Genomic DNA, 144,179 nt, shown 5'->3' on the forward strand with positions numbered 1-144,179 from the left:
GTTTTTACTCACTGCTCACCTCATCTCCTGCGGGTGGGGAAATAAAACTGCATGCCAGTCTCCGAGGACGAATGGAGTGCCTTTCAAATACACTTGAGTCATCAAGTTGCTCGTATTCTCAATCACAGTGTCCTCTGCTTCAATACATTCGACTAATATACATCTTCCTCCAAGTCCTATTCTAATTTGTTTGGGAACATATAAACAATCCAGTGTGCAGAAATCTACATACCCTAGACGTTTATGCATTCTGATGTGCGGTATCGTTGCAAGAATCTCTGGAGTGATATCACCTTCTTTTCTCAATCCCGATCTGTTGTGGTCTCACCCACAGTTAAGATTGACACATGTAACAGCTCATCAAAACTGCAGAAATTAATGTATGATTCACGCTGCTCAACAATACTGTTCAAATGAATGAAACTGTGAGAATAAAATTTGCGACAGTGTTTAACTTTTTTAAATACCTTTAACGTTACTTGCATCAATGAAATTGTACTTTTTTTTTTACAATGAAGCTTTATTGTATCATTTTTTTATATTTTTAATTTCATTTGTTTTTGTTATTCTTTTTTCTATACAGATCGTATATTTGTTCTAAATATAATTGAATTGGATTTGTTTGTCAAGTTGAATATAAAGTTTGTATTTCGTACAGTAATTATTCTTAACTTTCTTCATTAAAGATTCAATAGAATGCATAATGAGTGCCTGTATGATTTATTTTTTTTAAATCAACTTCTTAAATTAAACACATCTATCGATGTTTTTCAATTCTAGAGGTTCTATCTTCAAACTCCCTATAATTCTTACAGAAATTACACATAATTTCAGTTAAAGGGTTCTATGTCCATTTTTCACCTTAAATTTTAGATAATACTACTTAGAGTTGAACTCAAATGTTGTATTTTTTAAAGACAATACAACAAATTATTACCACATGCCAAATATTGAACTTCAAAAGTTTAATATAAGAAAGATTTTGGTATCTGAACTTTAAGATTTTTTTCCCAAAATTTAACAAAAGCTGATAGCACCTTATAAATCTCAAGCGACGTTAAATAAAATATTATTTACTGTTCACTAACAGCTTTAAATGTGCTTGTATGCCCAACTTTGATTGGAATACTGAAATTTGTGAAGATGAAAAGTACACATAACCACTGCTCCAGGGGTAAGATAAAAGTATTTTGGAGGCTATCACCAGACACGTGTACATATTCTCTATGAACTATGGTATGTCAAAGACTGCCCTTAATGAATCTCTTCAGTGTGAGAAAGCATCCTTACCCCAGCCAAACATTCTACCTGCATCGTACAAAGAGGCCAAATCTGTTATTTCTCCTCTCCTGGTGGCATTTGAAAAGTATGATGCGTGCATGAATGACTGCATTGTGTACAGAGATACCGACCAATGTCGGTACTACAATCTGAATGAGTGTCCGGTGTGCAGCGAACCAAGAAAAACCAGATCTAATCTTACATGCCACTTTCACCACGGTTGGCAAGATGGTATGGCACATTCAACTTGTGTAAATTACTTTATGCTATTAACATAGATGTGTCCGAAAACGATATGCTGGATTACTTTACAGACGATGTGCATGAAACGTATAAACCATACTGATTGTTTGATAGCAAATATCCAAATGAAACTTTAAATGCTCTATGTTGTATTTACCAACTGAATTAAGTGAAGCTTTGAGAAATGCACCTCTTCCATGAAAAATAAAATCAATGCTTTTTAACATGCTTGTTTTATATTTTAAATGTTTATCTGATGTTGATGTGTTGTTTTTGTTTGTTTTTTTTTTGACAGTGAATTATTGTGTCGATCATAAGGAAAACCTTCAAAAAGCTGTTTCATTTGGAGTTTTTTTAGATTGAAAAAAAAAACTTAAGGGGATAAAACATGCCTCAAATTCATTTTACATTGAAATAAATATTCAGCTTAATCTAATAAAAAAAAGTCTTAATATTAAATATATTTGTAGGATACTTTTATATACTTAGTATAAGAAATCGCATTGTCTATCTGATTGTGGAATGGTATTAAAAGGTATTATAATTTATACCCATGCCTCTTCTTACCTAGATTGAATATTCTTTGTAAGATTTTAATTTTTAAGAATGCAAAAAGATTCATAAGAGCTATAAAATAATGACAGTCTATGATTACATGCCTGTATCTAGAAATCTATCTCTAAAAAAACGGGGGAGTGGGGGGGATGGGTCACAGGGATAATTTTGTTTACTGGGGGGGGGGGGGGGGGGGGGGGGTCTGAGACTTATTGAATCTAGAATGATTGAATTTGTCAGGGGAAGAGGGGTTTCCATTGAATACTACATACTGCTCGTCTATAGACATTTGAGCTAACAATTTAATCTTTGAAAGGGAATTTTTAATTCATTTATACATTAATGATCAATAAATCATGATGCAAAATGAAAAAAAGGAATTAATTGTACGAGGTAAAAAATTTGAATGTAGTAACACAATTACAACCCTTATTTGAAATATGAAATTGTATGCATGTCGAACAACAGAATCGCGAATCATCAGCTGGTGATAATCATACATGTATGTATATCTGAAAAAGAAGTAAATCTCGTTATAAATTTATGACCATGATTACTATTGCCAAAAGACGGATAGATAATTATACTAAGTAACGGGATAGGCACTCTCGCAAGTCTCATCGGAATCACGCGCGGTACGCTATTTCGTAGGTCAATTTTTATTTTTGGATATCTGAGTAGTTACTAGACAAATCGTTGGCACCTTAAAACATTTATCCTAAAATTATTCAAAAATTGTTATTTGTACATGTGCATTAATAACCTAATCTGATCATAATTACGACGGAGGTTTTCAAACCCTCGGAACCGTTAATGCCTCATTTCTTTGTTTACGTAAAAATCGGTGTTTATTTTCTTTTATATCTAAATAATTTTACAACACATGATTAAAAATTAATGGCAAAAAATCTCTCCCTGTCAAGCAGATGAAATAAATAATATAGTTATCTAATACAAAACTAATTAACACCGATGTATTCAACTGGGATTGAACAGAGTTTTAAAACCTTGTCAAGGCTCGCGTGATAGTTCAAGAAGTAAATACGGCGTACACATGCATATAAAAGTATAAATTAAAATTAATTTTGCATCGCTTTGAGATTTTTGTTTTATTTCTTAAGGGTTTTTTCTCCTATAAATTAAACATTGTATATACAATTTACATTAAGGGACCAAATATGGGAATTACTTACGTGGATATTTGGAAATGAACCAGAAGAATCAATGTTTGTCTGCAATCAGTATATGAAGAACTTCAGTCATCGAAAATTAATAGATTAAACTCGAAATACCGTTTTGCTTTAAGTTATAAACTACACTGGACCATAAATTTTGTATGGATATTTCACATACATGAAAAGGGTAACATAAGATTTCATGGAGGGTAACACATAAATACAGTAGAGAGAGAGAGAGAGAGAGAGAGAGAGAGAGAGAGAGAGAGAGAGAGAGAGAGAGAGAGAGAGAGAGAGAGAGAGAGAGAGCAATTTTCGCAATATCAACCGAGGCCTGAAGCTAACAGCGAGGGGATGAACACGTTAGTTGATACCTTTTACTAGATGCGATGGTTGTATTATGTTTTATTACTGATGTTACACTCCTATCGTCCGAACTATGACAGTCCTTTCTTTATCGCTATATAGAATCTTAACACCTCTTAACAGTCGTCTGTACATCAATCAATTGATCAATCAATTCAAAAAGTCGCTCAAACTTCCACAGACCGCATAGCACGCCGTTCTTTTGATAAACAAATGGCTAATTCTAATTCATGAAAGCATGTTCTAGTTTTGATTATTTTGTCACCTGGCATAGTGAACTGAGATTAACTTGCATATTCTACAGTACACGTAGTTGTTCATTAGCCTACTATATAGTAACAGCAGAGCGATATTTTAGCTGACAATTATTTATTATATAGGATTGCATTGTAAATCTTTCCATCATTTTGCAATTTTAATGAGAACAATTGCATTCAAGTAGTTGAGAAGGCAAGTACTTAGTATCTATGTAGAGTCTGCAATTAGCCGTTTGCAAAATATGGATCCATATAAGTGTCTGCGCTGAAACTGCAGTTTCGCTACATGCATCACATAGAAAAATAGCAGCGGTTTCCATTATTTTATAATCCATGAAGCGATTTGAATCTTCATGGCAATACGTTGATTTTTACATGAAAAGGAAACGGTAAGCGAGGGTTAGAAGAGAAAAGCTAGACAGTGCTACATGTAGGTATATTTAGAGTTATGTTTTCGAAAGAAAAGTATATGGAACTTAAAGCAATATGAGCTGTATTTTTTTTAAAATTTTATTTTGGTTTTCAAAAACCTGTTAGAATGATATGTCTGCATGTAACTTAAACTTTTATAATAAATAAGATTTGAAATATCATTAATTTTTGTCAGAAGAAAGATTTCTCTTCTGAAAAAACTATAGCAAATCAATTTTTGTACAGGATGACAATAATTCAACTTTGCTTCAATTTAGGCATCAGCAGCTTTTCCTACAAAAATAAAGCTAACAGAAACTAAAAAGTCATTATATTTTTGTTATTGTAGCAAAAAAACATTTTTGGAAAAACAAATTTAAACATGAAAACTGCAGCTTATATTGCTTTAAATTAGATGGTTAACAAGCAGCGTTTGAATTCCCCACATTCATCGAGAAAAACGATCATAAGGAACTCTTTTTAAATGATAATTTTGCATACAAAATATTTGTGAACTTAAAAAAAATCATTAGCATGTATCTTTTCCTCAGTAAATACTAGTATTACTTAAAAGGGAAGGAAAGTCGAAAACATAATTTATTTATTTTGATAAAGTGGTGTAAATTATCACATGTGGTCATGCTGTTTTGAAAATTAAATACGTAATAAAGCTTTAATGAACGTTTGAAGTTGGAGAAATCGTATTTACTGGAGGCTGACATGATGTAGAACTCTTTTGTATTAAAAACCAAAAAAATTAATTATTTTGACGTCACACCATCTATTCCGGTTTGGTTTACATATACAAATGAATGTACACAGTGCTCTGAATATAATTAACTCTGGTTTATGCCTTTCTGTTACTCAAATAATTGACTAATCAAAATTGATAATGTTTGAGTTCACACGTCAATCTAAAGAATATATACATGTATCATTGTATGCATAAATATATGCATTTTTATAAGTAAATGACAGCTGTTAATCTGCTATCATTCAAAGTTAAAAACAACCTCGATTAAATTTTTTATTCCAAGTCAAGTTCTTCGCTAACTGAATAAATGTTATAATTGTAATCGGGATGTTTAAAATTCATTCTTTAAAGTCGGAATTACCATGTCGAAATAATGACGGCAGACATTTTCTATGATACTTGGCATCTGTTGACAATTTCCACATTTACGCGGAAATTTCTCCGACACTAACCTCCGCTTTTAGATTTCAACGAACAGACTCCATTTGACGTTAGTTTGTAGTTTGCAAAGGAAAAAAAGAACGGTCTCAAATCAATATTGTTTCAAATTTTCCAGAACTTGTCATTTAGAACGAATATGCTGATGTTATGTTGATAAGACAAACCGGAATAGATGGTGTGACGTCATGGATTAAAGTTCAATGGCAGCCCCCATGGTGGCGGGGAATTTAAATTAAGCAATCGATTTTCTTGATTTATTCATTGTTCCGGGGTTTTTGATGAAAATAAATACGATTTGCAATTACAGTAGATGATAATTAATTGATTTATTGTACAACATAGTTTTAGTTTTAGTTTCCTTCCCCTTTAATATCCACATATACCTCCGCTTCACGTCGGTTGACAATGGTTTTCTCGGGGTGTCAATTTCAACTGTTACCCTCCCAAACAGGCACTATTTATATAATATTGACCGATATCTTTCTATAAGTACTTTAATTTTTATTTAAGTAACCACCTAGTTTTGACTCTTACATATATATTTAAAAAGCTGTCACCATGCGACAATCTAGAATTGTACCATAGCTTGGCGAGTTTTCTATTGTTAAAAGTGTAGGTTATATGTACATACCCCACACTTTTTTTTTTAACTCCGCCCACTATCTCGAGTAAAAACAACATCAACAAAGTTGTTTTTAGCGCATCCATAATACTCCACAGTAAGAGGTTCCTCCAGATCAAATTGCCAAAAACTCAACACGGATAAATGACTCAACTAACTTAGTTCGTCGAATAAATCTCAATTTTAGCTCGAGACAAAACAATATCGGCAATGGCTTTGTCAGAAAGACTCTATTTTAATATTCCTCTCCATGTGTGCGGACAAGTAGAGAAACGCGTGTTAAATAAACTAGAGGTATTCTGTTTAAAGGTTTTATAGAAAGTCAATCACGTGTAAGGAAAGTGTTTGAATAGAAAACTTGTTTTGTGAACAGAGTGGATAGCGGTAGCCAATCGAATTTGATATTAACCACTCACGGTTTCGCGACATACATTTCTCAAATAATTTTTTTTTTGCTTATTAATTGATTTTGTTAATAATATATATGTACATGATTTTTCAGCCACTTTTTAAAAACATACATTGATACAGAGTATCAAATAAGAATTTGAAAAACTAATTACATTCATCAATTTAAATTTGATTTCAATTGTTTAAACATAAAACATGTAGGGTTCGTACATATGAAATTGTGTTAAAAGATTTTATTCTTTGAAGCAAATATCAATACTAAAGGTCGGAAAATGAATGAATATGAAATAAAAATATAACAATGAAATGTCGATCTATTCATTAAAACTGTGAATTTTTTTTTTAAATGAAGAATAAGTAATCTTTGTCGGGGATAGAAAGTCAATTTTGAAATTCACGAAGTACATTGTACATATATAAAGAGCAGCGCATTGGCACCATTTTGTTTAGAGGCAAGTGCACTCCCGATAAAACTTAATAATAAGATATAATGAATAATCGTAAACTATGGTACAAGTATCTTAACCCAAATAATATTGTTGATTATGTACAGATACCCGATGGGCGTGGTCATAACGACACTCGGGAGCCACGCTCACTCGTGTCATTAAGACCACGCCCATCGGGTATCTGCACATAACCAACAATATTATATGGGGTAGCTACTACCAATCCTAGTGCTCTTTAATCTTTTTTCTGGGCCGATTCTTTATATAGACAAATGAATTCCCGGTTTGTGGATTATCTGTTCAGGTCTTTTATCAGCCCCCATTGGTAACAGAGTACGTGCGAAATCGTGCGTTTTCCCGTGATAATGGACTTAGACTTTGACGCTTATGGATTGCGTAACCCGTAAAAACTTAATGATAGCGATCGGTCGTGAGACAGTAACCCGGATTGAAATCATTTAAAAATGTTCTTCCTCTTTAATGAATCACCTTTTAAATGGGAAATATACTATGTATTAGTCCCTTTAATTAAAGTTAAAATACAAATTATTCAATGTCTTCAATTTTGGATGAAATTGGAACGACAAGCAATGCATTATGTTCATTCCGTGAAATGTCATATTCTTTTAAATTATTTTTTTCTGTTTATACACTCTAATTATAACTACCGGATTGTTGTGTGTATGGACAAAGTACCAACATGTATCAACGTTGAAAACATGTATTACAGGTACACTACATGTAATGTATTACAGGTACACTACATGTAATGTATTACAGGTACACTACATGTAATGTATTACAGGTACACGTTCTCTCTATCACTAGCTATCCCTTACTTATTATCTCTGTCTTTCCGTGTCTAAAACAAACCTTGTTTACATAACTTTAAAAATAAAAAAAATGCCTCTAAAACATGGCACGAGCTTTATTTGCTTAACAAACGTTGAGAATTCTGCACTCTATAACTCCCTTATAACTTGACAACAGACTTTTTAAAAATGATTCGGCTGATGACCCAGAAATATCTTAAAATAGCATATTAACGTTAAAATTTAAATTGGAAAAAACCCCGAATAAAATTAGAAAAGTTTCGATCCAAATCGCAACCAAGCCAATATATGGTCCGTTTCTATCTATGCTATCTTTATCTCTATCTTAAGGTACCTAACTACACCTTCACTTATACTTTTTAATACACCGCGTCACAAGATGGCGATTTAAATGTTTTGTAAAAAAGAGTTTATATCGTTCGAGTTGTTTGTTTATCGTCGTAGCTCAGTGGTTAAAGTATTGGGTTTCTGGACCACAGATCATGAGTTCGAATCCGCCTGGAGCTTTTGTTCATGTTAACTGAATTTTATTTTTGAAAATGTAATTTTTCATCCAAAATCGCAGATTTTTTGCCTATTAGACTTAAGCACTTCTTATTCATTATGATATCTATCATAATCAAGTAATTTTCTGCTGATTTGAGAAAATATTTCACGGTGTAGTGATCCACCTTAACACTAAGCAAATGATGACGGCGTCGATCCGTTTTTCAAAACTGTCTGTAGTTTGTACGGTGTTTCGGCATCTATCTTGCAAAGTTTTTATGCAATGATAGAAAACGCCGCATCTATGTCTTCGTGTGTACGTCCAACATACAGAAATCACAGTTGTTCATTAAATATATAAATACAAATATTAATAAATGGTTGTTTAGTTTTTAATTCATGTATTATTGAATGAATAACCTTAAAAGCGTGTAAAGTGATATGACAATATGATTAAGGTTACCTGTTCAACTTTATGTGAAAGTTAACTAACATGTTTTCAGAAAGTAGTGTAGAACATATAGAGTTTTGGCCAAGCTCTTCATTTCTTATATCTTTTGTTTTTTACATAAATTTCATTACTTATTAATATATTTTTTTATTCTTAAAGAAATAATTATGCCATTTAATCAGTTATACTCGTTTTCTTTGCTTTAAATATAAGCTGTTGATGATAGTGTTTGGTTAAGGTTCCTTTCAACATGTTTGCTTTTTTTGTACGATCAGAATTTTGATGATGTTTTTACGATTCTTTGCTATTAAAACCATTGATGCCTGTGTTTAATTATGGTCCTTTTCCATGTTTTTTTTTTTCAGACCAAGCCGTTGATGGCGGTGTTTGGTTTAAGTGCTTTCCTTTCTGTTACATATCCAGTGTTTTGTCTTCTCACCAGCCCAGACATTAAGTAAGTGAGGCATACCTTACACAAACGTCTGAAACTCACGGTGAGTCAATGCTTACTGACCGTCTGTCAACTCATTAAACTTTTCTGGATCTCATGAATATTTTATGTTTTTATCCGATTGGCTTCTCTACACTCCCATTAGAAAAGTGGCGGCTCAGAAATTTTATAACAAAAGTGTCTTTTTCTACCAACAAAACACAAATGAGTGTCGCTTTCTCATTGGTGAATTGAAAATAATGAATATTTATGAATACGAGAAAATTTATAAGAGTTTTCCCATGGACAGTACGCATATGCGAGACTGACCGGCGGTTTCCTACGACAGTATTGTTTTCATTTCAATAACAATCATTGAATGTTCGTAATTGCTTCAACTACTAATAATACAGCATATTCCTTGCTAACTTTTAAACGTAAGTACTGTTGTTCAGTGATTGCTGAACAAGGAAATGTTTTGGTGAAGGTATAAGGGTTTATAATTAGGTTTATTTGAGATCAAGTCCCGATCATTACTGCAAATATCAATGTTTTGAGGTGATAGTTCACAATCTGAATTGATGAGTACGGGTGTTTCAGTGAGATTTTGCAGTGAGTTATGTCCATTTAAGTATGAAAGGAATTAATTGGTATAGAAATATACCGTTCTATGTGTTGTTGAGATCAACAAAAAGTTATATATTTTTGTAAATCAGATATTCTAAAACATGTTTTCAATATGTAGATCTACTTAATTTTTGTCTTTAATTTTTCTCCAGACTATGGAAACGACAAAAACACCCGCGATATGAAGATGTTGATATCACAAAGAGTAAAACGGTGAGCAGTGTTCTTACAAAGGTCAAAGGTCAAGATTAATTAGACATGAAAAATACACTGTGTCAAATCATCAGGGTAGGAATTCACCTATATTTTATATTTTTTCAAAGGTCAACAGATATTTAACGTGTCAAATACATTATGTCAAATCATCAGGACAATAATCAACTATTTGTGGTAAACCAATAAATCGTAAAATGTTTGTAAAATGTTCTTACATGATCTTTCCTATCTTTTTACTACGACAAGAACAGTTAGGGGGAACGACCATCTTTTCGTTATTTAGACATATCAAAAGGAAAAACAAATTTATTGTTGTAACCATTAAGTAATGTCTATCAAAATTTGGAATTTATTGAATAAATGATATATTCGGGGACTTTTATTTTCACAAAAAAGCGAATTCAAGTTAGTTATCTCAAGTCTTTTTTCCCCCCAATAAAGTTGGTCAATGTTCTGTTTTGACAGATCTATACGGTGACACATTTAGTTCAGAGAACTGGACCAGTAAGTGAAATGGAGGTTCTAGCTCATGAAGCAGTAGGACCTCGCCAGTATGTGTATGGAGATGAAAGAAAGTAAACGGAATAAGGAATAATAATATGTATGGTCAATGAGAGATAACTGTGTTTGAAAGTTACATTTTGTGTGATTATTGTGTTTTTTCGACTTTAATAGAATTTGATGATTTTTAAGAATTGCACTGAAATATTTTTTAATAATTTGATGTCTGAAAAAGTATAATATCAACATATATTTTGAGAAACATAACTTAGCATATATTACTTTGTTTTTAAATTCAAATTCATATGTCTTGATAATCTCCATGTGGCGATGCCGTTTTTATATCTAACGACTTTCTAAAAATATGTAAACGTAATTGTTAGTTTAAACTTCCTTAGAAAGACGTAAAAGAGCCCTGCTTGTTAATATTTAAACAGAAAACACGGTGAATTTTGTAATTGGCTGTTTGATTTGGTCCATAGACACAGATATATTTAATTAACCCCGTGTCAGAAAGTTTCTGTGATTTTTGTAGACAATCACTTAATTCAATAGTTCTGCATTAAGTCCATACTGTACACATTTTTCCGAGAATGAAGACACAGGAACCAGTTTTAAAATTCATGAAAACTCAAATATATTTGCGAGAATCTAATAAATAGTTGTTTTTTATTCAATTAAATTAAACTAAAATTAAATTGTTTTTCACTTAATTATTTACAAATATATCTGTGTGAAGCCGATTAATAAATTGATTTTACATATTATGATAGTTGTTGTTTTTTTTATTCAACTACATTAAACTAAATTTGAATTGTTGTTAACTTAATCATTTTCCTTAGGTCGCTGTAGGTTTCCAATCAATTATCGGAGCATGTAGATTGATTTCAGTCACGTCAGTTTCTTTAGAGCTATAAATTGCAATAAGTTTTCGTAATAGAGAGAATCATACTCGGTAGATGTAGATGTAAATATTTGTTTATATATCCATCCACAAAGTATGATTTCCTCTATTTCCTAAGGAAGTTGATTGTAATAGTTCTGTACAAACTGACAGTTCTGAAATCTTTACGCCCCGTTTTATTAAGGCGTCGAGCTAATGCTCGGCAGGCTTCTAGCGATCGTCTGGATTGGCAATCGTCCAAAAATTCATGCACTGCACCGCCTTTTTAATGCACATAAAAAATAAGTTCCTTGAAGTATTTAACGTATTACAAGATTTGTATTCCATTTATTCAACTAAATTGTGTACAAAAAAAAACAACTTTGCCTCCCTGGTTATTGACAACTCATTGCATTAGTATAAATTTGCTTAATCAAGAAATGGCGGATGAATACAATAAGGTGCAATGTAAACATTCACTAAAATATTATTTAAGTTTATCGCTTACATTTTGATTGGAGACTGTGCCCGATAGAAATAAAATTTGATGTGTAAATGTATTTGTTATCGGGCATGGTCTCCAAAATAATTGTAAGCGATAAACTTATCTAGAGATTTTGTTGCAATTAATAAACACGATAATGCAGTTGGTTTGGTCGAGCATTTTAGATAGCACGTGTTGTGGATTTGTTTGTAAACAACCATAGCATAGGTAATCTTGTTTCAAATGGGAATTGAAATAAATAAAAGTATGTTTTATTATTATAAATATGGACACACTGTTGATGTATTCAAATTATGAGCCTGTGAAATGTGCAAAGACTTTTTAAAGCAGAAAGAAAATAATATTTTTTTTTTAACTTTGAAATTTCTTCGATTTTTGTAACCATGATGAGTTATTGTATTATAAACTCATCACTACCTTTTTTATAACGAAATATACTGATTATTGTTTTTGAAACAGCACAAAACGTAATTTATTTCCTTTTTTATTCTAATATTATTTGATAAACGACTATATATATTAGTACAGAAATTCAAATTATTGATATCATTCTATATAAAAGAAAATGTCAGCTCGACGCCTTTGTGGCCGTTCCGGCCTTTGATCTATTAAACCTTCAGCAATCTAATAACAAATCACGGACTGTACGAAATATTCGTAATAATGTCATACTCGAATTCCAATTATAGACGATTTGCCTGTTTCTTTTAGTGATGAACTGATGCACTTAAACAGTAATTTAGTTAATTTCACTTACTAGTACTTTTTACAATCAATTTATTAATTTGTTAAAAGGGATATGGGAATATAAACAATAAAATATGTTCTTTAATGGTTTTGGCGGGTTCTTATCCCATATCCCAATCACTAAAGAATGCATTTTAATGTTTTAATAATATTAACATTGTCGACGTAAAATATTAACGTTCATTTGTCAACAAATTTTAAATAAATATCAAAACAATGAAAAATGAGATTTTCATTAAGATTTAATGTAAATGTTAAAAACTCTCAAGGTAAATGATAAAAAAACCAACATTATATAAAATAATACATGGAAACTTGTTTACACTTAAATATAATTTATATAAGATGCAAACAATTTAAACAATTTTAAATTATAACAAAATTAGAAAACTGAGAAAACCATTATTTTAAATGGAACTACATTTATACTCCATTAAATGTCTGTATACAGGAAATGTCAGATGGAGAAATGACGCATCCTAAAACGGCGGACTGAGTTTCTCAAACACAGGTATTGTCAGACACGGACAAGTTATTGTACACAGGTATTGTCAGACACAGACATGTTATTGTACACAGGTATTGTCAGACACGGACATGTATTTGTACACAGGTATTGTCAGACACGGACATGTATTTGTACACAGGTATTGTCAGACACAGACATGTTATTGTACACAGGTATTGTCAGACACGGACATGTTATTGTACACAGGATACGACGGACATGTACAAATGTTTTTACACAGGGAATTGAAAACACGTACAAGTTTATTGAACACAGGTAATGGCGGACACGTTCAAGTTTATTTAACACAGGTAATGGCGGACACGAACAAGTTTCTTGGACACAGGTAATGGCGGACAGGTACAGGTTTCTTAAAGACAGGTAAAATAAGACACCTGCTATTTTCTTGAACAACATGTCTTGTGAAACACATACCAAAAACATGAGCACGTGAACATGTACAGTCATGAATACGTGTAGATGTAAAGACAGGCACGAACAAAACATGTTTCCATATCACATGTCATGTCAGAAACATAAACGATAGAAGTCAGATGCGCTACGAATTGTCTTCTGCTGAAGATATGGGAATGGCAAACGACGATCCAGTAATCCTGGTCTGCTTCAGCTATCAGAACGTTTGGGTCCGTCTATTTCCTGAAATAAATCGAGTTTCCATTAGAGATAGTAAATAAGATATCAATATAATCAAATTTGCATTTTAGAAAATCAATTAAGTATTTACTATTTATGCTCTTTTATTTACATACAAAGATTCAGTTATAATACTCATTTAGGTATGCACATGTAAATATTCTGCATATATTTTTTTACATATTAGATACGTATTATTAAAATGTATGTGTTTCATTACCAATATAACCTTTATAATTGTTCCGAATTATTTTAATGAAGTTCACTAACGCGCACGTATGGTATTACTCAAACATTACAAATTAAAATATATGACCATGAAAATGATCATTTTCTTTTAAATTCATGCACAAATTTATTCAGTAAAAAAGGAAACTACTTACACCTTAATAAGATACGAAGCTCCCATAATCAGGCCTTGTTTGAAATCTGTAAAGAAAAGTATCAATTGTTATGACTCCTGTGAGTTGTCTTTATGTATTCAACACTAATCTATTTTTGCATAGCATACATTGGGGTAATGTAGTGAAATAATACCACGCCTACATGATTACAAAAAGAATAGTAAGACATAACATACTTTTAAGGGAATCAACAGTGCCGTATATGGATAGTTAACTCCAATTAATAATATCGCTTTCTTTAATTTTTTTTTCTGTAAGATAATTATAAGGTATTAATACAGATATGCGATATTTGAAAAATGGCGAATATCTATGATATGCATTCAAATTTTAAAAGATATGGATAATAAAATAATATTGAAGGCGATACATGTAGTAGTTAAATGTATTCATGTTTATGACTAAGCACCGTCAATTATGTGTATAAAAACGGTTTATTACAAACAAAATATACAAAGGAAGGAAATCAAAAGCTAAATAGAATGAACAATGGCGTTAAAAATACCAAAAAATAGTTTAAACTACCTATACTTCAATGAGATTTGAAGCTCCAATAGTCAGGCCTTGTTAAAAATCTGTAAAGAAAATTATCTATTATTATGCCTCCTGTGAGATTGTCTCTATGTATTCAACAATCATCCATTTTTGCATAGAATACATGGGATATGTAGTGAAATCATAACATGCCTACATACATACCAAAATAGTATGACATGACATACTTTCAACGGAATCAACAGTGTCGATTCTGGATAGATAACTTCTCCATTAAATATCGCTTATCATGTTCATTATTTATTTCCTTTTACTGTAATAAAAGTAAATTAAAAAGTGTACAGATATGCAGTATTAAAACTTTGCGAATAGTTATGATATGCATTCCAATTTTGAAAAGATATGGATAACAGTTTGTTATTGAAGGCGATACATTGACGGTTTGTTATTGTCATTTTTTTTTATTTAGCAGTTAAATATACTTACGTTTCAGACTAAGCTCCGTCAGTCATGCGTATGTAAATGTATTCTTACAAACAAATCTAAATGTACAAAAAAAGGAAATTTCAAGCTAATGAAGAATGAACACTTGGGTTAAAAATAAATAATAACATTAAAATATATGCACACAAAATGCATAGTTAAAAACATGTAAGTAATCTTACACATAATCTTAAACATATAGTATGCACAATTTAAGGATGACCAGTTTCTTCATCTTAAACAGGTAAAGTGTGCATCAATACTACTGGGAACTCCACATTCGCGAGATTGAGAAGATTAGTAAAAGTATGTTATGAAATAAATATACAAATATTTTTTTAATTTATCAAAGACGATTAAAAAGTAATGAAAATACCGTTCTTCATTAAAAATCAAACCATATTTAATTAAAATATGAGTGAAAAACATTAACAAAGAAGCAACGTTCAATCAAAAGAAGCATTAATTTATGTAGATTTGAAAAAAATTAAATTAAAATAAATAACTGCAGATTGCTGGTGACAGACACTTAAACCGCAAGGGCTTGAAATTCAAAAGCTCTAAAATTACTTTTGAACCAAATAGGCATTATTCAGAAAAAATGTTCTCTATATACTTTAACGACAAAATTTTAACACTTACCCATCATGCACTTCTATTACTCCCCGTTGTTTCATACATACCACATTTCTCCAAACAATAACGCGACAACGCGTTGTAATGCATATATACAAATCAAAGTTATTCGTGGTTATTTTAATTTACCAGATTTTTAAAAATTATTTTTGCAAAAGCTGCTTTAAACTATATCAAAGTAACGTAATGCATCATACACCCAAGAAACAATTCTACCATATTGTCGTTGATTTATTATCACAAAAGAGTAGCCTTAATGTGCATTTATATTCATGCAATTTCCAACTATGTTCCCCATATAATGTGTGCTTTGTAATCTGTTAGTATGTTTGTGTTTGTTTGTTTCTTTAGTTGTTTCTTTTGTAAAATAAAAGAAAAAATTGTGTAACTACTTACCAATGGACATATCATTGGGGTCTGATGTACTCAAATCAGGTAAGTCATAGTACAGTTTTATTTTACCCGTCAATATTTAAAAAAATATTTTTAACACGAGAAAAACGTCAGAAAAATTAAATATTTTTTTTTAAATATCCCCTTATACGAAATCATGTTTCAAACTTTTCTTTAAAGGACGTTTGGATGAAAATTGACAGTTTTCAAAGCTTACATTTCAAAATTAAATTAAAATGTGTTTGAAAAAAATATATACTTTTTTGACAGAAGTATCCAATCCAGCCAGGACGGCAGCCATATTCACATGAACCACTGACATCGTTACAGCCATCACATGTGTAACTGTTGATACATGTCTCCGAACAGTCTTGTCCAAAATATCCAACGGGGCAAACTGACATGAACCAAATGTGTTATGTACTTAGTATTGATCACTATATACTGTTTCATTCTTCTTACCAATAAATTACACGCATTATTTATCATTTTTTCCTTATATATCTTATATGTATCTACTCACGAGTTTTACACAAGTTCCCTTGATAGTCAACATCACATCCTGTCAAACATGTCCCATTGATAATGGAACACTTGTTAACGTCACGACAGTGTCCACATATTTCATTGCAGTCGTAACCGTAAGACCCACTGTCACATGCTACGAATAAAATGGTAATTTGTATAAAGTTAATGTGTTAAGAAATATTATTCATTTTTAATTGTTTTGAATTCATTCATATATAATTTGATTTAGATAGTAAATATATATTCATTTTAACAGCAACTTGATCTGAGAAACTTGATATCAATATAAGACCTACGCAGATTTTCAGATCAATGAAGAAAGAAAGTGGTCTCTCCCCTTGGATCAAGTTGGGTACATACATGTTATGATAAATTCATTACGACATCTCTATACTTATTGGGAAAAACAATAAATTAATACTTATCTAGGTAAAACAGTAATCTATCTTTTAAAAAATAAATTCTTCTCAAACACAATTAAAAAACAAACGTCTTTTTCATTGGTTTAATAAGACAGCAGTAATGAACACCTAAACAACCTCATAGTGTTGATATAGAGTATCAGATTACAATGTAACATTATCAGTATTTTATTAAAGTTCTAATTGCAATTCATATTTTTGGATAGTTGAAATGTATATCAAAACACAAAACACTAACATTTTTTACACAAATCCCCTTGATAACCAGCATCACATCCAGTCAAACATGTCCCTATGAAAATAGAACACCGGTTTACGTCACGACAGTGTCCACAGGTTTCATTGCAGACGTAACCATACGACCCTCTGTCACACACTAAAAGTTTAAAATCATTTTAATTATATGTACAAATAAGGGTATCAATAAATTAAGTTGCAAATATAGAAGTTTGTCCATATTACAAATGAGACTAACTAATTTTTTTTCAAATTATGGACTGCTGTCTCCAAAAACGATATCACATTTCTTCTCAGCCTTTTTATTTAAATTGACGCCAAATTGAATGTAGGTATACATAATATTGTCCTTTGCTTTTTAAATACAATGTTCAAGAAATAAATTAGTTAAAAGGTAGATTTAGTTTTGCAAAATAGATCTGAGATGCATCAGAACATTGTAGTTTTGATTTTGTTCCTTGACTTTGGATACAACATCCGTACGACCAAACTGTTAAACATATATTGCATGCTACGTATCTGGCTTTCTGTTCATTGGGAATAAATATCCGAGTTCCTTTTTTTAGGTTGTAACGATTTGACGTCGACAAAGACGTGACGTAAAAACCCTGAATTGAACAATGTGGAATAATTGCTGTATATAGAGTCTATTACCTGGTCGGGGGGGGGGGTGGTTACTTGTTGGATAAATTTGATAATTGTTCATTATGTGAAGTTAAGGATGCTCTTAACACAACAGTTACATTGCATATTTTTATCTAATACTAAATGTATGTATTACATACAGTAATGAATACACGGTTTTTACATATGCGATAAAGCTAACAATAATAACCGCACATCTTCAAGGACTGATCTATTCTGCAAGGCTGAAGGGCAGAAGGGCTTGTACTTATCGGTATAGCACCGTTTTTGAAACTCCTTTGATTTTTTCAATTTCAGAATTTGGTAGAAATTTCAGTCAATGATCCATACGTCACAAAACAATGTCTGATCTATTTCACGCGTTATTATATTTTCATGGAATTTAGGACAAGAACATGCACTAGATAGTTGCATTCCAGAGTGTACTACTATGTTACCAGATATGGATCATGCAGTCATATTGGTAAAAAAACATATTTTTCAAATGTCGAGAAAAGACAACGCTATGTTTTGCAACGTTAATGTTCTACTTACAAACCTGATGTAATATTGAAATAGAACTGTTTCTTACTGACGACTCTAAAAATAATGGTCATCATAAATTTTAATTCACGTAATACATATGTTGTGGTTTTGTTCTTATTTCTGGGCAAATGTATCGTATACTGGGTGTATCTATATAGGTAGGTGTATATTAATACATGATACCGATCTCATGTGTGTGAGAGTCTGTAAAAAAGTGGTGTTTTGTCTGTAAAAAAATGTGAAAAATAAAGTAAATAAATAGGAAAACAAATGAAAAGCTGTCAATTTGACAGCAAACCGCGTTTTCTTTCGTGTGAACTGTATCCGTAATGCATATCAACCCTGAATTGCTAAACATTACCTACTGTATCCAGTTAAATGGAGTACCCTGTATGAAATATTTTGCCCAAGAATGACTATGTTCAAAAGCTGGTATTTTTTTCATAAATTATTAGAAATCAAAATTCTAGCAATATGCACACCTCTAATATATGTAAAATCGATCTGCTAAGGAACAATTTCCTATCTTGAAAACTGTAGGAGGAGTTCTCCGTACAATGAGGGTACTCTTTTGGCAGCCGCCCAACCTCCCACCCGCCCGCCATTTTCACAATTTCAATAACCGGATTTTTTCGTTGGAAAACCAGGTTAAAAAATTTAATAATACCAACCATTTTCCATATTACACCCTGCATCAGCCCACGACTAAATTACCGCCAAGGCTCTCTGGCTAATATTGGTGTCTCGGGCTGATATAGGGTGTGATATGGAGAAAGGTTATCCATTACAAACGATACATCCAATTAGGCAAGTCGCAACTGTTGAAAGAACGCGTGTTTATGTCACTTAATATGTGTTTATTTATCCACACACTTACCAGTTTTACACAAATCTCCTTTAAAACCAGCATCACACCCAGTTAAGCAAGTCCCATTGTTGATAGAGCACTGGTTTACGTCACGGCAGGTTCCACATGTTTCTTTGCAGCCAGCACCATACGTTCCTCCTTCACAAACTATCGATAAAAACTAATTTCTTATGGGAAATAATCAAACTTACGTATTAATTTTTACTTTATTGTATTCTAATCAAGGCTGAAAAAAAAACCAAAAAGAGATATAACACTATGTTGTATCTGCATGTTCATTAGTATTTAATTAACCATCTATACGGCAACTGAAAATCAGTTTTCCATCTGCAAATTTACCCATTTCACATCGGTGACCTTTGTATCCAGGTTTACAGCCCTGACAGGTGCCCGACTCTATGTGACAGTACTGACAGTTGACGTCTGAACAGGGAACGGAACAGTTGGACCCAAAATATCCGGTAGCGGGACATCCTCCAATTTGTACAATGGTAATATGATCATATGTAAAATGACATGTTTTACTTCTACGTAACTATTCATGAGTTATATAATGGCAATTAATTATATAAATGATGCATATTATAAGAGTGTTCATTTCAATCTCTTATGGAGCATTGAGAGGAGAAAACATAGACAAAAAATCATTATTGTTTAATGTGCAATTATAATGTTTAAAATAATGGTTATTGTTATGTGGGGAATATATCAAAAACACAATATGTAGATATCATACTAAAGTCAGTCAGCTGTAAATCATCGTTACTATCTTTTTGTTTACATATTTATTAAAAGAATAAAGTACACTCACCAAACACCTCCACTTCACAGAGGTCAGTGGAAACACGATCAGAGTAACCTCTAGGGTAGGTAACTCCTGATAGTCTCTCGTTGTAGTAGATGACGTACTGTCCATGTACAGGACAGGTGGTGGTGAAGACAGCAGGTATGGTGTCTAGTGTAAAGTTGTCGTCTTTGTAACACAGTGTTCCCTGTAGTCTGGCTGTTGTATTGGAGACGTACACCGAGAATCCAAGGAAATACTTAGTGATGTCATTAGAAGGACCTGCAAGAACAATTTAACACAATTAATTTAGTTGGAATGACATATGTTGCTGAATAAAAACATAAAGATAAATGATTCTCGACACGGTCTATACACAAGTATGGTTGACACACACTATATGCACAAATGAAGCGGGCATGTAGATATAATTCATGTCGATTAAATTTCGGTGATGCCTTTTTATAGTATGTAACGGTGTTTAACAACAGAGCTTACACGTTTTATGCAGGTAATTATATTGTTTAAAGGTTCAACAATGAAACAGACAAAAAATACTAAATACTTAAAAAAAGATTTGTTACGGTATCCATGTCAATAATACAAAAAAGAATCATTTGATGCCCCTACCACCTACTGTAGAAGGGGTTTCCTTGACAACTCTGTCTGGTTTAAAAGTATGTTGTCACCTAAACCTAAGCAGCGCTAGTGAATAACTGAACGTATGCATGAAGAATTCACGAAAATGATTATTGTCGACTTAAATTGAAACGCATTATTCTACTGAAGGTATCTTTATCGTGCCAACACCGACTGCGATGCTTGTCCTTCTGTTGCGACACAAGGACACGCACGACTAGTCTCTAGATCCGTAGATAATTGTTTATATACTTCATGCAGCAATGAGTTCAGTTTAATTTGTTTACTGATTTATTAAGGAAAAAAAAATAAACATATTAGAAAATTCCTGTTTTAAATGTTGCTATTACACGATATTTCCATAACTATTTAACGATTTGACCTTAAAAATAAATAAAGTGCCTCCTCTTTCCAAGTCAAATAAGTGTAAAAAGTTGGATATTATTTACTGTGACTGTTATCTTTAAATCTCACCTCAACAAAAGTTATGCTCCCAGAAATGATTTAGAGAATAGTCTGAACGAATATAAGATTTCAATTTCTCTGATAATTTTATTATAAGTCCGACCACTGGTTGGGAGGGGGGGGGGGGGTGTCATCATGTCAGGCTTAACTTACGTCGTTATCAAATAAAGGAAATTTTGGAATTAAAGTAAACATTTATATAAACATCAAACTATTTTGAATTTTGAAAAAAATGTTCTTACCCGGGAGATGCCAAAATAGCGCTGCCGTTTCGTTGTTTATGATACTGATAAATACATTAACACTGACAAACATGTTATATTGTTTCTGATTCTGATGATATACGATACAAGACCCCTAAACTGTGTCATTATAAACAATGACTAACAACGGAATATACGTTAAACACAACCTTATCAATATCGAGAATCAGTAAATGTGACTATACCAAATGGTTTATAGTTCGTCATGAAGTAGATGGTGATGTGATGGATGCTGTGGATGGTTGTCAGGTTCACCCACCAGGTGGCGGTTTGTCTGTTCTGTGATACAGCACATTGACCTCCATATTGACCCAGGTCTGATTTACGTCCGTCTACAGCGTTACTGGCGTCATATCTGTCGTTTTCGTTTGGATACTGTTGGTATGCTGGTTTGTTGAGGGCGACATTAACTGTGAAGATAAACACACATGTTCTAATAACATTACTGATGATGTCATCTCATGCTTCTTATAGCTTATAATACATGTATGCATGTATTGAACATTCAAATGCAGTTGTTAAAACGATTTGAAAGTATCAATTTTCTCTAGCAAAGCCTATAAATATATAAAATCCTAATGTAGTTCAAGCGATAAAAGAACCTAAGTAACTAATGTTATAAATATTATAAATAAAAATTTCATATCTGATAGAATAATATTGAAGTTTGAAAAAAGAAATTCCTATGGATATATGTAAATTGTGTATATATCTATATTTTATACAATGAACTATTAGTGTCTCAGATTGAACACCCCCCTCCCCCGGAAGACACGTGTACTATCGAACACATACACGAAATAAAATGCAGTCGATGAAACGCTTTAAAAATATTTTTTTCTAGTAAGTCTGTATATAAATCAAATGTAGTACAATCGGGGAAAATACTTGACATAAAATATAAAAGTAGCAGCATTAATTAATTCATGAATCATGGTAGGTGCCAGCACGATAAAGAACCCTTACTTGTCATTGTTCCTAACTGCCGAACCATTGATCTTTTCCCGGCATCAAGTGACATTAGGAATTTGATATTTCCTTGTCAATATATTTATATGAAGCAGGCACGTAGCATCAGGGGGGGGGGGGGGGGGGCCTGGCCCCCCCACTTTTTTGGTCAGCAAAGATTTTTCTTAAATTTACATACAAAAAATTAAATTAAGATGGAGTTGCCCCCCCCCCCACACTTTTAAGGGACCATGTAAAAAATTGGATTGAAAAATAAGTTCACTGAAGTTAAAAGTAACTGTTTCCTTTCTTTCTCCACCTCCCCCCCCCCCCCACGGTTTAGGATTTTCAGGATTTTGGAAAGTATTACCTTTTTTTTTTTTTTTTGCTTGTCAAGATTTTTTGGATGAGTCTGGCCCCCCCACTTTCAAAAACGATGCTACGTGCCTGTGAAGTACGTTAAGCATATAACCTTTCAAATATTTGTAGTTGATATATGGAATATTTTTTGAGTGTGGAGATTGGTTATTGAATGGAGTATTGCTATTGTTATTTTAACAATCATTTCTGGGAAATTCAATAAAATGGCCTTATTTTTTTTACATTTTATTCTTTTAAATTATCTACTAATGGTTTGGTTTAATCCTTATAAAATATCCCAAAACAACCTCATTTGGAAAATATCATGAGTTTTAGAAATGTACATAAAGTGGACTCACCGTATGCCTGGGATGCTGTCAGCAGACAGAACAACACAGTGAGGACATCGTGGGGACACACAGAGTTTCCGGACATGGACATCATGGTGTTGTCAATCTGGTCAAACTATATAACTCTATGAGTATAGATTTGTATGCCTAACAGAAATATCAAAGCAAATAAAAAGTATACATTCGTCTTAGAAGACAGATGTAGACAGGCTGTATATCTATTTGTTTATAGATGTTTAAGTAAGGGAGGAGTTAAGTGTGCATGGTGTAGTGAAAGCGCAGACTCAATGATCACGTGACGAGGAAGTAAAACAAGAAATATTAAGAGCTTAGTACGATTTCAATGACTAGCTCAGTAGCTGTCATCATAATTGCAACAAGCAGACCTTTATGTGATTGTTTTGAAATTGTTAAAGCAAAAGACTTTAATGTAAATATAATGATATAATGCATACACATATGTGTATGAAAAGTTGTTGATCAAGTTGAGTTACTGCACACGTACATCGTTCATTTTGTGGCTAAAAAGTACTTTAACATTACTTATTTGCTAAAGATCACATTACACGATATCTAGAGCATATCGAGTATTTTATAAAAATGGATCGATGACTGCATTGAATAAGATAAGGACTTGCATTGAGAGAGGGAAACTGTCATGTTGTAAATTTTGAATTTACTTGATGGATGTAGATACAAAATTTACAACATGAAAACTGGTGCACAGACTAGTTGTCATGTTTTAAATTTTGTATTTACACCCGCCAAGTAAATTAAAAAATTACAACATGACAGAACGCTGGTAAAAACAAACTGTTTTTAAAAATAAACACGTGGTTGCATTGTGCAAGCGTGTATATGTAACTTCGCCAAATAAAAACGAGTTGGCCAATCATACATTTTGTACACAAAACGGCATGTATTGTTTATACACAATGACATAATGTGTTCATCTTTAAAGCGCTAAAGAAATGCATCTAGCATTATATTTTAGAATGTGTTGCAATATCACAAGTCTGGAACAAGTTTATAGACAAAAAAATTTCGGCTAGACCAATGTGCTAAAATTCGTACCTTATGACAACATGTAACATGAAATTAATGAGAAAATTGTGTATGTTAATAACAAAGATGTACGAGGTAGTCTGTTTTTCATGAGGTTCATTTTTTTTAATAACTTTTCCCAACTTTAAAACCTTTATATTTATATATGTTTACCTCTGACAAATTCATATGTATATTTTAATGTTATTTTGTTTCTCATGATTTACCATATGTTTGAATTGGTTTTGAGCGAATAAATGAACTGAACTGCAAAGGTGAAACCATTTTATTAGTGAGACTTAAAACTTTAACACATTACATGTGTAACATCATCTTAGTTTGTTTTCTTTTTCCTTACAACATATATTTTTCATCTATCATTCTTTACCTTTTAGCATTGCCCTTTTTTTAGTTAAAAAAAAAACCCCAAACTCATAACGATTACAATAAATCAATGACTGAAATATCTTGGACACAGGTTCGTGCAGGAACAATGTACACAAACCATAATTAACTAGACAAAATATGAATTCTTTTTAATTGATAATTAAATTCTTTTGATTCATATTTCGTTTAGTAAACTTGAAGACCAAGATGTAATAAGAGTCATTCAAGTGCACAATTATCAAACTTCATAAAACATAACACAAAGGACATGTTATTACACGTTAGCGCGCAATATTCAATTGCATATAATAACCAAAAATTCACATTAAAGGAATTCCACAGAAGTGCATTTAAGAAAGAATGCTTGACAAATAGTTTGTGCGGTGCGTTTTAAGAATACCAAGAGAAGTGTGATATCGGCGTTGTTCTTCTTTAAGTCACTCTCATTGCAGGCACATAGCATCGTTTTTGAAAGTTGGGGAGGGGCAAAATCATTTTTAAAAAACTTGACAAGCAAAATAAAAAAACAAACAAAAAGGGGTAACTTTTCCAGATCATGAAAATCATCCGGGGGGTTGGGGATGGGGTAGGAAGGGGGAGCATATATTTAACTTCATATAACAACAATCTTGTTGTTAGTTTCCTTCCTTTCAATTCCATTTTATACATCCTCCCCAAAAGAGTGGGATGCCGACTGCATTTTAATTTACTTTTTTGCATCTTAAATAAAACACAATGTTTGCGGGAGTAGGGTGTGTGCAGGACCTACTGCCCCCTCCCCCGGACGCTACGTCCCTGCATTAAGATGATGCAACTTGGTTGTCTCTGAAAATTCGTATTTTTAACAGTTTTGTCCAGCGGCTTTGGTTATTCAATAAGCAGTTAAAAATTCTATTACCATGATATTTGGCGATTTGGTTCCATCTTCTCACATGTATTTTAGATGGGAATCAATAAAAGTATTGAATCATTATATTCAACGAGAACAATTGGTTTATATACCAACATTTAAAAGACGGAAATAAACCGATACATGCACGCAATAAGCAGATGCTTACTGTCATCATCTTATTAAAAGAGAGAAATGCGCACTGTTGTTAGTAATTAACGGTGAAATAATGTAACTTTTAATTTGTATTATAAAAGTATGACAATGTTTTGATGGATTTTGTTTGTTTGTTCTAAAGACAACATCCGTAGAACAGTAATATGGTACTTATTTGATGATCTTAGACTCTGGTACGTTAGGGAACAATATAAACAAACCATGATAAACTAGACAGGATATGAGTGTCATTATTTTTATTTATTTGATAATAACATTCTTTTGATCCCTACTAGTAATTTCTTAGTAAATGGATCAGGAGTCATTCCAAGTGCAAAATTATTAAACTTCATAAAACAGAACACAAAGGAGGTGTTATTACATGTTTAGCTACATTGAACAGACGGAAACATCTGTAGGAAAAGAAATTCCGGCTAAAACTGATTCACTATATGTAAAATAGATGTTTATTGTCATCAGAGCACTTTCTACAAATAAAATAAAAGGAAGAAAAAACCTGCATTGTTCATTGTTTACTTCCGAGACTTCACATGAAAATATTATCTTCTCTCGATGCTTTTCTCTGTTTGTTAGTTATTGAATTTGATTTTTTACAAAAAAAATGCACTTAAAAGGAATATTTTACATAAGTATTTGAAAGAAAGAAAGCTTGACAAATGATTGGGACGTTGTGTATAAGGTACATGCATGCTAGTTAAGTGTTTAAAAGAAAAACATGCTTGACAAATTTTTGGGACGTTGCTTGAAGGTGTAAGGAAGGTAGGATCGTTTTTGAAAAGGGGGGAGGGGCGATTAATTCAAGAAAATCTTGACAAGCAAAAAAAAAAAAGGGAAAAAGCAGGGGGGGGGGGGGGGTTATACCTTAATTTCAATTTCACTGATTATTTCCTTATTTTCAATTCAATTTTTTCATGTTCCCATAAAGGTGAGGGGGGGGGGGGGGTTAACTCCATGTTAATTAAAGTTTTTGTATGTAAATTTAAGAAAATCTTTGCTGCGCAATAAAGTGTGTGTGGGTGGGGGTCCCCTTGATGCATCGTGCCTGGGTGTGCATTAGGTACATGTGTACTAACTACTGTTCCCAGTGAATTCAATCCCACTGAGATACTATAACTTGTTTCTCTTTTAAGATATATATATAACAATTTATTCATTGGTTTTAATTTTTAAAAAAATGTTTCAAGTCCTAAGATGATGAAATAAAATTCTATACACAGGATGAATGGCGATTTTGTTCCTATTTCGCCCACTCTCATGTATCATACGTAGAAGTCAACTTAAGTTTGTTATTATCAAATGGCATACGAAAAATTGTTATGAAAAACAACATTTGAAAGACGAAAGTAGCCGTGAGGAAAAAAAAATTATCTGCTAAAAATGACGGAAGCACGAATTAAACAGACGTTTACCATCGTCATTTGTTCTCTCCAAGATAACATCACTGACCTGTTTTTACTTCCGGGGCTACATTAAAAATATTTCTTCTATCAACACCTTTCATTTTTAATAAGTATAATATATTGATTTTAAAAATACTAAACAAAGATACATTTAAACAGTAGTTTTGTAACGATAACATGGGGAAGGAATCGTGAGACATACTAGAGAGTGTGAATGTAAAAGCTGCATAGTCCGGGTTTTTGTTTGTTTTTGTTTTTTGGTATAATAGTATCAAATAAATTTCCATATAAACCGATTATCTCAGAAAGTTTGACACGTTCGAGTGTTTACTCTACCAGAATCGGTCTTTTTAAAGTTTGAAATTTTTAAAGTAAAATGGTTACGTTATTTCAGCATTGTAAATAAGACAACCTTAAAAAATATTATTGAAGAATTTTGAATTTGATTTGCAAAAAAAATATAACCTTTATTTTTAGCGATATGAAAGTTCTAATACAACCAAATCTGCTTCACGTCACGGGCACATTCTAATATGAGGCGACACCTTTTTATACCGTTTGTTTTGTAAACAAATGTTTTACATTATTTTATTTTAACATGACTTAAATAATCGGAAAAAACTACTGCAATGCCTTTTATTCTACACATTCTTAGCATATAACAATCGTTTTACAAGTGAACATAAAATTTGATATAAAATCGAAACAAGCAGCTTGATGAAATCTAAATAGGACATTAAGCGCTGTTCTTTTTTATTTAATAAACTGTCTACATAAGTGTAGTGGGTGTAAAATAACAATATGCTAATGCTAAAATTAAATCTATAGAATAACACCTGTGTCATCTGTTGTACTTAATTCTTTTAAAACGTTCAATTGTCATATGTATCTAAAACACCTTTTGTTTTGACAAATCAGTAATTGCGTTATTCGTTGTATTAAGAGTTTTAAAATCATGAAAATCATCGCGGGGTTTGTGTGCGGTATGGGGATTTGGGGGTAGGGGTGCAGAGCATATCTTTAACTTCATATAACAATTATCTTGCTGTTAGCACTGCTTGAAAAACTAGCTTTACAAAGCAAGTAAAGGTAATGTAAATTTAATATTTACATAACCTTTAATTACCTTTACTTAAATAAGTCAAAGTTCTAAAAGGTGACCTTTACAACAGCTTTACTTAACTAAAATGTGATGTAATGTCCCACTTTTTCTTGTCTTTACATAAAAGTAAATTTACTTTTTACTGGGACAAAATATATTATTTTATGGACCTTAAACCTGATCTTTAAGAAATGTAAATATTAATTTTGATCATCTTTAATTACTCAAAATGTCATATTTAAGTGTTTTAAATATATCTTTGTGGGCACAACAAAGCTGACCTTTACAAATTGTAAAGGTAAACTTGCATCACCTTTAATTATTCAAAATGTCATATTTATTTATCAATTACGACTTCTTTTAATCATTATTCCTTTTCAACCTTTGTTCTTGATTTCACATTTTTTGATAAAAAAAAAAACCCATACAAAACTGTACATTGTTATATTTTTATTGAATAACAAGTCACTATGAAATTCAATCGCAGCTTCTCGGGCCTATACGGCAGTGCCCGGAAAACACCTCGAATGTACAGTTGTATTAAAAATACCGGATGTTAGAACTTTATACAAAATGGGGCTGATTCTCATTAAAATAAGTACAGGCTATACAACATTGTATGTCACTTCTGTGGTTTGTTTTTATTTCATCATCGAGCTCAGATCTCAACAGCTCATAAAATGTGTGTTGTATTTTTATCAAAGTCTTACAAAAAGGAGGGTTTTCATGAACGACTTTGTTATACATTCGAGGTGTTTTTCCGAGCTCTGCCAGAAAGGCCTAAAAGCTGTGATTAATTAGTACAATATCTGAAGGTAAACATTTCAAGATTTAAAATATGTTAAAGCTTGCTACAACCAGAACCAGGTGGATTCGAACTCATGATCTGCGGATCACAAGCAGATCATGCTGTAAACCACTGAGCTATGACAAAATGCAATCAAATATGGTTGATACAAAAAAATTGAACAAAAAATTAAAATAGCCATCTTGTGACCTTGAGTCTAAAAAGTGTAAGTCTGATTTTAGCGAAGTACTTTAAGCTATAACACATTTTTCCACACAAAATAAGTAGCTACATGTTCTATTTCCAAATTAAAATGGAAAAAATAAAAAAAATCAATTAAAAGCCGGAAATATTTGGAGTAACTATATACATAATTGCAAGAGTTATGGAAAGAAGTCAAATTATGGAAGCCATTTGAAACTTTGAAATGTCCACGCATCTGTTTCAACCTAGAAAGTTAATTTGTTGACTAAGGTAAGTTACCCCAGTATTCAAAATTTTTTTTCACAAACTATATGAAAGAACATACACATATTTGATGATTAATTGTATCAACCAGCAGGATTTCACCCAAGAACATGCACTTAAAATATAAATTGAGAAGTTAAAATTCTAAATGTACATGTTTGAAATTTCTAAATAAATTCACAATACACAAAACACAATGTTAGGTTGTACATTCAAGCATAAATCTATTTAAAAATCCATGAAAATTCCTCATCTAGGTCTGGAGTGGGCTGTTCCTTCGTTGTTCCTGTTGTTCTTTTCTGCAAAAGTCTCCTACTCCTGGGTGGACAAGTCTCTAGATACTTTGCGTCTAAGCTCTCTTTCACATGTTTCCATGTGTCACTTTCCCAGGAGTAGGGATGTGATAAAAACCCATCAACTCCCTCCTCATCACTGGACATATATTTGTATGCCTGTTTGGTATTCAAAAACTTTCTTACGGAGGCCCTCTTCTCCTCTGTCCAGTTCTTCTTTTTGTCCGTAGCTGCCAGTCTTCGTCGTACTTTCTACAAAGATTTGAAAAAAAATCTCATCTTTAAAACAAACACATAAGAACTTGCAATTATCGAAAATGAAATTTATCATATCTCATTTAAGACATGATAAAAAAACAAAACAAAACAGTGCCCTCTTACTATCATTTTTGACAAAATTGACAAGTGAAATAAGCTATCAGTTTTATACTGCCATGAGAAGAATTATGTAGGATTTGAAAACAATTTTTTAAATCAAATTTTCAAAATTCCTATCACATGTGGATTGATAGACAACTATAAAGTTAAACTTGTATTCAATCAGGGACTTTGCGGATATAATAAATTTGTTACATGTACCTCCTTTTTTCTTTCATAAGTTGCCTGACGCTGTTTATGTAATACGTCCTTGTTCTTTGCCTTTCTGGTGGCCCCTTCCATTTTAGAGGTAAAATATCGTTTCACAGCAGCTATAATAAAGTTACATTTTAATTATTAATAATGATAATATAAATGAAAATTGAACTAAGTAATAAACATGATAAAGGAAAGAAAAAATAACAAAACAAGAGTGGCTACATGTATATATCAATCATCCAAGCAACAATTTCATCGGACAATATCTATACAAAGTTGGACACCCCCCCTTTCAAAATGTAGTCTCATTCTGACCACTCCCATCCTAGTTGTAGTATACTTTGATCATACAAAGTCCATAGCTTGCTCTCAAAAGATCATTATTATTCTTACCCTCTAAGACTTCGGAAGACACATCTGGGGCAACTCCTTTTACACTTTTCTTAATAAACTCTGTCATTTCGGCATTGGCTTCATCATTAAATCTGCATGAAAGTAAGAAAAACCAACACAATAGAAAAAATCAAGTTTCAAAAATACCGATAAGTGAGAAATCTAAAAATTTCAGATTACAGCTGAGTAAAAATGACAGTAATACATGTATATAATAAATTCATTTTAAAGCTAAATCCAATAAAATATGAAATATAAAGTATTTGTTTTACCTTTTCTTGAAATCCCATGCCAATTCCCTGTCCTCCCCACATGTGTAGAATTCTTTGACATTATTCTGTAAATATTTTCAAATATGAACAATATGATATCACATGTAAATTAAACACTATTTGAAAAACAAAGTGCAAGTACTATTTCGATGAAAATTATTAAAATACCATGCCTTGCTATCAATTGCAAATTCAAAATAATGTGTACCCTTATTCTATTTGGAACACTGATGGTCTCTGGTGCTTCTTCTTTTCTTTTTCCCACTCCCTCTTCAGGTCCCTTATTTCATTTCTTACCACTTTCATTGTGGAAAGAATTTCTTTTTGTGTGGCTTGCATTTCTTTTAATTGCCCCTGTATACCTGTTAAAACAATAAGAAATATGTAACTGACAGAATTTAAACAATTATTTATCAAATATGTAAACATAAGAGCCCACATCAGCCTGTATACTAAGAGACAAAGGGATGCTAAATTGAAAGCAAAGGTCGGAACCGGCACAATGGTGTCAAGCTGACATTTTCTTTTATCATGTTTATATACGAGGGTCAATAAAAAAATACGAAGACTTTTGTCATAGCTATGTTACTTAACGTCGTATCATTACTAAATTTGGTAGACATAATTTAGCAATACATGTAGTTTCAAACAATTTGCAAAAAAAAAACTTAATAAATTTCTTTATTTCTAAGAATTATTTAGAATTTAATCCTGCTAAAATGAGGTCACTGCGCACGGTCAAAATGTGTGTTATGTCAACAATAAACCGTATTATGTTGAAAGTAATATCTCCATAAATTGGGCTTAAAACCAAATAATATTGAAACTTAAATGTAGTATAGTCATGGTATTCTTTGAACCAAATAATGACGGGATATATTGTTTTGTCGAACATATATTAGTTACTAAAGTCAGATAGTCCTCTTTAGAATTTACTAAAAACATTGACGCTGCCGGACCAAGCACTATTGATATCGAAATCTCGTCTCGTTCAACCAGACGTTCGGCTGTCTCCGTTAATCTCCAACAAGCAAGAGAGCCTCTCTGCTGTCGGAGATTTACGGAGACAGCCGAGAGTTTGGTTGAACGAGACTATATTAAACTCTGGCGTAGGAATACATGAGAATAAAAAGTATCTGACTTGTTCGTATTATATAAAATCTGACTATTTTCAAAGTGTTTGTAAATAAGTTTCCTAGAAAAACAATGCTTCAGCATACATTTGGCATTTCTATCTAATATCTGTAATCTTGTATGCCCTCTGGGCCCAAAATTGGAAATAAACTATTATTATTATATTATATTATATTATTATTATACATTACATCGAATTTTTCTAATAATTTCAAGAACTAAGTCTTCTCAGCGGTGGTAATTTGTGCTTCGGTCCAAACACTGTTTCACTTTCGGTTTGCCAGAGTACCTGCATAGGAGAGTTGATTAAAATCAACTCCTAAAAACTTATTATTAAAACACACTACTTACCCTTACTAGAGGTAAGCCTTGGAGTTACTAATTCATGCGAGTTCTCAGAAGGTAACTGAATCCCTCTAGGGGTTTTCTGTGAAGAGAAAAAATCACATGATTGTGTTATATAAAAATGTTTTGCAGGTGATTATAATTATTTGTTGATATCACAAATACTGAACTTGAACTCGGGACCTCTGGCTTATCGTGCCATCACTCTTGCCATCAAGCTTGATATTCAATGTATCTACTGACATCTACATAGTTGTGATAAGTCTGATAAATTGTTAGTTCTATTCAAATTGCTAAAAAATTGTAGTTTTGATTTACATACCTGTCCTTTCTCCACATTTGTTTGCACTTTTTCTCTGGTTGACTGTTTTTTTCTTGGTGATCTTCTTAAAGCACTGGTCATCTAAGAGAAAAAGAAACAAAGTTATTATCACTTTATTTGAAATATTGATCTACTTTAACATTTACTACATAAATAAAATAACTTTTTTTTCAAAAACTATATATGCAGTCATAAAAAATTTGAACTGTAAAATGAATAATTGTAAATATTGTAGGTTGAAGGTAACTATGTGAAATTTATTTTTTCGGAACATTAGAATTTCCAAGTACTTGATTTTGAAGAGTCAGGGGGAGGAACATTTTCTACTTTTGTCACCTGTTTATTATTGATAAGTTGATATAATTCAGTAATCTGTTAATGAAATTGTTTATGATAAGTACTACATACTGTCCATGATGAAGATGGAGTGTCAGCATCAGTTTCAAATTCCTTGTCCGATTCTTCCATCATCTCCCTTGTACTACTTGGTCTTTTCCTTGGAGACCTCCGTAGAGCACCAAGACTTGATTTCTGAACCAAATAATGAAAATTCATATTATGATGGTTTTTTTTTTTTTTTTTTTTTTATCTTTGATAATAAAGTCACTGAATTAGTTGATTCTACTTTCACAGTCATTTAACACATTTCCACACATGCAGTTTTAAATTTCTGTATTAATACCTTTCCACATGTAGATGGAGTCCGAGTTGCCTCATATTCTTTATTCCATGAACTTTGTGTGCGTTTTTCTTTAGATTTCTGAGAATCAAAATTAATGAAAATGATCCAATTACCATTCAAATACTGAATTTTTACCAACTGTAAAACTAAACTGAATTTGAATGAATCTATGACATGCCATACTTGAATGATAATCAGTGAATACCAGCTAGTCCCACCATTTACTTTTAAAATACATAAAACATCATAGTGCAGGAGGTAAGTGGTAATATGGTATTGATAGGGGAAAAAAATTATGCAATATAAACCTAATCAACTAGTAAAAAATATCATTGTAAGGGTGTACAAGAGAGAGAGAGAAAGAGAAAGAAAGAGAGATGCAATACATAGTTTAATAACTTGCTGCAAAACTGTACGTATCGTCAGGGGAAATTTGTGTTGATGGACTTGGAGCAACAGTTCTGGGACATGCATTATTAACAAAAAACTATTATTAAATGCACAGAAAAAGTTATGATACATTTCATTTTTGATGTCATTACTTTACTAGCATCTTAATATCTTTTAAACGGCCTCACCAGCCCCGTAAAGCAAAACGGTGTGGGATGTTTACAAATAAGAATGGCAAATCTTGATCCCGACATGAAATACCAGCAATCATACTTCACTTTTCAAAGTCTGAGAGAAGTTCTGCAGCTACTATATTCTTATATTTACATTGTTCAATGTCTTTGCCTGCGATAACACTACGCATCGATTTTGCACTATATAACCCATAAAGCCAAATTGAGGCGCCAGCGGGGTTTGCTTATTTATATCTAAATATTTAATCGTACAATGGTTTAAAATTATATAAATATAAGTAATAAGGAATCATTTTTATAAAATTATGAGGTGATAATTTCAGTCGGGGCGTGATCAAATCTATCATAAAGCCCTTTGGGCTTTATTGGATTTGATCACGACCCAACCAAAATTATCACCTCATAATACTCAAAGAATGATTCCTCATATAATAACTATGCAACTCAGCAAGTGTTATATAAATTTACAAAAACAATATTAAATGTAATGGTGCTTTCTTGAGAAAGAGAAAGGCCAAAGTGTAAGGTGAGAGATGTGAAATTAACATTTTTACTACTAAAACTGTGTGTTTGTACATGGGTATGTGAGAGAGAGAGAGAGAGGGAGAGGGAGAGAGAGAGAGAGATGTGCATGCAACATACTTATATTGGGGGGCTGGCAGTGAAATATAGTCTAATAAATACAGAGACATTTCAGATTTCTTACCAAGATTGAGTCTGAATCCGATCCAGCGTCGATATTTGGAGACAATGGCCTTAAAACACGTGCGCGCTTCTTCTTTTTGGTCGGGGTAGGTGTAACGTTACTGTCTACATCGCTACACTCCAGTGAATCAATCTCCGTGTCTTCTAACTCTAAATGCAAACTCTGTTGACTTTCTTGTTCTTCCTCGGAACCGCTCAAATCCATTAAATACTGTGACATCTTGGGAAATTCACAGGTCTATCGTTTGAAACTCTTGTATTTAAGCCGAGCGCGTTTTTGTCTCACTCCTGATTGGCTGTCAGCATCATTTTCCATATTTGGCAGTACCAAGCAAGCGTTCGTTTACTGATTCGCGTCTTGATGATATTTTTGTTTTGTTGTTTTTGTTTTTGGGTTTTTTTTAATTGTATTTCGTACATTATTATTAAAACACAATAAAAGAAATTAAATGAAGTAGGTAGGTCGTAAGTAAAACGATTGAAATGTTTTTACGGAAGTGTTTTGATGGTTATCGAATTCATTAACGATTAATTTACTCATTTGCTAACCCGAAAGCGCGCGCAAACACTAATTAAGCCTACACCGTGCACCCAGAACAAAGACGTTGATGGCAAAACAGAGTTTAAGGAGTTTGTGAGAGAATTTTTGCAACAAATACGGTAAGTACATACATTAAACATTATCATGGTTATGAATATAAGTTATAGCACTTTAAACGTTTTTTTTTCACAGTGCAGGCCTATTATGACTATTTTTTTTGCTTCTGAAATCCAATTAATTGGCGCTTAAATCAATGGGGGTGGGGTGGGCGGAAAAATAATTGTTGGAGTATGGAATATTTTTGACACGTTTGGAACGCCATGTGTATTGTTTTAATACCAAAATATTAAAATATTTTATAATACAAAGGACAGTGCGTGTTACAAGTTTACATGTACAGTATGGCTTTACACGTGCACTGAACAGTTAATAACGTGTTTCATTTCAGTTCAGCAAAGTGACAAATTAAATATCCTATTTTAAAGAAAAAAATGAATATGTTGAACACCCCCCCCCCCCACCATCACTGTTTTATATTTACATGTAGGTATCACACTGCTTAATGTGGTTATATATCAAGAATACTATTGAGAAGTATCATTGAGAAATACAGAAGTGGTTAATATTCAACTTTCTTAGTTAAGGCAAATTTATGGTTATTTAGAAATTAATTGTGACATTTTTGCATTAAAAACATTTTGCCTTGTCATGATACTGAGATTGCCCCCCCTTGTAGGGATGTATTGTTCTTTTGTTTTCAGGGGGGAGGGGGGTGAAACAATAACATATGTTTTCAATATTAGTAATAAAGAACAAAGAAATATTCCATGCCAACATGCTGGGGACTCATTATTTATGCATTTGAGAATTTACAAGAAAAGACAAAACAGGTGCCCCCCCCCCCCCCCTCTGCTAGTTCTCCCTAGTGTTGTATTGTAAAACAGTGAACATGTTTGTATAAACCCTGCTGCTTTCAAGTAGTGCCATAAGTTCTGACTAATTTGTGCACTTGGTAGAAACAGATAATTTTCATAAACAACAAAATATTTATGCTTACTAATTTATGCATGTTATTCTGTTTTCATTCATAGGTTTTAAGATTTTAATTTCACCAAATGGGCAAGAAATGTAAAAGTAAAGAATCCATTAAGGCAAGAAGTAGAAGAAGACGAACTTTAAAAAAGAATCGACATAATATTGAATGTCAGAGAAATGCAACAAATGAAATTCAAACAACAGATGCACATGCATGTTCATTATCAGCAGAGGATGTTGATGGTATGCACTTTAGTAATTATGACCAACACTATCTTTTATAACTATATGTAACAGGAGGTCAAAAATAGTGAAAGACCAGGTACTCTACTATCTGGCACTGACAATTGAATTGGCATGACTGTCACACTTATTAACCTCCTTTTGGCAAATAATATAGCCTTGAGCTGATGCAAAGTTCATAATAGGAAAACAATTTTTAATAGATTTATAAAAGTGATATATCTCTAGAACTACATTCAATTTGTTTATATTTTTAGAATTACCTTTAATTATATATCTAGCTATGCAAACATTCTACAAAGTAAAACAATTGTGTTATATTTCAGCTAGTATTTGAAAAGATATTAGAACTACTACGGCTACTGTATTTTTTTCTGGTATTTTTTGTTAGTACTTTGTTGTGATGTTTTATTTATTTATTTTAGAAAGGGATCATAGCAATATGAACAAAGATCCATTCTTTAAGGATTTTAAGAGATATGTTGCAGCAAAGATTCGCCTGGATAAAGCGAAACAACAGATGAATGATTGTTGTGGACCTAGTGTGGTCAAAACGATGGATGGACACGGTTAGTTTATCTCCCATTTGTTCTACAGAGTTTCTGTAATCATTTGTTAGTTGGTTATTGTTGTTCTTTTAAATTTATGTTTTTGATTAATAAGCTTTTTTTTCTCTGTGTCAGGCCAATTTTGTGAAAAAAGAATTCTATTAATATATGTTTTTATACCTCCACAAGTGAAGTTAGGGGATATATTGGAATCACCCTGTCCATCTGTCTATCTGTCTGTGGACAGACACCATTTTCTCCCTTCCAATAATCTTTAAAACTAATGCACAGAATAGTGAGAAATTAATTGAGACGTAATGTTAATATTAAGCCATGGTCAAATTTTAGAATTATAAAACTGTATCAGCATTTTTGTCATTGTAATGATTATTGCTGAACAAGTTCTTACAGCTGGTGAAGACCCGTACAGTGGGAACAATGGGTGATATTAATGCAGTCATCACATTTATGACATGTCGATCGTCTCGCAGTCCAGTAGTACTGAGCAATCTGGTCTTAATATGATGCTTAAAATAAATAATTATTATAAATTTATTCAATAGTTGTTTGTATTTAGTTTTAAAAACATCCATTTCTGTATATTTTACTGAAAGAAAACGTTGTTTAAGCATGTGCGTAAGGTTAGCACTAAATAAATAGCTTAATCATAACATCCGGTAAGACTAATTTTAAAACCTGTTGGTCAACCCGGAAAATTCTGAACTCTTGAAACTTCGAAGTTTTTCCTCGGTCCCATAGACTTCAGGCTATCGAGAGTTACCTGTATTAATAAGACAAGATTTAAGGACTTTATGACCGTTTTCTTTCTTTTTTTTAGTCTTCATGTTAAAAAGTAAGGGAGTTAAATCCTTAAAAAAATTGAAATAATTAATAGAAACCACTCTAAAATATGCAGTACTTATCCAGATGTTGCTTAGCCTTTTTTTCATAACAAAATGCCTGTATATATTTTTTTGAGTATTTTATCAACTTACAATGCAAAATAATTGTGTGTTAAATATTTTATGAATTAATAAGAACCTCAGTGCTTCCAAAGGTATCAATATTTTATTTATCTGAGCCTTGGTTTGGATGGAGCAAAAGTTGAGAGAAAATTTATAATCTATATAATTAGCCTTATTTCAGTTCCAAACCTGAGATTTTAGAAGAATTTTTTTTTACACCATTGTTGGTGTATTTTCAGAGAAATATAATTTAGTCATTAGTACAATAGATATCTTCAAAACAATTGTCTTCAAACTTGGTGCCAATTATTAAAAATGTTTATTTCATTTCAGTGAAAGTAGTATTTCTTGATGAAGAGTACAAGTTTTAATGGAGAATAAAAAAAGGAAAAGAAAGACTTGCATACAATGCAATGAGGAATATAGTGCAAGACATTTGAGCAGGCATGCCTGTATCCCAAATGAAGAAACAGTTAATGAGCCGTTGCATCAAACATCATCTGCAGTAAATACCGACACTTCTAAACAAGACATTGGTGTGGATATAAATTTACCAAGGTATTCTGATTCTGAAGACTGTGATAATGAGGTGTGTGTTGATGAACATTTATCGGATTCATCTGATAATGAAGAGGAACTCTTATTTGTTGATGGGCTTTTAGATAATGATTATTCATCAGATGATCAAACATCAGATGTAACTTATGATCAGTATTTAGTGTCCTTTTTTAGAATGCTGCTTAGATGGCAGGCTTTATTCTATGTGTCTGATCAAGCTTTTGCATATTTGATTTTACTTTTTAAATCACTATTGTATTTGATCTCCTCTACCTCTGAATTTGCTTCTGAGTTGTATAAGAAATTTCCAGCAACTTTATACCAGCTCAACAAGTTTATCCGTTTTGATAGAGACAACTTCAAAAAATTTGTAGTTTGCCCAAAGTGCTTTGCTGTTTATGAATTAGAAGATTGTATAGAGTTTGTTGAAGGTTCTCAAACTTCAAAACAATGTAGAAATGTTGTTTTTCCAAATCACTCTCTAGCTCATTATCGTAGACCATGTGGTGAACTACTTATGAAAATCATTAATATAAATGGTAACCAAAAATTAGTTCCAAAAAAAACCTTTTGCTACAAAAGTTTAGAAGAAAGTTTAAAAATTTTAGTTAATAGAAAGGATTTTGAAGATCAGTGTGAATCATGGCGCAACAGAATTGTATCTGAGGATATAATGATTGATGTATATGATGGTGATGTTTGGAAAGATTTTAATGGGAGATCATACAATTTTTTTACAGAAGAACGCAACTATGGGGTTATGTTAAATGTTGATTGGTTTCAGCCATTTAAATATACAAATTACTCAGTTGGTGCAATATACCTTACAATTTTAAACTTGCCAAGGCAGGAAAGATTTAAGAAAAGAAATATTATTCTCATTGGTCTAATTCCAGATATGAAATCTGAACCACCTACCAATTCATTTATTGAACCACTTGTAGAGGAACTGAGAATTGCTTGGAATGGTTTCACTATGAACAGCTTCAAATGTCAACAGAGTCCAGCAACATTTAAAGTAGCTTTGATTTGTGTAGGTTGTGATATACCTGCCAGCAGAAAACTATGTGGATTTTTAGGTCATTCTGCCACCAAGGGATGTAACAAGTGTACCAAAACTTTTGATGGAGTTGTCGGGGAAAAAAATTATGGGGGTTTTGATGTTTCATCATGGGAATTAAGAAATTTAGAATCGCACAAAGAGGCTGTTAAAAAAATAGTTAAATGTAAAACAAAAACAAATAGGGAAAGGTTAGAGAAAGAATATGGAGTACGCTATTCGGTCTTACTAGAATTGGAATACTTTGATCCTATAAGAATGACAATTATAGACCCAATGCATAATTTGTTTTTAGGGACTGCAAAACGCATGTTAATTCTGTGGAAAGATAGTAAAATTTTACTGCCTGAACATTTCAACGAAATTCAAAAACGAATGGAACAAGTACAATGTCCATCTGATGTTGGTAAATTACCACAAAAATTTTCAAGTAGTTTTGGTTCTTTTAATGCAGACCAATACAAAAATTGGACCATTCTTTTTTCCATTTTTGCACTGAATGGAATTTTACCTGATGTTCATTTAGAATATTGGAGAAAGTTTGTTATTGCTTGCAAACTGCTTTGTACAAGATATTTGTCCAGAAATAATGTCAAGGTTGCACATTTGTTATTGGTATCTTTTTGTAGAAAAGTAGAGCAAGCATTTGGTTGTCAAGTTATAACACCTAATATGCACATGCATGCACATTTAAACAAGTGCATATATGATTTTGGTCCTGTTTATTCCTTTTGGCTTTTTAGTTTTGAGCGTGAAAATGGTGTTTTGGGTTCTATTCCAACAAACAAAAGAGATATAGAAGTACAACTCATGAGAAAATTTTTGAAATATAATCATTGTGAAGATGTGTTATTTGATGAATTGAATTTTTCTGTTGAACATTTTGGACCTGAATTTCAAAAACTCAATATGATGTATGATGGAAAGGACAGAGGTACATTAAATGAAATGAACAAAGGTATTAATTATGACTATGTAACAATGTGTTCAAAAAATGTACGTATAGATTCTTTTCTATGGACAATAGAGTCTTTTGATGACATAAAGATCTCCACTTTGAAAAATTGTTCATTAAGTGATAGAGATGTTGAATTTTTGAAAAAAAATGTATGGTACTTTATATTCCAATGCTGAACATAGAAACATGCATATTTGTAACACATGTCGGTCTGCCAAGTATGTAGATATTTTTGGTTCCATTCTTGGTGTCAAAATGGGAAGAAGTAGTAGATCATCTATGATAATAGCATACTGGCATAAGGATGATGGGCAGATATGTACATATGATGATATGGATCTTACTCCATGGCCTGGACAAATACAACAGTTGATTGTACATAATGTAATCTTTGGCCAAAAATCCCATGTTCATTTGTTAGCCAAAGTCAAGTGGTTTTCAAAACTTGATGAACAAACTTTCAAACACTATGGCAAACCTGTAGAAGCATGGCATAGCAATGTGTTTGATGTAGAAGGCCCATCTACATACATACCCGTACAACGAATCAAATCAAAGTTTGTGTATGCTTATGATAAAATAGGAGGCAAAAATGTCATTGTTGTCATGCCAAGAGAAAGGTTTCTTTGCTAATTGAATTTATATTTAAAAACTGTCAGAGAGAACATACAATGTCATTTGAATTGTTCATAGTGGTTATTTTCTTGAAAATTTACTGATTCAGAATGAAAGTTATATACATATGTAAAATGCATTGTGTAGAAAGACATTTTTTTGTCAATGTTGAAATTATCATGCATAGTTTTTATCTTGTTTTACATGCACATATTGTCACACACACACACACACACACACACACACACACACACACACACACACACACATATATATATATATATATATATATATATATATATATATATATATATATATATATATATATATATAACACCAGACACATTCTATGACTGGGCTTTGCTTGGGAACGGAAGCAAATATGTTTTAACATACTAAGAACATTGTACAGTACTTCTTGTGTACATCAATAACACTATTAAATGACATTCATTTAAGTAGTATTCTTTGTGAAGTCGAGCACATACGTTTCGATGTATGAAGCTTGACACATGAAGGGCACAGTGCTACTAGTGCACGTCAATTACAATATTACATAGCATTCGTTTAACTACTGGTAGTACTTCTTTGTGAAGTCGAGCACATACGTTTCGATGTATGAAGTTTGACACATGAAGGGCACAGTGCTACTAGTGCACGTCAATCACAATATTACATAGCATTCATTTAACTACTGGTAGTACTTCTTTGTGAAGTCGAGCACATACGTTTCGATGTATGAAGCTTGACACATGAAGGGCACAGTGCTACTAGTGCACATCAATTACACTTTAACACTGCATTGTTAAGAAGTACTTCTATGTGAAGTCGATCACATACGTTTTGATGGGTGAAGCTGGATACATGTGGGGCACAATATTGGTAATTTGGTATACATTTTTACACTCGCAAGGCAGTATCCACTTTGTTAGGCAAGACATTTGACACTTCACATGCACACAATCATACATTTTTTATTTTGTTGATTTTATAATACTAAGGAAAAAAATTGTATAAACTCATTGTTTCCTCATTATGAGTATATGATTATGTTTATTTTTTTGTTCATGGATTAGGGGACACAATTGGCATTTCTTATCATTTTAATTGCATAGTCTTGCATTTATGTAAAATATTTATTTTTGCAATGTTGTTTAATAAATATAGCTACATTTATAAAAAAAAAAATTGAGTTTGATTATTGAATGTATTACCACGGAACAAAGTGAACGATTTATTGAAATAGTTCAATGCTTTAGCCATATGGAATAATTGCCAGAATATTGGATTTTTAAAAAAAAACGTGACATGGACAGAAACTTGTAAAACATCAATCAAAATTTCAAAAATTAAATTTTAAATTTATTGTTCAGTAAATATGAAAGGTAATATTTAAATACATTTTGGTAATGTAAAGGTCAACTTTGCATCTTTACTTTGATTAAAGTTGATACAAAGGTATATCTAAAATTCTGGGCATCTTTATTTAAATTTACTGTTAAGTAAATTTTTGTAAAGGTGTGAATTACTGCTCAGTAAACATGAAAGGTAATATTTAAATACATTTTGGTACGGTAAAGATCAACTTTGTATCTTTACTTCAATTAAAGTTAATACAAAGGTAACCTTGATATTCCGTGCATCTTTAATTAAATTTACTGCTGCAGTAAATTTTTGTAAAGGTGGTTTTTCAAGCAGTGCCTAAGGCAGTAGGTTGACAAAAATCACACGCTGCTATATTTCCGATTAGAAGAGCACACAGTATAAAACAAAACATGTTGAAATGAGCGGTTTAAGTTGTTACTTGAATGAATTGAATGTAAATGATTTGTGTGTGTATGATTTTACTTAAAGTTCACGCAACGTATTTGTTTAACTGATTAGAGTTGACACCAATAATGAGAAAAATGGAATATTTCAATGTGTGACCCGCATAGCTATGTAAGGTGATGTCAGGTTACCCTGATCACCTTTTAAAGTGATGATGTATCGCTAAAGGTCGTTACTCAATTTGATGGCAAATTTCAAATTTAATGTGAATACTCCATTTTTGATTTTTTTTTGAGCGCAATTCAATGTCAGTTGAGTAAATGGTTTTTTAATTCATATCACGTAACCCCCCCCCCCCCCTTTGTTGAACGTAATTCCACACTTAAAGGATTTTTTTAAACAAAATTATTTGTGGTGAAAAGAGGGTATGTATCGAAAATTAACCAATGAGATACATCCAAAAAATCACATGAGTTTTTTGTATAAAACGGAGGAAACACCCCAAAATTACGTCTTTTTTTTCTCCAAAATGGACTTGTATGTATTACTTCAAATTAATAGTTTTATATACTTTAATGTGGGCTCACTCCGTTTAAATTTTTTTATTGATCTATATATATATAAATATATATATTTATATGTTTAAGGAGGTGTATTTGTGCCGAAAAGCGGGAAATTGTGGAAGAAATCACAAAAATCGAAGGGAGACTTCGAACACTACTTCCACAGATTGAAAATATACCATGCTCGTGATGGCTAGAACAAAAATGATGAAATTTGGAATTTACTTTATACAGGTCAGATAATTTTATTTATCATTTTTATTTATTATTTAAAGAATGGATGCCGTAATGAACAAGCGAGCAGCAAGGTATGATATTTTGTAAAATGTATTAAAATGGTTTTTATTCCTCTTCTTATGGCTTTTAACACTCTTTCTGTTCTTACAAATTTCTTTAACATTTACATTTCAGTACACCTATCACGTGAGTAATACATGTGATGAAAACTAACTTTATGGTATTTATAACTACATTCACATACTTAAAATATTGCTTTCATTTGGTATACTCATAAATTGCTTTAAACCTTTTTTACAGCCTGTCTTCTGCGTGTTTGATGTGAGTGATTTCTAAGAATTATCTAATTGTGATCCTGATTATTATTAAAAGTTGATACACACACACACACACACACATATATATATATATATTTAAGAAACTAAATGTATGTCCTTTTTCCATTTTCTCACAGAAAAGAGATGGACTCTGCCTTCATGGCAGACACCGTGTAAGTATTATTATTTCCAAAACTACAAAAGACAATTGTAGAGAGGTCATTGTCTGCTGTCCATTTAGTAAAACAATACTCTTTAAATTGACGATGACTATATTCCTACTTTTTATTCGTTTTCTTGTTTTTTCCTCAGTGTGGACTCTCCACCCGTGGAGGATAAGTCCCCGGCCGCTGAGCGTTAGCCAGCCGGGGCCATTAGGAGACGAAAACATCGGAGTAATTAAGGTAACACCTTAATTACAGAAGACTTTTTGTAAGTACAATTTTAAAATAAAAATCTAGATGCAATCAAAAAAAAAAATAATTTTAAAACAGTAAATATTCAGTTTCTCTATTTTTTTTTTAATGATTTAGAAATTAAACTAATTATTTTCTTTTTTTTCCTTTTCACATAGGCCACTTAAAACCAGGACCAAGTCACCGATGTTTCTTGTTCTCCTAATTGAAATTAAATGAAAAAATGTTTATGATTTGTTTTTGTTATGATTTTACAACAAAAGGAGTGTGTTTAGGTACACGAAATGAAGATTAGTCGAAAAAAAATATGATCACTTTTTAAAAAAAATATCTAAAGATAAAGTTTCAATTTAAAACAAAAGTAAAGATTTTTCTATTTTAATTGATATATTTTTTTCATTGAAAAAATGTAATGTATTTTTTTTTTTCAAATCTAATCTTCATTTGGTGAACTTATGAATGACGGATTTAAGATCTCAATGAAAACTCTGGCATCAAATTGTATATATTAATATTTTTGAGACAAAAGTCTTTTGAAGAAAGTAAAAGTGTGAGCAAAACGATTTGCATAGTGCGTAATTTTCAACTTTTTAGAAAAAAATCAATCACATTAACAATTATTGACCATATTTTATAAATGGTCATCATATTAAGTATGGTGAACGGTTTCTATGCTAGCCAAATGCATTACAAACATCAGAAGAAATTAATATATACTGTCGCAAAATTAAGAAATGTGTCAGTTTTATAATCAATGCTTCTTTAGATATAAGATTAACATTTTGAAAAAAACAAAACAGAATTGATTGTCATTTGATGTGACTTTTTTTTTATTTTTTTTTTTTTTAATAATTATTATTTTTTGTGTTAGAATTAATACAAAGAAAAAATAAATGAATCCAATGATATTTTTAAAATATGAAATAAAAATCTTTCAGACAACGAAATGTTTTTTACACATCAATAATTAATCTCTATGACAACGAAATGTTTTTTACACATCAATAATCAGTCTCTATGACAACGAAATGTTTTTTACACATCAATAATTGAATACAAAGAGATTGTAATTATTTTTTAACATAAGTTGTTATATTAATTGAGTTACAGAGTTTTCTCAATCTCATTCTATAAGAAAGTTTTGATTAGAGAGGACGTTGATTTTTGTGAAAATCGAAAATGTTTCAATGTGGTTATTGTCATTTAATGTTTGGGGATTTTATGAGCATGGCAAATCATGAAAAAGGTCACGAATTGGAAAATAATCGCCAATCATTCCAAGAAAAGTAAGATATAAGATGTTATTTATTTTTCATTTATTTAATTATTTACCAGATAATCATTATTATTTTATTTATCTTATGATATTTTATTTTATGAATCAATATTATTATTATATTTTTTGGTCTGTATTTCTCTTTTAAACGAATTACTTCGTCTACGTTATCGAAGTGTAAAGATAAAATGAAAATAAGTTATTGAGAAAACAGGTAGAGAGTGGTTAAAGGGAGGAAATACGAGTGAGTGACACATGATGTTGTTTGCATTAAGTACTACGCAGTTATCTTCCCATGCCAAAAGATTCTTAAATCATAAACTTAGACTACATGCTACATGTATACAAACAACATCATGTTACAAAATATTTTTTCTTTAATTAAATAAAAATACATCACTTATTTCTTTGGTACGATTTTTTTTCTATTTGCAAGCTTTTTTTTATTATAATTATCATCATCAGTGTTATCGGGCATGATATTCAGAAAAGTAAGCGATAAATTTAAAATGATCTTCTTTTTTTTTGTTTGACTGTTTTGAGTTGGGTTTATTTTTTTTTTGCTGTTAAATTTATTTTGATTTTTTTTTTTATCTAAAAAAGAGATTTTCATTATTCTTTTTAGACATCTATGCTGATGCCTTTGTAGATATATATGTATTTTAGTTAAAAAGATGAACGAATTAATAGAATAAAACAGTTATGGTCACTCATTTTTGTAAAAATTGATTAAAACTGAAAGAATTTTTTATTTGTGTGTGTGTGTGTTTTTATTTTTTTTTTTAAATAAATAACAAGTAAGATTTTATTTTGTTTTAGTGTAAGAGAACAGAGTAAGAGACTTGTATCAATACTTAAAACAGTGAAATTGAAATGATTAATGAATTAATAGGATAAAAACAATTATGGCCACCCATTTTTGCAAAAATTGATTAAAACTGAAAGAACTATTTTTTTTGTTTTAGTGTAAGAGAACAGGACTTGTATCCAGACATTCAAGATATGGAATGTGCTGTTTCGTCTCCTAGCTCGGTAGACGATTTACTAAAGGACACGACCCTTACTCAAGATAGGACAGAAAACGATTTCGAAGATATTAGTGATTGCTCTTTTGATACAGATCTGATGAATATGGACATAGACGATCTAAATGGCCCCGTATTCTCTGACTTTTGGGATGTGGCGGACGGCTATTTTTCACGAGGAAGACTCTCTCATTCGAGATATACAGGAGGATCTCTTTGATGGTCCAATACAGATTGGAGGGGGGAGAGATGATTTCGATATTCAACTTTTACAAGAAAAGACATTAAAATCAATGGGCGTGAAAGAAGCTACTTTCGAGTTGACTTTTAAAGATCATCTCTTTCGTCATCCTAAGAAGATGAATGAAGCAAAAGATCTTTTAAAGGATGCTTTTAAAAACATCATAGAGCACGCAAAGAAAGACCTTCACCCTGGAGATGTAATGAGAGCTGTCATTCATAACGACGGGTTGGACCTACCAGTGTTCGTTCCCTTCCGTCCCATGGAAGACATGAATGCAGAAGCCATGCTGAATTGTCTGGAAAATGTTCTCAACAGCAACGAGGATATTCCATTTGACTCCTTTTGTCGAATAGATGTTGGCGCCATCAAGTATCCGCGGGGGGGGGGGGGGGGGTCGAGGAGTCAAGATGCCAACCCTATCCCAGAAAATCAAAAAGAAACTTTCGATTGTCGAGATTAGAAACCTCGACAACAAGTGTCTCGTTCGTGCTACTCTTGTTGCCATGGCCAGCGCCTGTAAAGTTCACCCAGCCGAGTTTCGAAGATTCAAAGCTCTGCACCCGACCTACACGACTGGGGAAATTCTCGTTCATTTTTCGCGATGTCCCACATGGTATTATGACGAACTGCGGGCAAACAAGAAAAAAACACAAGACACTTTAACCGAAAGAGTCTGTGTCACCTTGGGTATACACACAGACCAACCCTTGACCTATGCCTACCTTTCACAGTTTGAAGATTTCTTGAATATCAACATCTATATCGTCAGTGCTCGCATGGGAGATTCATTTTCATATGTTAGCCGCAATACGGACGAAGAACGAAAAAAAGTGTTTCTCTATCACAATGACATAGAGGGAGCCGAGCATTTTCATGCCATCACGAAAATTACGGGATTCTTCGGTCGCTCGCGATTCTGCACCCATTGTCTCAAACCTTATGAAAAGCCTTACAAACACAGTTGCATAAAACACTGCAACGTCTGTCTGTCCGACAACTGCACTAAAAAAGAGACCAGTACGTGTACGGATTGTCACCGCACCTGTCGTTTGGACGCCTGCTTTTTACGTCATAAACTACCTATGGAGGGTGGTGGAATTCCTTGTGAGCTAACCTACAAGTGCCCAGACTGTCATCAGACCTTTCATTGTTCAGAGCGTAAGCGAGAAGACCATCGATGCGGGTATTACACTTGCAAGTCCTGTCACCAGTATGTAGAACCCGAGCACTTGTGCTTTGCCAGAGCACACACGTCCACGTCTGAAGACCAACGGCAATATATTTTTGCAGATATTGAGGCATCTCAAAGAGACGAACGTCTGCAATGCGAATATGGATACTTACCTCGAGCAAATGTCGACTGTCGACGATGTCGTGACCAGTCATGTAGTGACTGTCGACTTTGTCGTCACTGTCAAAAGTCACATTGTGGTCAAGCAAGACATACTTTTGTGTTAACCGTATGTCAGACAGCCTGTTCTGATTGCAAACAAACGAATCTAACACCCGATAGTACGTGTTAGAAATGCGGTGATCGATGTGCAAACTGCTCCAAGATGGACAAGAAGACCAAGCAATTTGTGTCTCCTCCCTGTCCTGACAAATTTGGGGGTCGAGAACGTGTTTTTAAGACACTCTACGACCTGGGAGTTTGGATGTTTAACAAACAACACAAGGGATTCACCGTGTTCTTCCATAACCTCTCCTATGACGGCCAGTTCCTCCTTCAGTATCTCCTTTCACAAAGCATTCGACCTTCGTTCATCATATATCGCGGAAGTAAGATTCAGATGTTTAATGTTAGCGAACTCAACATCAGGGTCTTTGATTCGTTAACTTCCTACCCATGGCTTTATCTAAGCTACCAAAAGCTTTTCAACTGAAATCTCTGAAGAAGGGATATTTTTCCGCACTTTTTTTCGAGTCTGACAAACATGAATTACGTGGGTCCTTATCCCCCCGTCGAGACATATGGTCCAGACGCCATGACGGTGGAAGGTAGAAGAGAATTCCATGCTTGGTATGACTCCAAAATTGACAGTAAAGCTGTGTTTGATTTCCAGAGAGAAATTCTAGAGTACTGTCGCAGTGACGTGGACATACTCAGACGTGCTTGCTTGAAATTTAAGAACCTGTTGTGGGAAGCCACAAATGGAGACGACGGGCATGGTGTTGACGCCTTCGGTTCCTGCACCATTGCGTCGTTATGCATGGACGTTTTTAAGACCAAGTTTTTAGGTGCTCGTTGAGGTAAACGGAGATGAACAATGGCTGCCTGAACGACGACTCGATGGTAAATCAACTGTTTACTATCAAGGACAATGGATTCCAAAACGAGAACTCGGGTTGGTAATCAAACAAGAGTTGTTTTTATCCTCCCCCATCGCTCGACCTCCTCCCAATGGCTACCACTCTCGCCTGAATTACAGTAAAAAATCTATTGCATGGTTGGAATGGATTTGTCATAGCGGACGAATCGAGGGGAAACACTTGGAGATTCGACATGCTCTTACTGCTCACGGCGAGTATCACGTTCCTGGAACGCGGTATTTTGTCGATGGGTACACACCTCCTTGTCCAGAGAATCCTAGTGGAGTGGTGTATGAGTTTCACGGATGTCGGTACCACGGATGTCCCATTTGTTACAAAAATGGCAAAGAATTCATCAATCCAAATACGAACCAGACGGCATTAGAATTGTTCACTCTGACACAGATGAAGGAACGTCGACTTCGAGAATTGGGTCTCAAAGTAGTGGTAATCTGGGAGCACGAATTTGATGCCATGATCAAATCGAACGACAGGTTGAAAGCTTTCCTCAATCAACTGGATTTGGAAGATCGTCTGGATCCCCGTGACAGTCTCATGGGTGGGCGTACTAACGGCTGCGTTTTGTATAAACGAGCTGTGAAAGCTACAAAGATTCACTAGGTGGATTGTACATCCCTATATCCTTTCGTCAACAAGACCTGTCGCTATCCAGTGGGACATCCCGAGATTGTGACTCGAGACTTTGCTGATCTCTCTTCCTATTTCGGTCTTGCTAAAGTGAAAGTGATACCTCCTCGAGGACTTTTTCACCCAGTTTTAGGTTACCGAACAGGAGGAAAATTGACATTTCCTCTTTGTCGAACGTGTGTAGAGTGTCAACATCAAGAACCATGCACCTGTACCGAGTCGCAGAGGTCTTGGATTGGTACCTACTGTACACCCGAGCTCGAAAAAGCCATCGAAAAAGGATATCAAATTAGCAAGATCTACGAAGTATATCATTGGCACGAAACGATGCAGTACGATCCTAAAACGCAAACCGGAGGACTTTTTGCCTCTTACATCAATTTATTTCTCAAAATTAAACAGGAAGCCAGTGGACGACCTTCCTGGGTCGAGTCCGATGACGACCTTAAAAGGTATGTGGAAAGTTACGAGCAAAGAGAAGGCATCGTACTAAACCCAGAAAAGATTGAACACAATGCAGGTCTCCGAAGTCTAGCCAAACTTCTTCTAAATAGTTTTTGGGGAAAATTTGGACAGCGTCAGAATCTGACAAAGACTCAGTTTGTTCACGATAGCCAGGCACATGTTCTTTATCAACAGATGGTTAACCCCGCTGTGGAGATTGTGGATTTTCAAATTGTAAACGAGGAAAATCTCATGCTGTCCACAAAACGCCTTTCCGAGGAATTGTGCTTACCTGGTCATACCAATCTGTTTCTGGCCTCATTTACAACCTGCTGGGCTCGACTGAAATTGTATGAGTTGCTGGATCAATTACACTCTCGTGTGTTGTATTGGGACACAGATTCTGACATTTTTACCTCAAAAGAAGGAGATTGGGACCCCCCCCCCGTCGGCGATTTTCTGGGTGAACTCACAAATGAATTAGACAAGGGAGATTGGATCACGGAATTCGTGTGCAACGGACCAAAAAATTACGCTTTTCAGACACATGCGGGCAAACGGGTGTGTAAAGTCAAGGGATTTTCCTTAAACTTTGAAAATGCACAAAAAATCAACCTGGAGAGTATGCATGACGCCATGTTCAATAGAGAAGATCCGCACACAGGAGTATATCATACCCTCAATTCGAACAAAATCTGTCGCGAGAAAGTACATTCCGAACTGTACACTCGAGAAGAGATCAAGCAATATTCATCAGTGTATACGAAACGAGTCGTTCAGGCGGACCTGACCACCTTGCCTTATGGCTTTTGATCATGAACACCTGGCCTTGTGACTATTGACAACAAAGACATTTATAAATTCATTACAATTTATTATAATTTTCACATGTTTGTTACATGATTGTAAAATAGTACATGGTATATCATATTGAATGATATTCAATAAAACATTTAAAATTTGATCCAAATCTTTTTTTTTTGGAGGAGGAGTGCGCATGCCCGGTGGTGACTTTCTTTTCACAGGTTTGTCATAAATCATTCCAGATCCGTTTTGATGCTCTTCAGATGACACTGTTTTCATGGGTTTGTCATAAATCATCCTGGATCCGGTCTGATGCTCTTCAGGTGTGGAGAGAGGTTGAGATTCAATGAGACTGTCTTTTTCATCTGGTATTTCGGTATTCGTTCCTTGATCTCGCACTTCTTTTTTATCACTCTGACGGAGTTTCATCTGATCGTGGGTGGTTTTTTTCACGAGAACGTATTCCTCTGCCATTTCTTTTCCAATGAGGTTTGAGTATTAGGGATATGGCCTCCGGATGTCTCCTGAGTAAAGTATTGATGTCCTTGTTATCAACGCGTCGGTCGGCAAGAGACTGAAGGAGAGACTTGTGGGCTTTCAGTTTTGATCGATAGTAAGGCGTCACAGCTGGATGACCCAGGTATAGATTCATGGCAATTTCGCGAAAGGTTTTTAATTGCTCATCCGTGGCCATTTTCACAAGATCTTGTTTTTGCTGAGCATTCGCCTCGTAAAGAAATTTGAGAAAAAGTCCGTGCTGTTTAGTCCTCTGCGACATAGTGAAATAATGAAAACCTCGAAGGAGATGCAGGGTATTTATAGGGGCTGATAATAATGGTATCCCCTTCTTCCGGTAAGATGTTGCTGCGCAGTCGTCTCTCTTCTGGACAGAGATTGGTTAAATCTACTAAAATGTATCCGTAGGGGCGCCGCACGGCTTTGTTGTAGGCATCAATCCAAAACTTGGATCGCCCAGTAAACACTTGACTTCCGAAGGTAATGATCTGACGATTGTCTCTCACGTTTTTAAGCAAGACCACATGTTGACAATTGAGCAAGATGCTCTTGGCGTACACACCGGGAGGATACAGATTTTGTGACAAGAGGAAGGCCGTAACGTTAGCATGAGACACCATGGTCTGGAACAAGTGTAAGGCGTCGGCACTCTTGGTCACTAAGTGAATCATATCGTCTAACACGACAACCGTGTGAGGAGAATCCGTGCTGCATTCTCTGAGCTCCTCTCGACTTGGTAGACCTCGATAAGTAGAAAAGTTGGGTAGAGTTGACTCCATGTCCTCTACCACCCCCTGATCTTCTAAATAACAATAAACAATCTTTTTAGGAGGCACGTCGAATAGTTCTCTTCCGTGTTTCAACAAATTCCACACAAAGTGGGTCTTTCCCGACATGGTGCCGCCGACAACAGCGAAAGATGTAGGGGTCTTGAATTGCATCATGTTCACTCAAAGACTTTAAATAAAATGAATCCTTTGAGACACGAGACTCGTATTTATAAATAAAAAAAAACTAACTAAAACACCCCCCCCCCCCAAAAAAAAAAAAAAAAAAAAAAAAAAAACAAACAAAACAAAACAAACAAACAAACAAACAAAAAAAACAAACAAAAAAAAAACAAACAAAAAACAACAACACAGTATTGGTGTATTGTCACCTTTTTATTTGATAGACCAAGTACACAATGTAATTAAAACTTCATGTTTCATACAAAAAGATATAGATATATGTTCAATGTACATTTATAATCAATTCATTTTTTTTGGGTAAAGTTCAGTCACTTTTCTACTGTCATTATCGCCACCGCCGCGGGACATCCAGAGACTCCGGAAGCGTATTGTCTCCGGATACGTTGGGTTTCCGGAAATCTGTGTTCTCCGGATTCGTTCGGAATTAGACAATTCACTATTTTAGAAGTACATTGCGTACCTCCGTCTCAGAGGTCATATTTATAATGTTCGACATGGAAATTCCTCTGGCCCGTGCATTCAAAAAATACAATGCATAAAGTCCACAGGTGTTAGTGAAATCTGGCTGCACTTGAACATTGTTGTACAGACACAGTAACGAATTGCGATCCACAAAGTCTCTAAGACGCTGGTCAGAGACTTCTGGTGTTTGACCAAAACTGTCAAAAAATTCACACTCGTCGATACTGGCGAACCAGTAGGCGACCCAATGTGTGCCCTTTTTTTCGATGGGATCCGTGTTACAAATGTAAGCGACGCACGCGATCCGGCAGAGTGTTGCAGGCATAGATTCCTCGAAAATAAGGTTCTAAATTTCTCAGAGATTTCACAATGTTCATCAGTTGCATGGTGTCCATGATTTTCAGATGTTTCTCACTTCTCGGGTTTGATCAATCATCAAGAGTCCGGGACATTCACAGTAGGCCAGGGCACAGACAGTGTCTGTCGTAGCTTGAGCGAATCGAGCATAGACTCCCACGTTTCCTTGGTGAACCAGGTTTATATACCCTTCTCCCAGATCGTTGGGAACGAGGTCAAAGGCATAGATAGCGTAACCTTTGGAAAAAGAATCCCTGTCGATAATTAATCCCTCCTCTTTGTACCATTTCTCACTGGCTTGGTAAAGGTTACAGAGAGCAGTCACGTAGTTTTTATTGTCCCCGAAGTCTAGCTGGAGAGGTCTCACAGGGACGGGTTCACCGTTGACAGTCACCACGATCTCGGAGAGATTAAAGTGGTGAAAGTTGAAAGGATTGCTTGTGTAACTTCCGTTGACACCCGACTGCTTGACAAAGGTAACATACATATTAGATGGACGTTTTCCGTTCCATACATCGTCCCAGTAGAATTCGCTAGTCTGATCAGAAATGGTTGTCATTTTTACGTCTGATTTCACGTAATTGTAACGCGCCGGTGTCTTGGTGATGGTCTCTGCGTGGTTTAGTAAGATGGCACTGTCTACTCTAATCTTGCAGGCCTTGAAAACGGCGTCTAAAATAGTGACCTTGTAACTGGGACTGGTCTCGGTACTCATCATGACGAATTCGGGTCGAGAACGAAACAATCTCATCTGTAAGTCCACTCCGTTAATGAGGTACTTGTCCAGTTAGAAACAGTCCAAGTACAGGGGTCCTTCTAAATCAAAGGTGCGTAAAGACGTAACGTGTCCGAAGACCCGTATTTTTTCCAGCGGCAGCATTGGCGTCGTCCATGTCGTCCCTGTCGGGGTAATACAACTGGGTCTGCAGATGAGACTCGCTCGCTTCCGTGCCGTTGGACAACAGGACTTTTAGATAAGCTTTCCAGGGGTAATTGTTGGCGTTCTGAGTGACGCATTTTCCGTTCATGTAGACGTCGATCTGAGAAAACAAGGACTGTAGCGGTAGATTGATTATTCCCGTCTTTTCTAAATTGGTCAGAGCTGTGCCGTCTGATTTTGTTATCTTGGCTTTCAAATATAGACGACTTCTTCTCAGATCCAAGTACTCGTTTCCGCTTCCTGGAATGGCAAATTCGAGCGGAGCGTCGTCGGCGTCGAAGGAGGAAATTGGTCGAGTTTCCGAAAAGTAAATCTTTTGAAGAGCTACTTGATTGGGGGGATCGCTGAAGAGAGAGAGAGAGAGTTCGCATGGTTCTGCAGTGGTCGTGTTGATTTCACTAAGAAAAGCCATGTAGTTAAATCCAAAGAACACTTAGGAGTAAAATATAGGTATTCCGTGGGGATGAGTAGGCCTGCCTTTTCCTTTTTGCGTCTGTCTAGAGTTTTTTTTATTAGTTGTTTTTTTCCTCTTTTCCTGGACACGTCTTTTCCCTTTGGAGGTCGAAGACCGACTGAGGCGTTTCTGTTGAAATTTCTTTTTTATAAGTTTTTGGATAGGCATGTGAGGTTCGTCGTTGCGCATGGTTTCTTTTAAATTTGATTGTGCTCTTTCTCGCTCGGCGGCAACGGGGGTGACTTGTTGTAGTTTCGTTTCAGGGGTCACCAGGTGTTTTACGGGAATCATGTACGCTCTACGTCGATTCAAGATGCCACCCCCTCTTTGGCGTTTTCTTTGTATTGATGGAACAAAATTTTCACCTTTCTGCGTATGACGAAACTGTTCCCACAGTGAAGGATGAGATATATACGTAGGTCCAGACATATTTATTAACGGCGGCGAAATACGAGCGTCACCGTCGACTCTCCGGCCAAGAATGAAGCGTCTGCGTCTTGCTTGTCCTTTATATACATGTGAATGTCTCCGATGTCGTTGATACGTAATGGAATTCTATAGGGTCGCTCAAAAATCACATTGTTGTTGTTTTTCAATACGATTCTTCTCAAAAATGGTTTTTGACTTCCTCCCACAATGCCGTCGTCACACACAGAACACTAGACAAAGATCTCCTGATCAGTTGTCTTTGTCAGTTTCGAATTTCTAAATTCAGTCAGCTCCACTGTCCAGTCCCCTTTCAAAGGTAGGGGTCGGGGTAAGCGTACATGAAAGTCTTGCGGTTTATTATCGGAATGAACAGTACTGCTGTCTGTTGACTTGAGGACCATGCGCATCGACATGTTGAAGACAACTGACTGTCCGACAACAGATTACGTTTCTTTTATGTCCTTTCGAGGAATCCAACTGTCAAATTTCTTGGGCCATCCCAGCCACCTCACTAATACCTCTTCTTTCCCGCGAACTTTGCGTTTGCGTAAAATCTTATCAATTCTCCAGACTGTCTTTTCGTCTTTTAAGACTTTCTGCAGTTCGCTGGCATAAAATGTACCTTGAATCGGGTCATCTGCTAGGTCTTTTAATTTATAAATAGGAATGCCTTGAGACACAAATCTTTCTCGAATCACAAACACTTCTTCAGTGTACGTTTGATCATAATCCCGCTGAAACAGATGTCGTAAATGCGTAATTCGAACTTGATCTCCCACTTTAAAGGTATATGGTAAACGCTTTTTCATCTTGTAGGATTTCTTCAGGGGAAGCTGTCGTTTTTCTTTTTTCTGTCGAACCAGGTAAGCATCTAACCTCACCTCATCTTCGTTCTCTTTGGTCACAGATGCCGGCTTGCGCCCATTTAGAGATCGATTCGGTGTGTGGTTGATCGATCGAACTACATCTTGCAAGATGTCGAGGTATTTGTATTTTTGCAGATGAGTGAAATATCGATACAATCTTTTTTTTAGTGTCTGAATGTATCTCTCGGCAAAGTTGGCCTTAGTTTCATTCTAGGCATAAAAATTTTTGATTCCTTGGTCTTTGAGATACTGTTGTAAAAAACGGTTGTAAAATTCCGATCCTTTATCAGTTCGAATGGCTCTGGGGCGTCTCGGTCCCACCAACACATCTTTGAAGGCTTCAATAACGGATTTGGCTTTTCGGTCTTTCAATGGACGAACCCACAGGAATCGAGAGAACACGTCAACAATCACGAGAAGGAATTTGATGCCATCGTTGTATTCGGACAAATTCTGAACATCCGCTAAGTCAGCTTCCCACTGGTAGTCCAATCCCTGTACCACGACTCTTCTTCTTTTAAATCCCTTTCTGCGTACTTTCTTTTGTAAGGAGTAAGCATCTTGGTTTTGTAAAAACTTTTTAATTTTACTCATACCCACGTTAAATTTACCCTCTTGTTTCACAACTTGATATAACTTTGAGGGTCCCGCGAAAGACCCAGGATGAGCAGGATCATACCATATTTTTTTTCAAGTACTCTTCCATGTCTTTGCGGTAAGACGGAGGATATATAAATGAGAGTTTACTATGTTTTACTTCACTTTTATATTCCCAATTAGTCACCAAATATTAAAAAAACAAAACAAAAAGATGACAGGTTAAAAAGCTTTTATAATCGATATTTTTTTTAAAAAACAAGTACGAAACATGACATCATCCCAATTTGTTGCTCATCTCACTACTAAGATCGATCGTTGCCAATACGGCTCGGAGCACTTAAGTGTCCTTGATCAGTTTATTCGGATTCTCGATGAGACTCTTTTAAAATGGACAATAATGCTGGAAGTTTAAAAAGTTACTTGTTCATCTTGAAAGTTTCTTGTCTCTAGTTTTTTTCGTCGCCCACCATTTGAGCATACTGACAAAATCTCGACCAGCGATGATGTTCTCGGAAGGCGTCGTCGACGGGTTCCCACTCACTCAGCGTCATTCCACAACAAAAACAGGTTACTTTATATCCAGTCTGAGTGTAGATGAACCCTGCTCGAGCCAAGTCTTTTTTGTTGGGTCCCCTTAAAAATTTTGGCCAGTCTTGAAATGTTGCATACCGAGAGGCAAAGGTTCGGTACTCTGGGTACTGCCAAAAATGTAGCATTGTAGGTGGCGGTGGTATGGGTCTCACACCCAGTGGGTATAATGGCGAGTCGTTCTTATTCGTTAGAACAGTTGGATAACCCATGGCAAAACCAGCAGTGCCAGCAATTCTTGTATTGGCACTCCGTGGAGGATCAGGGCAGGAATCCGTCTCTACGCGTTTAAACATACTGTCTACGCTCGAAGTCATCGTGTTGTCTCTAGCTTCAATTGGCGCAAAACTAACGAGTAAAATCATCAGGGCCTCCTTTTTATACTCCTGATCACGTGACCTCACCTATGTTTGATCTTTACATTACATTTCTTTATGAATAGATTGTGAAGACAACAAAGACAATGATAGGACTTTTACGTCACTTAAATTGTTCTTTATAGCTCATTGTAACAATTGTTAGTATGACAAAAGACCTGATTATACTTTGACGTCATCATCTGTTTTTTTTTTTTACAAATGGAGGATAATTATTAAAAGTGTTAGTCATCTCGGAAAACAATGACAATGATGAAATTTTCATGTCACGAATTATTCTTTTTTTGTGTGTGTTTAAACCATTTCTACAGTGTTATTTACCTATAAATTCAATAACATAAAGTATATCTCAACATTGACGTCATCACTTGTTTTTTTTTTTTTTAAGGATACAGGATAATAACAATGACATTATTATCTGTCATTTCACGGTTCATGCTTTTACGTCATGAAATTTCCGTGACGTAGTCAGGTCTATATAAACAGGAACTCTACAGATACTACACTTCATTCTCAAGCTGACTACTGCTCTGATCATGTCGAACGAACGCTTATCCGTTGCACTTGAAAATGGGCGCTTTGCAAAAGTCACCATGTGGCAGAACGAGCCAAGACTGGATTTGCGACAATGGGAAATTGGACAGACGAACAACAAGCCTACTAAAAAGGGAATTAGCTTAAAACTACATCAAGTCAAAACCTTAAACAACGGAATGGAGTCGATTCAAGAGAGCTTAAAGAAAAACGAGGATTTGAAGTGGCATCTGGGGATGAACGTTTACGCTTCGGTTCAAAAAGACAACCCTTGTGTTGACATTCGTCAATATTGGAAACGACCTCAACTCGACGAGTCCGTACCAACAAAAAAAGGATTGTGTTTTCGACCTCAGGAATTTGACATTTTTCTAAAGCATTGGGAAGAAATAATAAAGGCCATGCCTGAACTTGAAAAGTTTGTTGCCTGTTACGATCAAGCTGACCACTTCAATCAATTGGGAATGTTGAGTTGTCAGGCTTGTAACCCCGACGGATGGGAAAACTGGTGAATTTGGGACATGACACCCCCAGTAAAATGTTAACACTTTTTGAACATTTAAGGAAAATCTCAAATGTGAATTGAATTACCTGTAACTATTTTAATATGATGATGTTTTTTTTAAAACTGAATAAATGTTGAAATTTCATTCACAGGAGTTGATATTCTTTTTCATATAGTCCTATTAAAGTATTGTGTCTACACCGTAAAGACCATGTTTTGCAATAGTCAATACATAAAACTATTAAATCAATTCTACTCATTAAGACCGACATTTTTAATACCGAGCAAGTCAAAGATACTTGAATACTTAATTACAAATAACAACCAAATAAACTAGAAAACTGACCAGTCAGGAAGGGCCCCGCTATGACAATTAATATAGAGAAGTGAAAAAAACTTTGAATTCCATCCTCTTTATATTAACAATGATGAAAAATAAATGCCCGGCAGAAGATGTAAAGAACTGGAATATATAGGATCTCGTGATTTGTAGTTGGATATGATTTTCATCCAACAATTAAAGTGTTTTTTTCTTGAGCCTTAGTGAGGGGATAAAACACACAAGTTGGATAAAAATCATATTATACTACAAATCATGAGATTCTATTTATCCCATATTTTATACACCGCAATCAATGTTTACACTGTTTATAAAACTCTACATTATTTTTACTTCATTATGCCTAGGCAAATCCCATTGTAAAGTCACAACTCTGGAATATCAAAAAAATATCCAATGAGTCATATCCACGGGATAAAGTGGGTTAACATGGGATGAAATAAAATTTGTTAAAAAAACAAAGAATTGATACCAATGCAATGATACCTAGGCTTTGCCTCTATTCAATAAAACTATCATAAATCATTGTGTACGGTATTTTAACCCCAAAAAATATGAATATTATATTTCAAATCCATATTTCAAAGAATGAACACAATACTACACATCATTCAAAATTGACCATAACTTCAAAACAAAGTTCATTTGCAGACACAGGCAGTGCAGTAATTAATCTCAATGTGACAGATAAAGATAAAGCTTAGGATTTTCTTCCTGTGGAAGGTTAATTAATCCCAAAGGACAAATATTGCACAGCCTTCCATGTATACAATGGTAACATTCTCAGCAGTTATCTCTCTTTGCCCATTCATTCTCAGCAGTTATCTCTCTTTGCCCATTCTTCTTATGCATAGTTATGAATCTACCCCACCACCCCAGCTCCAAACCAGAAGACATAGAGAACCAAACTTAACATCAAAATATGTATTTCTGCCTACTGAACTACCATACCAAATTTGAACTTGATTGGGCAACCATAAAAAAAGTTATTAGAAAAAAACAGGAAATTTGTGGACGGAAGAGTGACAGACGGACGGACGGACAGAAGGACGGACGGACAGAGTGATTACTATAGGGCACCCGCAAATCCTTGCGGGGCCCTAATGAACGTTTTCCTATATTACAACATCAATCAATGTTTAATGTTTATTGATTAATAAACAGTGTTTTACACAACGTCATATCACTCAAAATGTAGATCAAGGTCACCAATGTAACCGTGTCAAGGTCACCATAATTATCGCGCTTTATTCTGCTCATTACCATAACCTATTGTTAAATACCCCTCTGGTAGTATAAGAATAACCATATCTTATATACTTAAAAAACAACGTGTTACAAACACCTATTGTTCAATACCCCGTTACTACAACAATGACCCTATTTAGATAAGGGTATCCCCTTACCCTTCTGTTACAATCACCTATTGTTCAATACCCCGTTACTACAACAATGACCCTGTTTTCTCCCCTAAGGGTATCCTATTACCTTTCCCATTGTTCTCAGAACAATAGCTCTATTGTTTAATACCCCCTGTATGGTCGCTATTACTACTCTTAGTATAAAATTAATTGTCCCAAGATATTTCATTTGAAATCGTACAGCGGTGGCTACGCATTCATATTCGAATGATTATCAAATTGAGTTTTTCATAGCAATTTAAAAATATGCTCGGTTGTCAGCCTCAGTTGGCATAGATAGACCGGATCAATAACACACTACAGATTTAATGACTCTGACAAACATGGTGGTTGATGAATTCCATCTCTGTCGTGTAGCATCAAGCCGTCTCTACATCCAAATCATACATTTCAAAGTTTCAAAGTTTGTCAACTTGATTTTATCACAGTTCTATTTGGTGAAGCTTTTTTCCAGAAAGACAGCAATCCAAATTTAGGGAGTTTTGGAGGTTTAAGTCTTCGTATAACATAACGATATTTTTCTCTTTACAGTTACTGAACTGTTTACCTTTTTCTTTGTAATTTGGTTAAAACCGTGCTTAATCAGACGTATGCTCTCTGATTCTTTTATAAAGAAAAATACTCGCCAGCTCAGCGATACATGGACCTTTAAAATTATTTTTTTAATATGAATTATGAATTCAAATAACATAGATAGCAATCGGAATGCAGGTGTAACGATCCATTCACCCGTTATAGAGGCACTTGGAGGATATTTCCATCTGAAAAGAAACATTCAAACATGATTCTAGCATTCATTGACAATTATTTTAAGTTTATTGATCGAACTACATATAAGACAATTCGGAAATAAGAATGTTGTCAGAAAAACTTTGAAAGTACAGTGCTGCTATCGTGAAAGTTGACAAAACTATCCTATCCTATCCTATATCCTGCATCCTATCCTGCAAATAAGCTCTATCCTATCCTATCCTATCCCATACTTTCAAAATATAGGAATGCAAGTTAAATGAAACGAAATTTAAAAATAAAATGATTTTATCAATTAATGAAGTACTCAAAATGAATAATTAAATCTTAAAACCGAATATTCATCGAGCGGGATAACTTAATTACCTGTGCTACGGTAAAATTAAATCGTACGCGGGATGGAAACAATAACGTACACAAACAAAGTAAGCGATTAGATTTTTAATTTAATTATATTTGTGCATAAAAAACAGATAAATAACTTCGATGCACTTATTGAGGAACTGTTTAGTCACATATTTTTATCAAATTATTTTCTAATCACATATAACTGAGCGTAATTCTCATATTCGAGCTATTCGTTCGGCGATAAATGTAAACACGATCTGGAAATAAATGATTCCTTTAGGAAGTTTATATCGTTTATAGTTAAACCACTCGGAGTTATTTTTAAAGTATACATTCTTTAGCCTTTATAGTTATCTGACATTTATTAATTCGATATGTTCAGGTTAATATCGGACAGAAATATGCGTCCCTGTAATTGGGCATCGAAGAAATTATATGAAACGTGAAGCAATGTCTGTTTCTTGTACACATGTTTATCTTTTAAAATGCCAATTTAGTCGTTTATAAATTCAAGCTTTTATTAATTTGCAGACTTTAAATGAAGTAAATACAGAAATCTATTTCTGACGTTGTCAAATGTTGCAACGAATTCTCGCAGTAACTCCGTACTTGCGTACGAATTGACAAAGATGTAGCGCCGACATTTTAGCACGCATTAATGTTATGCACCGCGTTCTTGATAAAATAATTATTCCTAAATGGTTTAACTTGTAAAACGTATTAAATTGACATTGTTTAGCCAATTTTCGTTTCGCAAAATAACTCTGAAATTTATACTCGAATCTGATTGGCTACAGGATGCAGGATAGGATAGGATAGAACTTAACTTTTATATTTCTATCATGTATCGTGCATCCTGCATCCTATCCTATCCTATCCTTGTCAACTTTCAGGATAGCAGCACTGTAGTGAAAGCAAATAAAGATTGTTAATTCGTTCTTAAATTTGTCTTTTTTTTTAATTAAAAGAAAAAAAAATCAAAATATATCATCCTTGATTGAATACCAACAGTCATAAAAATATTATATTATTTAATGTTTTACTATTTTTTCAGTTTGATTTATATTGTTTAAAGTGTAAATTGTTCCGAGGTATGATTTAATATTTGGCAGAAAATTGAAGTTCTGTTAAACCGTACAGAAGATCATTTTTATTTTTCGATTTTCTTTGAATGAATTCAGTAAAGCGTTGGTTTAAACTCGTCTCCAATCTAGAAACAAGTTTAAGCGAGACAATGTGTTTAGATGAGAAATGCAAATGCAAGGATCGTTTTTGTAAAATTTTAGTCAAAATCGTTGCGGAAGTGAATTACTCCCGGACTTCTTAACCCCCCCCCCCCCCAAAAAAAAACCCCAGAATAAAACGGGTCGGGATGGTCGACTTCCCGGCCATATGTTAAAAATGATTTTTGGACAGAAATACATCATCGTTAGTGCAATGAAACGGATTCGGTACAGTACGTTTGTTTTTAGGTAAGAACGCTAATAATTAATCACTATCTCCAAATATGATTAGTGTGTACTGTGACACGAGGCGATTTTAATAGGGTAAATGGTTTTTATTGTGAGTATGATAAATTAAGTATCACACACTGAGTCACACACAGTAGCTCAATCTCCTTTGAATGTTATAAATCCCAAGAAATAAATTCCAGTGTAATGATATATTGATAAACCTTTACTCTTATTTATAAAATAATAACCAATTCTATTGTACCATTTATTTCTATATAATTAAAAGCATGTAAAAATAACAGAATGAAATTGCACACTTTTAATCCCAACTTCTTGAAATTCTTGTTATAATTTATTTACCCAAAACTTACCAAAATCCAATTAAAATGACCAAAAAATTTTATTAAAAGGATTTAATATATCATCATTATTTGAATTTTACCAAACACCAGAGCTTGCACCTTGGTGAATATTTCGGTGAAGTTCGGTGCAAAATTACCGAGATTCTGGTTCACCGCCTACACCTTTTAAAAATATTTAGGTGCAATTGGAAAAATCTTAACTAAAATAATAAATAAAAAGGGGGGGGGGGTTCTGCAATTTAAATATATTTGCAAACACCTTATAATTTCACCGACACCAACTGGTGTTAAATAAGTTTACCAGAGATCTTGGTGAAATAGTTGTTGTCACTTGTGAATCCCGGAGAAAACTTACTTAAATAATTCATTACCAAGTCTCCACGTGCTCGCCTTAATTGTTCCTCCGACATCTTCAAATCCAACAAGACTACAGTTATTTAAAGAAAATTTCCCCCCTTTTATACCAGGCCAACCCGCAATGATAAGATACAAATGGACAATTAATAGAGATGCTCCTCGCAAACTCCCCTCTCCCAGACCAACCCCTGCTGTAATTCAAGAAGTTGGGCAGCACTGTAAAGAATTATACAACAACATTAAGCAATGTTTACATACCAATTCACTACCGCATTAATCATTTAATTAACTTAAAACTACAATATTTCATAATACACTAAAAGTCACAATGTAATTAAATCATATTGATTATGTTCTTTAATTTTTATAACAAACCCAAATTTCTGTGAAAAGTTTAGTCCCTAAACAACTAATAATAAAGGCAGTAGTGAATCACAGTACAAATCAAACCTCAAATTACAAAGTCTCAGTTTCTTTCAATGGCCCAGTCCCTGGTTTTTTTTACACTTGCAAACATCCAACTTGTTCCTGACCATGTTCTCCAATTTATTTACATTCAGTTAAGATGGCGGCTAAAGATCCTCTCTCCTCCGGTAAGGTTCTCTCGTCAATTTCACCATTTCGCAAGAAATTTAGAATTATGCCAAAATGTTTAGGGTCTCGATCTAAGAAATATGAAGACGCGTTCGCAGATTTAAATGCTATCAATTTGGACAGTTTTGATGGTATTCTGGTTAAAGTCTTCTTTGTCGTCTTAAAATTATAACCTGCCACATCTAGTTGAATGGTTTCTCTTTGCATTTCTTCCAAGCTATCCATCACTTTAATTTCTTCCTCTTCTTTCTCAAACTGACCGTCCTCTTCATCGATAAAAACTTCATCATAATTCCTGCACATTAAAGCCGATCGCGACCTTGACATAGAGGACGATGACGGCATCGGTCTTGGAATATAAATTTTGGGAACTTGCATCGGAAGTATTTCCTTATACAATTTCTCCATTTCTTTTCTTGTTAATTTTCCTGATAACCGATTATCAATATTGACAACCTAGTAGGGAAATCCTCTGCGACATTTTTCATGTTCCTGATCTTTCCTCGCTAAAGTTGTTCCACAGTCCTGGCACTTAAACTTTAATCCAATGTGCTGTTCTTGCATATGTCTGTATGCTGCATACAGCCTTTCTGACCTGAACTTCTCACAGATATTACAAACATACTTTTCCACCTACAAATAAAACTCACAGTTTTTTAAATTATTATTACTAAATTAAAAGCATAAAAACAAAACAACCTAATAGATATAACCCTATCATAAGTATAACTAAAATCACTATATTAATGGGGAATTTTAACACTTCTCTTTGGACGTTGCTCACGACCTTCTTACTTAAACATTGCACATGTGTATCACTACAAAGCACACCATCTTCCATATCCTCACGACAATCCTCGGAATTCACTTCATCACCAACATTATGATCACTATTTACATTCAGCCTGTTTTCTCATAGATGAATATTTACTCCATCAAAAGCAACCGCTTAATCTCTCACTCCACCATGTACAAATTCACTTATCATGCAATCAGGTTTATTTTCTCCCTTATATAGCTTTAACCTATCACACTGCTCAACTTTTGGTTTTGATCTTGGTCCGACGCAATAATTTCTCTTAAGTATTTGGTAAAAGTTGCATAAACAGTGTTTTTCTAATCGTCTGGTAATTGACTCTTCTTCAGCAAACTTAGGGCACAGTAGATGGATCAGAGACTTCACTGTTAATGTACTTTATGATGGCTGCAGCAAATATCTGAATGTTAGCAAATTGACTCCAACCTGTACAGGTTCAAATAATTAAAAATTTACAGTATTTACATAACTCAAATATCATTTAACGTAATGCACCTTAAAGAATTGAATTTTTTTTCTATTTTGCCTTCTCATAAAAATTAAAATTAAGCACTGCTAAATGGAGTGATCTCTTTCAAAGAGATTTTGTTTTTAAAAATGGATTGGAAATCAAATTGGCTCATTACTTTATTGTTATTTCATACAAAAAACTTGAATTGTATATACATGTAATATTATCAATACATGTATTGTACCTTATATAATCCAAGTTAATCCATGCCAGATAGTGAAGCATGATGATTCAGCAGGTAAATTGGAGATACAGAAATTCCTCTGGACACCTGAAGGGTTGGAACTGGCTGGCTTTTTTGACTGAAGGAAATGGCAACTCCCTCTCCGTCTGCAGATGGTCCTTCCACCATTTTATTTGCTCCTCCGTCATTTTTCCTCCATCTTGCCACTTCTTAAGGTCCCCCTCCATGGCTTGGAAAACCTTTCTGCCTTTTTCTGCAATCTGCTGGATTGGTTGGGTTCATTTCCGTAGGCAGCGGCAAGGCTGGTGACATCAACACCCTGATACGTTGTTGACTTGAGGGGCCATTCCTTAAAATGCATAAGCACTTTATCCCCTTCTTTCACAAATTTGAATTGGTGGGGGCTGCTTGTTTCAGACCAAAGGCATTCCATTAGAAGAGGGTGGAATTATACTAGCAAAAGATGATGATGAATGTTACTCATTTTCTTCAGAAAGTTCAATCGACACGATCGAATCAGTTCATAGCATTTGTACAGACAATACTATAGCTTTACACTATACTCAGTCTGACTATACATGCAGTTGTTTGTATGTAAACAAAGTGAGACTGTGAAAACAGCTGATCTGGTTTCCTGAAAATCAGTACAGTACAGGCTAAAGGATTATATACAGCTGATTTGATTTTCTGAAAATTAGTTGACCCGTTCATAAACAGCTGATCAATAACATGTTTCTTCTGTGTTGAAAATTCTTCTATGACAGTTTATTTAATTTTTTTTTACACATTATATTCATCCAATTGATATAAAATGTTCATGCACAGTAATTATCATTACTAGCTTTTTATATCCCTCAGAACATAACACTGTCTGAAATCTTATAATATACAAATATAATTGAATTGCATGTGGCATCACTTCATCTGATTTCTCTAAATGAGGAATCTATATATGGACATGGTATGTTTCTTTAGAATGTGCATGTGAAACTTTCAAATAATAGTTAAAGTGTTTGTCATTTTACCCATTCATGCAAATTAGACCTTTAACAGAATGCTCAAATTGCTGTTGACATGTAGTCCTATGTATGTGTGTATATGTGTTTAATTTTAAAATGAATATACCGGATATTTAAAACTTATGTTATTTTAAACCTACAATTTCTAATACTTCATCATTAAAAATTGCTCATCAACATTGAACATATCAACATTACATGGTATGCAATCACTGTAACTGCACTAGCTTGATAGAAATCTTGTATACCTAAATCATTAATATGAGAGAGAGAGAGAAGTGCACTGTTAAGGTTTTGTCGAGTAACATAACAGGGGTGAAGGTGTCGATCATCAAAAAACTGTTTTAAAGCTTTGTTTGAACATGTGCAAAACCTGATTGCAAATCTTAACAGAATGAAATGTTTATCAAGATAAATAAATTCCAATGTTTGTCAAATTGTAGAAAATAATTCTTCCATTTTAATCTTTCAGTCAGTTTGATTACATGTTAAACTCACTGAAAAATCATTTTCATTTCAGCTGGTACCTGCTATGTTTTGGGATTTGCATAAATGCTGTTCTTATTGGTGACAAGTTATACACACACTCTTATCCTGGGAATATAAAATATGAAAATGATGTGAAAACCTGGACTTAAAGAACAGGAAGACTGTGCTTTTGGAGAAAGAAGAGGAGTCAAACTAAGGAGTCATACAATAAACACATTGACATCATATCAAACATAAAAGAAATTGAAATTGTTGAGTGTGCATGCATATATGGGTATATCAATTTTAAATAATGTTGTCACTGAACATATTATCATTATTTTTCTTTCATAAAGTAATTTATCTTCTTAGTATAAATGAATTAAACAAATAAGCCAAGTATAATTGTTTTTGTATTCATAATTTTTTCAAGAAATGGAGGAGAGGAGACATTTACCTAAGTCAACTATATCAAATTGCTATATGCTGTTTGCATGCGTTGAGGATGCAAAGGGGTGGGGGGGAGAGTCTTCATTCCCTCGCATAAGATTAAGTTCAGAATTATTTAAATTTTATATATTCATGTGAACCAAAAATGGCTTTTGATTGCCTATTTGCAGGATTTAGAACCCTCTCTTTTATTCTCGGAACTTAAAAAATATGCAATTGGAATGGAATAAATTTTGTGACTGAATAAATATATATGTACCCCCCCCCCCCCCCAAAAAAAAAAGAAAAAGAAAATGAGTATAACCTTAAAATCATTCTTCATGTGTATATAGCCCCTCTCCCCTGGATAATTATTATACCCCCCGCAAACGAAGTTTGGGGGGTATATAGGAATCACCTTGTCCGTCCGTCCGTCTGTCCGTCCGTCTGTCCGTCTGTCTGTTCGATTCGTGTCCGGTCCATATCTTTCTTATGGAGAAACATTAAAAGTTCTTACTTCACACAAAGATTGCTTATGACCTAAGGGTGTGTCATGACCTTGAACCAAGGTCATTCGGGCAAGGTCAAGGTCACTGGCAGAAAAAGTGCAAAATTCGTGTCCGGTCCATATCTTTCTTATGGAGAAACATTAGAAGTTCTAACTTCACACAAAGATTGCTTATGACCTAAGGGTGTGTCATGACCTTGAACCAAGGTCATTCGGGCAAGGTCAAGGTCACTGGCAGAAAAAGTGCAAAATTCGTGTCCGGTCCATATCTTTCTTATGGAGAAACATTAGAAGTTCTTACTTCACACAAAGATTGCTTATGACCTAAGGGTGTGTCATGACCTTGAACCAAGGTCATTCGGGCAAGGTCAAGGTCACTGGCAGAAAAAGTGCAAAATTCGTGTCCGGTCCATATCTTTCTTATGGAGACACATTAGAAGTTCAAACTTCACACAAAGATTGCTTATGACCTAAGGGTGTGTCATGATCTTGAACCAAGGTCATTCGGGCAAGGTCAAGGTCACCACCAGAATAAGTGCAAAATTTGTGTCCGGTCCATATCTTTCTTATGGAGAAACATTGGAAGTTTTAACTTCACACAAAGATTGCTAATGACGTAAGGGTGTGTCATGACCTTAACCCAAGGTCATTCGGGCAAGGTCAAGGTCACTGACAGAAAAATTGCAAAATTCGTGTCCGGTCCATATCTTTTTAATGGAGAAACATTGGAAGTTCTTACTTCACACAAAGATTGCTTATGACCAAAGGGTGTGTCATGACCTTGACCCAAGGTCATTTGGACAAGGTCAAGGTCAATGGCAGAAAAAAAAGCAAAATTCTTGTCCGGTCCATATCTTTCTTCTGGAGAAACATTGGAAGTTCTCAGTTCACACAAAGATTGCTTATAAGATAAGGGTTTGTCATGACCTTGACCCAAGGTCATTTGGGCAAGGCCAAGGTCACTTGCAGAAAAGTATAAAACTCGTGTCCAGTCCATATCTTTCTAATGGACAAATTTTGGAAGTTCTTAATTCACATCTAGAATGCTTATAACCTGAGAGTATGTCATGACCTTGACCAAAGGTCAATTGAGGAAGTTCAAGGTCATTGTTAAAAAAAAATCGGGCTCAGTATACCAATAATTCAAAATTGGAATTTCGTTTGATTCGAGTCATGTTTGTTAACATAAGGATGCAAATGTCCTCATGCATTAACAGTTAACTTGAACTAAAATGGAATTTAAAGAATAGAAATTGGTTTGTGTACTCATATAAGCATTAACAGTTTTATAAAAAAGAGCAGTTGTTATTTATAGAAAATGGACGATGAAAAAGATTCATTCAATATTTTCTATAATAGAAAAAATACATGAGTTATGATTTTTCTTAGCGGGGGGTATCAATTGTGAGCTTGCTCACAGTACCTCTAGTTCTAATTTAATTCCCACTTCACATAGTAATATGGCTTGGTCTCTGGCCACCTGTAAATAAATTCCTTGAACCACCCCCCCCCCCCCCCCCCGGAAAATGTTTCAAGACAACAGTGTTGTATATAAAGATTGAGTCATAAGGCACAGGCATGCACCCGACATGAAATATTCTTATAATCAAAACGTACCCTTGACCATATTGTACAGTGAGGTAGGGGTTATTTTTTATATCATAAGAAAAATTTAAATCATGTTATATGTCTGTCTTATTATAGAGGGGCTTCTCCCAACTCAGCCTACCCCTCAGATAATTTTGCACAATAAGGTCTCATATATTTTTCTTTCCTTCCCTCAAAATTAAGAAACTACCAACTCCGCGCATGCAGTAACCTAAAATATGATGCACAACTGTTTTTGTTTACGTCTATAATTACAACAGAGGAAATGCGGGTTATTCATAGTAACCATACTGTCCCTTTTTATAAACAGAAACACTACGTTTTAATAATCATTTGCATAATGTACTGATGAAATCTATCGCAAAATAAATTCGGATTAGACGATACAATGACACCGCGCCTATTTCAGAAGAGTTACCGCTTATAGAGTTATCTCCCCTTTTGGGATCATTTGTGCGTTTGAAATGTGTATTGATTTGAGAGACAAAAACGCGCTATTTTTGCAACAAGTAGCCAGATTTCCTAGGAATTTGCATAATAAACGAATTTTACAACTGAATGAGCATTGATTTCTATGATGTATATATAATTTTGAATAAGTAGGCGTATTACTTACTCCAAACTTTGTTTGTCTTGCCCTTGTCTTTTTTGTCACAAATTAGCATTGACGTTTCTTGTCTAAAAGATGCCCACGTGACACTGAAAAGTCACGTGACAGTAAAATTTAGACATGGTCAAGTTAAAGTGACCCATATCTTTGCAAAATCAGTCAAAAAATAGTTTTAAAAAATATATCATGCAGAAAAAATAAAGCTTAAATAAACGACCTCCTTTTACTGCTGTTTGAAAGCAAATTGTTGCCTTAACTGTCCTGCGCTCTTATTAATACGCAACTTCTGTGAAAACAACTAATATCATTTAATTGTGCATGCAATTTATTACTGATATCGTCTCCTTAATTGCCTCAGACTTTCTTCGGAGAACGCTATACCGACTTCAGAAAATTAAGAATGTTAAATTTTCAGCGAGATCGAGAGTCACCATTGTTACATGTAAACAAACTGCACCACTTCTCTTTACGGGGCTGGTAATGATGCTTTAAAAGAGACGATATCAGTAGAAAATTGCATGGCGAATTTAATGGTACTAATTGTGTTCACAGAATCAATCCAATACTAGCGCACGTTTACGTTCGCATTAAGTATACAGTTTTTCAGTCAGTGGCACTGTAGTCCCCAGGTTGTCCATCCGATTTTTTTTCAGACCGGAAGCTTCAGACCTGCAGCTAGACACAGCCCCTCCCATCAACGCTTCAGTGACCTATTTTCGAAGATTTGCTAGTACTTTCAACATAAATATTTCACACAGAGACTTTCTCTGTTTGTGAATAAAATTAAGTTGGGGGAATAGCTTGGTAGGATGCCATTCGGCTTTCTACTGGTTGCTAATGGAAAAGAGAAACAATTCCGTAAAATTAAAATAAGTTCTTTATTCTTTAAACGTCGGATGAAAAGTAAATTAATACAAAAACATATTTCGAAACACCCGGTAGTAAAACACAGCAATGCGAGATCGTTTTTACGCTTATAATCTAAGGATCGATAATTCCGCATAAGTATGAAAATGCATAACGCTTATAAAATGCAAGAAAACTAGAAAACAAAATATAAACTGTTGTCGTTAAATAATTAAAGAGGAAATAACTTACAAATATTACTTAGCTGACGAATTTCTACCGATTCTTAAATTCACCTTCTCGCACTGAAGAGTTCACTACAGGTTTACAATAATTACGCGGCGAATTCAAACTTTATAAAAACAGCATTTAACAACATAGAAATTCAATAATAAAAATCACATTTAAACGAAATGAAGCAAAATTATTTATCATGGCATAATAAACAATGACGCGAAATATCTTTTATAGAAATGAAAACTAAAATTCTGAAATGACAAATTCATAGTACCGCCGAATAATAAGAAATATATAGTTAATCATTGTTCTTAAGTATTTTAAACAAAACAAACCAAAATTTATCTCAATTAGCAACAGAAAAAATATTATAAAATATTGTAATGTAAACCTAAATTACTGAAAATAGATAACATTTCATTTAAGCTTACCTAATGGAAAAGAGAAACAATTCCGTAAAATTAAAACAAGTTCTTTATTCCTTAAACGTCGGATGGAAAGTGAATTAAGTAAATTCACCAACCATCCGGCTTAATTTGGAATTGCTCTCATTGACCAATCAGGATACTTGATTTAAATGCTAGCGGGCTAATTTCACAGAATTTCTTCTATGAGCTGACACTGATTACTAAAGGCCAAAAAGGTGATAAAGTCAATTAGATGAATTTCGATGTACGTATGTTAACAAAGAGAAGATTAAGTAAAGCCGAAACGAGTACATAAGTTTTCTGACGTAATGAAAATAGAATAATCTTCGGGAGTCGCTAAAGTGTCGCTCTGATAACACAAAGAATTTATCTTCAAAGGTTTGCCTGAACGATGAATTTGTCAGTTTATTTAACAAATTAACTTATTGTCCGACAATCTCTCGTAACTAAATAATTTCCAGAAAAGTGTCAAATTGTTTAGATGCCATGGTTATACAATTAAAAAGTAAAACGCTACCAATAAATTTCCTCGATTAAGAAATAAAGTTTAACTTTTAACAGTGAGAAAAAAAAACAAAGCATTTAAAATAAGTAAAATTTAAATGATTTTGAAATAAAAATTGTAACTCTAAAATGCTAAAAATGGAAAAATTAACTTGTGTTGAGTTAACACTCAGAAATTATTTCTCGTTCGAGTCAATTCAAACTACCTAGCATTCGCAATTTCGTGTATGTCAACAACTTAATTGTGCAAGTATTCTGATCAGTATTTCCATTAAATGAAGTAATTAAGCTCTAAGAAAAATTAATGATGGATAAAAATTATTTTATAGTTTATTTCAGTGAAATTTTACATAAAAACAGTTAGATTAACTCCGAAATAATAACTTATTTGTATTGCACGATGTCGCTATTCTGCCTCAAGAAGACAGATAGCTCATCAATGACTTATTCCTGAATTCGGTAAAAAGCTACAATAAAACAAAATGATAATAAGTGCATGTCCATAATCAACTCAAATATGACACCAAATTACACATTTCCTCAATTTCCTTAAAGCTGAACACTGCTCGTAAATATGCACTTGCGCCGTATTTCTCCCTTACCACCGTTATCCCTACAACCCCTTTATAAGCTGCAGACCTCTTCGCAGTTTAAACTATTTCGCTGTAGAGGTCTCACATGTGTGGACATACATTTTGCCTCGCCTTGTTACTCGATCACAATAAAAATATAACGCTTTACGCACTTTTTTCATGCCAAGAGAATACTCTCACCAAATAAACTGGTAAAAATATAATAACAAACTGAATAAGCACATAAAATAAGAACTAAATGCATAAAATCCAAATACCACGAAAAGAATACTATACCTCAGCGACGAGTTTCAGTTGGAAATCCGGTCTAACGAAATCGAAGGGTTCATATACCAGGTACCTGTGTGGCGGTGACAATTTACGAGTGGTGTTTAGCTTAAAAAGACAATATTAGGGTTCTGAGCAATTCATGCATTCAGCACACATTATGTATAAAACTAGCATATACTGCAAAAATACATGTGTTTGACCTATTTATGACGCTACAGATGGACCGTAGATTAAAGTTTAAATCTTCATACACAATATCATGAATTATAACTATTAGATGCACGTTTACAATACTTGTTTCTGTTATATTAGGACAACAATCTTTTCTCTAATTATAAAGTTTATTCCCCTTTTCTTAGGAAAACGATGGAAAATATATAAAATAGGATGAACTTCAAATTGGTCAATAACCAAAAGGGTTTACGGAAAAGGGTCGCCAAGCAAAGTTCTGAAAATTTCACTATTTTTAACAAACACTTGGTTGGTGTAAAAAACAAGAAGGTTCTATTGCTACTTAACAAACCAATTTACACGGGAATGACTGTTTTAGACCTGTCAAAACTATTCATGTATCAATTTAATAATGGATAACTATGTCAAGAAACAGTATAGTGACAGGGGAACTTTGCTTGTTTTACAAGTTTCAAACGGAAGATTTGTATCAGGACATGGCTCGAAATAAAGAGTTATTTGATACATCCAACTTCCCAACGAACCATTTCATTTACAGCGAGACAAAACAGATACGAAGTTCAGAAGATGAAAGACAAAACCGGAGGTGTGTATTAATTTGAATCACGTGGAATATTGATTGTTTCTATATACTTTTAACGATTAAACTAATACTTTCGTCATAATAATGTATTCAGGATATCCGTAAAATATACAAAAATGAAAAAAAAAACAGTATTAAAAAATATTAATGTGTGAAATATATATTTCCATGCTTGCGGGGGATATCATGAAGTATACAAAAATAATGTAAACAACAGTTGTATTGATTAATTTCTAAAACAAATTGTTTTTCAGCCTCACTTATTTCTATGTTTTATGTATGATATTTAAAAGCATTTACTACTAAAAGCCTTTGTTCAACCACAGAAAATGTATAATGACTAGACTTTAATAGAAACGACACAATTTACTGTTTATTTATCGAATATTCCTTTTACCATTTAATGCTTACTCACAAATGACATTGAAGCTTAACAAATTAAAAGCGTCATTGTTTTGAGCTACAAGTAACAAAGAATGATAATACTAAAATATTAATTGTCCTTAACTTCTTTATAATACTAAAATATTAATTGTCCTTAACTTCTTTATACTCATGTTATTCTGCTTGCAATAAATCTCTATGACAACTGGTGTGATTTTAAAGCTTTTTTCAATATGTTTAAATTGTGTGTCATATAATTGTCGTACAAAAAAATTAAAAACGAATCAACAGAAATCATGCAAATTATTTTGACTACCACATACATTTTGCCTTAGTTTCAGTACTGCCAAATTAGTCTTAAAGAAAACGAATAAGGAAATTAGATGGAATGTTCTCTGTTTTTCTATAGGTATATTTTTGTATCAGCTTAAACCATGAACAATGCTAAATAACATCAATATCATTTAATTCATATTTTGTGCAGAACAGACTTTACTCATGACAAAAAACTTAATAATAATATAAAAGAATTCGACAACTCAGACCATGAGGAAACTACTTTCTTAATGTTTGCTGCGAAAGTCGGTTGGAGATTAATCGCATGATATTTCAGTATTAGCTGTTTATAATGGAAAGTAGCTAAATTTTCAATTAATAATAGTCGAATTAGTTTCGACACAAATAATAGAGACAGCATTTTATTATGAAATAAAGTTCTTGAAATTTCTAACAGAAACTCAATTTGGCATTGCAGACATTGAATGAAAGTACATTTTAATGAACAGTTATTTCAAGTAATTTTTCTTTGTTTTGGTATAAACGGTATTACTTTGCATTTTATTAACACTATCACCAAATATTGTTGACAGTTCTCTTGGCACTTGCATTGGGTAAACCTACCGAACAATCTTCAATGTTTCATACCTATGGAGCTGAGTTGGCAGCAGATGGTAACAGAGCTACATACCTTCTCCAAGAACAGTGTACAAGACACAGGGGGTGGCGACACCAATCCTTGGTGGAGGGTGGATCTACTGACTGTGTATACCATCACATCTGTCAGAATACTCAACAGAGGAATAGACGCAGGAGGAGGTAAGTGTCCAAACTGACGTTATCGGGTAGGTTTATAGGGAAACGTCATTGCTAAATAATAATATAAAGATGGACATGACACAGTTCGCCTTACTTTGCTGTAAATGCCAAAAACTTATATAAAATCGATGATATACGGGGAAAAAAACGTTTTATTTGCCATTCTGTTTTTTTTAAATTATTTTTGCAAGTATAATTTTATAGTATTTAAGTATTACTTGGCTGCAAATGTTTCTGTTGTGAAGTAATTAATTTTCTAAGAAATACAACATGCATTTGAGTAATATAATGAATAACCAACTTTTACTCTGAACATCAAAGTTCTTTAAATGTTTCTGTTAGTTTTTTTTATCTGTTTTTATTTTTTTTTTAAATGTATCAGACCGACTTCGGGAGGTAACCGTCACTGTAGGGCTGACCGAATTTGATGTGAACACTCCTTGTGGTTTCTTTGCTGGTCCCGGAACCGCGTCACAGCTGGTCGTCATCGATTGTACATTACCACGGAAAAGATTCGTAAAGGTCTCCAAGACAACTGAGGCCCTCACTCTATGTGAAGTTGACGTGTTTGGATTCTCCGTCTAATTAATATCATAGATAAATTCTTGTCTGAAACGATACCGTATAATGCTAAATCTTTGCGCGTTCCCACCCTTTCAGGTTTACTCCTTATATATATGTGAGAGATCTTACTGGTACTTCTTGGAGTTTCACATCAGACTATATGTGATATATATATATAACACTGCATGCATGGTTTTTATGAACTTTTATCTTGAGTTTCTCTCATTAAAAATACCTAATCGGAACGGATTGGGTTTTATCCTGTTTTATAACCGTGGAGTCAATAAAAAACAGCCTATTTTTACAGGTAGAAATAACTGTAGAAGCTACAATCCTCACACTGATGATATATTCCCAGCAATGCTAGATACTTTATTTGATCAGTAAGAAAACAGTTTTTTAAAATCAATACCTTGTAAACATACTTATATTCATATACTGAAATCATATAATCTGTCGACTATTTGATACTTACCACCAAAATGAATGAGATCTATAGTCTACATTACGATTAACAGCAACATCTATGTAAAGGAAACACGTAGTTTTAATTAATGTTTCAATATCAACGATACGATACATCCCCTGAGTACTATGGAATGAAATGCAGATTGTTATGTCAAAGTTAAGTATACCGTCGTATTGTATGAAGAACAGACAAATGTTTTTCTTTACATCGCTGAAGGAAGCCTTAACATACCTGCACGAGGGTGTATCACACAGGTAGTATACACATAAAGTCGGTTATGGCATGTGCGGTTTCAATAAATAAATGCATGTTTAAAATGTTACATTACACTTTGTATAATGATACAACAATTGATACAAGATTTTTTCCATTTTCCCCGACATTGTCCTTGGCTGCTTGGCAACGTTTTTACAGGGACACTTGGTGAAAATTAAAAGAAATTGTGATTTGAATGGCAGTTGCACTTACACTCTAATGTGTACTGCATTTGGTAAGCTACTACCAGTCGTTACTGAAAAAGTGACTTGATGATAACAGTTTGCGAGTCGATCATGACATATAAGTAACATGACATGATAATTCGCCGATAAATGTGAAGATCAAATATTGTCAACTATTTGATAGTTAGTTGATTTTGAACCAATAAAACTAAACACGAAAATATGATAAAATTTCACAACATAAGTTCGAAGTCGGGAGTGAACGGTTTTCTTCAATTTCTATTTTAATCAAAGTACTGAAAGCCAGGCTCTAATGGTGTGTCTTTATGCATTTTGTGTAGTAAAGACTGAAAATCTCTCTCTCTCTCTCTCTCTCTCTCTCTCTCTCTCAATGTCAGCAAAGCGTCAGTGCGTCAGAAAGCGACCAAATTTGATAAACACAAATTTTTAGTAGAAAAAAGTTTAACAGATGCTGCCTTGAATATTGCAACAATCGTTATATATTTAATAGAGTTAACGTCTTCAACGCACAGCAAAGTAGTTCATGGAAATTATTGCGCATTGTATGTGTCCAAAATGCATAGTCTTGTTTTTAAAACACGTTATTAATAAGAAAACTTAAAAAATAGACCATTCTCTCGAAATTAAAAAAAGGAAGAAAATGCCAACACTTTTGACAAAACGTGGCTCTTTGTGTAACTATTTGGTATAGCGGAAGCTTTTATTTTGACGCTGTTTGGTTTTTTGTTTACTTTTGAAGTTGAGCTATTTATAGTAACATTGGCGATTTGCCGGCCTACAGACAGGACTCTGATTTCAGCACAGCCCGGCTAAAAATCATGTTATAATATTTTTTTCATTGTTAAAAAAGAAATATTAATATTACTTGATTGACTTAATAGTACAAAAAACTTCAAATTTCTGCAATTTACATACATATGTTGCACTTATATCGGAAATAGGTATTAACACTTCCCCGACAAAAAAAATCTAAATATGCTTATGTAATAATTATTTCGCAAAAAAAATAAAAATAAAATTAGAAGCCTGTTCTTTCTTGTAAGTAATAATGGGGAATGCAAAAAACAAAATATAAAAATCTAGGTTTTGGTATCAACTATGGACTTTGGAAAAAACAAAATTTCAGTTACTTTTTTTAGCTCACCGAGACGAAGTCAAGGGGAGCTTATGCTATACCCTCTGCGTCAGCGGTGGCGTCGGCGTCGGCGTCTGGACCTTGTTAAAGTTTTTGTTGCAGGTCCTGTATATAAGCTATTACTTGTCCTATCTTCACCAAACTTGCATGGATGATGCATCTGGACCTACTTATGGACTTGAAAGACTTGGATGCTGTATCTGGGTCCTAAATTTCAGATGCTGGAGGAGGTTAAGGTTGTTAGACCAGGTTAAAGTTTTTGTTGCAGGTGCCCTTTGATAGCAATATCTTAGTTACTGCTGGTCCTTACTTCACCAAACTTGCATGGATGGTGTGTCTTATGATACTGATGCACAAAACAGGCTTGAGTGCTGAATCTGAGCTATATGTTTCGGATGCTGGAGGAGGTTAAGGTTTTTGGAGCAGGTTAAAGTTTTTGTTGCAGGTGCCCATTGATAGCAATATCTAAGTTACTACGGGTCCTAACTTCACCAAACTTGTATGGATGATGCATCTTATGATACGAATGCACCTGACAAGCTTGAAAGCTGAATCTGAGCCATAGGTTTCGGATGCTGGAAGAGGTTAAGGTTTTTAGAGTTGGTTAAAGTTTTTGTTGCAGGTGCCCTGTTATGATTATATCTTAGTTACTATTGGTCCTAACTTCACCAAACTTGTATGGATGATGCATCTTATGATACTAATGCACCTGACAAGCTTGAATGCTGAATCTGAGCCATAGGTTTCGGATGCTGGAAGAGGTAAAGGTTTTTAGAGCTGGTTAAAGTTTTTGTTGCAGGTGCCCTCTGATGATTATATCTTAGTTATTACTTGTCCTTACTTCACCAGACTTCCATGGATGGTGCGTCTTATAATACTGATGCACCTGACAGGCTTGAATGCTGAGTCTGAGCCATAGGTTTCGCGTGCTGGAGGAGGTTAAGGCTTAAAGAGCTGTTTAAATAAAGTTTTTGAAACAGGTGCCCTCTGATGATGATATCTTAGTTATTACTTGTCCTTACTTCACCAGACTTCCATGGATGGTGCGTCTTATGATACTGATGCACCTGACAGGCTTGAATGCTGAGTCTGAGCCATTGTATTATATTTTATGATATTGTAGTATGTGATTAAATACAAAAAGGTATAACACAATACAATGTCATATCATATGTTACAATATCATATCTCATTATTGTTTATTACGGTATTTAATTGTATTATATGATATATATTATAAATATGACATGATGCAATATTTAATTTTATATCATTGTATTGATTAACATATGAACATATGATTATCATAAAAAAATTTATCAGATGATATACGATATTTTGTCAAAACAGAATCCATGAATATCCAAGATCATGTGATGCTCCTTCTCGGTGAGCTTAGTAAGCTATGATTACCTATGTTTTTTACAAATTTTAAAAAATAAGTGTTGCAGTAGGTGACAGAACAATGCAGTGTTTGCTAGAATCTCGTACAGTGGGGTACAGTGCTGGTCAGTTGGTAGGTACACTGCTGTCCAGTAGAGTACATTGCCTCTGTACAGTAGATGTACAGTGAATTAACAGAAGGGAACAATGATTATACAGAAATGGCAACGATGTCTTATAATTATCGGAAATACCAACAGATTTTTAATTCAGAAGTTAAAAGAACAGCTATAAGTGAAATTGATTGTAAATGATGTAGAAATATCATAAAGAACAAAGTGACTTGAAAAAAATATCACATTCTGTTTACGACATAATCGTTCATTGAACTGCATTTTTTGTCGATTCCATTGTTCAAAGACAGCTTTTCTAGAGAATCTTTTAATATATATTATTAATTTCGTTTAAAGCTTTTCAAGGAGAGTTCTTTGATAGAAATTCATTCAATTTTAATTTATATTTTTGCTGCGAAAAAGATATACGTATTAGGCTGGTGGTATATAATACAAAGTGTAATTGTTTAAGCAAAACAAAAAACAAAACCTAAAAACAATCATTTAATTTTATACTTAAATCTGAAACAAGCACAGAATGGTTCACCTCCTGATTAGCAAATATTTGAATGAAGTGGCATTTACAGCAGTACTGCTTTGTGTTGTATCATTGTACGAGGGAGTGACACCTGCGGTTGTTCCCGGTGAGAGGTATCGTGGTCCCGTTGTCCGGGTGTTGGAGATCATTGGACAAAAGCAGTGTGTCCGGGAATGTAGACACAGACCCAAGCTGTGTCGGGGAGTCAACTACCGGAAACAGGAACTGTTGTGTGAACTCGTGTCGGCCATCGACAAAACTGAAACCAATCCCGACTATGTCAGAATTGAACTCAATGAGGTACTGTTTTATCTCTTCTGTTTTTGATTGGTAAATAATACGTAAGAAATGCTCATAATACGAAGTATCAATGGCAATTTATTAAAAGTCTTACATTTTTAATATTGCTTGTTTTATCAAACGTCTTTAGGAATTCAAGTTTGTTCGACAAACAGGACTCTCGTTTTTAAGGGGGAATAATAAAGAATTATAGTAAATTTACAAGATATACAAAAAATATCATTCGGGAGAATGATTTGGTCAAAAAAGCTTTAACGTTTGTGCAAGAACCCCCAGATAGTTAAAAGGCTAGTTTATTTAAATCATAGCGTTTTAGATACCCATTATTTTTTTTTTCTGCATCTTGTAAACAATGTAAGTAATAAGTAATTAGAACCGTAATGTATATATCACGGGGGAAAATATGATGTTTCTATATATCTGGCGACAAATGCTCTAGATGGTAAAAAACACTTTATTTGAACTTTAGGTCGGTGGGGTGAATTCTGGAAATCCAAAAAATACACCCGAACAATCCGAAGCCTAGTTCTTGACTGCTGATAATAATGAACAAATGATATAAATAAGAATAGTAATCAATAGTAATTAGCACTATAAGCATGAGAGACAGATGACACACAGTAAAACTTCAAATTGAGAGAGTCAACTATATCAAGTCCACATAGTTAAGATTTAATTTAAAACGATTCATCAATTACGCCTTACGTAAAAAAATGTTTTTGGATTAATGTTTGAAAGACAAAATGCGATGAAGATATATATACAGCAATTTGATAACTAATAAAGGAACGTAAATTTGAAGTTTTATACAAAATGTTTTGAGTTATAGTTCATTGAAATTTCACTCCATGATATATATATATATTGAATGAGAGATATAATTATCATAGATATAAATGAAGTTGAGAAACGCAATTTTGCGAAATTAAAATGAAAAAGGATTTCTCAGGGTTCAAATGCACTGATTAACCAAAATTCCAGGTACGCCTTGTTACAATACCAATTTGAGACCAACATGTACTGTATAATTCATTGCTCGCAAATTGAAGCCAGTAAATTGAGGAAAAAATAATTGAAAATTATTTCTTACTTATGAATATTAACTTAGTGTGTTTTATCAACAGCCCCATAAGATACATTGCAGGAACATCTTTTAAATAAAATATAAGCGATTGAAAATCGCAAAATTTGTAATTAGAAAAACAAAAACAAACCCAACAGATAGCCACATATTATGTGCATGTCTATGTTAACCAAAGTAAATAACATGTTTATATAATCAACCGTGACCGTCTTGTAGACTGTAAATGTACCAGAAATGAACCAGGAATGTCTGGCGTGCTCCTCAGACGATAAGTGTGTGACACTGTCCAGTAAGAAAGTCCATTGTGTTCGAGGTGGGTTAAATGTCGATTATTTTATACAGACAATGCAAATCTGTTCACTATAAAATGAAAATAATAAAACAGTGATCCCCATTTTTTTAAATTATCAATTTATTTGTTTCATTGATATGTCTTTTGCTGCAACACAAAGAATCGGCGCATGCATATATTTTATTTCAAGATCAATAAAAATAAATCTTCATTAAGTTAAAAGAACATGTATAAGTCTAGCCTATTACAACTAAAAAACAATAGTCACTTTAATACCATAACCTACAGAAATACTTGTTGAAAAGTGTTATACATGCATTAAATTAAGTTTCATAATGGAGTAGAAAAATTATTATATTGGTTATGACGACCACCTCCCTGCAAAAAATATTTTTAAAAAGACTTAAATTAAAGACCGTAATGAAGTGCATGACCTGATATTGAGAAGCTGCAAGACTGATAAAATAATTTCCCCATATTTGTAAACTTTCAATAAATTTTTATTTGTATATGCTTTCATTGATAAACTAAAACAAGGTGGCTATTTTACAACAACTTGCCATCTCCAATCCCCAGGGGAGAGACACTCTCCCTGCGGACATTAACTCTAAAGAATAATCTCTAAAAGCTATCACGTGTGAAAATTTAACCTTCATTTAAAGATTCACCATCTGGCATTTATACCGAAATCATTTTTAAATGTAGTTAACCAATTAATACTTTTCTTGTAACAAGTCTATTTGTTTATTTAGAAATTACAGTAAATTGTCGAATTTTCATCATAAAACTTCCTTATTCATTATATTCAATAATTAGGAACTAAATATGAACAAGCAAATGAAGACAACTCAATGATCTGGCTATAGTTATCTAACGATATAAAAAAAATTGGGTTTTTGTTCTATTTGCATCGTACTTAAAATTACAATGCATTTACTGCACAGTTGAATTTTGCCGAATGCTATAACAATTGTATTAAAAAACCGGAATGTTTGCCTTATGTTTAATGCTTTCAACATGAAACTCTAAAATAACAAGATAATATGTTCTTGTTGCCTTTATCACATAATCTTAGTGCTCAGTAATAAGCCATGTATACATGTACCTGAAATTATTCTTTCTAATGAACACACTTTAAAAATGATCAAAACATTTTTTTTCGTTGCATTATACAAACTCTAGGAGCTTCCGTTTTATAATATAACTGCATGTTAATTGGCATTCTTATAATATCTACAGAGAGAGAGAGAGAGAGAGAGAGAGAGAGAGAGAGAGAGAGAGAGATTGATGGTAGATTTTGGAAGAACGAAACAGATATAGAGCGAAAAGGAAAAGGGAGTTGAAATGGAAAGCGATATAATTTGTTATTCTGCTCCACATGATATTCAAAAATACACTTCAAAAGAATAAGGTCTTCATTGTTTAGTACTTTTAAGAAACGCGCATTAAAGCCGTTGATTTTTTTTATTAACGGTCAATGTATTGTATTTCCTTTAGATAATCAATTTATATCTGCATTTTTTGTAATATTGTTTACAGCTGTTTCCAACCTTGCGTTGCATAAGCCTGCAAATCAATCATCGACGCATGCATGGGCAGGAGTGGCCTACTCAGCCAATTTGGCAGTTGATGGCAACAACGGTACAGACTTTGTCGTAGACAAGTGTGCCAGCACAGAGGATGAAGACACGAATCCGTGGTGGAGGGTGGATCTGCAGGCCGTGTATTTCATCAGATCCGTCAGAATATTCAATAGAGGAATGGACGAGTGGGGACTAGGTAAGGGTAAACAGAAACACTGTACAACGAACTACCGGTATAGTCTTCAAGTAACGGCATTGTAAAACGACGTAAAATAGTGGAGTACAGCTTTGATTACATCCGTGAAAATAAAACGGGGAAAACCCTTTTATCTTTTACGTTTTTATTTTTAGCAAGGAGAAAAAAATACAAAATATATAAGAAAAAATGAAATCTATGCATGTTTTCGAATTATTAGTTAATAGTTTCACATTAATATATGTTGTTTTTTTTTACTTAGATGTGTCAGACCGTCTGCGGAATGTCACCATCACTGTAGGGCTGACAGAATCAGATGTCAACACTCCCTGTGGTTTCTTTGCTGGTCCCGGTACTTTGTCACAGCTGGTCGTAATCGACTGTCCGACATTACCACAGGGGAGATTTGTAAAGATCTTGATAATCACAGAGTATCTCACTCTTTGTGAAGTTGAAGTGCTTGGATACTCTGTCTAATTATTATTGCCGATATCTTTTATTTAATGATTCTTTTTCCGACCAAATAAATACTGTAGATTCCTAATTAATCATGACGATTTATATCGGCGTAAAATCACGAGAAACTCCCCTTGCAGATTTTAAAATATTGCTTTAATTTTATGGGAGTTGAGTACTATAAGAATTAGGATAAAAATTCAATATTCGCGATTTTATATTCCCGCGATTTGATTCAAAATGACGGGATTGTTGAATTAAGTACTCTCATAAAATAATGACTGTACAGTATGTGTATGTTGAGGTGAAGATTTCAATAGCCTAATGTTCAGTTTTTGTGACAAAACTATCTATTTAATGATTGCTTTAAGAGTTTTTACTATTAAACTGCAAGCAGTTGATGTACACATCTAAAGCGTTTGATAAACTATTAAATTTGATTAAACATTTAGTATTTAGATTTGAACAGTATGTGTTAAGTTTTATTCTGGTCTGTTTTCTTTTGGGTCAATAAAACACATCTGCAGTTATGTTGTTTTCCTTTTAAACTGCATGGTCTGTCGTTTGTCCATAACTTGATGAATCTATTTTCCACAGAATTTATAATAGAAAATTATAGACTTTCGCCTATTAACACTTGCTTGTCAATATGATTTTGATGAAGCTGCCCACACAAATTCAAAACAACACGTGTTAGTATACCCTTTCATATTTCATATGGTTGAAAATTTTTAAAAATGCCTTCTAGTTGATTTTGCATCTTATTATAACAATTACAATTTTAAAAAAAGACTATTTACTCTTCAGCTTTCAAGCTTACATGCACTTAATTGAATTAATAAAATAAATGAATTTCAAGTGATATATATGCACATGTTCTAGATCGCAGAAAACTGACATTTCGTCAATTTGCAAGTTCCGATCATAGATTTATGATCAGCAGCGAAAATTAAAATTCATTTCTAACTAGAGCAAAGCTCGTTGCAAAGCAACGAGTGGGTCTTCCGTTCATGTTGGAAGTAAAGCTGGATGTTCCTGTAAGAAGCAGAGCTCTTAAACCAATAACAAGAGAAACGATAATAAAAAGATGAAAAAAATCGAATTATTCCTGGTACGACTTAACAAAATCCGAATGATTTTAAGTACGAATTAACAAAAACCTTTCTGATTTCAAGAACGACTTAACAAAAAAAATCCGAATGTGTTCAAGTACGACTTAACAATATTTTTGGTACGAGTTAATTTTACTTTGAACATAACGCTATTTTCTTAACAAAGAACGTGGAATCAAAATTTCCGGAAAACTCAATTTTTAAATTCCAATATTATTGTAATGCATCGTCTGATTTTAAAACGGATTTCAGTTTAAAATTAAGCATAAAAAAGGCTTCTTTGTTGCTTTATGATTAATATCAAATTATTGGTGAGAAAAGAGTTATTATAAAAAGACTTAATAGCCCTTCTGGCACCTAATTTGAGGGGTCAGCCCCTTTTTCTTTATATCAAATAAAAGGTATCGTTAATTTAAACATCTTTTGTTCTACAAGTGTTCACAAATTGTAAAACGTTATCGAGATATCTAAACAACTGTGTTTTAGGCGCTGACCCTTTAACCCCTTATCGGGGCCACTAACAACAAAATTGTTGGTATCATATTGTTAAGAACATTATTTTGAAGAACTTTTGTTCTACATTGCTTTTCAAAATATTTCTCCTTTTTCAGATATTAATGATCAAAGTTTTCAACTTCTGGCCCCTTGAAACCCCAAATTACCTAACACATGACTTTGGTATGATACTGTATAGATAAACAGCTGTACAATGAGCATTTTTGCTTCTATAAATAATAACGAAATATTTTTCAGTAAAGAGTTATTATAAAAAGACTTGAGAGCCCCCTTGGCCCCTAATATGAGGGGCCAGCCCCTTTTTCTTGATATCAAATTAAAGGTCTTGCAAATATAAACATACTTTGTTCAACAAGTGTTTAGGAATTGTTAACCTTTCTGAAGATATCTGTATAAATGTGTTTTAGGGGCCGACCCTTAAACTCCTTACCGGGGCCACCAACAACAAAATTTTAGTTTTCGTATTGTTGAGAACATTATTTTAAACAACTTTTGTTCTACAGTGCTATTCAAAATATTTCTCCTTTTTCTGATATTAATGATCAAAGTTTTCAACTTCTGGCCCCTTGAAAGACCCTAATTACGTAACATATGACTAAGGTATTGAACTGAATAGATAAACAGCTGTTCAGTGAACATTTTTGCTTCTATAATTAATAACAAAATATTGTTCAGTAAAGAGTTATTATAAAAAGACTTTAGAGCCATCTTGGCCCCTAATATGAGGGGCCAGCCCCTTTTTCTTGATATCAAATTAAAGGTCTTGCAAAATTAAACAACTTTTGCATTACATGTGTTTACAAAATATTTATACATCAAAAGATATTACAGGAAATGTGCGAAAATTTCGTGAAAAAATGTTGTGCTAATTTTCATGTTCAGGCGAGCTTTGAGGCCTTGAGCAATTTTCATAATTGGAAGCATGGGGGTACATCTACATACATTCATCTACTATCCCTGAAAATTTCAAGCTTTTATCTTGATTAGTTTTGGAGGAGATGCGTAGACAAAATGACCCTTAAAAATTTACAAAATCGTCAATATCTGAAACCGGAAGTGACGTCATCATTTGAAAATTTAATAATATGTAGCACCGATCATGCTTTATCAGTCCTGAAAATTTTGTGCATATCGGTTGTATCGTTTTTGAGAAATAGCGCTCCAAAAAAGTCAGAAAAAGAAAAAAAAGAATAACTAGAGCAAAGCTCGTTGCAAAGCAACGAGTGGGTCTTCCGTTAATGTCGGAAGTAAAGCTGGAAGTTTCTGTAAGAAGCAAAGCTCTTGAACCAATAACAAGAGTAACTAAAATAAAAAGATGAAAAAAATCGAATTATTCCTGGTACGACTTAACAAAATCCGAATTATTTTAAGTACGACTTGACAAAATCCTTCCTGATTTCAAGAACGACTTAACAAAAAAAAATCTGAATGTGTTCAAGTACGACTTAACAATTATTTTTGGTACGAGTTAACTTTACTTTGAACATTACGCTATTTTTTAAACCAAGGACGCGGAAACAAAATTTCCGGAAAAATCAATTTTTAAACCCCAATATCTCTTTAATGCATCGTCCGATTTTAAAACGGATTTAAGTGTTAGATTCAGCTTGATAAGTTCTATAAAACACATATTCATTTTTGATTTGATCAGAAAATTCATTTTTTCGAAAAATTTGTTTCACTTCCGGTTTCGACCGGAAGTGACGGAGTTTTATTTCCAGCCTTATTGCACATGTAAATTGCCAAATTCATAACCACAGAAAATTTCAAGACTCTATCTTAAAGCGTTTTTGAGAAATGACGCGGACAAATTGACTTTTTTTTAAGTTTAAAAATGACGTAACGTCAAAACGGAAGTGACGTTGTTACGGAAACTTTAACATCTTTGAGGCATTATAATTGCACATAATCCCTGAAAGTTTCCTTCAAATAAGTTGAAAACTTTTTGAGTTATGAAGCCGAAAAGGAGTCAGAAAAAAAAGAAAAAGAAAAAAAATAATAATAACTAGAGCAAAGCTCGTTGCAAAGCAACGAGTGGGTCTTCCGTTAATGTCGGAAGTAAAGCTGGAAGTTCCTGTAAGAAGCGGAGCTCTTGAACCAATAACAAAAGTAACTAAAATAAAAAAATTGAAAAAATCGAATTATTCATGGTACGACTTAACAAAATTCGAATGATTTTAAGTACGACTTAACAAAAAACTTCCTGATTTCGTGAACGACTTAACAAAAAAATCCGAATGTGTTCACGTACGACTTAACAATTATTTTTGGTACGAGTTAATTTTACTTTGAACATTACGCTATTTTTTAAACCAAAGACGCGGAATCAAAATTTCCGGAAAAAGCAATATTCAAACCCCGATATCTTTGTAATGCATCGTCCGATTTTAAAACGGCTTTCAGTGTTATATACAGCCTAATAAGCTCTACAAAACACATATTCGTTTTTGATTTGATCAGAAAATTCATTTTTTCGAAAAATTTGTTTTACTTCCGGTTTCGACCGGAGGTGACAGATTTTCATTTCGAGCCTTATTACAGAGGTAAATCGACCAAATCATAACCATTGAAAATTTCAAGCTTCTATCTTAAAGTGTTTTTGAGAAACGCCGCGGACAAAATGACTTTTTGAAAATTTTAAAAATGACGTAACGTGAAAACGAAAGTGACGTTGTCAAGAAAACTTAAACATCTTTGAGCGATAATAATTTCACAGTATCTCTGAAAATTTCATAAAAATTGGTTGGAAACTTTTTGAGTTATAAAGCCGAGAAGGAGTCAGAAAAAAAAAGAAAAAGTATAATAATAATAAAAAGAAACCGAAGAATCACAAGAGGGTCTTCCGTTGAAAACGGAAGACCCTAAAAAGAAACCGAAGAATAACAAGAGGGTCTTCCGTTGGAAACGGAAGACCCTAATAAAGAAAAAGAAACCGTAGAATAACAAGAGGGTCTTCCGTTGGAAACGGAAGACCCTAATAAGATAGCCTAACTGAAACATGCATGCTTCGATTGAATGATTTTGTTTAGTCAGGCAAGCTTTTTGGAAAGCTACTACTTGTTTAACTTTTAGCACAAGAGGGCTTCGCAGATTTGTTAACCCGTGCATAGGGTCATGTTTTGCCATCGAATGAATTAAGTAAGAAATGATTTAGTGCTTTTATAAAAACTAAAAAAGGAGTTTTAGCGGTAAATGTTGTAATTTCCGATAAGATGTCGGACCTTAATTAGAATTTTATTAAAATATCAATAATCTAATATTAAAAAAATAATAATAATAAAAATAATATGAATAATCTATTAATTTTTGAAAGCATATATATAACTATCAATGCCTGCAATTGAATGTATTTCACCTTTAGTGAGCCTCCGTTGATGAATAATTACCAATGTCAATGACTGTCCTATGTTAATGAGGTTACCTGTTGTTTGTTCACTATTTTAAGCCACGTCGACAGGGAATGAGAGAGAGAGAGCTGTTTCCAACCATTACATGTCTTCAACAAGTTTTATCTCATTTTATTTTTACCTAGTGTATAAATTAATGTTTAAAAAACAAGATTGAAAAAATAAATACATAGGTTAATTTGTTTTTCAACATTGACCTTTAGACAATAATATTTATAGATATTAAATACAACTGTTGAAGAGTAACAGTATTGAACCTGAACGAATATGTTTGATCTAGTGTGTAAATGAATGTTTTAAACACAAGAATAGATAAATAAATACAAAGGTTAATGTGTTTTAACATGTACTTTAATATACCAATAACATTTATCGATAGTAAGTACACCTGCTGAGGAGTAATAGTATTGTGTTTACCTGAACGAATATGTAAGGTATTGTGTCAAGTACAAAAACAAATGGAGAACACATCTTCTTGTAAACCAATTTTTCGAATTTTACAAACTCTTTACTTTTGAATATTCATAACAACGAAACGCTGCATTCCTAACTGTGTGTCAATGCTCAGGGGATTTCCAACGGAAAAATCCGGTTATTAAAATGGTGAAAATGGCGGGCGGGCGGCTGCCAAAAGGGTACCCTCATTGTACGGATAACTCCTCCTACAGTTTTCAAGATAGGAAGTTGTTCTTTTGCAGATCTATTGTACATATATCAGAGGTGTGCATATTGCTAGGATTTTAATTTCTGATAATTTATGAAAAGATACCAGCTTTTGAACTTAATCATTTTTTGGCAAAATATTGCATATAGGGTACCCTCATTGTACGGATAACTCCTCCTACAGTTTTCAAGATCGGAAGTTGTTGTTTCGCAGATCAATTGTACATATATCAGAGGTGTGCATATTGTTAGGATTTTGATTTCTGATAATTTATGAAAAAATACTAGCCTTAAAACTTAGTCATTTTTGGCAAAATGTTGCATATAGGGTACTCCATTTCACTGGATACGGGTTGACATGGATTAAAGATACAGTTCACATAAAAGAAAACCCGGTTTGCTGACACAATGACAGCTTTTTACTTGTTCTTTTGGTTAAAATGATGTTTTCTCTCTCGAAATATAATTTTCAAACTATGAGTCATTACTATGTTAAAAAAATTTAATCATCTCATACCTATTAACTTGTTTCACAAAAATTATCTTATTATTATGGCATTATTCCTTTTTCACAACACTTCTCAGCCTCAGCCGTTTTGGATTTTACCATTCCTTTTTTATGTAAAACAAGCTGTAGATAGTTATTTAAATATTAATTATTAGATTAAATGACAAAGTGGTTGTATTTTCAGCTGATAAACTTATTTTAAAAGAAACATGTTTTATGGAAACAATACCAAAAAAGGAGTGAAATGAAGTTTGGACTATTTATTTTTTTGTTTAATTTTTGCGTTATTTGATGAATAACTCCTTTATATTATTTTCAATTATTTAAGATTATATCTTATGCCGAGAGTTTTTTTTTGTATACTAGTATTTGGGTTTTTTTTTCTAAACTTGTTTAAGTATACTAATTATCTAAGGTCTTTTTTGTGCTAGGAACGAGGAGTCTACGTTAATCAGAGTAACGATATGGCCAGACTTCCGTAAATCCTCATGCAATGTTTGTTTCTGTACACTGTCCATCTAATTGGAATTGGAGTCTGGACTCGATACTCTTCCTGATTTAGAGCGTGTTTCACACGAATTGGAAGAACTTCATCACTTTTTTTTCCATTTACCATTTACACCCCGCGAATGACGCTTTACAATACTGGGGATCTATTCACAAAAAATCATACGTCTACGATTACACCTTAAACTTACGACAAACGTACGTTTACGTTTATGGTGCTATTCACAAAAGCTGTCGTAAGATAACAACGTTGTCGTACGTCTGTTACAGTCGTAAGTGCGTCAAAGTTCTTAGTTACCGACAATGCTCATGCGCAGTGGGCATTGTGGAAAAATGACGTCAGGCTGTATTTTCGCTCATTTACAATCGCGGAACTTTTATAGCGCCTTTGAGCACAGACGTATATAACGAAGTCACTTCTTTTCTTCCCATACGCCTATTTTAATGTATGTATGTTTACAATTATCGACAGAAAGAAAATCTACATGTGCCTGACGTTAAAAATATTTCTTGTTTATTTTATTATAATAAAATATTTCCCTGTTTTATAATTATGTTATTATATTCCTGGGAATAATTTTGTTGTGAAAGGAAAAATTTTGAACGTCAGACGCATGTGAGAAAATCTTAGTTCTGTATGAAATTTAAGTCATGTTTTAACTTTCAAAAAATCTACTGCAGAATTTGTAATAAAACGTGGCATTTTTAAAATACTGTCAAAAACACTTTGAGTTTATTGCTACATGTACATTTTAAATATGCCGGTTTATTTTGTCTGTTTCGGCGATAATAAAGTTACTGAGTGTTATTACCCAGGTCAGCGTGTCCATTGATAATTTTCCTTTCGCTATTGTGAATTTTTTAAAGGTCGTCTGAAGAATAAATGTAATATTTCTTTCATATTTTTTCTGTAGAAAAGTGAATAAGAAGTTATTTAGTTCATGACTATCATTAGATTTTGATTAAAAATATGACCTAACATGATGCATTTTTGTGCATAATTTAATAACTCTTGAGATCACGCTTCATTGTATTAATATTTGGCGGTTGAATAATTGGATCTTGTCGTGAGCTGAGGCTCACAATAGGAAAACCAACTTGCAAAGGTATAAATATTTCGGTCTTTTTAATAAGTTTAAAAGTTGTTTAAAAAAAAAGGTTTGACACAAATTTCTTAAAGGCTGGGTCTACCTTAAATAATTAAATTTTTTAGGGGGACCAGAGGGACCCCCCCCCCCGATCCATGCATGATATGTAGTACGCTGATTACATTACATACTGATATCTAATTAGTGTGTATGCATATGACTACTGTTTAATTGATTTAATGCATTTGTAGGAATAAAAATAAGCCTGTAGTATCAAATCATAATCGTAGTTTTAAGACATACTGATTCGATATACCCGGTGCAACGACGAAAAGTGACCCTGTAGAATACTGACACGGGGGTCAAATTTCTACAGAGAAAACTGACCCAGGGTCAGTATTCTATGACAAGTAGCGTCCTTTTTCTACAGTAGAAAACCATTCTAGACCTGTAGATCTACAACCCCCACATGTTGAAAACTGTCCCTATCAAATTCTGACCTCGCTTAAAAACAACATCAAAAAGTTTCTACTTGAGAAAAAAATAATTGTAGAGACCAGTTAGTGTATTCCAACAAACACGAAAGGTCGCAAACTGGTTTGCTTTGTTCAAATTCTTATATCAAATTTTCCCCGATAGGAGAAAACTTGTTTCCTTAATATACAAACAACACGTGCAAGAAACTTAATTCTAGTCAAAAGGTAACGATTAACGCATCGCTGAAACAAGTTATTGGAGGATGCAATTTTGCAGTGATTCACAAATGACATTATATTATGCTACTGTAAACGTATTATATTTGGCGTGTACGATATTTGGCGGAAATTAGTTTATGAACAAGTCGGTGTAGATTTTGAATTAGCGTATTCCTGAATGTGGCTATTATTTTACATATATTTATGAGATTTAGCGATGTACTTGATTTAGCGGAAGCCGCATTCCGCCAAAAACGCTAAATAGAATACACAGCCAAATGTAACACGTTTACAGTATTTACATGTAATATTTCACATAATAAAATATTGTTTAAATTATTAAACATTATACATGTATGTATTAGACCGAATGCTTTTTTACCTGACAGATCATACATTTTGCCTCAAATAAACTGTAAAGGACTTCCCTTCCGGACTTCCTGTATGCAACATGTTGACGATGACTTGATTTTTTACTTATCGGCAAACATATCTCAATAGATGATATACTTTATTAACACTCAGTTAAGAGTTCACTTTTTCAAGAATATTAATAAAATAACTGCTGTTTTTTTTCTTCTAGATATTCTAGATTGAGTATAAATGCCTGGAACACTTACATGTTTGTGCTAAATCAAAGGAGAGTTTAATGTTAAGTCAGAATATGCCGATATTAATTGCTAGATTCAGATGTCGTTTATACATGTAAGTACCGTGATTGTATTCAATAGGAGTCAATGTCAATGCTACATGTAAAGCCCTTTTTAGTGTCATTGTTACTTTGCGATTTGCTATCACTGTTATATACCGAAGTTTGCAAGTACATTTCAATTTTGATTACGATAGTGATCGATTTCAAACTCACACAGAATCATCTGTAAAGTATTTTGTTTCTTTTGTTCAATTGTAAATTCGAAGGTTTGGAATTGGTGACGTTTATATTGACTGATTATTATATTAAATCAAGAATTGTATTTGTCTAACATATATTCTTCTTAGTAAACCTGTTGTAACAAAAAAAATAATTGTTCTTAGAAAAATCAAAATGGGATGATGCATGCAATCGTGGATTTAAGGAGTGGAAGAATTCAAACTTTTTAAATTCACTCATCAAATTGACCGATAATAGGCCTAGAGCCCCCCCCCCCCCCCCCCTCCTTTGGCAAATATAATTATCCCTCGGATCCCCCTCCCCCACCCATTTTTTCTTTCTGTCTTTTTTTTTCTGCATACAATAAGGGCGTCTTTTTTATTCATTCAGATTGATATTATACCTTTTCAGTCATGGTTTGACAATGTAAACATATGTCATTCCTCCTCCCCCCCCCCCCCCCTAACTTCCCTAACCTTTTATTTTTTTTCTCCTAGATTTGCGCCTGTTTTAACTATCTATTTCTCTAAGGTACGTCTTTTTCTTCTGTTGCCTTGATTTAATGTGAGGGAAACATTTTTTAATCAATGTACTTTAATTAACTAAACGTGACTATATCTTTCATTTTTTATTTGAAAAATTAAATAACAGACTAAGATAACGATGCAGATAAGCAATAACAGGTGATCGGAAAAGCGTACTCAAGCTGGTTTTTCGAACAATTTAGTATCAAACAGGCAACCCCCCCCCCCCCCCCCCCCCGGGCCCAGCACCAGCACTACCCCTGCATCCACCCTAAAGACAATATAAATATAAAGTCGATATTCTACACGATCATTTTTCTACAACTCTTACGGAGAATAATGACCCACAGGCCATAATTCCTATGATGTAATCAAAGTATTCTACAACGAAGTGGGTCATTTTTCTACGTAGAAATATGACCCCCGGTCAATATTCTATGGGGGTCACTTTTCGTCGTTACACCGGCATTGCTGTCGCGTAACATTTATCTTTTCCAATATGTGTAAGGTTTTTAATGGTGATTTTGGATTATATACTTAAATGATTATAATTGAGCTTCAAATAAGATTAAGAAATATAAACTTCAACCACCATTAACATATTTTGCAATACGGGATACAAAAGGATCTCCGGCATTGTTTTTTCATGGCAAACCACAGCGTGTTATCAAATAGGAGTTTCTTCTCTTAATGTTGCTTATGACAAAAAGAAGGTAGAACTGCCATAACTCAACTATAAACATATCAATTATAGACTTACGTCAACCCAATAGTAGACGTAAACTTACGATTGTTTTTTTTTTGACGTAACGTCACACGTACGACATTTTGTGAATAGCCAAAATCCTACGAAAAAATCGTACGTCAAACTTACGTCTAAGATTAAACGTACGATTTTTTGTGAATAGATCCCCTGATCACTGTGATAGCCATTGGACGAGTCCTGAGCAATAGGGCTAACTACAAACTCCAGATTGATAACAAAGTCAATCATTTTTAAGATCTGATCATTTACCAACCCCTTACATGAATATTGCAGAATATTTCATCATATCAACGTTTAGTTTTTACCGATTCAATTATTTTATTACCTTACTTCATGATGATACCAAGATAGATATGTGCTGCGGTCGTTATCATTCATTGTGTCACTGTGGACGATAACTAAAATGAATTCGTGTTCAAATTTTTCCACAGGGACAATTTGATGACATCGAAAACGGGTCCGTTGCTTTACTGGTTTTAAACATCGGTGTGTCGTGCACATAATGAAAGGTTGTCGTTATATGTGTATTCTTAATCAAACAAAATTACTTAGGTACATATTTCTTTTTTTTTATTAGGGCCAGCTTTGTAAACATATTATTAAAATCAGTCTGTTCGTCCAAGAAGTTTTTGCCTTTTGAAATGTATCTGAAATTACACAGATGAATTTGCAACAACTAAAAAATCCCCCATATTGTAAAAACGCTAAAAAAAATTTTAAAAAGGAAGTTATAAAGTAAGTAATTACTTACCAGAAGCAGCCTTGCTCGAGGTGCTAAACTATTCAGGTGGTCCAAGCCGACCTCTATACCTTCTCTAATGATCTTAAAGGAATCAAAGACGTAAATTGACAAAGAAACCTGTCGCCCCTTATCATTGAATACCAATGAATCGAAATGGTAAATGTACTTGAAGATAAATTCGTCTCCTAAAAATTGCATATAATTAACTTCGCTCCCCCTTCTTGTTTTTGTTGCGTTTTCAGCGAACCATATTGATGGTTAACTGGTATCATTCCTTGCCGATCGTCATCTTCAAATTCTCTGAAGTAAGGAAGTTATTATTTAGCTACCAATGTGGAGATGCCTAACCTTTCAGGTGCTTTATGTTTTCTCTAATGATCCAAAATGCATCAAAGACTTCAATTGGTAGGAAAACTTCCCTTATGATGGTTTCTTTGTAAAAAATAGAAAAATAAATGTTAGTTATTTGCAATGCGCGTTTAGGTAATACTCGACGATGTATCGGTTGATATATATTTGGTATATATTTATTTTTGTCCGTGTCTTTGATTTCAATATTATCATTACATTCTATATTGCCATATATATATTATATATTTCTTTCTTCAGTGTTTTTGATATGTCATGTACTATAAAGAAGAAACCTTGCAGCTTTAAAATGACACTCCCTGTAGATGTTAATTAATGTTAATAATAAGCTTTATGATGCATTTAACCAAAATTTGGAAATACTGACTTTCATCAAAATACATGATAACGCCATTTTACTAATTTTAAAGGTGGCAGTAAACCTTTTCTCTAAAATATGACAGTTGCACTGAAAACTGCCTATCCTGGTAACTCCCATTATCTTTCAATACAAACTGGAGCACATCCTTATCTGCTTTAGAAAAAAAATTCTCAAACGATAGCTTTGAAGACGACATGACACCAATTCGTGGAAGTAGGTTGCATAATTCAGTTTACAATATTCTTTTGTACTATAGTGCCGTGCTAAAAAATAAAACAATTAAGATAAATGCAGCTTAACCAACAAAACTTTTAACCGCACAATCATTCAGAGTATCAATTAGGAATTCCTTTTCCATGAAAGTCTGGTATAAAACAAGCTTTATACGCTAATTCTATAGCATAATCTTGAAGGAAAAAAAATCCTGCTTTGAGCTGGTTGACTATATTACGTATAACACTTGATCCGAAATTCAATCAACTTTCAGTAAATTGAAATCTTGACCTAATTTTAATATATTACGTATAAAAGTTTCACCGTGATAAGAAAAATAAATGAAATAAAGATAAATTCAGCTTGTGTGATGAGTCTAGAAAATGAATGTATTTGTCAGTAATTAGTTACATAAATTATCCTTCACTGTATAAACGAAAAAAAAAAAAACCCAGATCTAGCAGGCAAGATTCATTGGATAAACAATTAAAAAGTAAGTCACATTTTATTTTGTTATCTAACAAGATTGAACATATAATTCTAAACATTTAACAAAGATGTCTCCTTTCAAGACTTGTAAATAGTTCGACAATATATATATTTCCTTATTCAGAGCATCCATTTGTTTTTTAGGTCTCTTATTTGTTTTTCTACGGTTTCATTGGCACCTTGGTTTGATAGAAGCTATGTGGTCAGTCGCTTTTTTCGTTTTTCATATGATATAACATGATATTGGTAGGTCCGAGATCTACATTACAAAATTCATCATCGTCCCTCTGCGTTAAAGAATGACTGAAAAAAAGAAGTTCATAAAATCAAAATATGCGGTAAAAAAACAACGATTGTTTAAATAAAAGCGGGAAATATTATAAGATAAAAATATTTCTTAGGGGGAAATGTTAGATCGCAATGAGACGGTAGAAGGAGATCTGGGATTTTTTTAAAATGATTTCATGCCGAAACAGAGAAAGTTTGTTCCTATCATCATGTATAAGAGAGACAAAAGATTGGAATTCATAATTAATTCAAAACTTAAGAAAGCTATACTTAATTATTGTCGAAAATGAAGTTGACAGTTGACTTGAGGATGATGAGGAAGACTCATACGTTGGTGATCTTAAATAGAACGTAATAATTAGAAGGAAAAGTAGATTACAAGAAAAGATAATTTTTTTTTGGTAAAATGAATATGACAGAAAAAAATATACCATATAGAAGGCGTAGCATTAGACTCGGTGTCAATATAAATTGTTTCTTCGCCGATGCTGCAAGACAGAGAACGAATAAACATTAAGCATTAAAAAAGAATAATCTTCTCCCCCCTTACCCCAAAAAACCAAAACATACTCAGTAGTCAGTGGGGTAGTCTAAAGGCATTATGGGGGCAGTGACGTCATAGGTCACACCAAGGGCAGTATGAGGGCAGTGACGTCATAGGTAACACGCTACCAACTTTTACCAAGTAAGTATATTGTAAAACAAGACTAATTTTATGTTACAACAATTACATGGTTTTTTCTTTTAAGATTTCAACACTTTAAGAAGAGAAAAAGTTAATCATAATATGCATTATTATATATATATACACTTTTTTAAAACGCCATATAATTATTTATATGGCTAATTTAAGGCATAACAATTGGATTGTAACTATGGATCAAATTATCACAGTCCAGAGTCTCTATATACAGTTATGTAAGTTTTTTAATAAAATAATCCTTCATAAGGTCCAGTATCATGGACGTTTGAAACAAAAGAACTAACCATAAAATATCTAAAACGGGTATACCGAAACTTAATCTTTCAGGAAATTATAAGAGAGAAAAACGGCTTTAATTTTATGTTTAACGAAGGTACTTTAAATAAAAAAAGTATTTTGATACTTTGAACTAAAGTGATTATGCATCAAGTCAATGATTAAAATCTGGCATCAAAGGTCTACATTTATAAGACAATTATCTATACCTGAAGTTTTTAGCTTGGGGTCCTCTTCAACCAACTGTTGAGTGAATCCCTTTTGACAGATTTTCCTATGAAAATACAGATTAAAGAAAATTAGTATTGAAGAAAAAAAGTATTACGTGTATGAGAGAGAGAGGAGAGGGAAAGAGAGTGAGAGAGAGTCTCTTTTTACAATTACAAATACTAACTTATTGGCTATATTTGTATACCTTTTGTTTAGCAGTTATTCCTTCTTCCTTCCTCTACGGTCGAGGGGGAAGTCTACAGTCAAGGAGCAGTCTACAGTCAAAGGGTAGTTTACAGTCAAGGGAAAGTTTACTGCCAGGGGGTAGTCTACAGTCAAGGAATAGTCATTGGATTTTCCAAAAAAACTTGGGTCACCCTTTTATCCATACATGTGCCAACAGGCAGAGCATGATACTATAACACATTCAAGAAACCGTGGCTATAGACATTATTTTTGCATAGCAACAATGCATTATTATACCTAAATTAAGAAAACTGTTTTGGGACAAGGACACTTGAGGTCACCTTAGTTTGCATAGCAACAGTTAAAGGAGGAAACTAAAAAAATACCGGTATCTTTTTTTCTATAAATAGGCCTAGTTTTGAGATTCTGTTTTCAACCATCACATGCAATCAAAAGATTCAAGTCAACTGAGTTAGTAAATATTATTTTATTATCATTTTATCAAAAAATATGAACACAAACTTGCGGATATTTCAGAGACATAAGTTGTACATGTATCAATTATCAAGTCTATATTAACATATTAATGTATAAACTAGAGCTATTTTTTGTGATTCAACGGTAATGATGGTAGTAAATTTTTTTCATTAAGTCCTGTATCTAATTAATTATCATCACATTTTGCAACAGGTCCATTTGGATACTGTTTACAAGCTCATTAAGGGCGTTCAGTTCCTCTTTAAGAGGAAACTGGGTGGGCATTTTACAAAACCCTGGTGCTTCGATCTTCGGGAGTCCCGGCGTTTGAGTTTGGGTGGTTAATGGGATGTCCAGTGGAGATGCTGGGCTGTAATCCGGCAGTGTTTGGGTGGGAAAAGAGATGTGCAGTGGAGATGCTAGGCTGTAAACCGGCATGGATTGGGTTGTTGCTTATGTCTCTTGACACATCGTTGTAGATGTGCGTTTCTTTGTCAATGAAGATTCTTTAAAAATGACGTTCGCTTTTCCAATCTTTTGCATTTTGTAGGGTTTTCCTCTCTGTTTCAAAGGACGTACATGTAATGGTATTTATATAAACAGCCATATCATAGAATTTAACTTTTGATAGATTTACAAGGAAAAAAATAAGAAATATAAGGGTGTACATTAAATGTTTTTAAAATTTCAGCTACATTTAATCTGCTAATCATTTAATTCAAGACACTGAATTTATGTTGCATAAAAAACTCTACACTTGTACATAGATTCAATACCTGAACTGGTTCAACTTTGGTTCCTCTTGTTTCACCTGTTGTGTGAACATCCATGCTGTAATACAAGTACTTTTCCCATATTTTCTCTTATTTAAAATAAGAGAATCTTGAGTATCCTCAATCTTCCTCTTTTTAGATAGAGGGGATTTATGCAGGTCATTTGGAAAATTTCTGTTTAAAAAAAAGTAGGTGAATATTAAAAACTAATTTTCTTTGGTCAAAAATATATAAAAATGATACACGACTATATGTAACTTTGAAATATTTTCAGTTTAAATTTTATGTCATTTTTAATAAAAGAAAAAAATAGTAGTTGAAAAAAAATTACTTAAGTGAAAGAAGAACTGAAGTAGTCGATGCTTCTGATAATAGTTTAGCATCACTCTCTGGAGTAGGAGTCGCCGGTCTTGAAAGAAAGATAGGGGCTTGTTAATATTATACTTGTATGGTATACGATTGGATTTTAAAAACAATTTTGTTTGCAGATTTCACATTATTTTTATACCTTTGGTCAGTTAACTGAAGAGGACATAGTCAATGAGAAATAACCATAAACAGATCTTATAGTTACCTCAATGAAAAGGACCACTCTGTTTTGAAACTGTTCATTCATCTAAACCCACATCAATAGTAAGGGGGCAGAGAGAAGTCACTCTGCAGTCAAGATGACGTCAAGGGTTTTTCCCATAAACTAGGTCAAGGGGGGAGTCTACAGTCAGGGGGAGTCTACAGTTAAGTGATGTCTACAATCAATGACGTCATGGGTTACCTTGGTGCAACGAGTGAGTCTACAGTCAAGAGGGAGTCTACAGCTACTGACATCATGGGATTTTCCAAACATACCTCAGGGTCAACCTAGTTTGCATAGCAACAGTTGAAGGATTATTTCACATAGCAACAGTTGAAGGATGATACCATAAATATTTACTATCAGGGTCACCTTAGTTTGCATAGCAGTATTTGAAGAGGGATACTAGAAATATTTACTATCAGGGTCACTCTAGTTCCCATAGCAACAGTTGAAGGATGATGCTATAAATCAAACTTAAGTAACTTTCTTTCTGCCATAAAACGTAACATTTTTATATTCTTTTCACAATTTGAAGATACAAGTCAACTGAATAAGTAAGTAACAGTTTAATAACAGTTTCTATCATATAATTTTTTTTTACAAAGTTTTACATTTACATTTCATTATTTTTTTCTATTTAAAAAGTTTTACGATGTCTCAACACTATCATTAAACAAGACATCTAAATAGTTATATAAGTGTCGAGCACATGCACACACAAAAGATTAACTCAAACACTATAGGTACAGAAAATCAGAAAAGTGTGTTGGTTTAAGACCCAAGTTGTGTGCTATTACAATGACAACGGTTTAAGACTCAAGTTATGTCTATTCACACAAACTTCAAACCGAACTATAAGGTCGTGAACGGAACCCTTTTCTGACGTCTTTATTTTAACACGTTGTCCTCTGGAAAGTTAACAATAATCTTTATTTGTGTGCAATCTTCTTCAATCCTCGTCATCAAGCTCCTTACAGTTTTGAACTGTTCTTTAAAGTCTGGGAGCGCTTTTCCTGGCGTACGCATTCTCTTTTCAAGTTGTTTAGTTAGTCTTCTCAGGGTTTTTCTCCTGTTTATGAAAACCATACAGGGTGTCAGATACCACATTAGAATTTAATCTACATCTTACAAACTGATGATTAGCAGTTTTGTTTTAAAAACTTATGTTTACCCTTTTGTAAAAAAACATAAGCATATGAGCAAATAAAGTGATTATACATTAAATGTTAAATAATGAACATGGATTGTTGTTATTATTACTTAAAAAGTTTTGCAATTATTCATCACCTCAGATTAGTCAGAATGGAGTCTTCCACGTGACTAAATCTGCCTTCGTCAGAACTTGGTGATTTTACCGAATCGAGTGCCGGCGAGTAACTGGCAACTGGCGTAAAGGTACTCTGGCTCTCATGAAAATGTAATGACTAAAGATTATTTTTTTAAAAGATATTAAATATACATATAACACATTCTGGTACATTACGTTACACAAGAATCCAATCTACCTTTTTAATGACTAATTTTCTTTGCCAATTGTACTTAATGTCGAATGGTAGTTTAAAGAGGGAAGGGGTGGAATATAACTTCAATAAAAGAGTGAGAGAAAATGTGAAAAAAAATACATAAAGCACTTTCGTTTTTTTTTCTTTCATATTTTTTTATTTTTTATTATTATTATTATCATGTTATTAATTTTGAGAACAGATGTCATCAAACTTCGTTATCTATTTGGACTAAAAGAATATTAAATCAAGCCAAAGAATGGTAACGCTTACAAAATCTGTTAAACTCACCTCTTTGGCAAGCCGTCCATTTCCAACTCCTCCCCCATCTTCAACCACATTTCTTCAAACTTCTTCGAACGAGTTTGCTGAGTTTGTTGCGTCACTGTCAGTATAAAAATTAAGTAATTATTTAAAAAAAAAAGGAATATTTTTACTTACAGAAAGTCAAGGAATTTTTCTGCCATGATCAGATTTTTTGTCAATGATACTTTTAGTTTGCAAACACCCCATTTATATATACTTTCGGGTGGACGTTGTGGGTGATGATTGGGTGTTTGGAGTTTCGTTACACTAATTGATGGACTGAGTAATGACCGAGAAGTGTCCACATTGATCAGATTCATCATCTGCCCCCCTTTTTAGTCACGTTTGAAAATACCGCACGGTTGTCCAATATCTGCGCAAAGGACCCGACCTTAACTATATCCTGGTCGATATAGGTCAGGGTGTATGCACTTGTGGTGTGACGCGTGCTCAATTATTAAACACCGCTTTTATACACGTGACCCAATAATTAACTCGGTTGATGATGTCAGCCTTACTGAATAATTTTACACAAAAACATTAGATATATGTATTATAAATGTAGTTATGAAACAAAATCAGTCATTGTATTTCTGCTGTATATTATATATTCCTACTAACACGTAGTTTGTTAAGAAAATGAAATATGACACAAGTACTTTAAACCGGTATACAATACGTATATACACAAGTACAATATATGTTGTGTTAGCCCACATCATATGCTCATTATCGGTGGGGTTTTTCATGTCAAGGGAAATGAAAGTTAGTGCTGAATTAAAAGTTTTTTTTTTTTTTAATTTTAACATATGTACATAAATATTGCAATACCTACTACGGCCTTATAATAATTCCCGTGATTGCATTTTCATACTTCACTTGAAGTGTACAATGAAATATGCTTAATTCGATAAAAATCGTTATTTTAAACGAATCAACAATATACACTCTGTATCATCAATAAGGTATTCCGAATTAATATTGCGGGTTCTGATAACGCATTTATCCTGATCAAAGGGGGTTTTAAAGACCGATCTACCGTGAAACCACACATTTATTAGAAAGTGTTCTTATTTGAACGTTTTGTATTACATCATCTTATCTAATATACAAGCCTCTTTTTTAAGTAATGTTGAGAAAACGTTAACCTCAATTTGCCCTGTACGTGTTAAAGAAGGAAAAATTAACTATTTGGGCTGACCTTATTGTGTTGATTTAATTGTTGTGTCAGCTTTAGAATTTTCACTCTCTCTTGGGCGCTCCTAGCCTAAGTCTGACATTGATATGAACAATAGTGACTTTTGATATTTACATTTAAACATTGAATAAAGTTTACGAAAGATTAATGTAAATTAATTTGACTTTTGAGCATAAATCAGTCGACGGTATAGCAATAGAGGATGCTATAAATTTGTTTGTATTATCCGAGCCGTGTCGTCTACTTTGTTATTCCCCCCACTTCGGCCCTCGATTTTGGTGAGCGAGAGGGATAATAGACTTCAAAACTCTTTTACAAACTTCAAACGTTTTAAGTGAAACATATAACTATTAACAGTTGAATTATTAATATTTTTTTTCAAACTTTAGAGAGACGCACTACATTTAAGTTTAACACATCAAATGGTTTCAAGATGTAAAAAAAATCACATCTACTATATTAACACTAGACCTAATGAAGTATGGTATACTTAGGTGTCAATTTTTTTTTATAAGTATGGACAAGGATATGTATACTGTAAAAGGTATTCGGTGTGAAATTGAAAAAAAAATGTCAACAATGGGTAACCGACTCTTCCGAAATAGTGGCATGATCATTAACTAGTCAAGCTGGTTGAATTGTTGTTTTGCTCCCACCGAGCAGTGTTAATAGAAGTAAGGGGTATAGTCTGTGGGCTATAGTGGCAGTGACGTCATATGGACCATATCCCAAAAGGCCAAGGTCAAAGTCAGGTCAAAATCAAGGAGGTCAGATTTAAGACAGTAGGTCAAGGACAAGGTCATAAAGTAGGTCATGTTCTCAATACAAGGTCACAAACATCTAAGGTCAAACCTGTTTGAGGTCAAAACAGTCTGAGGACTAATCGTCCAAAAAAGTCAAGGTCAAAATCAATTACAGATGATCCTGACCTATATCGCGACTACGTACAAGGTCATAGAAGGAAGAAATCGACCTAAGGACATAAACGATCAAGTGTAAACAAGGTCATTAACATTTGAGGGAAAGACACACACAACACAGTCCGAGGTCAAGCCGTCTGAGGGCACATACATATATAATCGAGGTAAGGGATATCTGAGGTCCAAAGGATATACTTATCACATAGAGGAGCGTGTACAGTGAGACTTGAAGAAAGTCAGGGTTCTTCTTTCATACTATTAAGGTACGTGTTTTACTATCTTTAAGTTATTATATGGAAAAGATAACTTCGTTTAGAAATATGTCTTAAAGAGACACTACAGCTCATTTTTCGCAAAAATAATAAAACAAAATTTTTTACCACAACTTTCTCGCAAAAATGAAGGTTTGACCTTTCCGAAAATTATAGGTTTTAAAAGTAAATAAATCTGTTTTAACCGTAAAAAATTGTTGTTTGTAATAGTTTTTGACGGTCCTATAAAAACAACAAAGGTACTTCCGGCTGATCTTCAATACGAGGTGTAGATATCATTCAGGAACTTACATGCTTCAAATTTTCAGCATCGATATCTTTTTACGGGCCGCCGGAAGGCGGTCCGTTATTTGATAAACATTTAAATACTGCGTTTCTGCGGGGTAGTTATTTTTAAATAAAATTAATACTATGCTTATTTTTATGAATTAAATTTGCATTTAGAAATATGTTTTATGCCTTTTAGAAAATATCACATATTTTTTGTTTTACTTGTAAATGAAAAGTAGGTCATACTTTAACTTAGTAGTTTGTCGTGTTTGGCGCGTTTTTATCGAGACTATAATCTATTCGGAAAATGTCGGAGTTTTTTATTCTTTTCAAAACAATGCATCAGGATCGGTATGCGGGACATACTAATGATCTGAATGTCATAAAATTCTATATAAAATTTAATGATATATTTTAATTTCTATGTGCCGTGTCAAAAAAAATTACTTTGTGTGTGTATTTATTATATTTCCATGTGAAATGAGGTAGAAAATATCATGAAATGACATTATATCAATTATTTACGCAATAATATGACAAAAATGAAAATTTGAATTGACTGGAAAATTTGAACAAACCCATTTCTATTTTATCATGTTGTCCATTGAAATCATATATTAAACTGATGCATTAAGTTTTCATTCAATACAATGCAACAACAAAACAACCAAAATGGTTTGAAATACATAATATCTAAGAGAAAAATGATAAGTTGAACTTTGTATTAAAGTAATGTACAAATCAATGTGTTCTCCATTACTTCATACTATAGCAATGATCATACAATTTTCGTTAGAAATGCTTACAGAAACGAACTCGATTCTTTATGATAATAGTAAAATGTTAAACTTCAAAACAAGTTGCTGAAAATATATTAAAAGTTACCATAAAATTTGTACAACCAACTCTTATTTTCTTCTTTGTGGTGTGTTTTTATGTAAACAATCAATGATTCATACAACAATTATATTTTTGCGGCCCATTTGACGCTTGCGTCAATATGATTTCTTGTTCACCATTAAATCCATTAGTGTTTAAATAAACACTCTTCATAAATGTGGAAATCGAGTGTAATGTCTCTTTAAAACACAAAGGTTGGACAAAAACGTAACAGCACAATATTTGACAATTAACAACATAGAAAGGTATTATTTTTCCTTTATTATAAAACATTCTTTACTCAACAACACATAAAAAGTCTATATACAGTTTTCGACTGGTCTGAACTTAGCAAGAGTTATTTCCCGTTATAACCTCCAGTTTTTAAAGTTTTAAAGTCCAGTGGAAACTTTTGTAAAATAGAGAGCTTTACTCGTTTCTTCTGAGGTTGTTTCAGATCCCCATATTTATCTGTGAAATAATTTACTATTGACAATTTCCAAGGATATCCTTTTCTATAACGTTTGCAGAACTTCAAACTCCTTGCACGTTTTTACATGTAGATGGGGGTCCGTAAACCTCCTCTTTAAGGCCTCCATTTCTCTTTCTATTTTTTCTGTAAAATATAGAAGCAAAATGTAATCTAAAAAAAGAATGGTTTGTTATTAACATATATATTAACTGACTCGCATTAACCAAATGATTAAACGACCTACCTCAACGAAGAGAGGAGAGAGTCCACAGCTTTCCTTGACGAAATTGAACCAGAACTTGTTCCTGTCATCGTTGATGGCATGTTTTTGTCCTGTGTTGATACATTATCTGATTTGGTCAGCAGTGATTTTAGCAGCTGGGAAGTCTGTTTTCCTCGAGGCCTCTGCATTGGATGTGGTGGTCATCTGGAGGGTATTGGGTGTGGTGGTCATCTGTGGGGCATTGGGTATTATGGTCACCTGTGGGGAATGTGCTGTGATAGTCATCTCGGAGGGTATCGAGTGTGGTGGTCATCTGAGAGGCATTGAGTGTGATGGTCATCGGGGAGGAAGAAGTTGTTTCAGTCGAATGGGAGCCCCGGGGTGGAATTCTTTTGGTGAAAAAAAATGTAGAATAATGAAAATTATAAAGATAAAAAAAGAAAACCTTTTTATTACATATAGGCATGAAAGAAGAATGAGACAGCCCTTTAGTGTAAAATATACTTCATCCTAACTTAATAATATATATGACTTCAGGAAAAAAAAGGGGTGGGGGGATATTGTTAACACAAATATATGACATATATGCTAACATTTAATCGGAAAACCTACTGAAGTCCCACAGTTGGTCAAAATCTGTCTCCTCACTGTTAGAACGTTGAAAGTGACGGTTTAATATATGAACCAAGATTCTGTTTTGTAGTAAAATATTTACTGCGGCGAAAATAAGACAAGTTTTGTGTTTTACAGTTGAAAAAAAAATCAACTTTATTCTTAATAAGTACTTAAATTAGGTTTTAAAAACGTAATTGAATACTACTCACAGAAATGGTAGATATTCACCAGCCATGTCCGGTTTAAATTGATTCCGATCGGTAATGTATTCCTAGAACAAGACTGTAGTTTTATATATCCTCGAAAGGTCAAAGTCATGAGGATATTATAAACCAGAGTGGAGGGTGTTTAATCTATCATTTATTTCTGTGTTATTTATATTATGCATGGACATTATGTCTTCTGTTAATTAAAAGGTGACATCTCAGGATGATTTAAAAACCTTTTTTTTAACTCTTGACGTACAATTTCATTCAAAAGAACCTGGTGTTTTATTTCCTTTTAAAAATCACCGCGCCGGTCGTTACATACCTGCGCAAAATACCAACATCGAACGCGTTGATGGCTAGTCCCATCAATTATTCCTGTATATACATAAATAAATAACATGATGAAAAAATGTAAATGATTCTTACAAAATTTAATGCACGCACAAATTCTTTGTATCACTGGAGAAATTAACCTACTTAAATGTCAAAAAAAAAATTCATGTAGGCCTATGACTGACGATCAAAGTACATTTTAGTAAAATATCCAGAATCTGTTTTGTTTGGGTTTTTCTTTTATTTGTTATTTTTTTATATATATTTACAGATGTAGACCCCTAATTAAAACATTAATATGCAACATCATGACCATATCTGCTGATATATAGATTCATGGGTGGATCCGCGTATGAGACTTGCTACTATATGCTCATACCACCTCAGTATTAAAACTCCTGAATACTTTTTTAAATTTATGTCTGATGACTTTTTTTTTTAATTAGTATTGCTTCCTATGAAGGTCTAAACATAGAGAGCATCATGATGCGGGTACGTGATGACAACTTAAATATTGGATGATGTCATCTCAAAATTTATTGGTCAAACCTTGCGAGGTCGATTGTGAACCCCGGTCATTTACCACGCTAGAAGGCTACACGAAGATGGAAAGAGCGACAGCAGTGGTAATTTACCTCATTTCCACAACATATTGTGTCTGAAAGGCGATGCACCGCCCCACAATGCCGACAGTGGATGCTAAAGATGTTAGAGATGTCTATGTTACGGATTGTAACATTAAAAGAGTGACCGTCTTCGGCGATGCGGCGCGGTTGTTCATTCACCCTTTAAAGTCCTCGAATGACCAGGGTGAATTATGTGGTTAGTAATGTTTCGTTACAATGACAAAATCATAATAATCTCATATTTTTTTAAATTCATTGGACTTTACTAATCATCAAACAATATCATCGGGTTCATTATCCGTAAATATCTGCAAGGCTTCGGGGACCTATTCAAAAGCTATTAGTCTTGTTTACGTATTTATCCATAAAATTAATCAATAGACAAACTAACAATCTTTTTTTTTTTTTTTTGCAGAACCATTTCAAGTGATACATCTGAGCCTGTCAACAACTCAGCATGATGTGACTACCCATCCAACAACTCAGTATGATATGACTACCCATCCAACAACTCAGCATGATATAACTACCCATCCAACAACTCAGCATGATGTGCCTACCCATCTAACAACTCAGCATGATATGACTACCCATCCAACAACTCAGTATGATGTGCCTACCCATCCAACAACTCAGTATGATGTGCCTACCCATCCAACAACTCGGCATGATATGACTACCTTACTTGCTAAGAGTGCTGCTGCATATATATCCTTATAGATGGATTTAAGATGGCGGATTGTCTAATTATAGATGTATGACTTAAGCTGAAGCAATATGAATCATATTTATTTATAGAATCAAGATGGCGGATGGTCTAACTTTAGATGTTTGACGTAAGATGCTGTTCGATTTTTTAATGCTAAATGTTTAGCTGTTCTCTGTCTTACAGCATCGGCAAAAGAAACAATTTATATCGACTCCGGGTCTAATGCTACACCTTCTATAGGGTATATATTTTTTTCCTGTACTACTCAATTTACAACAAAACTTCTCTTCTTTTGTTTTTAATCTACTTTTCATTCTTATTATTCCTTTCTATTTAAGATCAACATCGTCTGAGTCTTTTTCATCATCATCCTCAAGTCACCTGTCTACTTCATTTTCGACAATAACAAGGTATAGCTTTTCTTTAGTTTTGAATTAAGAATAAACTACAATTTTTTTTTTTATATACATGATGATACGAACAAACTTTCTGTGATTCGGCATGAAATTGTCTTATTTTTCCCCAGATCTCCTTCCACTGTCTCATCGCGATCTACTTCGCCGGAAATAACATCTCCCCCTAAGAGGTATTTTAATTTTATAATTTTTCCCGCTTTTATTTAAACAATCTTTTTTTTTTACCATAAATTTTGATTTTATGACCTTTTTTTCAGTCCTAATTTTTCGCAAACGGACGATGATGAATTTAGTACTGTAGATCTCGGACCTACCAACATCACTATTTATCATATGAAAAACGAAACAAAGGCGACTGACCACAGAGCTTGCATCAAAACAAGGTGCCAAAGAAACCTCAGGAAAACAAATAGGGGACCTAAACAAACAAATGGATGCTCTGAATAGGGAGATATAACTTTTGGCGAACAATTTAGAAGTCTTGGAAGGGGACATCTATGTAAAATGTTTAGAACTTAATGTTCAATTTTGTTAAATAACAAAAGAAAATGTGACTTACTTTTCAATCGTTTATCCAATGAATCTTGCCTGCTTGATCTGGTCTCTTTTTTTTCTTCTCTTTTATACAGTGAGGGATAATTTATGTAACTAAATACTGACAAATACATTCATTTCCGTGACTTTTCCAACCTTTTTTTGTAAATTTAACGAGATTCTTATGTTAATGACATATTCCTATATGTATCATTTGATATGCATTTGAAATCGTGAGTTTTTTCATACGTTTTATTACTTATAAATCTTCTATGACATTTCATTTAAATGTTTTAAAAAAGATTGATGTTCTGTCTATTTCTGTAAAGTTATTATTTTTTTTATAATACATTTTTTGTATATAACCTTTTTTCTGTATGTATTTCGTGAGTTCTTGCTTCAAATTCATCAATTATAAATCTTTTTCGACATTTTATTTAAATGTTTTGAACGATATTAATGTTTTATTTCCTGTATAGCCATTCTTTTTTTCGGGGGGATTTTTTTTTTGTGCATTTCTTATATATGACCTTTTTATGCATTTTTCCTTGTAATTTGATTTTCTGTACAAAGATTACAATTTACTGAATAAAACTAGGAAACTCAACATTTTACTTATTTATTATTTTTTTTGCACATCTTATTATAACCATAGAACACCCTTAAATGAAATTAAATGTTCAACTTGAACAAATTGATATAAGCTGAAAACGTTCAGTCAAACGGTTCCTTTTCTAAAACACGTAGACTTACACCTTCTTTTGTGGGGCACAATTCTTTCCCCTTGTATGCTGGACAATGCGGATAGGGTAGAAGAGGATCACTGTATGGCGCAGATACAAATTTTCTTACAATAACACATCGAAATGGTGAATGTACGTGAAGATAAGTATCACCTCCTAAATCTTGCATATAATTGACTTCGCTGTTTTCTTCTTCTTGCATACCTTGCATTGCTTTTGTTGCGTTTTTGAGCAAACCCCTTTAAATGTGTCCCCTGGCATCTGTCCAACGTAATACCCTGCCGGTCATCACCTTCCAATTCTCCTATTACAATTTCTTTTGTATTGTTCATGCAAACCCTGACTTCTCTTTCATTCCCAAGATTTGCTAAATATATAACTTTCATATTTGCTGTATACTTTCAATCAATGTATTTTTTTTTTTGATGTTTATTTCACAGTGCTTTCAATAAAGTTGATGTGTTCTTAAATATTAGTTTTGACTCCTCCCACTTTTCTTTAACACTATCTAGAGCCTAATTTCAAAATCGTTTCATCTTTAATTAAACCTCTGACTCTTTCTCCTACTTTCTTTAAAGGCTTTGTCTACGTGCAATTTAATACCGTAAAAATTTCCAATTTTTTCGTCTTCTTCTTATACACAATTATAAATTTTCTAATAACAAAACCCAGACAACCTTCTTTTTGAAAATTAATGTTATTATATACATCGGAAAAATACATGTTTTTTCACATTCTCTTACGAATCACTCTTTGTAATTGAGGAATCTATATGTCTTACTGATGATTTTAAATACAGCCACTGGTTGAGATTCAACTGAATTCCTTCTTCCGTTGCTTCGTGTCCTCTATAACGTCGAATATCTATTGCTACATTGTTTTCTTTGACGCAGATTCGCACGAAGATATCTTCGCTGAGCGGACATTTATTCACGTATTGACACATTAGTTTTAGTCCTGTGGAATTCTCGCTTTTCCACTGAGTAGAGTCACGGGCATATAGAGCTCTACTTTAATTTCTTTTTTCCCTTCAAGAATAATCGTGTTAACAAATAATAATGTCATCCTAGCAACTTTTGTGCAATAAATGATCACCTGACCGACGGGCCTTCTCCGCACCACTCTGTCCGATAGTTTTAATTCTTCTTCACACTCCAACTCCATCAAATCGTTAATTTTTAAATTCGATTCCATGTCCATACTTCCGAATAATGTAGAGAAAACAAACTTCACCTTATTTTATACTTAACATAGGTAATTTCCTATATTTGATTGGTCATTTTAAATTTATCCCCCCCCCATCATCACTTCATATATTTATTTTTATTGTAGTGATGAAGTTCTGACAGTAAATAATTCATTCTTAACATCCATCCTGTTGCAAGGCATACCCCCCCCCCCCCCCCTGCCACCTCCCAAAAACTACTCTTCTTTTTCACTCTAATGATAATAATAGACAAACATAATCGTTTATAGCTCCGTTCACTCTATTTGCATTGGTCCTATAATTATAGTTTAACCAATCTACAAAATCTATCATAACACTTTGTGGGATATTTCTCTGATCGCAAATTTTGATAAAGTTTTTAAACAATTTTTCCTCTGCATTTTTATATGTTTAACAAGTAGATCATGATAATACACAGACACGATAGTCGACAGATCACATTCGCCTATCCCTTCTATGTGTGGTCTTCTCTCGGACGGACGGTCATAGTCACATGGCATGCATCTCCTTTTTTTTAAACAATATTCCGTTGCTGATAACTTCTTCTGAAGAACATGTTAGAAATAATATTGTCAACATTGTTCTATAAAAAATTGACTTCGCAAAACTTTTCCGTGAAAAAAAAAGTTTCGTTAGGTTCAGGGTCTTCGTATATAATCTCCATATGTTGTTTTTATTTAGAAACAATCAAACATACGTTAAGACGAATTTCCTGGGACTTTATATATATATATATATATATATATATATATATATATATATATATATATATATATATATATAACCACAAGTCGAATATGTTCCCTCCTACTGGTTTCTATTGACACTGTGCTGTTATTTGTGAATCCCCCCCCCCCCCCCTCATATATCATTTGTTGTAGGGTGATTTATCTGCTATACTTCCCTCTTTTTTCTATACTGAAACAACTTTAAACTACCCCCACCCCCTCCCTTTAACTCATAGCAATAACATTGTGCAACACTAACACTGTAATATTGGTCTGCGTCATTAATTTAAAACATTAAGCTAATAACATAAATGACCATTTTGATTCCTTTTTTTTATTTGTCCGTGTACTTAATTTAACTGACACTATTATAAAACATTCCGCTTTCAGCTACTGCCTGTAAAACTTCTGTAAGACGAGTCGATTTCTATATAACCCAAGTGTTACTCCATTATTTGAATGCACTTAATCTCAGAAATGTTTTTAATTACTTCGAAGTCATAAAAAACCACAGCACAGATAATACAGTTAGTACAATAAAGTGCTTTGTCGTGTGGATGCATTTAGTCTCATACATTTCAATTATATATTGAAGCTGTCATCGTAAATGTTAATGATATTTCAAAACCAGTCAAAACAGTACCATGTATTTCATATCAGGAATAAATATTTATATTTAAACACAGGAAAAGCAAATTTTATTATAAGACACCTCATCTTTAATTCATATCTCATCTCTATGCACATTGTGGATCATATTGACACCAATCATCGTCTGGGGCTATATCTAATAACCCACCCCCTTTACCAACCATCGTCTGGGGCTATATCTGATAACACTTCCCTTCCTTTCATCTTGATGACGTAAAATTGGCCCCGCCCCTGTAATCCTAGGGGCTATACAGACACTATTGCAGCACTTGGGTCACCCTATTATCCATACCAACAGTCAGAGCATGATACAGGGTGTTTCAATAAACATGTCCCAACTTTGGATGTATATACCTTTGCACAAACATTACATATTTTCTTTACAATAACTGCACCTGACAGCGTTTATTCCGGCAAAATGTATAAGAGTGCAAATACAATGTACTATGATGTCATAATTAATATTTGATGACATAATCAAAAGTCAAGTATTCAGGTAATTTGAAAATGGATGATAAAAATGATCTCTATATTGATATTGTAAAACTGTACTTTGAGAATGGAAAATCGCCAACCCTAGTGAAAAAGGTTTTGAAAAAGAAGTAGCAAGATGTGAAACATCTTTCAAGGAAACAAATTTTCGTATTGTTACTAAATTTGAGCAGCACGGGACTATCGGTGACAGACGAAAAGATACGCGTATAAGACAGAGGACTGGCCGATCGGATGAAAATATTGAAAAGGTGAAGACAATTATCCAGGAGACTCCAACGAAATCAGTAAGGAATGTATTTAGAGAAGTGGACTCCAATATAAGTTCGTCATCTGTTAATTGAATTTTAAAATACGATTTAAAATTCACACCATATAAAATTTCTATAATGCAACATCTAAAAGATACGGACATTTTTTCCCGGTTAAGTTTTGCACAATGGATGTTGAGAAACATTGATTTAACTGACGTCATTTGGTTTTCTGATGAAGCACATTTCACTCTGGACAGACATGTCAACAAGCAGAACATGCGTTTCTGGGGAACTTCAAAACCAGACTTTTATGCAGGAAGACCACTTCATAGTCAGAAAGTTACAGTATGGACAGCACTGAGTATTACTGGTATCATTGGCCCCTTTTTTCTATGAAGAAGATGGTGAAACCACAACAGTTACGTCGCAACGTTACCTGAGCTAAGGAGAAGATATATAGAAATGAACAACGTATGGTTTCAGCAGGATGGCGCCACCCCACACACTGCAAAAATTGTACTTGAATGGCTGGCTGAAAAGTTTAGAGAACATTTCATATCCTTACGTTCAAAAAATGAATGGCCACCACGTTCACCTTATCTCAACCCTTTAGATTTCTGTTTATGGGGTTATTTAAAGGACCGTGTTTATTCACACCCCAATAGGACACGAGTGCTTTGAAAATGTCTATACGACGACAAAACCCGACGTATAACCGTAGACTCTTGTAAAAAATGTTATCAGGAACTTTAGAGATAGAATAAGACTAGTGACTGAGAAACAAGGCGGACATTTGGAACACGTGCTAAAATTACGGTAAATCGAGTACTGTGCGTCTAAGTTGACATAGTTTTAAAATGCCTGTCGGTAAATAAATGATTCAGCTTTAATAAAACTTTTGATTTGATAAAATTTTATGCAATTGCTCATAACATTGTTGCAACATTTCAGTTCATATATGAAGCATAACTTTTATTCTAAAACTATTAAGTTGGGACACGTTTGCTGAAACACCCTGTACTATAACACATTCAAGAAACCGTGGCTATAGACAGTAGATTTGCATAGCAACAATGCATTATTATACCTAAATTAAGAAAACGGTTTTGGGACAAGGACACTTGAGGTCACCTTAATTTGCATAGCAACAGTTAAAGGAAGATACTAAAAAAATTACCGGTATCCTTTTTGCTATAAAAGGCCTAGTTTTGAGACCCTGTCTACAACCATCACATGCAATTAAAAGATTCAAGTCAACTGAGTTAGTAAATATTATTTTATTATCATTTTATCACAAAATATGAACACAAACTTGCGGATATTTCAGAGACATAAGTTGTACATGTATCAATTATCAAGTATATATTAACATATTAATGTATAAACTAGAGCTAATTTTTGTGATTCAACGGTAATGACGGTATTAAATTTTTTTCATAAAGTCCTGAATATAATTAGCTATCATCGAAGTTTGTAACAGGTCCATTTGGATACTGTCCACAAGCTCATAAAGGGCGTTCAGTTCCTCTTTAAGAGGAAACTGGGTGGATATTTTACAAAACCCTGGTGCTTCGATCTGCGGGAGTCCCGACGTTTGAGTTCGGGTGGTTAGAGGGATGTCCAGTGGAGATGCTTGGCTGTAATCCTGCAGTGTTTAGGTGGGCAGAGAGATGTGCAGTGGAGATGCTAGGCTGTAAACCGGTGTTGTATAGCAGTTTTTCCCCCATAGTAGCTTTCCCCCCCGGAAAACCTACTATATAGTAGCCTTTCCCCCCGGGAGGAAAAGCTACTATATAGTAGCTTTTCCCCCATAGTAGGGTTTCTCCCTCACGTTTTTGGTTCAGATTTTATAAAAAATATTAATGGAAATCCAGTAAGGATTAAAATCAATGTTTCTACACTCCCATGTTGCATACATGTATATCTGCATTCATCTGTACAGGTTAAGTTTCGTTTTGCCGATTTATCATTTTTATAGACAATGCTGAAAGTTGAACATGTGTGTAACGGAATTACACATAGAACTTAATTTAGGTAATTTATTGAAAAAAGTTTTACAAGTTACATTCTTCCACGTACCTTATTATTTCAAATTTTGTTTCCAGTGATATTGCTTTACGTTTCCGTGACGGCGAGGCCATTGTTAAACAAAGACTGGCATAGGGAAAAACTTACCGTGAATACTAATCATTGTGACGTATTTGAAGAAAATATTGAACCTCTGTAAACTAAACTGATTTTAATAGGCGATATAATCATGTAAAATCATGTATAATTAACTTAAGTATCCTTTACTAGCACAAAGAATGCGCTTTCAGTACGCACGTTAAATCAAAACAAGCTTTCAGTCAATTTTTATTGTTTGATTAGACAGAAAAAAAAATTCGCTTTAAACATTGTCAAATTCGTTAATTTTTACGCCTGCGGGACATAAATTCAGTTCGCTATATCCGTAAATTCGTTATATCAGAATTCGTTTTATCCGTAATATTTATTAAAGATTTATTGACAACTTTGCCGGGGACACAAAAATACTTCGTTATATCCGTATATTCGCTATAACCGTGTTCGTTATAAACGAGTTTTACTGTATACACTTATATGCATAATTCTGTGTTTCTGAAATTGAATTAAACGAGAATGTTTTAAGAATTTCTTGATAAATTTATCAGACTGTTTGTCTGTTTGTGAAAATTTCATCCAGGCTAAACCTCTGTTTTAGAGAAATTTTGTTTCCGATGTTTCAGAGCACGATTTTTAAAATCCTATTATAATAATTATAGTGCATATTCTTTAGGGTCCAATGTCTCATAAACTAGAGATGACCATATCACCATATTTTTATAGTGGCAGGGGTTTACCACTTGAAGATGACTCTGAAAATTTCAGCCCTCAGGGTAGGGGCCCTTAATGTTTCAGGGCCCGATGTTTAAAACCCCATTATGATGATTGAATAGTGTTCTATAAGTGGGGACCCGAATCTCAAATTCTAGAGATGACCAATTAACCATATTTTCACAGTGATAGTGGTAAACCACTAGTAGATGACACCGAAAATTTAAGCCCCCATGCAGGGTAGGAGCCTTTGTTGTTTTCGAGCTCGGTGTTTGAAATCCAATTATAAAGAATATGTATTTTTTTGGGCCTCATATCTTATAAACTATAGATGACCACATGGACATATGTTTAAGGTCATTCAAAAGTAAAAACATCATTTAAAAATACACAATCACTCATATATTTCTTTATCAAAATGATTGAAAATTACGTTTAATTCTGCTGCTTTTTTTTTAGATTTACAAACAAAATTTTTTTTAAAGGTACGCGGGTAAAATTCATTATTCTTCAAAACATTTAATCAATTCATAAGATGACTAATGATATAATAAATAATTAGAAAAATAAATCAATCAACTTTTATTCATAAAAAGAGAAACTGAAAATCAAAAATAAATAACCAACCTAAGCGCATATACGACTGTTTTACTTGTTAGTTGATTAGAAGAACAAGCTTATATTTAAAAAAAAGTCAGCTCATCACAATATATGTATTGGTTGTTTTTTGTTGTTGTTTTGTTTTAATTACAATTGTTTAATTGTTCGAATAAATAATATGGTACACAAGTAAATCTTTATTGCAAAAATATGAAACAAATAGTATAAATTTTTTGGTAATTGAATCGTATATCTTGATTTTTATAGCATCGTTTTCAAAATTGTATATTTATAAATCACGTTGCAAACTTAATAGTGGAAAAATTAGCAAATAGTGAGTGACAATATAAACATAAAGTTAGTTCAGGCTCCATTTCACATTTTCCAAAGTAACCAGCAAAGATACCGACATTGTTCTGGTTGTGAAGACATTTCATTGTTTTTTTTTAAAATGTTTACATCATAATATCTCGTGTTTCGTAGAAATGTGCTTAAAAATATGAATATGTGTAACTTTACACATGCTTTTAATACATAATTAAAATACCCCTTAACCATGCTTTAGAACCCCATCAATCCAAGTAAAACTGAAACATTTCAGTTTCCCATTATATCATTGCATCCTGTCTCCCCTTTGATATTTAGAAGAAGAAATATATAATTGTTTTTAAGATCCTCAATTCTAACGGTATTAATTTAAAATTGATAACCTTTTGGACGAAGGGAGTAATACATTTCCACTTTTTATTCCCTTCCTCTACAAAATTAAGTCAAGATTGGTCAGTTAGTTCCCTGGGAGAAGCTTATACATTGATGGTAATACATTGGAAAATTAAATTTCCAAACCGGCGTATTTTCACTCAAATGTGTTTTCACGTGTTCATAACGTCGAAGTCAAAACTGTAGATAAGCATCGATTAGATGAAAAAGATTCGAGGTATTCCGAAATCCGTGTAAAAGGTGTTCCAAAAAGGGGTGAGAACAGGTGAAATAAACGATGATGACACATGCATGTTATGAAGGCGCATGCCTTAGTTCATATTTGGGGTTGAAAACGATGTATTTTATTCTATGTATTAATAAATGCCATAATTATCCTTTTTTGTGAGAAATTAATATCATATCAGTTATTGCAAATTATTGTCACGAATGGTCCGCAATAAACATGGCCGGAAAGTAAAAATGGGGGAAAATCCACTATATAGTAGGTTTTCCGTGGGGGTAATCTGGCTATAAAAAGGGGGAAAGCCCACTATATTGTCAGCTTTCCGTGGGGGAAAAACTGCTATATAGCCATTTTTCCGGGGGGAGGAACTGCTATATAGCCATTTTTCCGGGGGGAAAGATGGCTAGGGGGAAAAGGCACTATATAACACCGGCATGGAGTGGGTTGTTGCTTATGTCTCTTGGCACATCGTTGTAGATGTGCGTTTCTATGTCAATGAAGATTCTTGGAAAATGACGTTCGCTTTTCCAATATATTGTATTTTATAGGGTTTTCCTCTCTGTTTCAAAGAAAGTACATGTAATGGTATCTACATTAACAACCATAGCATAGAATTTAACTTTTAATAGATTTACAAGGAAAATAATAAAACAAATATAAGGGTGTACATTTAATGTTTTAAGAATTTCAGCTATATTTAATCTGCTCAAGACACTGAATTTATTTTGCATAAAAAACTCTACACTTGTACATAGATTCAATACCTTACAGTGCTGCTATCCTGAAAGTTGACAAGGATAGGATAGGATAGGATGCAGGATGCACGATACATGATAGAAATATAAAAGTTAAGTTCTATCCTATCCTATCCTGCATCCTGTAGCCAATCAGATTCGAGTATAAATTTCAGAGTTATTTTGCGAAACGAAAATTGGCTAAACAATGTCAATTTAATACGTTTTACAAGTTAAACCATTTAGGAATAATTATTTTATCAAGAACGCGGTGCATAACATTAATGCGTGCTAAAATGTCGGCGCTACATCTTTGTCAATTCGTACGCAAGTACGGAGTTACTGCGAGAATTCGTTGCAACATTTGACAACGTCAGAAATAGATTTCTGTATTTACTTCATTTAAAGTCTGCAAATTAATAAAAGCTTGAATTTATAAACGACTAAATTGGCATTTTAAAAGATAAACATGTGTACAAGAAACAGACATTGCTTCACGTTTCATATAATTTCTTCGATGCCCAATTACAGGGACGCATATTTCTGTCCGATATTAACCTGAACATATCGAATTAATAAATGTCAGATAACTATAAAGGCTAAAGAATGTATACTTTAAAAATAACTCCGAGTGGTTTAACTATAAACGATATAAACTTCCTAAAGGAATCATTTATTTCCAGATCGTGTTTACATTTATCGCCGAACGAATAGCTCGAATATGAGAATTACGCTCAGTTATATGTGATTAGAAAATAATTTGATAAAAATATGTGACTAAACAGTTCCTCAATAAGTGCATCGAAGTTATTTATCTGTTTTTTATGCACAAATATAATTAAATTAAAAATCTAATCGCTTACTTTGTTTGTGTACGTTATTGTTTCCATCCCGCGTACGATTTAATTTTACCGTAGCACAGGTAATTAAGTTATCCCGCTCGATGAATATTCGGTTTTAAGATTTAATTATTCATTTTGAGTACTTCATTAATTGATAAAATCATTTTATTTTTAAATTTCGTTTCATTTAACTTGCATTCCTATATTTTGAAAGTATGGGATAGGATAGGATAGGATAGAGCTTATTTGCAGGATAGGATGCAGGATATAGGATAGGATAGGATAGTTTTGTCAACTTTCACGATAGCAGCACTGTAACTGCTTCAACTTTGGTTCCTCTTGTTTCACCTGTTGTGTGAACATCCCTGGTGTAATACAAGTACTTTTCCCATATTTTCTCTTATTTAAAATAAGAGAATCTTCAGTATTCTCAATCTTCCTCTTTTTAGATAAAGGGGATTCATGCAGGTCATTTGGAGAATTTCTGTTTAAAAAAAAGGAGGTGAATATTGAAAACTAATTTTCTTTGGTCAAAAATATATAAAAATGATAGACGACTTTAAGTATCTTTCAAATATTTTCAGTTTAAATTTTATGTCATTTTTTATTAAATAAAAAATATAGTAGTTGAAAAAAAAATTACTTAAGTGAAGGAAGAATTGAGGTAGTCGTTGCTTCTAAAAATAGATTAGCATCACTCTCTGGGGTAGCAATCGCCGATCTTGAAAGAAATATAGGGGCTTGTTAATATTATATTTGTATGACATACGATTGGATTTTAAAACCAATTTTGTTTGCAGATTTCAATTTTTTTTATACGTTTGGTCAGTTAAGGAGGTCCAAGTAAAGTTGTGCAACAGGAGGATGCATATATCATATTGCTGTTTTGAAAACTATTCATCCAACAATGTCGCTAACTTTAGTCATAGATAACTTCTCGCAATACTCCAATACACTTCAAAATAAAAGTTTGCCTACAGTGTCAAACGTTATCAGAAAAGATCTACATATGACACCAGTTCCCCCCAAATCATGAAAACATACTTAGATATACACCCTTACCAATATTATATAATTGCATCTGCATTGCTGTGCATAATATTGGTAAGGGTGTATATCTAAGTATGTTTTCATGATTTGAGGGGAGCTGGTATTCAACGTATGGAAAGAAGGGAACCAATTACCCGAAGGCTCCTGCTTTTCAAAACTCAGCCGGCCCCTTAATTCAAATTTCTACATAATAATCTACATAATTGCTGTTGTCATTAATAAATCTACGATATACGTTTACATACCTGTTTATTTTTTACGGATGGATAACCTTGTCATGCTTGCTGTGCTCGGATTTAGCAAAGTAAACTAGGTTATGTAACCTTTGGTTTTCAATAGAATGTTAAACAATAACTCTTAGTAAGGAAACAGCTTCATGACATAGTAGCAGGATGTAATAGTTATTGCGGTGTTCAAAGAAAGTGTTCGGGAGGTTTACTTGAAAATGAATCATGAATGTAATGCAGTAAAACGCGTGTCTCCGGGTGTCGGTCGAAATTTCTGAACATAATCTGTTTATTGGATTAAAAACTGCCATTTATGCTAAAATAAAAGCTACAAGTCTTATGTCTTCGCCGATATTAGCCTACCGTGATGAAGAAGGAGATTACGTTGACCTAACAGGAAATGATGGTACAACAGAGTGAAGATAGTGTGTTCATGGAATATCCAAGTGGTGATGGAAGCCAGAGAGGTGAAGCTTAGACTACTGAAGGCCACCTGAAGACAGGTACCAGAGAAGGAAGGCAAATATTGTACAACAGAGTGAAGATGATGAGCTCATGGAATACCCAAGTGGTGATGGAAGCCAGAGAGGTGAAGCTTCGACTACTGAAGGCCACCTGAAGACAGGTACCAGAGAAGGAAGGCAAATATTGTAAAATAGAGTGAAGATGATGAGGTCATTGAATACCCAAGTGGTGATGGAAGCCAGAGAGGTGAAGCTTCGACTACAGCAAGGTCACGTGGAGACATGGGACAGAGAAGGAAGGGGAAAATGGTACAGAAGAGTGAAGATGATGTGTTCATTGAATGCCCTAGGAGGAGCTGGCGAGGACTTTTTAATTAGCCGATATTGAGAAGGTGCTGGATTTCAGTGGTGCCGGTACTGAGAAATTTCACTGCAGTGCTGTTATTTGTCCCATGATTAGATGTTCTTTACCAAACCTAGGCTAAGCATGGCAATATTTAGAAAGTTTTCATTTCGAAGCTGTTCAAATAGTTGAAAAGAACCTCGATATGTATTTTTAGCCTGGGATAACTTGGAATTTATTTTAAAATGTTCCTGACAATTAAATGCAACAAATTTTGAATCAAAATGATAGTGCTGTTATTTTAGAATTCATTCTGATCATACATGTACTTTTCGAATTTCATTTTGCTGCAACAGAATGGAACTCGTGTTTCCGTAATAATCCCCAAGGAGGTCATTCCAGTTATGGAATATCTGGCCAACCCATTGACAAGGAAGAATTTTGGCATTAAAGGGGAAAACATTTTGTTTTATTTGCCAACTCGGGTAGGGATGTTATTCCAGTTTTCTACCATGTGCTGATATAGTGATCTGATTTTAGTTATAAAGAATAACAATTCTGGATTAGATTGGTGTAGTAAGAATTGGTTTTCTTCACAAACATTCCTTCACAAACCAAAAAAATTATATAGATACATTCCCTTTTTTAAACAGCTATGGATGTTGTCAGAGCGGCCAGAAAGTCTCAAGAAGTCGGTGTGACCTCAAATTTCCAGAGAGAGTCCATGCAACGAATCTCAGGAAACACTGTGCCACTATAGCTGAAGTAAGTAATGATATTGTTGCGTTTTTCTATTTTAAGTTATTACCAACATATAAAACTGCAATTTTGATGAAGAAAAATATTGTCAGAAACTTCTTTTGCCTTAAAAATCAGACAATAAAAAAAAATATAATTATAATGATAATGATAGTTATAATAGAAGCAAAAGAATAAAACTAATTAATGCACTAAACACCAGTAGTTTTCTTATAGTCTATTATAACGGAAAGTGCAACTTTTGAAGAAAAAAAAACGAAAGGAAAAACTTAAAAAATAATACCTGGTAAACGATACTGACTGCACCACTCCTTCAAACTTCTCCTGTGAGTCTTTGCATTCGTAAGTCTGAAATTATAGACCAATATCAATAGATATAACAGTCTGCCCGAACTTCAAAAGAACAATGTTTTATGGAGGTTTTCTTTTACAATATTTCAATATTATAATTGAAATACAGAATATATTTGATTTTGAAGCAATATGTCTTAATACATTGATTTACAGGTTTTTTTGACGAGATATTGCGATGAGAGTGTATTTCCATTTTACCTTAAACTTTGTTAGAGGTGTTGATGAGTAACATCGCTGTTTGTTGAAGATTCTGTACGATGTACAGCTCCCCAGCAACGACTTCCAGATCTGCCCTCCATTGTCAACTGCACCTCTCTCCGCCTTGACCCGGTAGACACAACACCGGTCTCCCCAATCTGAATTTGAAATCAAATACGAATATATTATGCACACTTGTACACACTCAAGATATCGAGGTATATTATTATATCGAGGTATATTATTTCTACACTTACACTTTTTACTTGTACCGGGCCAAGGCAGAGCCTCATGCAGTTTGGCAACAATGATGCGTCAGCCATCGAATATGTTTTCGGGGAATAGAACTTGGTCCTAATTCTGTTCTTTTCCTCTGTTAGATCAAACATGGTGTCCATGATCTACATGAGATATTTAAAAAAAATGCACAATATTCCTATAATATTGTCCTTCCACAAATTCATTTAAAAATTAAATTTGTTGTTATGACTATCTTTATATTTTTAACTTTTCACTACATGAACGAATATGCAATATTTAAAGAATTAGATAACTTGTTTACTGAATTTTAACAGTTCATTGTCAATTTCTCTTTTATTCATTTAAATGTCAAATGTTCAAACACATGACAACAATTCCTCTGGACATTGTGTTGTTTATTTGGTAAATAGTTTTTTTTTACAAAATGTAAGAAGGTGTAAATTGAGCAATCCCTAGCATGTCCACTTAATGGACCATCCATTGTATTGTGTGTAAATAGTTTACTTATCAGTCTTTGATATCCGGCCTAGTCCGAAATAGGCTTAATCAATTACGTAATCAAGTTTCATTTTTATTGTCCTTTTTTTCTTTTTGCAAATGACCCACGGCTATGTACAGCTGCGCTGAGTTATGTCAATTAAACGGATAAACTGTACGGGTCACGTGATTTATCACTAATAGGTTTTTTCTTAAAATGGTAAATTTTCACACTTCTGATATTTCCGATCATCTAATACTGAATTTTGATTGGTCAATGACCTGCAATCCAAGCGCGTGGGGAAGTCGCTTGAAATTTGGCCTAACTCGGTCACTTCCATGCGACGCTCCATTCAATAAACTTGTATTCATATTTAAGGTCTTCCGTTTCCAACGGAAGACCTTGTATTGATTCTGATGGTTCTTCTTCATTATAATTTTTCTTCTTCTAGACGTTTTTAAATCCTCAATAACTTATTTGTTTGTCATCCGATTTCGTTCAAATTTTCACGGTATATTGTAAATTAAATAAGGTTGCTAGAGCACAAAAAGAATTGATATCGCAACTTCCAGTTTTGAGTTATTTTCCTTTTTCTAAAATTTTAGGGGCATTAGTTTCCAGACAAAGGCTCCAAAATTGTCCGTAGCAAATAATTTATAGTTAAAAATCTTTATTATTGACACTTTGAATATTGTCCTCTGATTTTTGTATTTAAGTTTTTTCCGATTATTCCACTCGAATTAATCAATCGAAATCTATGTTCTAAAAATAGCAAAAATTTTCTCATGGTTTAGCTTCGTAACTTTTTAGTTTGAAATATTTCCTAAATACATATATAACAAAAGTTGTGCAGAATGTTAAGGGCTTTCATTTGACACCACGCGGGGGTGTTAAGGAAGCATATGGAATCTGAGTTACATGTAATTCCGTGAAATCACAAATCTTAGTTATTATGTACATATTCAAATATATAAGCAACGAAACGTATACCAAAAAGAAATAAAAAACACTGAAGACAATTTTTGCCAGAAATTAGTTTGTATTACGTAGATTTACACATTGATGACGTCATGACTAAAAGCTGAATGTCGTGTGAATTTGATCGGAAAGCATCGTAAACATATTCAAAATATAACTAATCTAAGAACTCTAATAAAGTATTGTGGTGTGATTTATTGAGAATTGAACATAAGAATACTGGGGGAGATGTTAGTTTTATCAATCATTCGCTAAAAGGTATGTAAATTTGCTTTTATTTCTCGGCCAGGCTTTCCTCTGTCGTTGTTTACGATATAAAAATCTGACTAGAACAACACTACCCCGTGTATATTGAACTTTAAATTTTATACGTATCGTTAGTTTGATCAATGTTTAAATTGAAAAGTGCTGCTAGAATCCCAGGTTGTGTGTTGTTTTAATGCAATTTGCCGTTTTCCGTGCAAACGTTAAAAAAGTTGGGAAGGTTTTACGAGAACCGGATGAACAACTTTTTAATAAGGAAAAACATAGGATTCTAGCAGCGGTTTTGATTAAACTGAGAAGTTTTGCCTTCACTTCGTATGTTTATTTTATTTTGGAAACCGCGGGGTAGTGTTGTTCTATCACATTTTATGTTAAGGAATATACGTAAGCTATTTATAGTTGTCACGTGATAATGCACTAATGTGGCAGTGATGTACTACCCGATTTTATTGCACTTACATCTATTTTAAAGGATAATACTAAGTTTTTGATCTTATTCAAAATAATTATTTAATTTCACGATTTTGAATACAACAGTCAAAATAAGACGGCATATTGGCCATATGCTTCCTTAACACCCCCGCGCAATAAAAAAGGGCTGGCCCCTTCAATTAAGGGCCAGTAGCCCTTAAAAGATTTTGCTGAATAACTCAAAAACGGTTAGGATTTCGATATGGCTGTCGCTGGAAAAGTTGTTTGTTGGGATCTTATAAAGGTCGTTACAATGTTATTTTGTAAGTGATTTGTGTAGTATGAGTGTAAAAAGCTTTACATGTTAACATTTACCTGTTTTCATTTGGCAAATTAACGAAAGTCTTTGTGCTTAAAACTTGCATAAAGTGACCACAGAAAGTATGCTGGTTTATACAGGAGGCTTTAATTCATGAGAAAAAAAATTAGAACACATGCTGTTTTTTAATTTTTTTTTATTAAGAATTCCGAAGTTTAAGTCCTTGTTGCTTATTTCTTATGGTGCACAGTCCTTAAAGACGAGAATCGGAAAACAAATTAAACATTCTTTTTCTTCTCTAGTAAAACACAAAATAAGTATTGAAAAAAAATTCTATGCATTACATTTTAGTTATCATACTGCATGCATTTAAAATCCACCTTGAATCAGAGCTGTGTGCGTAAGTAGTATAAGGCGTCTAGATAGGGGGGTCAAATGAGTGCACTTTACATCCGTCTATATAGGGGGTCAAAGGTCAAATAGAAAAATGACGTCATAAAGGTTAAAAATAGTTTTATTGAGGATAAACAACAACAAACAAACAACAAACAGTAAAAATCGAACAAACAATGAGGTCTCTAAGGATAGTTCTTATTTAACAACAAGAATATGTTTCATCGTCTTCATCAACATGCATGTCCTCTTCATTCTTTTTTCCTTTTTTCCTCGAATGCTCCTTTTTGGGTTTTTTTCTTTCTTATTCTTCTTGTTAGGTTGCTTGTAGGGGGCAATGTTTTCCTTATCGGATTCCTCCTCCATGTACTCGTCTAACAATGCTGCGGCTTCTTGTCCATGCTTTTTACCTGTATCTTTGTTTTTGTAATATTCCTCTTTACCTTTGTATTTATTTTTGTAATATTCCTCTCTATCTGGACAGTCTTTCATCCAGTGGTCTTCTTTTTTACAAATAAAACAGCCTGTGGTTTTGGCAGATTCTTTCTTTTTCTCTTCTTTTTGGTCGTTTTCAGGGCAGTTAGGAGAGAAATGTCCTGGTTTTCCACAGGTGTAACAGGTAAGAATTTTTTTATTTTTTTTTTTCTTGAATGGAATTGTCCCTGTACTGATCTTTATTGGGGCAGTTGGGAGAGAAATGTCCTTTTTCTCCGCAGGTAAAGCAGCTGTATTCTTTTTTTTTCCCGTTTTCTTGCTCTTTTTTAGGGGCCAGTTCATCCCTGACTTCGTTGATTTTGTTTATGATGATGCTGGTATGTCTGCTTATTTCATCGCTTAAGACGTTCATGGTATTTATGATTCCATCCTGACTGGTTGACAATATGCTAAAGTCTTCTTTACTCATGGGCTGATTGTTGTATGATGCCATTTCTAAGGCCGTTGCATCTTGAGCTTCTGTCAATAGTGGATTGTAATATCATGCTCCCTTAGACATTGGGTCTTGACTCTCTAGGAAATTATTCATTGTGATAGTGTTGAGTAGAAATTCTTTCTTTTTATGTTCTTTTTACCGTGACTTATTGGAAATTCCAATGACGTTATGGGTTTTTCCAATAGGGGAGTAGAGCTCTGGGTTTTTCCAATGACGTCATTGGGTTTTCCAAAAAGGCATGATGTAATATTAGGGTATATAATACCTGTTTATGGTGATTTTAAAATCATTTTTGAAATAAAAAATGGGCGATATTTTGACTTACTCATTTGATGCATATTTACTAGTCACGGCATGGAACAGTGGAATAGACGAAGAGAAGGAGAGACAAATCTTACAGATGACCGCTCTAGGACGGGAGGCAATCGACAGTATTGAGTTGTTTCAAGGCCTGATGGTTTTTTTAGCCGAAAGACCCACAGCAGGAAGAATAGTCAACCTTTACTGGATTTCCGAGGGATGCAAACTTCACCTGTTGGAGAAGTTGACAGGGATATCGTACGGAGATTATCAAAACTGGAGCTTTTTAAGAAAAATGTTCACCCGTCAAGGAAGACAATGCATGCAGGTGATAAAAGCAGATCGACCACATAAAGATCACAGCCATGGAATATGCCTATATGAAACTAAAAGCACTGAATTATCGGGGCATAAGCGTGTGAAGTTTGACATGAATTTGACTGTGTATGAAATACCTTATGAAGACCGCGTAAGTGAATGGATGACCGTGAGCCTTGACCGTCATCGATTTGAAAGACGAATTCAACAGACTGGTTTAATTATTGAACCTGTATTGAAACGACGTTTAAATTTGAAATAATTGTTTTTTTGTTTATTTGAAATAAAAAATGTTAACTAATGTAAAATTATCAATTTTTATGTCTTACTGTTTTTGTGACCTGATTTTAAAACTTTTGTATTTTGGTAAATATGAGCTGTAGATGTGCGGGAATAGTTTCATTCGATAGAATACAATCTTTACTTTTTAAAAATATCTTATTTGTAAAAATATTCCTTTAAAACTCAGAATCGGGTTCGTTTCGACCTTTGTTTTCCTTATAAATAAATAATCTGATGTACCATCGCCATAAAATAAGTAGTAAATGATAGAATAAAAGTGGACAAATCAATCTCAATTAATCTTTTTTAAATATAATTAATCGTTTTTTAAATAAAGAAAGAAATATCAACTGGTAAAAGCACAAATTTAGCCATTTTACGCTCCGCCATGATATTTCTATCGAGGCGACATCCGGGTATTTAGGGTGCTTTCTTTTACGTCCGCTCTATTAGCATAAATAGTAGCGCGTTCTCAGTTGACTCTTTACTTGTCGGATAGATCTCTTATGATCGCAAGGAGACAAGTTTATTAGTAATGGAGAACCAAAGAAGTAATTTAGAGAATTGGATCTACCAATGGAATGAAGACCAGCAGAGGTTTGTTAGAGCCCAGCGGAGGGATCCTCACCCAACAGAGGGGCCACAGCAGCAGTCCACCGCTACCCAGACGGTGACGGAAATTGAGGGGGTGCCTCAGCACCAGACTTCGACCACTCCAACCGTGAGTTTTGCAGGGACCAATTTCCGGTTGAGGCCCACCGTACTCTTCCCCAGACGACCCATTGGAGTGACGAGCCCTAGCAGCGCTCCCGCTAGACCACCAGCTCCCGCGGTCACACCGCCAGTGATCGTGAGACCCAATACCAGCCTGGGTCAGGTGTACCACACAGATGGTACTGTGTCTGCTCCTGAGAGTTTAAGTGGACAGAGGGTCAACCGGAGCCAGAAGAGGACCAGGGACGGTGGAGAAGACGACGAGACAGAGGAGTCCCCCCGCAGCCGAGCCAGGTGGGTGTCACCATTCCGCCCTTCCAGACCGCCACTGCCAGATGCCCCCGACAGCCCGGATCCCTCCCCGCCGGCCAGTCCGAGGAGCTCCCCCACTCCCATCGTGATCCCGGATACGCCACCACCATCGCCACCACCATCGCCGCCACTTGGCAACATCCGGAGACGACTTGGTGCCAGACCCGCTCCGGACCGCCCCGCCCCTCCGGCGCCCACCAGACCCGCTCCGGACCGGACCGCTCCACCCCCTCCAGAGAGACCCCCACCTGTGAGGCCCGCACCCGATCGCCCAGCGCCTCCTCCTCCCATCAGACCAAGATCGCCCCAGGTGCCACCCCCCTCCTCGCCCATGACGATAACCCTGATCAACGGAGAGAATCAGAGGACTTTTAGGGCCGAAAGGAATGCGGATGATACGGAGGTGCGTTGGACAAGGGTGAGGGATCCCTCCACAGTTTCCGTGCCCGAAAATCACACTACCATTATCAGAAATGGAGGTGCCAGCGGCAGCAGCAGGAGCAGCACCAGCAGCAGAGTGTTCCTGAATCCGAGCGTAGCGGCCAATCATAGTGAGACCGTTCGGCTGCTGGACAGACTGGAGAGGAGCATAAGAAGAGTGGTGACCAGAAACCACCAGAGCCATCAACCCCTCCAGAACCATCAGCCCTTCGAGTATTCTCACACCAGAAGGCCAGACAACCCCAGGGAGCACTACACCATTGTACCTTCCTGGGCCGTGAAAGCGGAGGACAAGAGGGGACCCTGCAACATTTGCCTGGAAATACTCACTTGCAAATAAAATGCATCAGGTGCAACAATCAGTGTGTTTGTTGCAAGTGTGTGATTGGGGTGTACAGACACATCAACCCCTGTCCAATGTGTCGTCATCGAGGGGAGCGTTAGAGAGGAGGTGGGGAAAAAAAAAGACCAACGGCCCTTTTAAGGGCCACCCATATTTTACGAAAAGATGCTTTCAATTACATGCAGTAGAAAAATAAAAATGACTAACACCAGCATTTACATAAAAATGAATCATTTTTTATTTTCATGTCATAATTCGTCATGTATTCCTACGAGTCACTGTCCCCTTTTCAATTGAAACATGAATTTACCATGGTGGTAGCTGGCCCTTCTAAATCGGGGAAAACAGAATTTGTTAAAAAGTTAATAGAAAATACCCAATGGATAAGTCCTCCCCCTGAAAAAATAGTATGGTGTTACCGTGAATGGCAACCTGCCTACGAATCTTTGCAAGATCGGGTTAAGTTTATTCAGAATATTCCTGAAGACGATGAAAAATTAGTTGCTGATACTACCAGCCGTCACCTGTTAGTATTTGACGATATGATGGGAGGGAAAGCAATTGAGTCTATTGTAGATTGGTTTACTCGCAAAGCTCACCATCGGAATACAAGTGTGATTTACATCACTCAGAATGTTTTTGATAGAGCTAATCAACACCGCACTATTAGTTTAAATGCTCATTATTTCGTTTTGTTTAAAAATCCTAGAGATAAATCTCAAATTGTGGTGTTGAGTCGGCAATTAGGGATGCCTCATTTATTGTCTGCTTATTCAGATGCTACTAGCATTCCTCATGGTTATCTGCTTGTAGATCTCAGTCCACAAACTCCAGATGAACTGAGGTTAAAGCTGACATGAATTCATAAAAGCATTTGGTCGCCATATTAGTTTCGATCGCTCCTCTACTGCCACTGGGGTATATATATCGGTTGAGAAAGTTACGGTCGGTTGCTTTCCGATCGAGGCATTCAGGTTGCACGGACTTCTAAATGCATTAACTACACATTGTAGTAAAATGTTTGTAGTAAAGAATAAAGAAAACAACAATCAATGAAATACAAAATATGTTCATTCTGTGAAAGGAATTTCCAGATAACTTTATCATTTTGCACATACAGTGCTGCCTCACAACGCATTCACATCGAACACGTGTGTCTTTAATACAGAGTGAATAACGTCTGCGTCTTTTTGATAAACCCCGGCGGCACTACATCGAACACAGTAGATAAATGATAGTTAATCCAAGAAAATGACAATGTAACATCGTTTCCATCCGTTCCACCGTATCTAAAATCCATACGATCATTGGCATTGCTCGATCTGCCGCAGTGTGTTGTTTGCGCATGTGCGATGTTATAACATACACAGGAAAACGGTCCACAATTATCGAGGAATTTTATAAGTATCTGCGCCTGGATTTCAGCCTGTCTTGTTTCATCGTGTATTGGATATATCTTGCCAGTGCAGTGGTTGTCATTTTATTTTTCTTCAAAACGCGTTTCTACACGTCTTTTCGTCCAAGGCAACGTGTTCGGGTGCATGAAATACCTGAATGCGGTGAAGCATGAATAGTGCTCTCAGCTTATATAGGGGGTGTGTAGCGATGAGCAGAACAATAGAATTCGACAACAAATATGGCGGTAGTCGGAGATAAAAGGGAAATAATGCGTATTTATGAATTCATGTCAGCTTTAAGGAGTCAAATGTTTGATACCCTGAGTGTCTATATGCCTCGAGAATATAAATAATTAATACACTAAGAGTTACCTTCATTTGAGTTAAAATCATCATGGCAGGACAAAACAAAATTTTGAGACTCTTGAAACTTTTATATGGAGAGAAAAATCCAGAGAAAAGGCAGGAAATCATCGAATTAAGTCGTAAAACCTTAATGAAATGGTTTCTGATCGGGGCTAACAATTTACTGAAAGGATCCATTCCTGTCGACAAGCAGACTCAACGGTTTATTGAAAAACACCGGGAGGATTTGAAAGTGATTGCTGACAAAAAAGCCAACGAAGATAACAGATTAAAGGCCGTATTGAAAAGAGGTGGAGCTGGTTTTTTAGGAGGGGTCATCTTTCGTAATTTATTGAAATGGAATATGAAGAAAGAAAAAATTGCAAAGCCTAGAAAGAGTAAATCCAAGAAAGCCATCACAAAGAAGTTAAGCAAGAAAGATTTCGTGAAGACCCCTTCCCTTAGAAAAGATTTGCCTGATTGGGTTCAGGAGCAAGTAGACTTGTATCGTCAAGATCGAAATCAGAAAAATCAAGGAGATTTAGATGCCACTCTTCCCTATGCTGAGGAAGATGCTCCAACCTTTCCCATACTCAGCGCTAAGGCTATCCAGAAGATGGATAGAGCCATGCAGGGCCCCATAGGAGCCGCCCGAACTTCAGATAATGTCATGACTTCTACTCCCATCAAAGCCACTCATCCTCCCCCTTTGTTTGATGATGTTATTGAGATTGATGATTCCCCTATTCAGTCACCCTCTACCCCCAGACTACCGTTGAAGTTAAAGAAAAAGTCTAAAAAGTCTCCCATGGATTCACCAAGTCTGAAATATTTCTGTCCTCATGATGGAGTTGGCTTTAGACTAAAAGAGAATTACGACCGTCACATGGCTACGGCTCATAACCCAGCTTGGATTGAAAGTCAATCCAAAAGTCTCACTAAAAGAAAAATAGTTCCTGTACCTGACATTTCCAACTTTACTTTAGGTTTCAAGAAACCTAAGTTAAACTATTATTGCCCCGACTGTCACATGGCTTTTAGACTTAAAAGTGAATTCGAAAAACATACACAAAGATATCACCCCGTAGCTGTACCGTGGGTCCAAAATAAGTGATAGAGTGAGGTTTTTTGTGATGGTCCTATAAAAGACAATCATCGATGGATTTTTTATCAGTTTTTGAGGATGGCTTCTGATATAAAGAATAGAAAGGAGATGAAAGGAAAGAAGGGGGTGAAAAAGGAGAGAAAAAAGAATAATTCTTGTGAATGTAGACTGAAGCCCCACATGCCCGTATTAAAGCTGTTACTCTCTCCTGAAACTACTCCCGTATTGAAAAATCAAGTATTGAAACACTGCAGTAACAATTGTATTCACACCATTTGTGAAATTGTGTACAATCTATTAAAAGGAAACATTCCTCTATCCCCCTCTCAGAAGCAACAACTAGCTCCTAAGAAACACATCTTGAGAAAGCTAGTGAAGCCTCAGTCTACTAAGAAAAGAAGAGCTGCATTAGTAAAACAGAAGGGAGGATCTCTTCTTAAAATAGTATTGAATCAGCTCTTAGGAAAATGAGTCGTAAAATGGTGTTAGTTCCCGAGACAATGTTAATAGAATTGAAAGGTAAACTACCTAAGTCTCCTGAATTTCAATCGACCCTGGGATTAGGATATGACTTAGATAAAATTCAGACTCGAGAAGATTTAAGTCCAGAGGAAAAAGCTGCTCTTTATGCTCATCAATTATTCCGTTACAGAAAATTTCTGGGCCAAGCTCGTAATGAAGGTCAAATAATTCCTGCCCCTCCTATTGAACAAACTGCCGAATCAGAAACAGTACCAGATGCAAGTGAAACCTCTGAAGTAGAAGAAAATGTCGTAAAAAGTGTGAGTACCCGAATGCAAAAGAAAGCAGGGCTTATCCTAGATCATCTTAAGAAATCTAAAGTCATAAAATGGAATAAGGATGGAGAAATCAGTTACCGTGGAAAACCCATTCCTCAGTCTAACATTGTGGATCTAGTCTCTAATACTTTAAAAACTAAATCTCGTAAAGGCTTTACCACACCTGCTGGAACAAACGAATTTGCCCAAGCCTTAAAAGAAACGAATGTTCCCAAAGATTATGTGCAGAATCCAGATCTTATAAAAGCTATGCAAAGACCAGGAAAAATCAGTACTCCCAGACCCCTTCTAGCTGAAAAAGATGATGCTGACGACAATGCTACTGGATTTTATGATGCCTCTAATATCACCCCTACCACTCCAAAAATATCAAGAAAGAAAGAAAAAAGAGACATCTTAGACTTTGTTTTTTCTCCCACAAATACTGGAAAACAGAGAAGAATTCGTAGATGGGAAACCTTAAGAAAAAGCCCTTACTAGAGGTGTTAGAAGATATTTATTATAATCCCAAGACAGGGTATGGAGGAGTACAATCCTTATATCGTCAACTTCGCTCCAAGGGTTATTCCGTTTCACTATCTCAAATTAGAAATTGGCTGAAGGAACAAGACACTTATACTCTGCATAAACCCATTCAAAGGAAATTTAAACGAGAAGCAACCAGAGTGACCGATATAGACGAGCAATGGCAATTAGATTTGGCAGATGTGTCCCCATTGAAAAAAGAGAATGATGGAAATACCTTTTTATTGTGTGCTATCGATGTTCTTTCTAAATATGCCTGGGTGGTGCCCTTAAAACAGAAAACAGGGAAGGAAATGATTAGAGGTCTGAAAGAGATTATCAAACAGGATGGTCGGCAACCCGTTCGGATTCAGTCCGACCAGGGAAAGGAATTTACAAATAAAGAATTTTTAGGGGCCTTCAAGCACATTCATTTCTTTACTACTCGAAATGCAGAAACCAAAGCTAGTATTGTGGAACGATTTCAACGTACTTTAAAAGCAAGAATGTGGAGATATTTCACTAAAAATAAAACCAGACGTTACGTGGACATTTTACCCGATTTAGTCTACGCCTACAATCACAGCTATCATCGCAGTATCAAACGAACCCCTGCAGAAGTGAATCCTTCTAATGTTTTAGAAGTGTGGAAGACTCTTTATCATAAAAAGACGAATCTCATCAGTCCTAAATTTAAGGAAGGGGATAGAGTGAGGATTAGTAAAGCAAAACGTACTTTTGAAAAAGGATATTTACCAAACTGGACAAGGGAGTTATTTACCATATCCCACTTAGTAAAAGGCTCTTCACCTTACCGATATAAGGTTAAGGATTATAACGGAGAAGAATTAGAAGGAACTTTTTACGAGTCTGAATTACAAAAAGTGATTAAAAAAGATGACGTTTATGAAGTGGAAGAAATTTTGGGATATAAAAAAAGACGTGTGGGGAAAAAGATCATTCAGGAGGTGAAAGTTTCCTGGAAAGGTTACCCTTCTACTTTCGATTCATGGATTCCCCGCTCGGATCTCATCATTCCTCCCACAAAACAGAACATTGGAATATATGTGGGGAACGATTACCTAGAGCAGAAATTATTTTTTTTGCTCAATTACTCGTTTCTATTACTTTAATTATTGCTTCTATTGTCATGTTGTCTGTTCACGATAATAATCGTGATTTTTGGATGGTCATTCTCAGCTCAATTGTGGGTTATATCATGCCTAGTCCCAGTCTTCCAAAATCCAAATCAGAGGGTGGATAAAAAAATTTCCAAGTACACTTCATGACGTCATAGGGATTTTCCAAACAAGGGGGATTTTTTGGGGGAATTTTTTCTGGAAATTACCAGTGACGTCATATTCTTTATAAAACAGGAGATCATCAGGGGATGGACATTCAATTCTGACAATGGTAGAAAGCTGTGAATATCGTTGGAAGCTCGTAGATCCAAACTGCGATAAAAATCCAGCCCCTCCTTCACCAAAGGGAAATTGGATGACTTCTAGAAAAGCTTGTCTTAAACACTTTATGTACAAATATGAAAAAGATTTCAAATATGAAAAGGGAGATAACCCACCAACACCTTACCTCTACAAGAGAATCGAGGTACCAAAACGGTTTCTGATTTTGGGAAAATGCGGTTATGACGAATATAAATATAAAGTCAAAGCCTGTTTCTACCGGGATGAACATTTGTGGACCATGCATGAATCTAAATGGGGGGAAAGTCTGAGGAAGACCTTGATGAATTTTAGAGATTTTGAAAGGAAAGGGTACGACTTTGTGGACTGCTGTTGCCCCATCGAATATCTCTACATGAGGAAGCGCATCGACATGAAAAAATTACCTCCTTTTGAGCTTAATGATTTCCTTGAAGGATTGAACCGAGATCATGACAAATGGGAAATTGAAGAGGAGATGGAAAGACCGAGCAGCTCTAAGAAACCCATTATACGCACCGAGGTAGACATTGAAGATGAGGAAAAAATGCCACTGCTGAATTGATTACCTTTGTTGAATCGAAAAAACATTTGACTTTTTTCATTGAACTTGATGTATATTGCACCTGTTTTTATTGTTCATTTTTTTGTTTCAAAAAATAAAAATTGTTCACTTTATAAAAGCTCATGTCTTTTTTCGAAAGATTCATTTAAAGTCACGATGGCGCGGAGTGAAGGTTTTTACATGACTTTACCTAGTGATGGCTCAATCCAGTTTTTTCCTGACAATAAGTTGTCCGATTTTAAAACCCTATTACCCAATCAGTTGAACTTAGACGATGGAGAATGGGAGGTGGCTTTGACTGAAATGATGTATGATCATTCCGTAAGAAATATTTCTCCAGAGGAAGACTATTTTGATGTATTATTTCCAGGAGCACAACTTCTTTTTATAGCTAATCCTGACCCTTTTAAAAGTGGACGTTTCACTCTAGAAAAATTATACAACGTTACGATGGATCAGATCCTACCTTTAGTGGGGTGGAGAGATGCATACTATCAGGACAATTATAAAAAAGGGTTACTAAGCGAGAAAGTTATGCCTGATGATAAAGCAACCATGAAAATTGTCAGAATTAAATTTAGACCAGGGGCCTATCCCAGTGGTAAGGCTCTGGCCAAAGAAGTCAATCTTGGACTGAAGGGCGCTTTTTCAGACATATGGATGGTACAATCATTGGAAAGGTAGAATTATAGCCTCAAAATTTCCATCCATATGAAGCTTTATATTTACAGAATATGACTTGAGAGTAAGTCAACCCCGTTCCTCTATCAATGTTATCTTGTGATTGATGTTTGAAAAGAGTGCAAAGCCTTGTAGTGATATTCGATCGTAAGAAACATAATCACCTGAGTTGCGTAAAAATTGGTTGGAGTCTGTCTACACGGTCATTACACATGAAGTCAAATCTAATGTACCAAGAATAGATATACTGAAAACAAGAATATTTATTACTGTATTGTTTTATGGATATTAATTCTCCTTAATATTACGTGAGATCAACGTGTTCTTGTCTGTGATCAGTAACCCATCTGACCATGAAAACGACTAGTCTTATTATATGAAGTTCTCTGTCCGAAACAGAAAATGAAACTCGAGTGTAGAAGATGATCCTGTTCATTCATAATGTTCAACCACACTTCGTTAATATGTGCGTTTTCTATATCTAATAAACACCATTTTAGTGATAACCATCTCTTATTTCAGACGTCGGTATCATTGTGTTGCGCCATCGCACAGTGCATTCCGGTGAGCTTTCACCCATATATAACGACGCAATAGATCAAGTGTATCGTCATTGCTCAATGCATTCAGATGAACTTTCATTCATAGTTTACAACACAATCAATCAAAGGTTTATCGTACTCATTCGAAAACAAATACCCCCTCTACTGTTTAACCTTTTTGTAAAGTAACCCCCCCCCCCTCGTTGGGGTGCTGATGTTTGGGTCACCGATGTGGATCATTGATTTACAGCCACTGTTGGTCAGACAATACCCCATTGTTTCTCTACAGCCGCACGTGCCCAGAACAATAGCTCCATTCAATTGAGAATAGCACCTATTGTTTTGCAATCTGTACAACCATTTATACCACTGTCATATTTTTATTCCATGCATTTTATAAAAATAGGAGTATACAACATTTCAGAGGCATTGGACCTGGAAAATATTTCAGAGCATTCAAAGCCACATGTTTTTAAAATCATTAGGGAAGAGGGAAAAGGACCGATTTTCTGGAAGATATGGTCGACCGATCGGGTTTGTGTAGTGTTCAAAGCTTTTTCAGCGGTTGCAAAGATCTCAGCAAACTTCAGATCTGGCAAAAATGTAAAGGGAATCTTCTGAAGGATAATAAATTACACATCACTAAAATTAGTTCATGTGTGGACGACATTGACTTGGAGAGACTTGAGCAGGATGTGAGGGGCTCATTTAGATATTTTCCAAAAATGAGGACTAACAGTGGTTGGAAAAGTTTTTAGCCTAAGGTATTCAGTGTAATTGATTTTAAAACCACCAGATACATTTACTAAGCTTTCACTAAAATTATGATAATGTATTTTGATACTTTATTTTATGATTGAAAACAGAGTTTAAAAACCATCAAATATGTTTCCAAAAGTGCCTTGCTATAACTTTATTCAATGTAAACACCCGTCTTGTGGATGAGGAAGTGTATGGTCATGGTGTTGTATGAGAGAGAATTGTAATTGCTTTTAGTGGTCAATATTCGGTTGTATGATTTAATGCATGGGCTGGAAACATAATTCCAACATGAAGTCCATGCTGATATAATTATGAAGAAATGAAATGAAAATATTGATGTAATTCAGTCAATAAAGATTCAGACGATGAAGATGAAGAAATTCAACAGCGACTGTTAGATAAAAAACGCCAGACTTCGTCAAACATCGAGAAGATCTAGAACTCCACATTTCGGACACACCTAGTCTCCCAGAAATTTATTTGTGATGTACAATATTTTGATAGCCCGTAAATCGTAAATTTTAAAATCAGTTTATACTTTAAGCAATTCTTATTACCATGTCTAATGTTGATACTTCTCTTATCACTGGCTTAAATTTAGAATTTGAAAATATATAAGTAATTTTCTCATCAACGAGAAATGTTGCAACATGTCATCAAAGAATCCTCCCAGAAATAATATAAATGAATTCTTATTTGATGTGTACTACCTTAAATCTGACATAAAGTCATAAACATTCCCATTCACTATCGACTTCTGTAAATTACTTTATATTTTTACTGGAGTACTTTGCGTTTTTGTTGTTTTGTATAAAATTACATGTATCTTTTTTCGAAAGAAGGAAAATAAGTTAATACTTCATTTTTCATAATATTACCCATACTCTAATTATTGGCCTATACTTAGCTAGGATTAAGAGATTTATACTAAAGCATACTACGTCTTTTTTAACAGAAAACGACAGAGTGAAAGACAACAGGACAATCGAATATGTTTGAATCTTCCGAAAAATATACAATCATAAACCCAAATAACATACATAATATATTTATTATATGCTCGATATATTTTGAAAATGATATGTGGTCATTGAAAGACAACAAGAGCGGTTCCTCCTACCAAGGTTTGGATGATGGATGTTCCTCGTTATTCCGGAGAGTGGCCACAGATAGGCCAGAAATTATCGCATCAAGGGAATGAGTTGAACATCCACTGGTATGGCAGAAGCAAGACATCCTCATGGTAACCGTCCAAAAGAAGCGTGCCAGGAGAGCGAGGAAGAAGAACAGACTGGGTGGGAAAATGTTAATCCTCTCAAATTGTTTCTACATTAAAGCTGACAGACTCTGAAAACATTCCAAACCATATCAAAGACATTGTTGAAAACTATCATGATTAAATGAAAACATTGCTTGTATTTCATGTATATCTTTGGCCGCTACACAACTGAACTTGTATTTAATACATTGCATTGAATGAATTATTACATACGAGGGTTGTCCAAAAAGTTCGTGGACACATGTAATTTTATTCAAAATAATGGCGCTATTAACAGGAATGTATTATAATAATATTTTAATAGAGGGTATAATAATGTATGTGTATAAAAATCAGAGATATGTACATTTTTGTATTGGAGTTATAATTATATATACATTGCCTATACAGGCTGCACGGCCCAGTGTGACGTTGAATTATAACGACGTTTCTATTACGTCGTAGTCCTGGGTTTACCTGAGAGTAATATGCCGCATTCACCGTTTGGTCAGAGGGTACAATCGCATACTCTATCAAAATATCGCTTTTACCACTTGTGGATAATTTAACTCAAACTATTTAGATGATTGTCCTGTTTTCACCATCGTTTGTTTTGTTTCTATTGGTGATTTACTTCAGTCGAAACAATTTTATGATTGCGCGCTGTTCCGTTCGGTCAGCTGACGTCGCATTTTCATGCGTTTTTAAAGACATGTTCTTGCCGTAATATCTATTAAAACTCCTCTGCTAGTTTGAAAATAGTTTCAAATGACGTATGAAAATGACGTACAGCATACGGTCTACATCACAAAAGAAAATAATGAAGTTTTAAAATGTTTTATAAAAACTCAATTACGATGTTCAAACAATTTTTACGCTGGGCCGTGCGTACTTTCCGCGACCCTTTGTTACATTAAAATTTTAGTTTATTTCTATGAAAAACATTCAAAACCACTTTAGTTTGATTTGAAATCTTATGACAAAGAGTTAGATATACAATATGTATATATAACCCCCTTTAAAATGACAAAAACGCGATTGTCTACGAACTTTTTGGACAACCCTCGTTTAATTCCTCAATTAAGATTTCACTTACTTCTTTGCTTAGAGTCTGTAGATCATTGGTAATATTTTGTCTGGTTTCACTCAATTTGTTGGTGATGGATATCAGATTGTTGAGGATTCCGTCCAGAGTGACCATGAGTAGAGAGATACCTTCTTTACCAGCTGGTGTTTCATCGTCGTACATTTCCATTGGAAGTCCAATCACATCCTGAGTTTCTGATAGAATGGACTGGTTATTCACAGAATCTCTGACGGTAGTCTGATGACTGTAATTCAGCTGGGTCGAGGCTATACCTTCCAAGCCATCTATTTGCTTCTGTGCCATGTCAATTGCATGGTCACAACAAGACTGATAGAATAAAAACAATGTTATACCTTTTAGATATTGTTACCATAGGGCAAAGCAACAGAGACAAGCGCAGCTATCGGCCTCACCAGGGGACAAGTCCAGTTGAGGTCGACTCCTGAAGGAGAGGAAGGCTAACCCGTTCCATTCCCCAGGGCGAGGAGATCTCGGGCCTCTTCACCCCCGGTTCTCAGGGAGCGTTCCCATTTCATCAGTGTTGCACACCACTGAATGGGCCTACCGCGTAGAAGGCATCACCCTGGCCAAGTGTAAGTGGTGCCACCAGCAGCAGAAACACTCCACAACTGCATGCCGCAACTGTGAGCAGAGGACAGCCTGTTGCAGATGTGTCCTGGAGCTCATAAGGGGGGATCCCGGGGAGGACCGCTGCCCCAGTTGCCATTATCTGTAAAAAGCTTGTCTGTTTGTAACCCAACGGCCCTTTTCAGGGCCAACCACATCTAAAGAAAATATACCTCTATTACTACATTCAATTTTTTAAAAATCATATAGTTTTAAGATAATATTGTTTTTTTAAATCAATCATTCATTTAAAAATTTACAATACCTTTTTTTTACATACTTTTAAAGCTGCTTGGTCCGATTTTATATCAAATTTTATGCACGCTTTTAAACGATGCTTATGCTAAAAATATGTATAATAATAGACATTGCAGTAGTTTTCCCAATCAATTAAGCCAAATTTCAATAAAGAAAAATACGTACACAATTTGCTAACAAAACAAGCGACATAAAAGGGTACCCCGTTAATTCGCCTCATGTTAAAATTCACCCCTGACGACGAGATGGGTATGGTTGTATTACGACTTTGACATCGCTGTAAATAAAGGTCGAAATGATCAGGCAAATTACAAATAAACATGTGTTCGTTTTGTTCGCTAATACTGTATTTCTGAAGTTTGCTTTCTTTACAATCGATGCATAGCATGCGGGTTGAATAACCCCAATTATTCGGGGGACGAAACCAGACGGTTTCCTTTTCTAAACATTCCCGTGATGCATTTTGGTTTGTTTTTTCGTTTGCCCAAAAAGAAATAATTTTATTTACTTTGAATATTTTTAACTTTGAAGGGAGACTGATTCTGCTGGTGTAAATAGGAGAAAGTCCATAACTTGTTAAGATAAATGATTTGTTAAGAAAAAAAAGAATACTACTGTAATAACGAAAAAAATCGGACCAAGCAGCTTTAAAAAAATATATTTTTTTTTAAAAATAATACGCTTTAAATATATAGATTTCTCTTTTTAAGGGTCAAGTCACAGTTCCCTTTTTAGACACATTACCAAACGCGACTGTAGAAGCAATGTTGTTTGGTTTACATTTATTTCCATATTTCGTAATTGATTCGTCTTGATCTAAGGATTGGCGATTATGCCAGATGATGAATTTATGATGATGAATTTATGATGATATTTAAACTTTGTTTATCATAAAACAAGTTGACTGACCTGTGGTGAATGAATATGGTTGTTTGGACCATTGCCTGTACTTGTGTCCTTTGTCTTCACCGCTTGTTTCAAGTTTCCTGATGAATCCAGAGTCTCATGTGGTAATGAATATTGCAAGCGTTATTGAAATTACTTTATTAAGGGTTGCCAGAAAGATGTTTTGGTTCGGTTTGTTTCATGAAATTAAAATTAGCTTAGGTTAGCTTAAAATGTCTCACCACTCACCAGTAATAACCGTTTATCAGGAATGGCTTCACATTGCTTGTCTACTTTCCCGAACTGTAAGCATGTTCAGTTCTGTGTATTCATCATTATACATCAATGTAATATATAAAGGCATTTTAATTACATGGATCTTTAAAATGGTCACTAAAATCTTAACTGTAGTCAATACCTGAATGATTCCAAGATCTGGATAAATGATATCCTCATCAGTGGGTGCAAAAGGAACAAACTCCACCTGCACTCCTTGGTACACTAAAACATTGGAACAGTTCTTAAAAAATACAGCAAGGTTTTTTCCTTTTATTTGTATTTAATATATTTGAATATCAAAATTGTTGGCATTGATTTTTACTTACATTTAACATGTTAAAAAAGAATTCTGAAATGAGGATTTTTTTTTTATATCAGCCAATAAAACATGTTATAGGGGGATTTCACCATGCATCGGACACCAATTATCGTCCAAATATAAATAAAACTTGTTTTAAAAGTTACAGGTTTTCTCCTTGCTTAATTATTGGAAAAAAAATTGTGAAATTGTTAAAAATGAAGAAAAATAATGCAAATTAATGAAGTGTTGAACTATGTCTGCATGAATTGGACAATATTTACAAAGCATCGGACAGCTCTATACAGTAGAGATTAAAAATGACAGAATGTTCTGGTTTTAATGCAAAAATTAAAAGGTACGGAAAAATAAATGTATTCAATTGCTATTCAGATTTCTTTTAATGTAAATCCTCAAATCTACATATAGGAATTAAGACTAGTGCTTCTGTTAAAAGAAATATTTTTCATGTGGGGCTCTTTATCGTGCCAGCTCCTACAGGAAATTTGGACTAAAAAGGCTGTGTTCATAAAACTTGTATGTTAAGTGGTCTGAGGAAAATGTTTGTATCAGTGATTTTTCTAATTTTTATTTTACCTCACATTTATTTATGATTAAAGTTTATCACATGGAATGGGCACATTATCTCCTTATCATTAGCAGAAATCCTGCACTGAAAATTGTCCGATGCATGGTTAATTTATGTCCGATCCATGGTGAAATAAGCATATGGACCAAAAATGACCTTAACATTAATTGTTTAAATTTCTTTAACTTATTTTAATCAAATTTTGTTTCAAAACTTACTTCATTTTGAATTATTTTATGCAGAGACTGCATTTTCACTAATTCACAAATGCAAAACATTCAAAAAAT

The 144,179-nt window shown here is 34.1% G+C and overlaps 9 protein-coding genes, 1 long non-coding RNA gene and 5 pseudogenes across 13 annotated transcripts; 7 read left to right on the top strand and 8 right to left on the bottom strand.

Moving 5' to 3' along the window:
* The first annotated feature begins 9,054 nt into the window (after window positions 1-9,054).
* LOC128171132 (uncharacterized) lies at window positions 9,055-11,276 on the top strand (annotated as a pseudogene).
* Window positions 11,277-12,912: 1,636 nt separating this feature from the next.
* On the bottom strand, window positions 12,913-14,435 carry LOC128171145 (uncharacterized). The gene is made up of 3 exons (XR_008242022.1): window positions 14,387-14,435; window positions 14,190-14,235; window positions 12,913-13,809 (listed from the first exon to the last, which is right to left on the bottom strand). It is a non-coding gene; the product is annotated as an uncharacterized LOC128171145 (long non-coding RNA).
* A 1,199-nt stretch (window positions 14,436-15,634) lies between these two features.
* Window positions 15,635-23,887, bottom strand: LOC128171093 (multiple epidermal growth factor-like domains protein 11). Of its 3 annotated transcripts, none has more exons than XM_052836846.1 (8): window positions 23,261-23,887; window positions 21,779-22,003; window positions 20,254-20,508; window positions 19,782-19,916; window positions 19,452-19,589; window positions 17,406-17,459; window positions 16,741-16,878; window positions 15,635-16,614 (listed from the first exon to the last, which is right to left on the bottom strand). In XM_052836846.1, exons 1-8 carry the CDS (start codon window positions 23,343-23,345, stop codon window positions 16,424-16,426), a joined length of 1,221 nt encoding a protein of 406 aa, XP_052692806.1. In that variant the 5' UTR covers window positions 23,346-23,887; the 3' UTR covers window positions 15,635-16,423. The 3 variants fall into 3 exon arrangements, with proteins under 3 accessions (XP_052692806.1, XP_052692805.1, XP_052692807.1); XM_052836845.1 differs by having other exon boundaries at window positions 15,636-16,614; window positions 17,406-17,543; window positions 23,261-23,886; XM_052836847.1 differs by lacking the exon at window positions 15,635-16,614 and having other exon boundaries at window positions 16,733-16,878; window positions 17,406-17,543.
* A 4,798-nt stretch (window positions 23,888-28,685) lies between these two features.
* Window positions 28,686-35,191, bottom strand: LOC128171096 (uncharacterized; annotated as a pseudogene).
* An 85-nt stretch (window positions 35,192-35,276) lies between these two features.
* LOC128171083 (uncharacterized) lies at window positions 35,277-41,560 on the top strand. Of its 2 annotated transcripts, XM_052836838.1 has the most exons (4): window positions 35,277-35,471; window positions 36,444-36,630; window positions 37,056-37,199; window positions 38,477-41,560. In XM_052836838.1, exon 4 carries the CDS (start codon window positions 38,514-38,516, stop codon window positions 40,893-40,895), a length of 2,382 nt encoding a protein of 793 aa, XP_052692798.1. In that variant the 5' UTR covers window positions 35,277-35,471; window positions 36,444-36,630; window positions 37,056-37,199; window positions 38,477-38,513; the 3' UTR covers window positions 40,896-41,560. The 2 variants fall into 2 exon arrangements, with proteins under 2 accessions (XP_052692798.1, XP_052692799.1); XM_052836839.1 differs by lacking the exon at window positions 36,444-36,630.
* A 5,503-nt stretch (window positions 41,561-47,063) lies between these two features.
* Window positions 47,064-48,705, top strand: LOC128174807 (uncharacterized; annotated as a pseudogene).
* Window positions 48,706-50,467: 1,762 nt separating this feature from the next.
* On the top strand, window positions 50,468-51,397 carry LOC128174808 (uncharacterized). The gene has a single exon (XM_052840260.1). The coding sequence runs from the start codon at window positions 50,468-50,470 to the stop codon at window positions 51,395-51,397; it is 930 nt and encodes a 309-aa protein (XP_052696220.1).
* A 2,340-nt stretch (window positions 51,398-53,737) lies between these two features.
* LOC128174809 (uncharacterized protein F54H12.2-like) lies at window positions 53,738-54,409 on the bottom strand. The gene has a single exon (XM_052840261.1). It carries the CDS (start codon window positions 54,407-54,409, stop codon window positions 53,738-53,740), a length of 672 nt encoding a protein of 223 aa, XP_052696221.1.
* A 1,551-nt stretch (window positions 54,410-55,960) lies between these two features.
* LOC128174810 (uncharacterized) lies at window positions 55,961-56,977 on the bottom strand. Its single transcript, XM_052840263.1, has 2 exons — window positions 56,705-56,977; window positions 55,961-56,593 (listed from the first exon to the last, which is right to left on the bottom strand). Exons 1-2 carry the CDS (start codon window positions 56,975-56,977, stop codon window positions 55,961-55,963), a joined length of 906 nt encoding a protein of 301 aa, XP_052696223.1.
* Window positions 56,978-57,429: 452 nt separating this feature from the next.
* On the bottom strand, window positions 57,430-57,888 carry LOC128174811 (death-associated inhibitor of apoptosis 1-like). The gene has a single exon (XM_052840264.1). It carries the CDS (start codon window positions 57,886-57,888, stop codon window positions 57,430-57,432), a length of 459 nt encoding a protein of 152 aa, XP_052696224.1.
* Window positions 57,889-75,574: 17,686 nt separating this feature from the next.
* Window positions 75,575-76,484, top strand: LOC128171124 (fucolectin-like). Its single transcript, XM_052836872.1, has 2 exons — window positions 75,575-75,899; window positions 76,282-76,484. The coding sequence occupies exons 1-2, from the start codon at window positions 75,731-75,733 to the stop codon at window positions 76,482-76,484; spliced, it is 372 nt and encodes a 123-aa protein (XP_052692832.1). The 5' UTR covers window positions 75,575-75,730.
* A 4,072-nt stretch (window positions 76,485-80,556) lies between these two features.
* On the top strand, window positions 80,557-84,782 carry LOC128171127 (uncharacterized). Its single transcript, XM_052836876.1, has 4 exons — window positions 80,557-80,862; window positions 82,163-82,259; window positions 83,778-84,017; window positions 84,280-84,782. Exons 1-4 carry the CDS (start codon window positions 80,563-80,565, stop codon window positions 84,492-84,494), a joined length of 852 nt encoding a protein of 283 aa, XP_052692836.1. The 5' UTR covers window positions 80,557-80,562; the 3' UTR covers window positions 84,495-84,782.
* Window positions 84,783-120,619: 35,837 nt separating this feature from the next.
* LOC128174812 (uncharacterized) lies at window positions 120,620-124,121 on the bottom strand (annotated as a pseudogene).
* Window positions 124,122-126,903: 2,782 nt separating this feature from the next.
* On the bottom strand, window positions 126,904-128,367 carry LOC128171110 (zinc finger CCHC domain-containing protein 7-like; annotated as a pseudogene).
* Window positions 128,368-129,193: 826 nt separating this feature from the next.
* LOC128174813 (uncharacterized) lies at window positions 129,194-130,465 on the top strand. The gene has a single exon (XM_052840265.1). The coding sequence runs from the start codon at window positions 129,194-129,196 to the stop codon at window positions 130,463-130,465; it is 1,272 nt and encodes a 423-aa protein (XP_052696225.1).
* The last annotated feature ends 13,714 nt before the right edge of the window (window positions 130,466-144,179 follow it).

This window comes from Crassostrea angulata, chromosome 2 (genome assembly GCF_025612915.1).
Source record: "Crassostrea angulata isolate pt1a10 chromosome 2, ASM2561291v2, whole genome shotgun sequence".
Classification (NCBI taxonomy): domain Eukaryota; kingdom Metazoa; phylum Mollusca; class Bivalvia; order Ostreida; family Ostreidae; genus Magallana; species Magallana angulata.

Excerpts from the sequence above, each read along its gene's own strand:
- LOC128174808 (XM_052840260.1), top strand. The coding sequence starts at position 50,468 with ATGCAGTACGATCCTAAAACGCAAACCGGAGGACTTTTTGCCTCTTAC.
- LOC128174810 (XM_052840263.1), bottom strand. The coding sequence starts at position 56,977 with ATGAGTAAAATTAAAAAGTTTTTACAAAACCAAGATGCTTACTCCTTA. Across the intron at positions 56,594-56,704 it reads AAGCCTTCAAAGATGTGTTG|AATGAAACTAAGGCCAACTT; the intron begins GTGGGACCGAGA and ends TTTTATGCCTAG.
- LOC128174813 (XM_052840265.1), top strand. The coding sequence starts at position 129,194 with ATGGAGAACCAAAGAAGTAATTTAGAGAATTGGATCTACCAATGGAAT.
- LOC128171124 (XM_052836872.1), top strand. The coding sequence starts at position 75,731 with ATGGAGCTGAGTTGGCAGCAGATGGTAACAGAGCTACATACCTTCTCC. Across the intron at positions 75,900-76,281 it reads AGGAATAGACGCAGGAGGAG|ACCGACTTCGGGAGGTAACC; the intron begins GTAAGTGTCCAA and ends TAAATGTATCAG.
- LOC128174811 (XM_052840264.1), bottom strand. The coding sequence starts at position 57,888 with ATGACTTCGAGCGTAGACAGTATGTTTAAACGCGTAGAGACGGATTCC.
- LOC128171083 (XM_052836838.1), top strand. The coding sequence starts at position 38,514 with ATGGAGAATAAAAAAAGGAAAAGAAAGACTTGCATACAATGCAATGAG.
- LOC128171127 (XM_052836876.1), top strand. The coding sequence starts at position 80,563 with ATGGTTCACCTCCTGATTAGCAAATATTTGAATGAAGTGGCATTTACA. Across the intron at positions 80,863-82,162 it reads TCAGAATTGAACTCAATGAG|ACTGTAAATGTACCAGAAAT; the intron begins GTACTGTTTTAT and ends ACCGTCTTGTAG. Across the intron at positions 82,260-83,777 it reads GAAAGTCCATTGTGTTCGAG|CTGTTTCCAACCTTGCGTTG; the intron begins GTGGGTTAAATG and ends TATTGTTTACAG.
- LOC128174809 (XM_052840261.1), bottom strand. The coding sequence starts at position 54,409 with ATGAGTACCGAGACCAGTCCCAGTTACAAGGTCACTATTTTAGACGCC.
- LOC128171093 (XM_052836845.1), bottom strand. The coding sequence starts at position 23,345 with ATGATGTCCATGTCCGGAAACTCTGTGTGTCCCCACGATGTCCTCACT. Across the intron at positions 19,917-20,253 it reads CTGTGAAGTGGAGGTGTTTG|GATGTCCCGCTACCGGATAT; the intron begins GTGAGTGTACTT and ends TACAAATTGGAG. Across the intron at positions 16,615-16,740 it reads AGGGAACTTGTGTAAAACTC|TTTGCCCCGTTGGATATTTT; the intron begins GTGAGTAGATAC and ends GGTTCATGTCAG.